At 39.0% G+C, this 144179-nt stretch overlaps 1 protein-coding gene across 1 annotated transcript; it reads right to left on the bottom strand.

Moving 5' to 3' along the window:
- Positions 1 to 26901: 26901 nt before the first annotated feature.
- On the bottom strand, positions 26902 to 123470 carry LOC131203228 (bifunctional heparan sulfate N-deacetylase/N-sulfotransferase 3-like). The gene is made up of 15 exons (XM_058193216.1): positions 123113 to 123470; positions 116548 to 117669; positions 84365 to 84452; positions 77848 to 78002; positions 75321 to 75413; positions 73072 to 73257; positions 69009 to 69137; positions 44995 to 45177; positions 42825 to 42921; positions 41505 to 41628; positions 39398 to 39572; positions 38160 to 38330; positions 35664 to 35773; positions 32878 to 32980; positions 26902 to 30946 (listed from the first exon to the last, which is right to left on the bottom strand). Exons 2-15 carry the CDS (start codon positions 117517 to 117519, stop codon positions 30827 to 30829), a joined length of 2706 nt encoding a protein of 901 aa, XP_058049199.1. The 5' UTR covers positions 117520 to 117669; positions 123113 to 123470; the 3' UTR covers positions 26902 to 30826.
- Between the last annotated feature and the right edge of the window lie 20709 nt (positions 123471 to 144179).

Raw genomic sequence — 144179 nt, 5'->3', positions numbered from 1 at the left:
CTGAAATGTTTCTTCCAAATCAGTGGAATAAGCCTATCCACAGAGAATAAAAAGGGAATTCATGTAAAACTCACAACTGGATGCCTGGTTGATAGACTTACAAATGAAATTGATGGTTGTTGATATATTCAACAAAACGGAATTCCAACTTCCCCCTGCACACTTTAATATGAAATATACTTAGAGGTGTCAGTGCCCAAAAACATCAGTGACGCTGATAAAGATTTTGTCAATGAAGCTAGGCAAACTGCCTTTCTTTCACTATATAATTACAGGTGTAATGAGAAATGACGTAGTGCAAACAGAATTATCATTAGCAATAGCATTAGCACTTAGATTTATATATACCGCTTCAAAGTGCTTTACAGTCCCCTCTAAGCGGTTTACAGAGTCAGCATATTGCCCCCAACAATCTGGCTTTTCATTTTACTGAACTTGGAAGCAGTGGTGGGTTTCAATTTTTTTTACCGGTTCTGTGGGTGTGGCTTGGTGGGTGTGGCATGGCTTGGTGGATGTGGTTTGGTGGGCGTGGCAGGGGAAGGATACTGTAAAATCTCCATTCCCACCCTACTCCAGGGGACGGATAATGTAAAACCAGGGGAGGGTTACTGCAAAATCCCCATTTCCTCCCAATCAGTTGGGACTTGGGAGACAGAATAGATGGGGGCAGGGCTAGTCAGAATTTTTACTAACGGTTCTCTGAATTACTCAAAATTTCCTCTACCAGTTCTCCAGAACTGGTCAGAACCTGCTGAAACCCACCTCTGCTCGGAAGGATGGAAGGCTGAGTCAACCTTGAGCTGGTGAGAATTGAACTGCTGGCAGTCGACAGAATTAGCTTGTAATACTGCATTCTAACCACTGTGCCACTATGGCTCTATTAATAATACTAATAATTTATTTACTTATTTTCCCAAGATGTGTAACAAGAAAGCAATAAAAGCATTTTAAATAGATCTTCATAAAACAATAATAATAAAAAATAAAACTGGATTTATTTTGAAACTTCTAGGCTGGACTGAAATTATTGTTATCCTACCTCAGTGAAAAGAGGCATATCTTTCTTTGCTATTTAAGAGAAACTTAAAGATGTGTGGACTTCAACTCCCAGAGTACCCCAGTACTTCTACCGTATAATTATCACATCTCTATTATCAGTATCACAGGGACATGGTGGTTCAGTGGCTAAGACTTGTCGATTGAAAGGTTGGCAGTTTAGCGGTTCGAATCTCTAGTGCTGCATAATGGGGTGAGCTTCCATTATTTGTCCCAGGTTCTGCCAACCTAGCAGTTCGAAAGCATATCAAAAATGCAAGTAGAAAAATAGGGAACACCTTTGGTGGGAAGGTAACAGCGTTCCATGCACCTTTGCCATTTAGTCATGCTGGTCACATGACCAAAGAGACGTCTTCGGAAAGCACTGGCTCTTCGGCTTTGAAATGGAGATGAGCACTGCTAGAGTCGGTATTTTTTACTACCTATTTGCCCAAGCCGGTAGTAGAAAAATGGTTTTAAAAAGTAAAAAAAAAAGGCTCACACGATCACAGCTGGGGCACGCGATCATCGGAACCTTTTTTTTATGGGGGTGGTGGGGTCTATTTTTGCTCCCAGCAGGCTTTCTTGAAGCCTCTAGGTGAAAAATGTGGAGGGTGTAGGCAAAAAATGGGGGAGGTCCGTTTCTGAAAGAGAGAGAGAGAGAGAGAGAGGGGAAGGAAGGAAGGAAGGAAGGAAGGAAGGAAGGAAGGAAGGAAGGAAGGAAGGAGGGAGGGAGGAAGGGAGGGAGGGAGGAAGGAAGGGAGGAAGGGAGGAAGGAAGGAAGGAAGGAAGGAAGGAAGGAAGGAAGGAAGGAAGGAAGGAAGGAAGGAAGGAAGGAAGGAAGGATTACAAACCTGGCACTAGATGTAGCTTCAGAGGATAATCCATGGCTGGAAGGGACCTGGTGGTCATCTAGTCCAACCCTGCTCCAGCAGGACATCGTTGGTGAGTGTGTGTCTTTTGATCCGTCAGTCACATGGTTACATAGCCACACCCACCCAGTCACATGACCCCACCAAGCCACCACAGAACTTTCTTGTTTTTTTTCTTTGAAGGTGTTTCGCTTCTCATCCAGGAAGTTTCTGACCGGATAGTTGGGGAATGGAAGGATTTATACTCCTTGCAGACAGCTGGTCAATTGCATCCTTTTAGAAGGTTGTTGAAAGGAAGCCTTTGGAGGTTTATCTGTGTCCTCAGGGTCACCTGAGTAGTGCTCCTGGTTCCTGTAGTCTGCAATTTTTTTCCCTCTGGAAATCCATTCCTATTCCCACGCTTGTAATGTTATTAATTCACTTCTAATGTTATTAAGATACATATTCTTCAGGCTAGGCTAGAGTTGCAGGTGATGTACCAGCGGAAATGGGGAGAGAGGGGCTCCTTATCCCACGATGGAATTAAGGAGACCCCCTCCAGATACGTACCTTCAGAGATAGTGTTCTAACTTTCAAAGAAAAACCTAATTCCTGAACTGGGGAATCTTCTACCATTTTCTTATTTGAACTGAGCTTTAGTTTGCCAGCTGTCTTCTAATCCCTCAGTGCCTCCAGGTCAAAAAGAAAAACAGAGATCAATCTATATGAAGGACTGTCGATATTTCTTTAATGTAGGTTGGCTCTTGCTTCTAGCTCAGCAGAAAGCAACAAAAGTAGTAGGAAGAAAACTCCAGCTATAGGCATTACTATTAAACATGTACCACTTTTCATCCATACTATCTAATTTCTAAAGCTCCTGGTATTGACATCAGAAAGCACAAGCCCGCTGGGTGAAAAATACCTTTTATGCAATTTAGCAAGAGAGAAACAGCATGAAATTTTCTGGCTGAATATATAGCTGAAGACCTAGGACAGATATTTTATTCTTGGACCTAGAGTCCTATTAAATAAATGGTGAAATGATTGCATACCAGTGAGCACAATTAAACCAAAACTAAGAACATATTTCCGTGTCCTGCTGATTTTAGCAGGAATAAACCTGAATTGCAGGAGTTTGTGACTGTGAGATTATAAATTATTAATTATCATATTAAACTAAATAACTGTATACAAGTATATAGTTTTTATATTTATATTTATTTTATATTTATAAATATTTATATTTATAAATATAATCACACACACACAAACACACACACACATATATATATGTAGGTCTTTGGTTATTCGAGTTTTCTCCCGCGTAGAATTGGAAGTGTCTTGGCGACGTTTCGACGAAGTCTCATCCGTCATCTTCAGGCTTCAGCTTCGTGCTCCCAGAACAAATATATATATATTTGTTCTCTGAGATTTTCGCGGCTGTTTGTATGTAGGTCTTTGGTTATTCGAGTTTTCTCTCACGCGGGAGAAAACCCGAATAACCAAAGACCTACATACATACATACATACATACATATATACAGCTGCGATCACACATTGCTCCCAGAAGCACGAAGCTGAAGCCTGAAGATGACGAATGAGACTTCGTCGAAATGTCGCCAAGACATTTCCAATTTTACACGGGAGAAAACCCGAACAACCAAAGACCTACATACAAACACCCGTGAAAACCTCAGAAAACAAATATATATATATATATATATACATACATACATACATACATACATACATACATACATACATACATACATACATACATACATATATATATATATATATATATATATATATATATATATATATATATATATATATAGGTTCCCCTCACACATATGTGCTAGTTGTTCCCGACTCTAGGGGGCAGTGCTCATCTCCGTTTCAAAGCCAAAGAGCCAGCACTATCCGAAGACGTCTCCGTGGTCATGTGGCCTGTTACCTTCCCACCAAAGGTGATCCCTATTTTTCTACTTGCATTTTTTACATGCTTTCGAACTGCTAGGTTGGCACAAGCTGAGAAAAATAATGGGAGCTCACCCATTACACGGCACTAGGGATTCGAACTGCTGAACTTCCGACCTTTCGATCGACAAGCTCAGCGTCTTACCCACTAAGCCACCGCATCCCCCTATATATATATATATTTATATTTATTTTATATTTAGCTACAGCATTATCAGTTCATCTGAAAAGCTGAAAAATTAGAACAATGATGGCGAACCTATGGCAGGCGTGCTGGAAGTAGCACACAGAGCCATCTCTCCGGGCATGCCAGCCACCACCCGTCTCTCTTCTGGATTGTGGCACACACATGTGCACTGGCCAGCTGATCTTCGCGAGGGTGGGAGTGCCGGAAACTGGAAGAGCAGCTCCCTGGGACGCATGTGCGCACTGGGAAGCTGAGGTTCCAGTTTCATGACCGGTTGGTTCTCATATGGGCAGGTGACTGTTTTTCCAGTTTCCGGTGCTTTCCTGTGTGCGTACAGGCACTCCTGTTTTGGCACTTGGTGCCGAAAAGGTTCATCAACACTGAATTAGAACATTGAATCTAAAATTGAAAACACACAAAAAAACTGTCAGTCGAGTACTGACTGTTTGGATTATTGAAGTTTTAATATAGAAATCAATTAGAGCAACATAAATTGTTGTTTTTCACAGCAAATTAGGTTAGCTAAATAAATTTGGAGAATGCTGTGTTTTTTTGTTTTGTTTTGTTTTATTTGAATTTATATCCCGCCCTTCTCTGAAGACTCAGGGCGGCTTAAGCAATAGTCTTCATCCATTTGTATATTATATACAAAGTCAACTTTATTGCCCCCAACAATCTAGGTCCTCATTTTACCTACCTTATAAAGGATGGAAGGCTGAGTCAACATTGGGCCTGGTGGGACTTGAACTTGCAGTAATTGCAAGCAGCTGTGTTAATAACAGACTTAGTCTGCTGAGCCACCAGAGGCCCTAGATCCACACCATATAAAGGTTTAAATATAGTAACTAGCACCTTAAACTCTACTCAGAATCCAACTGGCAAAGAAGCTCCCACAAAGGGATACATCACCTATATAAAATAGGACCGAATCCGTCAGCACATGAGTTGCTGCATTTAAAATCAGTTGTAGCTTCTGGAGAGCAAAGATAGAAGGTATGAAGGACATGAGAAACTGTCAATAAAACCTTTTGTTCCAGAAGGAGTTATAATTGGAGCATAACTGGAGTTGTGCAAAGGCTATGCTAGACACCCACTCATCCAGGCTTATATGTCTGGTTGTCTGTGGAAAAGTACTTCTAACTGTCTGTAGAACTCCCCAAACATGGATTTCCTTGATCTGGGGTCAATGCTGGTTAAATTTCAGAACCCTGATGTACGTGCTTCAGAAAGGGGAATGCTTCCCCATTCAACCTCTTAGAGGTTGGTAATTCAAGGCACATCTGTCCTCTTGTCCACAATTACATATTATTTGTTGTTGTTAATTGTGAAGCTGTGTCTGACCCATCATGATCCCATGGACAACATTCCTCCAGGCCTTCCTGTCCTCTACCATCCTCTGGAGTCTATTTAAGCTCACGCCTATTGCTTCAGTGACTCCATCCAGTCACCTCATTCTCTGTCGTTCCCCTTCTTCTTTTGCCCTCAATCTTTCCCAGCAGTAGGCTCTTCACCAGTGAGTCCTTCCTTCTCATTAGGTGGCCAAAGAATTTGAGTTTCATCTTCAGGATCTGGCCTTCTAAAGAGTAGTCAGGGTTGATCTCCTCTAGGACTGACCAGTTTGTTCGCCTTACAGTCCAGGAGTCTTCTCCAGCACCAGAGTTCAAAGGCCTCAATTCTTTGGCGCTCAGCCTTCCTTATGGTCCAACTTTCACAGCCATACATTGCAACTGGGAAAACCATAGCCTTGACTATATGCACTTTTGTTGGCAGGGTGATGTCTCTTTACAATCTTTATATTATTCTGGGAATAAAACCCCTCTCCCTAGTTATTCAGGCAGGTTAATGGGCTTTACTTCCAGTACCTCAAACCATTAAAACAGATTAGCTCCAATAATCTAATTTTTGAAAACCAACTACACAATTCAGTTGTAAGACTTTCTTTTGATAACAATATGCCTGAGATATTGGTTGCCCTTGTATTAAATTACTGTCTAGCTGTCCCTTTGTCTCCTCACCACTTTGCAGATTGCTGTAAGAGGTAACAACATTACAGCTATGGATCATTTTTCCAATATATATCTGTTACAGGCTGTTCTATTCCTAATTACTCTAATTACTTTTTTCTTTCTCATTTAAGAGCAGTTAGAACAGTTAGTAATGTTAGTAGAACAGTTATATACCTAATTTTTGGGTGTACTGGATTTTAAAATGAACGTTTTTTAAAATAAAAACTGATGATGGAGTTTGTTGCAGAAAATTAGACATATGCTCTTTCTAAAGGATAACTGTATATTGGGGAAATTTGGCAATGATACTCATAGACATACATTAGAATAGAATAGAAAAGAATTATTTATTGGCCAAGTGTGATTGGACACACAAGGAATTTGTCTTTGGTGCATATGCTCTCAATGTACATAAAAAGACAAGATACATTTGTCAAGAATCAGAAGGTACAACCCTTAATGATAGTCATAGGGTACAAATAAGCAATCAAATCTTATTAGGAAATTATTTAAATAGTAAGGATACAAGCAACAAAGTTACAGTCATGCAGTCATAAGTGGGAGGAGATGGGTGATAGAAACGATGAGAAGACTAATAGTAATAGTAATGCAGATTTAGTGAATAGTTTGATAGTATTGAGGGAATTATTTGTTTAGCAGAGTGATGGCATTCGGGGAAAAACTATTCTTGTGTCTAGTTGTTTTGATGTGCGGTGCTCTATAGCCTCGTTTTGAGGGTAGGAATTGAAACAATTTATGTTCAGGATGCGAGGGGTCTGTATATATTTTCACAGCCCTCTTTTTGACTCATTCTCAATAGAAGGCAGGCTGGTAGTAACTGTTTTTTCTGCAGGAAGCGACAAATGATGAAATGAGTCTTGCATCATAATACAAGCTCTGCCTCTTTTATTGTTGTATGGTAATGTCACATACTGGTGTGTAGGGAGAGAAATGGTGACCTTATGATATTTATTTGATTCTGAAGTGAATTTTGATTGTAGTATTGATACTCATAAAGTCTTAGTTCCGATAGGCCTTTCAACCTGCTGCCTTAATATAACAATAACAGAACAAAAGAGGTTAAACTGAGGTATGCTAAAGAACCAAGATTATTTTTTCTCAAAGTAGAATCTACAAAAACAGTCAATTAACCAAGGCTTTAAAAATAAAATAAGCAAGCACTACAAAGAAAATACCTGGTTTAAGACACCAAGAAATGGAAAAACAAATCCCCTCAGAATTCACATCATCAGACAATTATTATAAAGGCAAAGCTATCCTGGATCACTTCATCAATTAAAGTGATGCGTCAGACATAATTAAGCATTTGGTGTCTTTCTGGTTTTATAAAACTATAATAGGTCAAATGAAACAATAGATATCAAATATCCTTGAGCTTCAAGATGTTAAACTTGAAGTTAACCTGGGCTTCAACTTGACATGGGTTAGTATTGGCATGTTAGATCTCCTGAACAAAGGAGCAAACAGCCTGAACTTTATACACTGGAGAGTGAAATCTTATGGGAACATGTCTTGTGTTCACTCATTTTCATCACTACTACAAGATCTGCATGGCTGTCAATAGGCAAATAGAGAATTTCTAAATGAGATTGCTTTTCTGAATCAAACCAACAGTCCTTTTCCAAGTGTTGAGTCAAATGCTTCTTATTGATTTGAATGGCTTTTCTGTAGGTATAGAAATAGAATTCTTCAAACTGATCCAAACTCAATTCAACTCAAACTGAATCAGAACAATTTATCCACTAAATTTCAGTGTGGGATAAACTGAAATAATTCACTTATCTGAATGGAAATAATGATTGGAATTTGATATAGCCTCAATCACACATTCTTCGTACATAAGCTAAAATTTAAATAAATACTTGGAGGTATTTATATAATTTTTCAAACATTATATATAAAGGAGTTTGATGGAAGTCCACTGTCACCAGACTTTATCAAAAAAGAATTTTCTATTCAAATGTATGAAAAAATAGTTTTCCTTACTCTGTCCTTTGTATTCTTAATACTTTAATACTTAAATATTCTATGTAATAATTTTATGCTTTATTAAAATGCAACCCTAATTTCAGATGCCCTATGATCAAATAACGTGATTAAGAGGTATCATTAATTGAAATTATTAATCTTAGAATATTAAAACATAACCAGAATGAGGGGCATTTTAAAGCTAGAATGATTTACAATTAAATCATTCTGATAAATCATTCTAAATCCCTGTTTCCTTTCACAAAACATTTTGCTGTAATAATATAAGCAGTTAAGTGACTTATTGGAAAAATGACCAAACTTTTCTGACTCATTTTACATAAATACAGTTATTTGTGGTCTTATCCATAAATTTCTTTATTAGGTAAAATCTCCACTTTTTGGTTTGTGTGAAATAATAATCAAAGTAGTCATTGAGTGTGTGTAGGAGTGTATTGGGGATCTATGCAGTGGTGAAATTCAATTTTTTTTACTACCAGTTCTGTGGCTTGGTGGGTATGGTGTGGCTTGCTGGGCGTGGCTTGTTGGGCATGGCAAGGGAAGGATACTGCAAAATCTCCATTCCCACCCTACTCTGGGCCAGCCAGAAGTGGTATTTGCCAGTTCTCTGAACTACTCAAATTTTCTGCTACCGGTTCTCCAGAACCTGTCGGAACCTGCTGAATTTCACTCCTGGTTCTATGCCTTAGGTCTTCTGGATTAATTTGAGATTCTTCTAAATCATATTTATGATTAACCAAATTCTATTAAGGAAAGAAAAATACTTCTATACTTCTGTGAGTTTTTTATATCGATTTTATGTCTATGACATTAGACAAACATAGACAGGATTTATTTTGAACAAATTATTTATTATTTATTTATTTAAATAAATAAAATTATTTATTTTGAACAAATAAGAGAATTTGGATGGCAATAGAGCTACAGTCCTGATCTTTTAATAATAACAAAATTACTTTGAGGTATAATTAGGTGTTTTGGCGCCCTGAACTTATCTCCATCCAAAACGGGCCATTTGGGAACTCCGGGGGGGGGGGCGGAGGGGGGCAGCTAGGAGTGGGATTTGGGGGTTCTCCGAACTGCACAGAATCTTAGCTAGAGATTCTCCCGAACCCCTGCAAACCCCCAGCAGCCCAACCATGATGGTAAGTTGTCTTACAGCGAGTTGTCTATGCTAAGTTATCCCATTCCGCATCTACACCAGTTTCCAAAGACAATAGGAGCTGAGATGGTCCTGTCTTTTAGGGGCCAACTAACTCTATCACTGGCCAAATGATCAGCATCAGATTGTATCTGTGGCAAAAACTGTGTTGAGAATTAAAGGAAAACCTTGCTGGACCAATATCAAGAGTGCGTTAGTAGAGGTGTTTAGATAGATAAGCAGTTTCTGGCATGCTTGTCTCATAGTGGGATGCAAAATGGGAAGGATTCTTAATGTAATGAGGACTGTGCTTTATATGTTTTTCTTGACTTAAAAAAAAGTGGCAGATATTAATTGCATGGATAAAAAAGGGGGGAAAAAACAAATTCATGACGATTAGCCTAGGCCAGTGAAGGCGAACCTTTTCAGCACTGAGAGCCGAAAAGGGAGTGTGTTCTTGTCTGGGCCGCAACCCGGAAGTGGAGCTGCCCAGAATGCATGTATGCACCTGAAGATGAACTTCTGGTTTCTGGTGTGCAAATGCGCACATGTGCCATAGGTTCGCCATCATGGGCCTAGGCCTTCCTTCTTATGAATCTAGACCAGGGGTAGTCAACCTTTTTATACCTACCACCCACTTTTGTATCTCTGTTAGTAGTAAAAATTTTGAACCACCCACTGGTTCCACAGTAATGCGCCATGTATCGTCGTCTGCGCATGCCTCTCGCACATCGTGGATTGGGTTGGGGGGGCGCCGGCTACCAGCTCTGCTTGTCTGTTACAGCTGGATGGTGTATGAGGAGATGTGTGTGCTATTCTGGGACGAGGCTCTTTTGTTGCGGTCACACTATAGCGCCATTTAGTTTCACTTACATAACGTGAACTATACTTATGTGCAGGTGATAAAAATAGTATATTTTCAGAAATTTAAATTGTCACAGGGAGTTTTATGAAAACCTAATGAAAATGTTTTTAAATAATGCTATAATTTTTTTTTAAAAAAAGTCAATTAAATTAAAAAAAAGGAAAGTACTTCAGTATCGGACAAAACCCCTACCGCACACCATGAAAGCTGGAACACCCACTAGTGGGCGGTAGGGACCAGGTTGACTACCACTGATTTAGACCAACCATTGTGCCCACCATTGTGCCCACCATGAAAGCTGGAACGCCCACTAGTGGGCGGTAGGGACCAGGTTGACTACCACTGATCTAGACCAACTGTATTGATATTGTGGGTAGTGACCACCTAGCAAATTTAATGGAGTCTTACTTTGGGAAAGGGGCTTATACACGCAAAGCAGGATCACTGCTCCACACAGAAAACTAGAGGAACATAATTTCAGGGCACAAGATTTAGAGAGTGCGCCGACTTCTTAATGATTTCAATGAAAGATTTTTGGCAGGAAAAAAGTATCCATACAAAGTAATCCAATCCATGTCTATAATTTACTGCAATTTAGGGATACACTTTAAAAAGAGGTCCAGCATTTCATATCATGAGATTATTACCATATTTACAAGTTGATTTACTTTCTTTATTTCTAAAAGTAGCTTTCCAGATTGATGGGGTTCCCCCCCTGCCCTTTGTATCTATGGCTGCAATCACTATACTAGTGTCTTAAAGTTGTCATGACTGAAAAACTTCGCTCTATAGTCACATTGCGTAGTCCTTTCCATGGATTTATTTCTCTATAGATAGGATTAAGGGTGCTGTATATGACTTATGGTTGTATAATTGAGGATTAAATTTACCATGTGTTTGTAGCAGATATGAAAGGAAAGGCATGTGAATATATAGATGCATGCATGTACATAAACCCACAATCTCACCAAAGGCATAAAACAATGGATAATTCTAGATTTCAGAAAGAAGTTTGTAATATGTATGTTTGGCTTGTTATCAAGGTTTATAAGATTTGTATAGCAACAGATGTTAAAGCACAGTTATGCTAGGAGCAGACATCTGGAAGTTGTCCATTCATCTGCTATTTTAATTTTGCCTCTTTATTTGTGGTTGTGTATGCCAAATTGATTTTCACATAAGACTTCAGATTTCTACAATTCCCGATAGGAACCCTTTCTGCCAGATGGTATGAGGAAGCATACATCATATCTCGCTGTCGGCAGTTCTTCAGATTTATAGCTGAATATTAGAAATCTTTAACTGATCTGACAAAAGCTTGAAATTAGTATTTCTTAGGGTCTGTAACATGCTAATTGTTTAAGAGATGAGGGAGAACAATAGATTTGCAAGAGGAAAAGCATGTTAATATATTACTGCTGGAATTTGGACAGCTGTAAACAATTATTAAATACAGTGCTGATGTTTTTAAGTGGGATTAGCAAGAATTGGAATTGCTATTAGAAATGATAGTTTGAATTGAATTGAATAGAATAGAACAGAACAGAACAGAACAGAACAGAACAGAATAGAATAGAATAGAATAGAATAGTTTATTGGCCAAGTGTGATTGGACACACAAAGAATTTGTCGGTGCATATGCTCTCAGTGTACATAAAAGAAAAAGATACCTTCATCAAGGTACAACACTTACAACACTTAATGATAGTCATAGGGTACAAATTTAACACTTAATGATACAACACTTAATGATAGTCATAGGCTACAAATAAGCAATCAGGAAACAATATCAATTTAAATCGTAAGGATACAAGAAACAAAGTTACAGTCATACAGTCATAAGTGAAGGAGATGGGTGATGGGAACAATGAGAAGATTAATAGTAGTGCAGATTTAGTAAATAGTCTGACAGTGTTGAGGGAATTATTTGTTTAGCAGAGTGATGGCCTTCGGGAAAAAACTGTTCTTGTGTCTAGTTGTTCTGGTGTGCAGTGCTCTATAGTGTCGTTTTGAGGGTAGGAGTTGAAACAGTTAATGTCCAGGATGTGAAGGGTCTGTAAATACCTTCACAGTCCTCTTTTTGACTTGTGCAGTATACAGGTCCTCAATGGAAGGCAGATTGATAGCAATTGCTTATTCTGAAGTTCTAATTATCCTCTGAAGTCTGTGTCTGTCTTGTTGGGTTGCAGAACCAAACTAGACAGTTATAGAGGTGAACTGTATCAGCAGCTCCTTGGGCGGTTTGAGCTCTCTGAGTTGGCACAGAAAAAACATTCTTTGTTGTCCTTTTTTTGATGACGTTTTTGATATTAGCTGTCCATTTTAGATGTTGCGTTATGGTAGAACATTGAAGGGAAGCAATATACCTACCAATATAGATGTATTGGTAGCTCGTGTTCCCCTTCAGTCTACACTTTGAAAGTTCTTACTGGTACCCACACTAAAGCAAGCATTGATAACAAAGTCGTGTTCCATAAAATCAATTTCCTTAAGTGTCCAATCAGATCGTTTTGTTGATCTCCTACAATGGGCATATACAAGATTTCTGTTCTGATTCCAGAACAATTAGAGAGTTAGCATTGACTAGCGATGCTTGATAGCATTAATGGTAGTCCTCGATTTACATTCATTCTTTTAGTGACTGTTCAAAATTACAACGGGACTGGAAAAAATGAATTACGACTGGTTTTCACTCCCACGACTGTTGCAGCATCCCCATGATTACGTGATCAAAATTCAGACATTTGACAACCAGCAGGTATTTACAAGGTCATGTCGCAGATCATGTCATCGCCATTTGTGACTCTCCCAGCTGTCTGCCGGCAAGCAAAGTCAATAGAAAATGAAAGTCAATGAAAGAAGCTGTCTTGCTTAATAGCCACATGTTTCACTTAACAACTGGAATGATTTGCTTAACGTTCCATGGCAAAAAGGCTTGTAAAATCAGGCATGTTGTAGGAGATGACCAGGTTGAGCCCAAGGCGTTATCAGTTATGAGTCCCTTCACACCCGCAAGAGATCTAAGTCCGCCTCACCTTGAATTCCTTCTACTCTTATCTCCTGCTAATTTCCCTTGGCCATTAGTAGTTCAGATTCTTGTTGAGAGCTAAAGCTTACAATAAATCTTTATGCCCATTTGAACGATCTCGATCTCCCGATTTTCCTGGTGCTTAATACACAACTGGCTTAACAAACAACTTGCTTAGCCATTCTGGTTCCAAATTGAGGACTACCTGTAGCCACCATGAATTTTGTTAGAATGGGTCCAAAATATAGCTAGTGTGAGCCCAGAAATTATCAGTGAATTGTTCATGGAAAGAAATACTGTCGGTGTTCTGTTCTGCTGAAGAAGTCCATAATCATGATGAAGTTGAGAAATTATCTCAAGAAGAGGAGAAGTTTCCTGACAGTGAGAACAATAAACCAGTGAAGCAGGTTGCCTTCAAAAGTTGTGGGTGCCCTATCACGGGAGGATTTTAAAAAAAAGACTGGTTAGCCATTTGTCTAAATGATATAGGCAGTGGTGGAATTCGATTTTTTTTTTTACTACCGTTTCTGTGGGCATGGTGACTTGGTGGGGGTGGCTTGGTGGGGGTGGCAGGGGAAGGATACTGCAAAATTTCCATTCTCTCCCCATTCCTGGGGGAAGGATATTGCAAAATCTCTATTCCCATCCCACTCTGGGGCCAGCCAGAGGTTGGTATTTGCCGGTTCTCCGAACTACTCAAAATTTTCGCTGCCGGTTCTCCAGAACCTGTCAGAACCTGCTGAATAGCACCTCTTGATATAGGGTCTCCTGCTTGAACAGGGGGCTAAACTAGAAGACCTCCAAGGTCCCTTTCAACTCTGTTCTTCTGTTATTCAAAGAGCAATGTGTTTGAGTTCCAAGTTGTGTGAAATAATGCGCTGCAGCCAGAGATATAAATCCGGTGAAGTTAACCCACTTTGAAACAAATTCTCTCAAAATCCAGAGTAATAGAATTATTATTCTTCCACGTCTGTTCAGAGTTGAATTCTATCCTTATCATCTGGGCCACAAAGTATCTGGAAGCAGTGGTGGTATTCAGCCGGTTATATCCGGTTTGGGCAAACAGGTAGCATTGGCTGTGGGAGGCTCCGCCCACCCGCCCGGATGTCATCACATCCCATTTTTGATGGTCTGCGCATGTGCAGAAGATCCTGTGCATGAGCTCACATTTGCGAACCAGTAGCAAAGGTATGTGTCAGCTGGCGGCCCCCAGGAGTAGGGCCTTCTCTGTGGGGGCAGCGACGCTCTGGAATGAACTTCCCCCTGGCCTACGTCAAGTGCCTGATCTTCGGACCTTCCGTCGTGAGCTTAAAACACATCTATTTATTCAAGCGGGACTGGCATAATAGTGTAGAATTTTAAATTTGGGGTTTATTAATATTTTAAAATTTTAAAATCTAAATTTTAATTTATCAGCCTTTATAATTTGCTATGTTTTAAATGTTGTTTTAATTGTATATATTTTGTTTTATCGTTGGCTGTACACCGCCCTGAGTCCTTCGGGAGAAGGGCGGTATAAAAATTTAATAAATAAAATAAAATTTAATAATAAATAAATAAATAAATGTGAATACCGCCCCTGTCTGGAAGGCGGAATTAATGCACAGGTGCTAAATGTCCACTTCATTGTTTCATTTCATTTCATTCAGATTTAAAAAATCAAAGCTCTTAATAAGATTCCAAGTTTTAGGAATATAATTTAAGATTACCTTGAGATACTTAACTATAATATTATTTCTTCCCAAATTGTATTGAAATTTAAAACGATCACAAAGTGGTAGCTGGATAAGACAAAATCATATGAATGAAAGGATATTTGTTAACTGTTGTTTTTGCTCTGAGTATTCCCTTTGCATCCCTTTGCCACAAAATTATCAGTAACACTTTCCTGTTTTGGTTTTAATGAATAAAAAAGACATCAAAGAAGCTCTATTCTCTTTTCCCAAACTGGCCCCCTCCATATAACTTTCTTTGTCTCAATCAGTGTGACTTCTACATGTTATTTATGTCTTCTGCTTCAAGAAGAAAGCAGGTAAAAAGGGTTATTCTATTCTAAAGCAAAACTTTATAATCACTTCCTTTTTTTTAGTGGCAGATTTATTCATTTATTGATTAGATTTACATCCCATCTTTGTTCCACAGCCCAAGCCTGCTCTGTGTCTTCACCATCGCATATATCAACCTTTGCCAAAGTGGTGTAAAATTTATCATCTTCAGCCTGCACAGTTAATAGTAATAGCAGTAGCACTTAGACTGATATAGTAATTCACAGAGCCTGACAGCCCTCTCTAAGCAATTTACAGATCCAACATACTGACCCCAACAATCTGGGTCCTCATTTTACTGACCTTGGAAGATTGGAAGGCTGAGTTATACTTGAGCTGGTCAGGATTGAACTGCTGGCAGTTGGCAGAGTTAGCCTGCAATATTGCATTCTAACCACTGCACCATCAGAGCTCGTGGTGTCAGTGCCCAGGGTACCAAAGAATTATATTCTTTTTAGTTTCTAAAAGCAAAACATCTGTTAGGGGTAGCAAGTAGGCATGGTGGTTCTTAGATTTTTATTACGTTATAGGGAATATTTTATAGGTTTTTGTAGCAAATATATAGTTACTATCTGTGCAACAATATAAACATCTTAAGGGAGAAGGGCTCTGGAACAACTGCCAGGAACGTTATGGAGGCAAAATGTGTGTTTTTAGAAATGAACCACTCAAAAATGCTGTTAAGATGATGTTTCATCCAGATTTTGTTTTTATAGTCAGTTTTAAATCACCTAAACCAAACTATTGGATCTAAACAGCAGGTGAGAAAAAGAAATGACTGAAGAAATGGAGACATCTTGTGGCAATAGGAGCTATTGCACACATAAAAAAATTAACAGAATAATAAGAGTTTTAAGGGACCTTGAAGATGACTGTTTATTTTATTTTATTTTATTTATTTGTCACAACAGTATCTATAAGCATAAGCATGAAATAACTATACGATATATAACACCACACTACTAACCAGAGCATATAAAACATTTGCTAGGCCAATTCTAGAATACAGCTCACCTGTCTGGAACCCACACCACATCTCTGACATCAATGCAATTGAACGTGTCCAGAAATATTTTAGAAGAAGAATTCTCCACTCCTCTGAAAACAACAAAATACCTTATCCCACCAGACTTGAAATCCTAGGCTTAGAAAACTTAGAACTCCGTCGCCTTCGACAAGACCTAAGTTTAACTCATAGAATCATCTATTGTAATGTCCTTCCTGTTAAAGACTACTTCAGCTTCAATTACAATAATATAAGAGCAACCAATAGATTTAAACTTAATGTTAACCGCTTCAACCTAGATTGCAGAAAATATGACTTCTGTAACAGAGTTATCAGTGCTTGGAACACATTACCTGACTCTGTGGTCTCTTTTCATAATCCCAAAAGTTTTAACCAAAAATTTTCTACTATTGACCTCACCCCATTCCTAAGAGGACCATAAGGGGCGTGCATAAGAGCACAAACATGCCTACCGTTCCTGTCCCATTGTTTTTTTATTCTTATACATATATGCTTATACTTCCTCATATTTCCTCATACATATGTTTATATACTATATAACCATTTTGTGTGATGCTTATGTATATTGTTGTGACTAAATAAATAAATAAATAAATAAATAAATAAATGCATATATATAAGCATAAGTATGTAATAACTATATGAAATTGGATACAATCAAAGGGAACATTAGGACAGGAACGTTGGTGCTCTTATGCACGCCCCTTACAGACCTCTTAGGAATGGGGTGAGGTCAGTAGTAGATAGTTTTTGGTTAAAGCTTTGGGAATTTTGGGAAGAGACCACAGAGTCTGGTAGTGCATTCCAGGCATTAACAACTCTGTTACCGAAGTCATATTTTCTGCAGTCAAGATTCGAGCGGTTCACATTAAGCTTAAATCTATTGTGTGCTTGTGTATTGCTGTGATTGAAGCTGAAGTAGTCTTCAACAGGAAGGACATTGTAACAGATTATACTATGAATTAAACTCAGGTCATGTCGAAGGCGGCGGAGTTCTAAATTTTCTAAACCCAGGATTTCAAGTCTAGTGGCATAAGATATTTTGTTGTAATCAGAGGAGTGGAGAACTCTTCTTGTAAAATATTTCTGGACACTTTCAATTGTATTAATGTCTGAAATGAGGTATGGGTTCCAACAGGCGAACTGTATTCAAGAATTGGTTTAGCAAACGTTTTATATGCTCTGGTTAGTAGTGTAGTGTTTCTGGAAAAGAAGCTACGCAAGATTAAGTTTACAATTCTTAAAGCCTTTTTTGCGATGTAGTTGCAATAGGCTTTGGCACTTAGATAATTTGATATGAAAACTCCAAGGTCTTTAACGGGGTGGGGGTAACTTGCCACTATCGTCTTCTGGAATGGCTTTGACATCATTTTAGTTTATAGTTCCGGGACGGTTCCTAACTATTACCCAACCCTTGAACAAGTTTAGCTTACAAGACTACATAAGGTTGGCCATGTGATGCTAGCTGCTGATACGTGGTTAATGTGTCTTGTCTTTATATCAAAATCCAACTGTTTTTAACGAATAATGTATACTTATTGGGAAACTCTTTTTGTAATTTCAGCTTTATGAAGCCAAGTTGGACTTTTTCATTTAAGTGGAAGCTATCAGATCCAGCAATGAAAAACATTTAGATCCAGATGATCTAAAATCATTCTTGTGTCTATGTACGAAATGTATAGCAATTGACCACTTACACTAAAGTTATCTACTTCAGATTTTCCAATAATTAAATCCAATATTTCCAGACTGCTGTGTAATCTGCATGCCAGCTAATGCATTTACAAGCCTAACTTGCAACAATTTGGAGCGCATGCATATGCTCACCCACTGCTCATGCAAATGAGGATGTGGGTTCCACAGCCCAGTTGCAATCCCCTCACAGCCCACCAGTGGGCCACAGCCCACAGATTGGGGACTTCTGCTGTAGAAATATGATTGAAGCATCTTCATCTTGAAGCTAAAGTGAATCAGTGGTTAGAGTGCAGTATTGGAGGCTACTTCTGCCGATTTGCAATTTGACAGTTCAAATCTCACCAGCTCAAGGTTGACTCAGTCTTCCATCCTTCCCAGGTGGGTAAAATGAGGACCCAGATTGTCAGGGGTAATATGTTGACTCTGTGAACTGTGTAGAGAGGGCTTTAAAGCACTGTAAAGTGGTATATAAGACTAAGTGCTATTTCTATCTTAATTTTTCTATGTAGTTGGGTGATCAGTCTATTTCCTCTCATATAGAGATACCTTCCAGATGGTACCATCACTCTTGTCTAAACGAATAGCTGGAATAAATATCTGCATATGGGATAGAGAATGAATTTTAATCTATTTGTGTTTTTCTTTGCAAATACTTGTCTTGTTTCAACTACGTTCAGGGTAGCTGAGAAGAAATTGGGTCATTATTATCTGAAAGTTTCTGGAAAACTGAAAATGCAATTTTGACAACAACATGCAAAGTTTGTTCTTTGCCTTGGAGAAAAGATGAAGCCACTGTTGCCTGAAAAAATCCTGGGAAAATTATTTGGTCAAGGTTTGATGCTCTTGAAATAAAAGCTCTGATTTCCAGGGCATGTGACCATAAATCTACAGACAGCTAAAACGTCCAGACATAGTCAGTTGGATGCAGAGTTGTTGCTAGTTGCGAAGTCAAGTCCGGCCCATCGCGACCCCATGGATAGTTCTAGGCTGCATAAAAAGAGGCAGTGGTGGGATTCAAATAATTTAACAACTGGTTCTCTGCCCTAATGATTTCTTCCAACAACCAGTTCACCAAACTGCTCAGAAAATAACAACCAGTTCTCCCGAAGTGGTGGGAACTGGCTGAATCCCACCACTGAACAGAGGGATAAAATCAAGATCACGTGAAGTGTTAATACCACTTGGTAAGGCCACACTTGGAATACAGAATTCAGTTTTGGTCGCCACGATGTAAAAAAGATGTTGAGACTCTAGAAAGAGTGTAGAGAAGAGCGACAAAGATGATTAGGGGACTGGAGGCTAAAACATACTGTATGAAGAACGGTTGCAGGAACTCGGTATGTCTAGTTTAATGAAAAGAAGGACTAGGGGAAACATGATAGCAGTCTTCCAATATCTCAGGGGCTGCCACAAAGAAGAGAGAATCAAACTGTTCTCCAAAGCACCTGAGGGCAGGACAAGAAACAATGGGTGGAAACTAATCAAGGAGAGAAGCAACTTAGAACTAAGGAGAAATTTCCTGACAATTAGAACAATTGATCAGTGGAACAACTTACCTGCAGAAATTGTGAATGCTCCAAAGCTAGAAATTTTTAAGATGTTGGATAACCATTTGTCTGAAGTGGTGTAGCATTTCCTGCCTGGGCAGGGGGTTGGACTAGAAGACCTCCAAGGTCCCTTCCAACTCTGTTGTTGTTGTTGTTGTTGTTGTTGTTATTATTATTATTATTATCATTATCATTATTATTATTGTTATTGTTATTGCCAAGATATATATATTAAAACAACAACAGTCTGTTTCAATGCAGGTTAAAGAAACAGAACGATTCTTTGTTTTTGGATAAAATATAAAATTCAACATTAGCCCTACCATCAGAAAGATTAATTTTCTGATAAACTTTTTATGTAGTATTTTTCAGGGTTCCAAGTAACACCCCCAACGAAATAATACTCCAAGGCTTGAAGTTCCATTTTATTAGAGATGTCATATTGGCACATCTGGGAAAACCCGAATCTGAAAGTTTCCAGGTTTTCCCCACCCAAAGGAAAGTCCAAGTCCCTACCCAGCACCCACATGTCCATCACATGATCCAATCAAAGCACCATCCCAACTGGAGATGCCTCCCAGTTCCATCCTTCCAGGTGCAGGGCAAAATGTCCTTGACCCTCTGAGAAAGGAATATTATTATGACTACATATATCACCCTGGCTCCACACAATTCCCCCTCCCAGTTTCCCACAATAGTAAATGTGGCACGCCTGAGGATCTAATGAAAAAGATTATATGTTTGCGTGAAAATGAGAAAACATATTCCTGGATTTATACTGAAAATAGAACTAGATGTTTTGGACCATGCCTTAAAACAGTCATTTTCCTAAGAAAAGAATATAATTTTCTTAGAGATAAACTGCCAACATCATTGAACGTTCATAAAGTTGCTTAAATATCAGGCGAAAATCATAGTGAAATTTCTTCATTACTAAAGCGAGGATTTTTATGACCGAAAAACGTTAGACATATGCAAGCACTTATGACCTTAAAATCATTTAAGTAAGATAAATTAAATATGAATTATAAAGCAAAAATATAACTGTTAAGTTCGGGAAGTAACGAGGCTGGAGACCAGGGTAGTGACAACAGCTCTTTAATATATGGTGAACCCAGCAACCGGGCTGGGGAAAAAACCTCTCCTTATATACAGTTTAACCGGCGGCTTCAACCAATCAGCAACGTGCTTGTTTCCCGCCAAAACATTTAAAGATACATTACACTCCTTCCCTCCCAGAAAACACTTTACCCCTATTTACATGATATTTACATATTATTTTTCAACGTAATCACGCAAATAGACTGGGCGTCTCCTGACTCTTTCGGACCTGCGCAGTTCATTCCCTGGGAGTGGGTCGAGCTGACCGGAGGGGCTGTTTGCTCCTCTCAGCTCCTCCTCTAGGCCATCCGGCCCTGGATTATTTGCAGAGTCGTCCCTGCTGTTTTCTAATGGAACCTGTTGGCGTCGCTGGACCTCCGGGAACTCAGATAAGTCCTGCGATTTTCCCGGGTTTGAGTCAGCTGTGGATTCAAGCATTGTGTAGTCAGGGGCTGTTTCGTCTAATTCGGATTGTTCGGCTATGCGTTTTCGTATTTGGTCTATGTGGCGCCTCCATACTCGGCCGTCTTTTAACTCCACCAAGTATGATTTTGGACCTGTTATGTTTAGGATTTGTCCTGCTACCCAGATTGGGCCTTCACCATAGTTGTGTGCCCACACTTGGTCGCCTATTTCCATCCCTCTTGTTTTTTCAAGTCCCCCCTTGTAACCCTCCGGTGTATAGTTTGGATTTAAACGGTCTAGTGGGCACCTGAGCTTTCGGCCCATTAATAATTCTGCTGGGCTTCTGCCGGTTGTGACACAGGGGGTTCTATGTTGGACGGCCAGGAAAACATCGATTTTTGTTTGCCAGTCGCCTGGCTTGATTCTGGACAATGCCTCTTTTGCGCTCCGGACGAAACGCTCTGCAAGGCCATTCGTCGCAGGGTGGAAAGGCGCCGAGAGGGCATGTCGGATGCCCTCTTCTGCCAAGTATTCCTCAAACTGGGTTGCCGTGAATTGCGGGCCGTTATCGGAAACTAGTGTGTCGGGCAACCCATGGGTTACAAATAGGTGCCGTAGGACTGAGATCACGGCCTCGGCTGTCATGGATCTCATGAGAATGATTTCCAGCCATTTGGAGTAGGCATCGACTACTACCAGGAAGGTTTGGCCGTGGAAGGGGCCGGCAAAATCAATGTGGATTCTAGACCAGGGCCCTTGGGGTCTCTCCCATTCGAACGGGGCCGTTGGGGTAGCGGTCTGGACTCCTGGCAGGCCTGGCATTTCCCTACCCTTTCAGCAATTTCTGAGTCCATTAAGGGCCACCACACATAGCTTCTCGCTAGACCCTTCATCCTTACGATCCCTGGGTGACCCTCGTGGAGGAGATCCAACACCCTTTTCCTCAATTTCTCTGGGATCACCACTCGATCCCCCCATAGCAGGCACCCCCCTTGAGCCGAAAGTTCCCCACGTTTCTTTACAAACTCTTTAAAACGCTCGCCCGGCGCAGCGCGCCACCCTCTCTGTACCCAACCAAGTACAGTTCTCAAAATAATGTCGGTATGGCGCCCGAGCCACCTCCTTAGGCGTGACTGGGCCAGAGTCAGAGTCAATTAACAGTATGGGCGTCCCGGTGGGGTCTCGATCGCCCCAGGTAGTGGGCATCTGCTTAATGCGTCCGCATGCCCCAACTCTTTTCCTGGTCGATGCCGCAGTTTGTAGGAGTAGGCGGCTAAAAAGATAGTCCATCGGGTCAATCGGGGCGAAAGTGCCACAGGCGTTGGGCGGTCGCCAGCCAGTAACCCTAACAGTGGTCTATGGTCTGTAACAATGTCAAAGTCTCTACCAAAAACGTATTCGTGAAACTTTTTTACCCCTGACACTATAGCTAGAGCTTCCTTATCCAACTGACTATAGTTCCTCTCTGTCGAGGACATCGTTCTGGAGTAGAAGGCTATTGGGGCTTCTGTGCCATTTGGAAGCCTGTGGCTGAGCACAGCACCCACTCCGTAAGGGGAAGCATCGCAAACTAATACCAATGGCATCGTGCTATGATACTGGATCAGTAAGCTATCGCTCGAGAGTAGGATTTTTACTGCTTCGAAAGCCCTAGCTTCCGTCTTTCCCCAAGACCAAGCAGTATTCTTTCCCAGTAACTTATGAAGCGGCTCGGCAACGGTTGCCTTATTTTTCAAAAAGACCGCGTAAAAGTTCACTAGACCCAGGAATGCCTGTAGCTCTGTTTTGTTTTTGGGCGCTGGAGCCTTTCTTATTGCCTTGACCTTGCTCTCAGTGGGGTGGATTCCTTCCTTGTCTATTCTGTAGCCCAAGAACTCTACGGATTCTACCCCTATTTGGCATTTGTTCACTTTAAGCATCAATAATAGGATGGGTATGTCCAATGCTTTCCCCAGGTAGAGCAGAAGGCATAAACATGTTTGGTTTTTATCTTCTTTCTCTTGAGATTTTTCTTTTAAATTGTGATCTAAATATTTTCTTAGTGTCTAGATATGGCAGAGGATGGAGTTTGGGAGATGTCTGATATTTCACAATCAAAGGCCTGCTTGGATGATTACCTGATTAATGCCTAGCACATCCATTTTTAGTCTGTGTGGGAAAAACCAGAAAGCCTTAATTCCATCTGGAAACCTTAATCCCATCCACAGCTGCCCAATTTATTAATCAATGAAACTTTGTGGGAATCCTGAGGCTCACCAGCTTTTGACTGGTTCTGGATGAAAACATTGCAGCCTCCATTCTTCCAACAACTGGTTACCAACCTACCTAGTTGAAAAGTATTTAGGGAAGTAGAGGGGGGAGGGGATCGGTGATGGTATTCAGCTGGTTCTATTTGGCTTGGGTGAACCAGTAGCGGCGGCTGTGGGAGGCTCCGCCCACCTGCCCGGATGTCATCATGTCCCCTTTTTGATGCTCTGCACATGCGCGTGTAGTAGCAACTGCATCAATAAAATTTTATTGTGGCTTTAAATGTCTCTGTGCCTCTAATGGAACCGTGATTTCCTCAACACTCTGTTGATAGTGGTTTGAGAACATATTCAGTTTTCTTGCTGTCAATCAGCAAGAATCCCTATGCATAAACAACCATGTGAATGTTAAAGCTGGTGACACCTGAGGGAACTGTGGGCATGTTAGCATCCTATATGCTCTTGGTTTTAATAGGTAAATCATTTACATTAAAAAACAGTATTGTTCCTCCAATTGCTGAAGCCGCAAATCTCCCAAAGGATAATGGAATGAGACAGCAGGCCTAGGAACACTCCTGTGTGTATCTCACATTTTTCTGTATCCATATCCAGATGGATATACTGTATAGTTCTTCCCCTGATATAGCATAGCAGGTGAGTTAAGGCACCTGTCCATCTCTTCTAGAAATCTTCACATTTATGAAAACTCCCAATTCTGATGACATGATGAACAGATAAAGTGAATTCTCATATATTCCAGTAATGGTAATCCTTACCCACTAATACAGGGATGCGGTGGCTTAATGGCTAAGACGCTGAGCTTGTCGATCGAAAGGTCGGCAGTTCAGCAGTTCAAATCCCTAGTGCCACATAATGGGGTGAGCTCCCATTACTTGTCCCAGCTTCTGCCAACCTAGCAGTTTCTAAAGCACATAAAAAATACAAGTAGAAAAAATAGGGACCACCTTTGGTGGGAAGGTAACAGCGTTCCGTGCACCTTTGGAGTTGAGTCATGCCGGCCACATGACCATGGAGATGTCTTCGGACAGCGCTGGCTCTTCGGCTTTGAAACGGAGATGAGCACCGCCCCCTAGAGTTGGGAATGATTAGCACCTATGTGCGAGGGGAACCTTTACCTTTTTAATATTGCTCATTGGCTGATCTCAGTAATTAAGCAGTGTCAGTTAAACTGAGGATTCATAAAAGAGTTCTGGAAGAAGGTAATGGCAAACTGCTTCTATATTGTGTTGATGCTATTCCCAGAATTTAGGCCAATTGGGAGGAATCCTTACTTTTTAAAATATTATATATTCTTACCCCACATTCACTGATTGATATTCTTACCCCACATTCTAAACCAAAACTGTGAAGTGGGAGTAAGCTTGGAATTTTGTACTACATTTTTGTTATCTTTTAAAAAAAGTCACCAGTGTAATTCAATTATTTGAAAACTGAGCAGAGGAGGTAATTTACAAAATCAACATGAGAGAGACACACACAACATTATTAAAGCGATAGGAATAAACTATATAAAATTGTAAATATTTGTTCTGATTTTGGAACGTTGTATAGATCTCCTTCTTGAAGTTTTAACCCAAACATTTGAAACTTGATGTCAAATATACAGAGTGGTTTCTAAACACAATCCACTTACCAATCCTATTGCATTGAATAGGAGTTACATGATGCATTTTCATATTTCTGACAGAGCTGTAGGTCATGATAGATTAAGCTTTGTGCTATATCCATCTATCTTTACATTGTTATGAAATCCGTGTACTGTCAGAGATAAATCCATACGATTTTTTAGAATCCAGTTGACAATATATCACACAAATCTCAATCCTTTTTCCCCAAGTTGAAGAGCCTTAGTTCCGATAAAGTTTCCTGGAAACTTAAGTTTGTTCGTAATTCAAGTCAAGAAGAGTCCTTGTGCTATCTCACTTTTTGCAACTCCTGTCTCAGCCACGATGGCAACGGTTGTCCCAATTTGTGTAGAAGTTTTGATAGTTCCACATTGTGATCTCTGTAGTAGCTTGACAGAAAAACCCTGCACTGGTGGATACAAAAGCTGACATGTTATTTAGCGAAATACTGCAGTTGCCTTATTTATACTTCTACTTTTTTACTTATTTGAATCTGAAAAATATATTTTCTTGTTTTATAAATCATTTTTTTAAAATAAATATTAATAGATGACTAATGAACACACAGGGACGTGGTGGCTCAGTGGTTAAGAGGCTGAGCTTGTCGATCGAAAGGTCGGCAGTTCAGCGGTTCGAATCCCTAGTGCCACATAAAGGGGTGCACTCTCATTGTCCCAGCTTCTGCCTACCTAGCAGTTCGAAAGCACTTAAAAATGCAAGTAGAAAAATAGGGGCCACCTTTGATGGGAAGATAACAACATTCTATGCATCTTTGGCATTTAGTCATGACCATGGAGACATCTTCGGATGGTGCTGGCTCTTTGGCTTTGAAACGGAGATGAGCACTGCCACCTAGAGTTGTGAATGCTCCAAAGCTAGAAATTTTAAGATGTTGGATAACCATTTGTCTGAAGTGGTGTAGCATTTCCTGCCTGGGCAGGGGATGGACTAGAAGGCCTCCAAGGTCCCTTCCAACTCTGTTGTTGTTGTTATTATTATTATCATTATCATTATTGTTATTGCCAAGATATATATATTAAAACAACAACAGTCTGTTTCAATGCAGGTTAAAGAAACAGAACGATTCTTTGTTTTTGGATAAAATATAAAATTCAACATTAGCCCTACCATCAGAAAGATTAATTTTCTGATAAACTTTTTATGTAGTATTTTTCAGGGTTCCAAGTAACACCCCCAACGAAATAATACTCCAAGGCTTGAAGTTCCATTTTATTAGAGATGTCATATTGGCACATCTGGGAAAACCCGAATCTGAAAGTTTCCAGGTTTTCCCCACCCAAAGGAAAGTCCAAGTCCCTACCCAGCACCCACATGTCCATCACATGATCCAATCAAAGCACCATCCCAACTGGAGATGCCTCCCAGTTCTATCCTTCCAGGTGCAGGGCAAGATGTCCTTGACCCTCTGAGAAAGGAATATTATTATGACTACATATATCACCCTGGCTCCACACAATTCCCCCTCCCAGTTTCCCACAATAGTAAATGTGGCACGCCTGGGGATCTAATGAAAAAGATAGCCTCCAGGCCTGACAGGATTATATGTTTGCGTGAAAATAAGAAAACATATTCCTGGATTTATACTGAAAATAGAACTAGATGTTTTGGACCGTGCCTTAAAACAGTCATTTTCCCAAGAAAAGAGTATAATTTTCCTAGAGATAAACTGCCAACATCATTGAACGTTCATAAAATTGGTTAAATATCAGGCAAAAATCATAGTGAAATTTCTTCATTACTAAAGCGAGGATTTTTATGACCGAAAAACGTTAGACATATGCAAGCACTTACGACCTTAAAATCATTTAAGTAAGATAAATTAAATATGTTTTTTAAAGCAAAAATATAACTTTACAATCCGATTTATACCTCTCGGTATAAGCATGCCTGCTACTGTTGTGCAGTGGTCACTTCCTTTATGAAGCAAATATCACTTTTAACTATGTGGAGTGCCAACCTTTATTTGAATGGCACGCCTGTGTAATTTTAGCAAAACCTAAAACAATTCTTAATTTATTGGTGTGCTGCAGAAATCATGACACTAGAAGAATAATGTCCAGTTTTATTTTATTTTAAAAATTTTGAGAAATACATTTCCATAGATTTTCATTCAATGTGAATGAGAAGAATATTACATCTATCAACACTGAAATATCATTTTTTATTCTTCCTGAGGAAGCTTCACATTTTAGCAATAATAAAGTATAATCTGTACAATATATTAATAATAGTTTTCTCATGTGCAGAACTGGGCAAATATTGCAATAGAAACATACACAATTTTCTTGGAATATGTGACTAATATTTGTGTTTCTATTTCTGTCACCTGACTCCCCCTTTAACTATCCTACAGATAGTTTTAACACTGAATTTTATTTTCACCTGTTTCTTACAGCCAACTCAAGTCACATCAATATTATTCTGTAAATTCCTGCGAAGGATCTGTGAAATATATGTATGTCTCCACTTTTATAGGTATACACATACAGGCACATATGCATACATTGGCATGAAGTCTCACTTAAGCAAGATATTAGATGCTTATGTGATTTTTTTTAATGCTTTTAAGACCAACATTTACATAATACTGGCTCACATTGTAGTGTTTACTCAGAAACCTCTGCCACAGAACCACTGCAGAACCACTACTCTGTAGAATTACTACAGAGTAATTCTTTAGAAACTTAATATTTTAGGGTAGTCTTTCCCCATACTTCTAGGTGTATTAAATCAGTGGTCTCCAACCTTGGCAACTTTAAGACTTGTGGACTTCAACTTCCAGAATTCCTCAGCCAGCTTTTGCTGGCTGAGGTATTCTGGGAGTTGAAGTCCACAAGTCTTAAAGTTGCCAAGGTTGGAGACCTCTGTATTAAATTGTAACACCCCAAATTTCTCAGCCTATATCTGGAAGGGGTTGGTTGAGAGAAACACTGTTTTTGATATATTCTCTGCTTTATGCAGACATTCAGCTAATGAGATCCCTTTACTCAGATGCCACAAAAGAAAAGAAGAAAAAAAAACCCCCACATAAAAGTTCTCAGCAGTTTTACCATATTGTGCAGAAATGACTGCACCTCTATAAAGGACAAAGTGAATCACTCCTCAGCAAAAAATCTTTTCACAAATGAACAGGAGGGTGAATACATGGCCAAGAACAATTTTACATTTGTTCACCAAAGGTAATGAGAGGTACAGTAGAAAAACTCGTACATCATCTTAAAGTGCTGACTTTCAATAACTGGGTTAAAGCTAAAGGAGCTTCCTACTCTGTAACATTTTCTAAACTGTGACTGTCTTTCAACTCACACCAATTTAAAGTCTTTTTAAAGAATATTTAAACTAAGAAAATGTTACCTTTGGCTGGGCAACATTTTGCATATTTAATTAACTATATGGATTTCAAGACAACACAGCAATGTTTTTATTCCAAATATATATTTTAGCTTACATTCAACCAATACTGACAATATTGTTTGGATGTGAAGCATCATGGGGCAGATGGTAATAAGGTAAAATTGGCTTATAATAGTATTCAAGATTTATTCTTCTTTAGTCTTCTAAAACACTGATAATCGCTACGAAACTCCAGCCAACATTTTGTCACATTTTTAAAATTAAAATTGTGCATATTGCTTTCAAAGGCAACAACAGCACATTATTTGTTTAAATTTATTTTTATTTGCTTTATTTGCTTTCATAGCATCAATTAAGCATCAATAATAGGATGGGTATGTCCAATGCTTTCCCCAGGTAGAGCAGAAGGCATAAACGTGTTTGGTTTTTATCTTCTTTCTCTTGAGATTTTTCTTTTAAATTGTGATCTAAATATTTTCTTAGTGTCTAGATATGGCAGAGGATGGAGTTTGGGAGATGTCTGATATTTCACAATCAAAGGCCTGCTTGGATGATTACCTGATTAATGCCTAGCGCATCCATTTTTAGTCTGTGTGGGAAAACCCAGAAAGCCTTAATTCCATCTGGAAACCTTAATCCCATCCGCAGCTGCCCAATTTATGAATCAATGAAACTTTGTGGAAGATAAAGGAATCCTGAGGCCCACCAGCTTTTGACTGGTTCTGGATGAAAACATTGCAGCCTCCATTCTTCCAACAACTGGTTACCAATTTACCTAGTTGAAAAGTATTTAGTGAAGTAGTGGGAGGAGGGAATCGGTGGTGGTATTCAGCTGGTTCTATTCGGCTTGGGTGAACCAGTAGTGGCGGTTGTGGGAGGCTCCGCCCACCCGCCCGGATGTTATCATGTCCCCTTTTTGATGCTCTGCACATGCGCGTGTAGTAGCAACTGCATCAATATAATTTTATTGTGGCTTTAAATGTCTCTGTGTCTCTAATGGAACCGTGATTTCCTCAACACTCTGTTGACAGTGGTTTGAGAACATATTCAGTTTTCTTGCTGTCAGTCAGGACTGTGGGAATCCCTATGCATAAACAACCATGTGAATGTTAAAGCTGGTGACACATGAAGGAACTGTGGCCATGTTAGCATCCTATATGCTCTTGGTTTTAATAGGTAAATCATTTACATTAAAAAACAGTATTGTTCCTCCAACTGCTGAAGCCGCAAATCTCCCAAAGGATAATGGAATGAGATAGCAGGCCTAGGAACACTCCTGTCTGTATCTCACATTTTTCTGTATCCATATCCAGATGGTTATACTGTATAGTTCTTCCCCTGATATAGCATAGCGGGTGAGTTAAGGCACCTGTCCATCTCTTCTAGAAATCTTCACATTTATGAAAACTCCCAATTCTGATGACATGATGAACAGATAAAGTGAATTCTCATATATTCCAGTAATGGTAATCCTTACCCACTAATATAGGGATGCGGTGGCTTAATGGCTAAGACGCTGAGCTTGTCGATCGAAAGATCGGCAGTTCAGCAGTTCGAATCCCTAGTGCCACGTAATGGGGTGAGCTCCCGTTACTTGTCCCAGCTTCTGCCAACCTAGCAGTTTCTAAAGAACATAAAAAATACAAGTAGAAAAAATAGGGACCACCTTTGGTGGGAAGGTAACAGCGTTCCGTACGCCTTTGGCATTGAGTCATGCCGGCCACATGACCACGGAGATGTCTTCGGACAGCGCTGGCTCTTCGGCTTTGAAATGGAGATGAGCACCGCCCCCTAGAGTTGGGAACGATTAGCACCTATGTGTGAGGGGAACCTTTACCTTTTTAATATTGCTCATTGGCTGATCTCAGTAATTAAGCAGTGTCAGTTAAACTGAGGATTCATAAAAGAGTTCTGGAAGAAGGTAATGGCAAACTGCTTCTATACTGTGTTGATGCTATTCCCAGAATTTAGGCCAATTGGGAGGAATCCTTACTTTTTAAAATATTATATATTCTTACCCCACATTCACTGATTGATATTCTTACCCCACATTCTAAACCAAAACTGTGAAGTGGGAGTAAGCTTGGCATTTTGTGCTACATTTTTGTTATCTTTTAAAAAAAGTCACCAGTGTAATTCAATTATTTGAAAACTGAGCAGAGGTGGTAATTTACAAAATCAACATGAGAGAGAGACACACAACATTATTAAAGCGATAGGAATAAACTATATAAAATTGTAAATATTTGTTCTGATTTTGGAACGTTGTATAGATCTCCTTCTTGAAGTTTTAACCCAAACATTTGAAACTTGATGTCAAATATACAGAGTGGTTTCTAAACACAATCCACTTACCAATCCTATTGCATTGAATAGGAGTTACATGATGCATTTTCATATTTCTGACAGAGCTGTAGGTCATGATAGATTAAGCTTTGTGCTATATCCATCTATCTTTACATTGTTATGAAATCCGTGTACTGTCAGAGATAAATCCATACGATTTTTTAGAATCCAGTTGACAATATATCACACAAATCTCAATCCTTTTTCCCCAAGTTGAAGAGCCTTAGTTCCGATAAAGTTTCCTGGAAACTTAAGTTTGTTCGTAATTCAAGTCAAGAAGAGTCCTTGTGCTATCTCACTTTTTGCAACTCCTGTCTCAGCCACGATGGCAACGGTTGTCCCAATTTGTGTAGAAGTTTTGATAATTCCACATTGTGATCTCTGTAGTAGCTTGACAGAAAAACCCTGCACTGGTGGATACAAAAGCTGACATGTTATTTAGCGAAATACTGCAGTTGCCTTATTTATACTTCTACTTTTTTACTTATTTGAATCTGAAAAATATATTTTCTTGTTTTATAAATCATTTTTTTAAAATAAATATTAATAGATGACTAATGAACACACAGGGACGTGGTGGCTCAGTGGTTAAGAGGCTGAGCTTGTCGATCGAAAGGTCGGCAGTTCAGCGGTTCGAATCCCTAGTGCCACATAAAGGGGTGCACTCTCATTGTCCCAGCTTCTGCCTACCTAGCAGTTCGAAAGCACTTAAAAATGCAAGTAGAAAAATAGGGGCCACCTTTGATGGGAAGATAACAACATTCTGTGCATCTTTGGCATTTAGTCATGACCATGGAGACATCTTCGGATGGTGCTGGCTCTTTGGCTTTGAAACGGAGATGAGCACTGCCACCTAGAGTTGTGAATGACTAGCACATATATGTGCAAGGGGAACCTTTACCTTTACTAATGAACACACAAATATTCTTATCGATCTAGCAGAGATTGCACACACAGGAAGAAAAATGAGAAAGTATACGTGATTTCCCTTTTGATTTCACTATTTAGGTTACAGATTTGTGGCCTTTTAAAAACATGACACTTGACTTGTATGCTGTTCAAGAAGAAGCATGAAATTCAGGCTTAGTAAATCCCCTTCTCAAACAACTGATCAGTGATTTTCAACCCATTTTTTGAAATATTTCTGGCAATGCTCTAGAACAGTGGTTTGCAAACTTGGCTCTTTTAAGACTTGTGGACTTCAACTCCCAGAGTTCCTCAGCTAGCAAAGCTCAGCCAGCAAAGCAAAGCTGGCTGAGGAACTCTGGGACTTGAAGTCCACAAGTCTTAAAAGAGCCAAGTTTGCAGACCCCTGCTCTAGCATGAGTATGTTAAACATATATTAAATCTGCCAAGTATCTTGTGGGGTTGTGGCAGGGTAAAAATGAAACAAATGCATGAAATCAATAATTTTTCTAAGCACAACTTTTCAGCTAATGTATTTTAACACTGAATGGTTTGACTTTCTGGGTTATAGGAAAGCCTCTTAATTTACAGATTGGCACATGAGAGTCTATTTCTTTGAACCTTCTTCATTTTTTCACAAAATAAATATAGTTGCAGTCAGCCTCAGTAGAATGGGAGCAGATTATGCTTGATTAGCAAGTGATATCAGACAAAATTACCATATTTTTTGGAGTATAAGATGCACCTTTTTCCCCCAAAAAAGAGGGTGAAAATCTGGGTGCGCATTATACTCCGAATGTAGCTCTGCCCAGCTTCTCAAATGGAGGTTTCAGAGGTTGAAAGAAGCTTCAGAAAAGAAGCCCCCAAACAGAGCTTCAGAAAAGAAGCCCCAAAACAGACCTTCAGAAAAAAAGCCCCCAAACAGAGCTTCAGAAAAAAAGCCCCCCAATACAGCTTCAGAAAAGAAGCGCCCAAACAGAACTTCAGAGGCTTTTTTTTTGAAGTTCTGTTTTGGAGGCTTTCAGAGGCAGAAAAAAGTTTTTTCTGAAACGGAATTTCAGAGGCAGAAAAAAGAAGGCACAGAGCTCACAACCAAGGAACCTGTTGCTAAAATTCACCTCTGGGAACAGCTGATCGGGGGTATTCCGGGAGGCCGATCCACCTGCCAATCAGCTTTTTCTTATTTTCCTCCCCAAAAACTAAGGTGCATCTTATACTCTGGTGCGTCTTATACTCCAAAAAATATTTTGGCTAAATACGAAGTAATTTTTAATGACAATCCATACGTGATTGTGTCATAAATGGGCACAATCCAGTACCAGTAACACATTTTTAATTGCCAGAAACTTAAAGGACAAAGTTCTTTCCCCCATAACATTTGTTATATCTCAAAGTATTGGACTTTATCCATAGTACATCTAAAATAAGGGCTTACCTCAGAGTCCATTGGAGGGTATTTTCTCCCTTTGCTCTTTCCAAGACATTTCGTTTTTCCTTCTTCCAGAAGTTGACACCAAAAACCTTTGTGCGAGTCAAACCTGAAACATATACTACATTTAAACTCAATAAATGTCAACACTTTTTATTGCCTTATCTGCATAACCTTGTCTATATGACCTTCAGATCAGTGGTGAAATTCATTTTTTTTTCTACTGGTTCTGTGGGCATGGCTTGGTGGGCATGGCAGGGGAAGGATACTGCAAAACCTCCATTCCCACCCCACTCCAGGGGAAGGATATGGAAAAATCCCCATTCCGTCCACACTGTGGGGCCAGCCAGAGGTGGTATTTGCTACTCAAAATTTCCGCTACCGATTCTCCAGAACCTGCTGGATTTCACCCCTGCTCCAGTTGGAATTAACATGACTGGAGCCAGTAATTCAGCCAGCCGCTATCTTGTTCTGTCCTATAGGAAGGGCATTATTATTACTCCTCATTCATATTTTTTAATGGAGCTCCAGAATATTTTTGATGGAAGAAACAAAAAAAAAGTAGAAGAGCTGTAAAAAGACTATTACTCACAAGACAAATTAAATGAGGCAAAATATAAATCTACACCTTAATGAATGAGCACATATGATTTTCACATTTCAGGTTTAGTATCTGGAATCTCCAGGATAGAATAGATTAATAATCTGACTCACTATTCTTCCAATTTGGCACAGGATAACAGAGTTATAAAGAATATATACAAAGTTATAGAGAATATATTTTAAAATTTCTTAATTGAAAAAGTTTGGCACATAGAAGACAGACCGTGTTTTTAATTCTCAGGATTTTCCAAGAAAATTAGATTCTAAGAATTAAAATACATACATATGGATTAGGTTTATGTATTTCTATTTCCATACATAATTTACAGGTTGTGATGTATAAAATTTTGTGCTGGCTCTTCGGCTTTGAAACGGAGATGAGCACCGCCCCCTAGAGTCGGGAACGACTAGCACATATGTGTGAGGGGAACCTTTACCTTTAAGGCTAAAATAATTCAAAAAAGTAAAAGTGCCTGAATGAAAGAAGAGCTTTTGAAAAAAAATGAGTTGTTTTAAATGGAAATATTTTAACAAATCATTTTGCATAAGAAAAAAAAGACAAGCACTGGATTTAGATGTAGCTGGTAATAATTCACAGTATTTCAGGTCAAGAGCTCTGAAGGAGATGTAGAAAGCTGAACAGAACTGCTCTAGAAGTGAATTCGATCTATTTTCCTTTTAAAATCATCTTTATTTCTCAGTAAATAAAGTCAATTTTGTATACATGCTGCAACAAAACAAAAAAGCACAGCTGACTCAGAGACATGAAATAGAGCTAGGAATGGACACCATATTCTTCTAAGTCTTTCTTCTGGGAACCCAAACAAAGACACAGACCAAGGTTATCAATCTCATTTTAAGGGCAGGTGAATAAATGTTTTAAGTTCAAATGGCCTCTGTATGTAATGATTTATTATAGATCCACTGGATGCCATGTGAATGAGGTTAGCATTGTGTTTTTCTCTCAAAGGAAAAGAAAATGAGTTTTGGTTCTTCTTGCTTTTGGATGAAAATATCTTTTGCTGTAAGTGGAAAAAAGAATGTCATTCTATTTGCCAGTTTAAAAGGTAGAACCAGTTTACAGGATGTCCACTATAAATAGTCCACTATATTCATTTTAAAGGAAGCTTTATGGAAATTCAATGGTGGTGAATAGTTGCTAGTGTTCTTCTGGTTTAATGGAGTAGTATTTGAGTAAATCCCAAAATAAAATGCTGATATTATCAAATTAATAATATACCGGTACTTGTTATTATTAATCATAATAATTTGTCATTCATTGATTAATATATTAATATTAATTGTTTCCTTAAGAATGTGCTTCTAAGAAAAATGTTAGAGGTATAACTTTTTGGGACAAAGGGTTTTTTAAAAAATGTTTAAGAGAAGAAATAAAGAAACAATTATACTATGGCATTTAAATAGGATATTTTTTTATTTTTATTTGCATTTATATCCTGCCCTTCACCGAAGACTCAGGGCGGCTTACACTGTGTTAAGCAATAGTCTTCATACATTTGTATATTATATACAAAGTCAACTTTTATTGCCCCCAACAATCTGGGTCCTCATTTTACCTACCTTATAAAGGATGGAAGGCTGAGTCAACCTTGGGCCTGGTGGGACTTAAACTTGCAGTAATTGCAAGCAGCTGTGTTAATATTTGAAAAAGGTGTGTGTTCATTTGAATATGTAGCCATGTACATTGCTCTTTTATTATTCCTTTTAAGAAACCACAAGTAAAGCAGAATATTTCTAATCTTGGTTTCTTTTTTCTTCCAAATCTTGTAACCCCAGTTTCTTAGTTTGGACAATTAAGTATTAATGATAGACTGCCTGATTCAATAGCTTACATGAAGGGATATAATATTTATGCATATTTTGATTTATCAAGCCAAGTTACAATTATATGAGTTGCTTTGTTCTCAAAAATATTTATTCTGTACAATTTAATCAGTGGTGGGTTTCTACCGGTTCGCCCTGGTTCGGGCGAACCGGTAGCGGTGGTGGTGGTAGGCTCCGCCCACCCACCCGGATATCATCACGGATGCTCTGAGCATGTGCAGAAGGTTCTGTGCATGCGCAGAAGCACCACACGTCCTCACAGTTCCAAACCGGTAGTGAAGGTAAGTGAAAACCACTACTGAATTGAATTGTATATAATATGTTAAATCAACAAATTAACTCACGTTAGAGCTTCTGAATAATTATAATGAGGAGTAACTCCCAGAAACTTCTGCACTTCTTCCATTACTATAGCTGGGTCATTTCTCAACTGCTGTCCATCGATAATTAGTAACTGGAAAGAAAAAAAGAAAAAGAAAGAAAGAGAAAGAGAGAGAGAGACAGAGAAAGAAAGAAAGAAAAAGAAAGAAAGAAAGAAAGAAAGAAAGAAAGAAAGAAAAAGAAAGAAAGAAAATAAATCAGTAATCAATTCTGGATTCAAGATTTTATAAACAACAACTTGAAACTCATTTTCAAGTTTTAGAAAGGAAGAGATGTGCAAATTGAAAAAGGTTGCAATCCATTCATATTTATCATCAATTTTAATGATTCGAAGTTTCATTAATGTTCATTTCGTTACATGAAATTGATCTGAATTGTAAGCTTGTAATACAATTGTAAATTGTATACACCACTGGTAACTGACAAATAAAATGAGGTTTCTAGAAAAACCAAATTGATCGGTAGGAAATTAAATGTGATTTGCCTTGAAAAGTGTATATACAAGTTTCAAAACTTTTCTTTTAAGCAAACTATAAAACTGTGCTTATCTTCCAATACATAAAATATTAGACTCTCTACCTTTCCTCAGGCTTAAGTTTAGGAAACCAATTTGGGACAACATACCACAGTCTTACGATCTAGATCAGGGGTCTTCAACCTTGGCACCTTTAAGCCTGGCAGACTTCAAGTCCCAGAATTCCCCAGCCAGCAAAGCTGGGGTGGGGAATTCTGGTAGTTGAAGTCCGCCAGGCTTAAAGGTGTCAAGGTTGAAGACCCCTGATCTAGATCACAGGTGCCAAACCCGCTGTGTTACGATGTCGTCATGTGATGCTTTGTGAAAATTTTCCATTTGTGGAACTGGGATGGCTGTGGCCTGCACTTGACGCATCCAGCCCATGGGCCGCCAGTTTGACACCCTTGATCTAGATGAAGAATGGCGATCAAGATGGGCAACTTTTAACAATCTCAACCAAACAAATCACACAGATCCATTTCCAGGAATTCAGTTGCCTTGAAAAATATGGAGCCACCTGAATGGAATCAGGACAGGCCGTGCCAGAACTAAGGCAAAGCTGTTTAAGTAGGGAATGGCGGAAAGCACACAATGTGACCGTGGTGCTCCAGAATGAACTATAACACATATAGTTCAGGAAAGCCTCTTCGGGAAATTTCAAGGCACCTGGGATGATCTCATCGCAGCCACACCAGAAGCAGATGGTTAGCTTCCTTAGATATTAAATTATAACATCTATTCCATTGCAATTCTGTGGCTCCATATTATAATGATTTCATTATGGTTTTATCTTAATTTAATATATCGTTATATTAATATATTGTATTGCCCACATATAAGGTAAGGTAAAGGTTCCCCTTGCACATACGTGCTAGTCACTGCTGACTCTAGGGGGCAGTGCTCATCTCCGTTTCAAAGCCAAAGAGCCAGAGCTGTCCGAAGACGTCTCCATGGTCATGTGGCCGGCATGACTCAACGCCAAAGGCGCACGGAATGCTGTTACCTTCCCACCAAAGGTGGTCCCTATTTTTTCTACTTGCATTTTTACGTGCTTTCGAAACTGCTAGGTTGGCAGAAGCTGGGACATATCATACACACACACACACACACACACACACACACACACACACACACACACTCTTTATTTATTTATATATATAAATTTGTGTATCAGTGATTGCATGACATCTGTAGATGTCATACACTAAATAAATAAATAATTCTCAGAATATCAGTCATGGGGAGGATACTTATTGTCAGAAGCATAATGGGAAGCTCAGTTCATTTCATTTGCCATAAAGCCCAAAGGTACTTTTCAACCAGAGGTGTTATTCAGCAGGTTCTGATCAGTTCTGAAGAACTGGTAGCGGAAATTTTGAGTAGTCCAGAGAACCGGTAGTAAAAATTCTATTCTTTGTCTCCTAAGTCCCAACTGATCAGGAGGGAATGGGGATTTTGCAATAACCTTCCTCTGGAGTGGAGAGGGAATGGAGATTTTACAGCATCCTTCCCTGAGAATGGAATGGGAATGAAGATTTTACAGTATCCTTTCCCTGCCACGCCCACCAAGCCACACCCATAGAACCGGTAGTAAAAATTTTGAATCCCACCACTTCCTTGAATATGATTGAGCAGCTATGTCTAGTATCTAAGCCAGGGGTGTCAAACTGGCGGCCCACGGCATGGATGCATCATGCGTAGGCCACGCTCATCCCAGGTCCGTGAAGGGAAAATAACATCACAAAATGTCACGTGACAGCAAAGTAACGCCGCGAGTTTGACACCCATGATCTAAGCCAACTGTGCTGAAAATTTGCAACAGCTGAGGGATCAAACATCATTTTCAAGTCTACGCTCAGAAAAACAAAACAACAGCAGCCTGTGAGCACTGAAAATGCTGCCTATGCATTCGATTCTGAGTAGTTGGAAATGTGATATTGTTTACCTGATAAGGTGGGAAATAAGCTAACCATCTTTCTAGGTGAATGGCATACCACCCTGGTAGCAGACATTTCTTCTGCAGCATCTTAAGTTCCGATGAAGCATGGTGTCCTGCAGTGATTACTTGATAAAATGTAAATTTTAGAGCAGCTGGGTCTTTGTGAAATCTTTGGTGCTGAAAAACAAATTTTACGATGTCAGCTATGAAGCAAAGTTGGTTTAAATTCAGAACATTCTTTTTTTCTGAACATTTGCCTTTCATGCAGCTACTGTACCTCTTCGATTCAAGGCCAAATACGAAACAAGCATTTTGCTGGATTTAATACTAACAAGGGTAAGGTAAAGGTAAAGGTTCCCCTCGCACATACGTGCTAGTCGTTGCCAACTCTAGGGGGCGGTGCTCATCTCCGTTTCAAAGCCGAAGAGCCAGCGCTGTCCGAAGACGTCTCCGTGGTCATGTGGCCGGCATGACTCAACGCCAAAGGCACACGGAACGCTGTTACCTTCCCACCCCAAAGGTGGTCCCTATTTTTTCTACTTGCATTTTTACGTGCTTTCGAAACTGCTAGGTTGGCAGAAGCAGGGACAAGTAACGGGAGCTCACCCCATTACACGGCAACGCTAGGGATTCGAACCGCCGAACTGCTGACCTTTCGATTGACAAGCTCAGCTGTCTTAGCCCCTGAGCCACTGCGTCCCTTACTAACAAGGGTATACACAGATTAACCGTTATAAAAGAGGACAGAAGCAAAAGTATATAAAATATAACACTCAGAATATTCGTTTGAATGTTTTTAAGCATAACAATCTGGAAGATTGATCCTGGTTATTATTTTTTTGTATTTTAATTCTTGAATAAAAAAAGAAAACAAACAATTCGATTATTTCATTTGATGTGACATTTTATTGTTTGATAGAATCTTATGGTTTTCTGTCTGAGTGATAAAGCTTTCTCTTGCTTCACGTTTTTTTTAAAAAAATTATTGACTTCTGTTTGCTAAGCATATGTTCATTCTTAAATTGTAGCAGTCATTTCTCAGTGAGATGACTTACTGCCCAATAAACATCTGAATTACAATTAAAGAAGGGATCAAAAAGCTTTCATTGACAGTTTTTAAGACTATCAATTATGGACTTGTCAATAATGATCCATACATTTGACTGTAATTGTGGTACGCAATGAATAACAGAAGCCAATCATCATACATACATTTAGAATCTGCATTTTGTTAAAATGTATACCTGATACCAGGAATATGCTCGATCTGATGGATCAATGAGAATAGTTATGACTTTTGCCTTAGGAATTAAAGAAGCAACTCGTTTAGGGGCATCTTCAGAATGAAAATAATTGGCGCTCTTCTCAAAGAGAAAATCAGTGGTTACATTGGACGGTGTAGGAAAAAATTCCATATACCTGCAAAACATGAAAAATATTTTAGTACAGCATTATATGGAAAAAAAAGTTATGCTGGGCATATTAAAGTTATTTTTCTAGCAAAGCATATCATTTTTGCTAACTTGTATATATGTGAAACCAATTATAAATAGAAGACTATCAACTGATTTTCATTCTGCCTAACTGTACTTTCTAAATAAAGGTAAAGGTTAAGGTTCCCCTTGCACATGTGTGCCAGTCATTCCCGACTCTAGGGGGCAGTGCTCATCTCCATTTCCAAGCTGAAGAGCCAGCCCTATCCAAAGACGTCTCCATGGTCTTGTGGCCAGCATGACTAAATGCCAAAGGCGCACGGAACGCTGTTACCTTCCCTATTTTTCTACTTGCATTTTTTACGTGCTTTTGAACTGCTAGGTTGGCAGAAGCTGGGACAAGTAATGGGAGCTTACTTCGTTAGGCGGCACTAGGGATTTGAACCGCTGAACTGTCGACCTTTCGATTGACATGCTCAGCGTCTTAGCCACTGAGCACCGTATCTCTATTTTCAAAATATTTTCTAAATAGAAAGCATTGTATCTTGTTAACTTTAGGAGATTTGGATGTGATTTGGTTTGAGTTACATTTAAACTTGTCAAATTCAGCTGTAACTCTGACATCTTTATGACAAAGAAACATTATTTTACACCAACAAGGGCCTCTGTGGCTCAGACTGGTAAGACAGTCTGTTATTAACACAGCTGCTTGCAATTACTGCAGGTTCTAGTCCCACCAGGCCCAAGATTGACTCAGCCTTCCATCCTTTATAAGGTAGGTAAAATGAGGACCCAGATTGTTGGGGGCAATAAGTTGACTTTGTATATAAATATACAAATAGGATGAAGACTATTGCTAACATAGTGTAAGCCGCCCTGAGTCTTCGGAGAAGGGCGGGATATAAATGTAAATAAAAACAAAACAACAACAACCCATAATCTAAAAATCTGGTTGGAACTTTGACATCTTACAAACCTAGTTAGAATGAGTAACATATATCGCAGCTGTGAAATGATATAACCAAAATTTCCATTTGTTTCCAGGGCTCTTGGCATTGATTCAAACAGTAATTTACACACTGTCTTTACAACTATCCTTATTAAAAGTTAAAAGTCCACGGTATAAAATTTGTCCTCAGAATGAAAATTTTAAAATATCAACATTCACTTCCTTTTTTTAGTAACATTTTCTATTTTCATTTTATGGGTCTTGTAGAAATATGACTTATGTATGTTAATGGACTTGATATAATAAAAAGTAATTTGTTTAAAACACTATTAAGCTATAACCCACTTTCCATTTTCGAATAAGTAAGTGCAGTAAATTCAGTGAACATTATTTTGTGTAGGGAGGGTGTGAAAATTTCAGAGAAGAGAAAAAAGAAGTGAGTTGGTTAAGCTAGGGTTAGGGTGCGTCCATTTGAAAAGAAGTGAGATGTTGATCCATGAAGTTGAAATACAATATACCGCAGTACATATAGAAAACATTTATTTGAAATCATGGAAACGTTTAGAAATTTCTGTGCAAAAATAAGAAAAATTTAGCAGACTTTTCACTCTTATTTCAATATATTGCTTTAATAAGTAAAAATTTGCTTCTTTATGAAAATTCAGATTTTTGATTGTTTAGATATTTGCATTTACATCATATAATACGCAGCTGACTTTTTAATTAATTTTTGAGTCCTTGCACAATTAATGCAATTCATTGTATATTTAGACAGCTATTTTCCAATTTCCAAGTGAAAACAGGAAAAATTATGCTGCTGAGGATTGCCTTATACACACAGAATTTAAGAAGAACGGTAAAAGTTCATACTAAGTTGCACACATGAGACATACGGCATGGTTTTTGTTTTTTGTTTTGTGTTGTGCATAATACAAAATGATTTAGATTCATACTAGTAGCCCATCTTACCAATCAATCCCCCTGTGGTAGTTATTTCTATTAAAGAACTGTACCTCCTCAAAGGTTTTGGGGCTGGGGGAGTTACTAATGATGGAAGGATGCATAATCAGGAACAAATATAAAGCCGTTGTGCCTGCAAAAAGAGTAACAGTCCAAGAGTTGAGATGAAACTTCTGCATTCTGTCAACCAGTTCCTTATTTCATGTACAGCTCCTTTAGCAAGCATCATCGCATTTACACTAGCAAATAAAACAAAGTAGAAAGCAAACAAAGTATGAAGGCAAATATACGTGTCCCAGGATAAGGTTGCAAGATCCAATCTCGGTCGGTTTACCGGGACCAGAGGTTCCAGATAACCTCTGGTCCCAGTGACCGACCCAGATTGGATCTTGCAAAACAAAGTATTTTAAAGGAAAAAAAAACAAACATGTATAAAAAGCTTTCTTTGCCGAACAAAAGTAAGTTTCCTTTGACTAAGTTTCCTTTGATTTTTTTTATTCAAGCAGCATCGGAATGGGAAAAGAAATCAAGATGCATTGCTTTAATGTTTTTTTGTCTAAAACGTTGCAAAGACACTAAAAGGAAACGAAAGGACAACACTCAGTCCTGGCAACATGAAGCAGTTTGGCTTTTCGCCTCCACCCCAAGCGCTCTGGATGAGGCGCTCTTTCTGGAAGAGCTGGTGCATAATTTGGAGAATCTCCTAGACCAAAGGTATCAAACTAGTGGCCCATGGGCCGGATGCTTCATACGCAGACCACACCCATCCCAGCTCCGTGAATGAAAAAAGTGTCACGAGACATCAACGTCAGTGGTGGTATTTAGCCGGTTCTATCCAGTTCAGGCGAACTGGTAGCGGCGGTTGCGGGAAGCTCCTCCCACCCACCCGGATGACATCATATCCTGTTTTTGACACTCTGCGCATGCACGGAGGTGGCACGTGCACTCACATTTGCGAACCGGTAGCGAAGGTATGTGAATACCACCCCTGATTAACGTGATACCGTGAGTTTGATACTTGTGTCATAGACCATGGCTCTTGCTTAAGAAGCAGGTGACAGTATGGGTTGTGGTTTCAAGAACCATACCGTGCATGCCACAGCCCAAAGGAGGCACAGCAAGAATCCATTGGAGTTTCAGGATCCACTGAGATTTTGCTGCTCTCATTCAATTTCAAAAATAATAAAAATAATTATTAAATAATAAAAAAGTCCAAACATTTTGGCTTTACATGTCTTTGGAGATGGAGCTATGACAGCCTGAAGAAGATATTGGCATATGAACCCACATGCTTGTATTCTTGATTTACACCCTATATAAAGTTTTTACCAGTTTTCTGTGGTCCAATAACGAGGAATTTTGGTAAACGATCACAAGTTTTTTCTTTAGACCAGATATCTCTGTGTCGTTTGTCATCACAAGGATTCTAAAGGGAGAGAAAGAACAATTTTATATTAGTTTTTTGGGGGGTTTTTTGGTCACTAATCTATATCAGGGGTCTCCAACCTTGGCAACTTTAAGCCTGGAGGACTTCAACTCCCAGAATGCCCCAGCCAGCAAAGCTGGCTGGGGAATTCTGGGAGTTGAAGTCCTCCAGGCTTAAAGTTGCCAAGGTTGGAGACCCCTGATCTATATGACACTACTCAAGTCTTGCACTGAAGAAAATACAAGAAGCCAAATACATCTAGTGAACAGTAAGTCTTAACTTATGAATCTATGAAAAATAAAAAATGAACATTGCTATTAATATTATCCCTTTACAATTAAAATACGGGATTATTTTATTTTAATCTAATTATAATCCATGACTTCTTTTTATTATGATACTAGAATATTTATCTTTCTCACATGATTATTCAGGAGTATCCCACTGAGTTACATGATACTGTCTTAATATTTAAGATATTAAATATTAAAATCTAATATTTAAAGCTTTGATTTAAAAAAAAAGTATTTGAGAGTTACACAAAGATATATGATATAGTGGGTTCTTCTGATATATCTTGCCTTCTGTAAAGTATACTTTTAGATATGTTAGAACTTCCATTTTTGGCCAAGTCATCTAAGAGGAGCCATATCTAAGAGTCATCTAAGAGGAGCCAAAGTACCCGGACGGTGTGTATATTTTAGAAGACTGAAGTAACACTTTCCAATAGTTTCCTTTACTGCTATTGAAATGCTCTTTGTTCATGAAGATTTTCCTAGCTCAAAGACTTTGTATAAGACAAATAGTTTTTTTATTATGATTAAGAAGGATCAGGGGTGACATGATAGCGGTATTTGAGGGGCTTCCACAAAGAAGAGGGGCTCAACTTATTTTCCAAAGCACCAGAAGGCAAGACAAGAAACTAATCAAGGAAAGAAACAATCTGGAATTAAGGAGAAACTTCCTAACCAGTGGAATAGTTTGCCTTCAGATGTTGTGGGTGCTCCATCACTGGAGGCTTTTCAGAAGAGACTGGACAACCACTTGTCTGATGGCGAACCTTTTCCGGATCGAGTGCCCAAAGAGCGTGTATGTGTGCGTGAATGCATGCGCGAATGCAATGTGTGCATGGCCCCTGTGCATGCCCTCCGGCCCTGCGTATGTGCGCACATCTTCTACATGCACCTCACCCCCCCGCGCATTCACGCGCGGCACCCTGCACATGTTCCAATGTCAGGGTTCCAAAGAACACCCCCAACGAAATAAAGCTCTGAGGCTTCAGGTTCCTCAAAGTTCCAATTTATTAGAGATGATATGTTGGCACAACTGGGAAAACCCGAAACTGAAAGCTTCCAGGTTTTCCACACCCAGTTGACAGTTCACAGCCCTGTCCCACACCCACAAGTTCATCACATTGTCCAATCAACTGTTCACACTCAATTGGATACAATCTTCAGGCAGTCTCCATCAGACGCAGGCAAAATCCTTGCATACGGAAGGTTGTTATGACTAACTTTCCACCGCTTCAACAACAACCCCCTCCCAACTTCCCCAGCTAAAATATGTGGCAGTTAAGAAGCAAAAAGAAAATTGCCTTCCAAAACTTCTGTGCATGCGCACATGGGTCCCCCGCGACCCCCCTGCTCCCCCACACATGCGTGGCAGAGACCCGATGACTAGCTGGCTGGCAAGAGGTACACGCACATGCACGGCAGAGCTCAACTGGGGCAAAGGCTCACACATACCCACAGAGAGGGCGTTGTGTACCACCTGTGACATGCGTGCCATAGGTTCGCCATCATGGGCCTAGGGCCTCCTGCTTTAGCAGAAGTTTGGACTAGGTCCCTTCCAGTTCTATTCTGATTGATCGATGTAACCATAGAATACTTTTGCATTTTTTTCATATTACGTTTTCATATTTTCAATATTACTATTAATACTGATGTAGTCAAAGCACCTTATTCTTTATCATGTACATATTATATCCTTTCCATCAATAAGATTTGATCACATATGTTAAATTTAAAATTTACACCAGGTAATATGACAGGACTTGTGCAGTGCATGTCTTACCTGCCACAGTGGGTCCTTTTGTTCTGGAAATAGTTCAAAGTATTTGTGAGCCAGCTGAAGTGGAGGTAGAGTCTGCAGCTTCAGGTTAGTCCAACTTTGAACAAAATTGGCCAGATTGACAAAGGTGTATAAACCCAACCGGTCATTGCCATAATTAGATAGGTGAGTCATAAAAATACTGATCTTAAAGACAAAAAGCACATTTAATTCTGTCACTAGATGGCAGCAAAGTAACATGAAATATTTGATTGCTTTTTAAATTGACTTCCATAAGAACAAGGCACTTAAGCTTTTTCCTATTACTTAACACTTACAGGTATTGGTGATCAATCCGTTCAATAATCCTGTCGACCCTGAAGATGACATATGTGTAGACATATTTGATTGGAGATTGTGACTCATGGGGGGAAGTTTCAAACTTTTGCTTTTATTGGGTGTAATTCCGGATCCGGTTCAGATTTGGAATTACACCAAGTCTTTGCCAATTTAATGGCTTTACAATGCATTTAAAATCCATTAATTTAATTAATTAATTAAATTAAATTAAATTTAAAAAGCTTTACAATGGATTTACAAAGGAAGATGGATGCCTTGGACTTTAATTTTTGGGGCATGTTACTTGGAGGCTTGACAAATCATGGATGATATTATTTTTTTCTTATTATTTGAAGTAGCTCAAAAGGATGCACAACAAATATTAAAAATAATACTCAATTAACATAGGTTCAAATAATAAACTAATCAATAAAAACAATGCAGAGTATTTAAGAATTCATTTTAAAGGAAATTAATTCTTCCAAGATGCATCTGAACAAGAATATTTCATGCTGTTACTTAAGATGAGACAGTATGGAAAGCCAATTATTATTTTATCCATAAAATAAGAAGAGGCTTTTACTCTGAAATCTGCAAGCCACTTAATCACTTTTGACCATGAGCTGATACAACTGATCACAGCATATGGATTGGCAGCAGTGATGATAGTCACTTATTATATTATATTATTATTATTATTGTTGTTGTTGTTGACTTAGTATATCATGAACTATCAATGTCTCTAACTGGTTAACAATAGAGCAAGAATAAAATTAACACATTTAATGTACTTAAAACAACAAAACTAATACAACTAAGTAAAACAATTTATTAATCAAAATGAGCTAACAATAAAGCCCATTCAAAAAGACATTGCCCCCCTTAATTTTTTTAGGGAATGCTCTTCAAAGAACTGGGCAGCAATACAAATAGATTAAGCAAAGCAATATAAGTTTAAGACTAAGCTGTTTCTTTGTTTTGCTCGGTAGTTCTTGTTCTCAGTGTTTTTCAAAACAGGGACCTTTAAGATGTGTGGACTTCAACTCCCATAATTCCTCAGGCAGGCTTTGGAGTAAACCATTTATTATTCTCTAATGATGAAGAGAAAGACACAATTCCTCAACCGAATGCCAAACTTATATTTATGTTGAGAAGAAAGAATTTTCTTTTTAGGAAAGAAATCTTCTTCCACATATATAACATTTTCATTTTTTAAAAAATGTGTAGTCCTTAAACCAATGTGGGTTACTACTGGTTCGCCGCGGATTGGGCGAACTGGTAGCAGCGGCAGTGGCAGGAAGCTCCACCCACCCGGACGTCTCTGCGCATGCACAGAAGTGTTGTGCGCACCCACGAGCGAACCGGTAGCGATGGGGTTTGAAACCCACTACTGCTTTAAACCATAAGCAGACCAAAAACTGATTTTTGAGGGCACTAGACAGGAAAATTTCCCGATAGAATATAAACTTTATTTTTTTACAGCCACATTTAGTTCTTACTCCTTTGTGACCTCTGACATTTATAATGTCAGTTCACTTCTCAATAATTCTCTTTCTACCAACATCTTTAGCATTGTACTGAAAGAAGAAAAGTGACAAAAACTGAAAAGGTTAATAGTTCAGGGAAAATAGGTATTATTTTTTTCCCTGAAAGGAACTTCATTCTAAGTCCTAAGAATGCTATAGAATAGAAGCACTTTCTTCTTCTTTTAAAGTGAACTGTATAAAGATGACTTTGGGTGGCAACCAACAATAGAAGTATCAAAACAATGGTTTTTGGAAGGGAAAGCACAATGGCTAACTAGGATTAAACAATTCACCTAGACCTTCCCAAAGGATATCTTGTGTTCTAATTAAGCGATGGCTTAATTAGCTGGCACTATCAGCTCTGGCAGCAAACTAGCGAGCGTCTGCCAAGTGACTCTGTTATCTCCCTTGATGCCGACGAGTCACCCAGGAACAAACAGTACTTCAGCTCTTAGTTAAGCAGTTGATTTGTCTGCTACAAAGGGGTATAGCAGCCCTTGCTGCTTTTATATCCTGTGGGGTGTGGCTCCATGACTCAGCACTTCCTAGGCCTGCCCCACCCCTGCTTCTGTTGTTCCCGCCTCTCCTGCCTATGAAACCTAGGGTCCAGCCAGGCCTGATTGCCATCAGCTGGGTTTGGAGGCGTGGCCTGGGGGAGGAAAGAGTTAGGAGACGGAGGCCTCGTTATCTCCTCCACCTGGCCTGCCTCTGGCTCCTGGAGCTGAGCCAGGGAAGCCGGTGCTCCCGAGGTAAGTCCTGATGGCCCTTCCCCCTCACTTTCCAAGTCACTTTCTGGCAGGAGGCCCGGCTCGGGGGGCGCAGACACAACATCTTGATTTATCACAGCCTAAGAAGAACCAGAGGAACAAAGGCATCTTCAAGGCTTGTTTGAAGGAAAGCAGGATAGAAACCATTCAAGAGAACATTTTGTTATTAATACAGTTTCTAGACGAAAGGCTAACAATTTGCAAGTAGATTTAGTAGTTTAACAGTTTGAAAAATGTTTTTGGCCTGTTTCGCAAGGGATGGGAAACTAATATTGTTATATTACACCAATCAGCACTCAACTAACATGTTTTCCTGAAAATAAGACCCTGTCTTATATTTTTTTGAACCCCGAAAGAAGTGCTTGGCCTTATTTTTGGTGAGGTTTTATTATTTTGGGGCGCGTGGAGCAAGATGGGGCTCCTTGCTGTCTTACCTGATTTCCAGCTCTGGGTTTAAATATTTTCGGGGAAGGCTTATTTTAGAGCATGCGCTCAAAATCTCGATTGGGCTTATTATCAGGGGACATCTTATTTTGGGAGAAGCAAGGTAGGGAGGACATTCTGTGTATATGTGTTAGGTTTTTTAATGACATTTTGATGTTTTGTATTTTAATCTTTTTTGAATAAACTAAAAATTTTGGGGGGAAAATGAGAACTGCATAGATGGGGAAAAGGTGTGTCAGTTCTAGATACATTTTCAGAAAGCTGTCGCCCCAGAAAACCAAAACTTCTATCCAGTCAGTAAACAATATGTTCTGGCCATTTTTTTTTTAACCACACATTTTGGCTGTTACCACTTTTCTATTGCAGCCTCTTAATATTGAGTACGTTGTTACAAAGTTGGTTATTCAAGCAAACATTTTGTATAAGGATCTCATAATTTGAAACCTAGAAGGTATATGGGGCTATTATTTATTATAATTTTACAGAATTAGAATGAATTAAAGCCTATGATTTTCTAGATTGTCCTTGACCTTATTATATTGTTACTTATTTAGGTATACTTGATTGAAACAGCATGAAAGTACCAGTGTAATCAATCAATCAATCAACTAGCCCACTAAAGTTTCAACAAAACATTATTAGTTTCAGTGCATGAAATCAGCTAATAAAATCAGCTAATAAAGCTAATTTCTTTTTTAAAAATTAAAAGAACAAGAACGTTTACATAGTAAAAAAACTGGCCTTCTAAAGAGCAATGCACTTATTCCCGGATCAGGAGGTAGATAGTCAACTCAGGCTTTTCTCACTTCCATATTCTACATGTGTCTATTCTTGACGAACACTAGAAACCTTCAATTTGTCCAGAATGCAGCAGTGTGAACAATTATGTACATCAGGTGTACATCAGTGCTCTCATAGTAGATCTTTGGTTCATGAGTTGCACCAGCTCCCAGTAGACTTCTAAGGTAATTCAAGATGCTCATTGCGAATGGGCCTCTGGTGGATCAACAGACTAAGCAGTCTGTTATTAACACAGCTGCTTGCAATTACTGCAAGTTCAAGTCCCACCAGGCCCACCAGGCCCAAGATTGACTCAGCCATAAGGTAGGTAAAATGAGGATCCAGATTGTTGGGGGACAATAAAAGTTGACTTTGTATATAATATACAAATGGATGAAGACTATTGCTTAACACAATGTAAGCCGCCCTGAGTCTTCGGAGAAGGGTGGGATATAAATTCAAATAAATAAATAAATAATAATAAAAAAAGATGCTCATTGCTAAGTAACTGGAAGCGTTGCAGCGATGCTGGCTGGAAAGTAGGAGGCTCTGACAAGCCTGGTGAAAATCCAGCCAGATAAACCACTGTCGGGGTGTGTGTGTGTCTTCAGACTGGAACCATCCTATAGGGACGGTGAAGAAGGAGAGACATCTCAGACGACTAGGGGAAACAGGGAAGTTCCCCAGGAAGTTGGAGAAAATTCTTCGATCTAGCAGCGGGGGCAGCGGTCACCATGACCATCACAAAGCTGGGGCAACCAGACTAAGAATTGTGCAGGAGCGAGGTTTTGGATGGAGTATTGGTACCGGGTGAGTGATTGGCCAACTCACAGGTAATAAGGAAACGATTTGAAATTTTTGGAAAGCATGGAATTAGTGGCTAATTAGCACTGGGGAATTTTAATGGAGGGAGAAGAACAAAGCGGAAGTAAAAACACAAAAGCCCAAAACAGAGTTTGATATTTGGATTTGGAAATTGGATTTGGAGAGTTTAAAAGTGTTACAAGAAAAAGAAACCCGAAAGAAAAGAGCAAATGATGGAATATAAACTTTAAGAAAAACTTTCAACCTTAAAGGAATACAGAAAGTCTTAAAATAAAAAAGCCTTGTAAAGATATTTAATTGGAGTTAAATTGAAGTTTAAAACTTGGATTTGGAATATATAAAAATTAAGACGAGAAATAAGAAATAAGATAATTGGATTTAATAAACAAATTGGATACTTTGTTAAGTTGTTGATTTGTGGATTGAAGAGAGACATCTACTGGCGGAAAAAAAGTACTACATTGAACATTTTGAAATCTGGAAAAAAAATACTCTGACCTTGATCAACAAGCCGTGAGAAGTTTTAAGGAGGATTTGTTTTCTTTTCAGCTCTTTGATTTTGATAATCCAAAAAGCAGACAAGTAATAAAACTTTAAATTGGAACTAAAGCCTAAGCAGAAGTTAAAATGTGGCAAGAATTAATTGAACTGGTTAAAAGGGTATGTGTATCATTTGACTTGGACAGAAAGAAATCAAGAATTTTGTCGGAACATATTCAATTGGAAAAACAGCTTACCAAGAAACAAGAAAACACCACTGAAAATAAAGATAATGATGAAAAATTAATTGATTATATTGGGAGTAATAATGAAAAAAAGAGAGGGAGCAGGAGGACACAACCAACAAAAAAGAAAATTAAGAAAAGGAAAGGAGAGAGGAAGAGTTTAGGGAAAAACATTGTAATTATTACACTGGGATTATCAGTGGTAAAAATAGAGAAGGTAGAGAGAAACAAAAGAAACAAGGGATTAGAGACAAAAAAATTTAAGGATTACATTGGGTTTAACAGTGGGGGGAAAAAGAAGGGAAAAAGAGAAAAGAGAAATAGATTAGGTGGGAATACAGGTCAAAATAAGCGAGCAATGGATGTAAAAGCTATAGGAAGGAAACCGGAAAATATATAATAATTATAAAAATAAAAAAAATAAAAAGAAGAAAATGAGGGAATGGAATAAAAGAAGGGGAATTATAAGAAGTTGGCTAGATGGACCAGGGGAAAATGGTTAAAAGTAATATGAGATATATGTATGATGATAATGGCATTATGATTAATATTGGTGATTGTAATATGTGAATAATTTGAAATATACTTTTTAATTTGAATGATAGAATATAGAAAAATAATGGTTGTGAAAGATAAAATGATATATTTGAAAGAAGTTAAGTTAAAATGGTATGTGTATCATTTGATTTGGACAGAAAGAAATCAAGAATTTTGTCAGAACATATTCAATTGGAGAAACAGCTTACCAAGAAACAAGAAAACAACACTGAAGATAAAGATAATGATGAAAAATTAATTGATTATATTGGGAGTAATAATGAAAAAAGAGAGAGATCAGGAGGGCACAACCAACAAAAAAGAAAATTAACAGAAGGAAAGGAAAGAGGAAGAGATTAGAGAAAAACATTTCTAATGATTACACTGAGATTAACAGTGGTAAAAATAGAGAAGGTAGAGAGAAACGAAAGAAACAAGAAAAAGGGAAGAGATTAGAGACAAAAAAATTCAAGGATTACACTGGGTTTAACAATGGGGAAAAAGAGAAGGGGAAAAGAGAAAAGGGAAATAGATTAGATGGGAATATAGGTCAAAATAAGCGAGTAATGGACTTAAAGGATAAAGGAAGGAAACAGGGGTAAAGATATAATAATTATAAAAAGAAAAAAGAAAAAGAAGAAAATGAGGGAATGGAATAAAAGAAGACGAATTGTAAGAAGAGGTTGGCTAGATGGACCAGGGGAAAATGGTTAAAAGTAATATGAGATATATGTATGATGATAATGGCATTATGATTAATATTGGTGATTGTAATATGTGAATAATTTGAAATATACTTTTTAATTTGAATGATAGAATATAGAAAAATAATGGTTGTGAAAGATAAAATGATATATTTGAAAGAAGTTAAGTTAAAATGGTGAATATAATGATTTATTTAGAAAAGGAAATCTAAATGAAATGGAAATGGAAGATAGGTTTAATTAAATGCAAAATGATAATTTGAAATTACTTGCTTAGAGGGGAAACAATGATATAAATTGTGAAATATAAAATGATTTATGAGAAGAGATTTTTTTTTACTAAAAAAGAGGATATGGAAAACAAAAGTGAAGAAATATATTGTCAAAAGGGTAAGATGATTATTAATATTGGTGATTGTAATATTTGAACATTCTTTAATATAAATGGTAGAGCATAGAAAAATAATGTCTGTGAAATATAAAATGATATATTTAAAAGAGGTTAAGATAAAATTGAGAATATAATGATTTATTGAGAAAAGGAAATTTAAATGAAATGGAATTGGAAGTTAGGTTTAATTAAATGTTAAATGATAATTTGAAACTATTTATTTAGAGGGGATATGATGAAATCAATTGTGAAGTATTAAATGATTTACTTAGAAGGGTTTTACATAGAAGATGTAATGGGAATTTAAATGAAAAGGAATAAGAAAAACGATTAACAAGGAAATAAGATATGACAATTTGGTCCACCTTTAGAAAACAATGGATAATCAGAAATAAGTGTGAAATATTAAAATGATTGTGTGTAATTTAAAGGGTTTCAATAGAATAAAGAATTAGTGGAAAATACATGTGAGAGGGAGAAATAAAAGATTGAAATGAAAGAAGATTAAGATTAGGAGGTTAGGGGCGGAAGGTAATCTTGATTATATATTAAATATAAAATGGAGATAAAAAGGAAGTAGAAAAGGAATATAAATGGCAGTAATCAAATTATATAAATTAAATTTGGGAAAAATAAGCTGTATGTATTTCAATTCAGTCAATATTCTATTCAGAAAAAATGTATGTTTGTCTTTAAAAAATAAAAAAAAACCTTTTATTTAAAAAAAGAGAGATGCTCATTGCTAACCATAAAGTCCTTTGTGGCTGAGGCTTTATTTGAAGTATCCCCTTTTTCCCAGTTATATCCACATATCCCATGAGACCCTGCAAAAGGGCAATGGTCAAATGTTGATTAAGAAATATCACTTGGAGGGACACAAGAAGCATGCCTTCTTTTTAGCAGCACTTTCTTTTGGAAGAAAGTCTTGTTTTCTGCAAAATCCTTAAGAGAAGGCTTAACTTTGAGGCATGGGTCAGGAGCAGAGGTGGTATTCTGACGAACCATTAGCGGAAATTTTGAGTAGTTCAGAGAACTGGCAAATACCACCTCTGACTGGCCCCGTCCCCAATTTATTTGCTGCCTCCTGAGTCCCAGCTGATTGGCTGGGTCTTCTTTTGTTTTACAGTATTTTTCCCCTGGAGTGGGGCGGGAATGGAGATTTTGCAGTATCCTTCCCCTGCCACGCTCACCAAGCCACGCCCACCAAGCCCACAGAACCGGTAATAAAAATTTTTTTGAATGCCACCACTGGTCAGGAAGGGTTGTTTGAAAGTACTGTTTGATTGGCTTATGTTTGATGGGCATTATTATTTAGATGGGTTTTCAGTTTTTCATTTTGTTTTTGCAATGATATTTTTATTGTGTTAATGCCCAAAATTACTATATGTGAGATGGGTAGCCATATACTGTACATGCAGTAAATCACCATAAACATCAAGGATAGAACTAATTTGACTTCCTCTAGGAGGCATTCTAATATGAGGTGCTATGGCAAAGGTTTGTCTCACACCTATCAACACATTCATTCAGGTATCTTAGGCACGAAGCACCTTAATATAGGCCTAAAACTGTATGACTGTAACTTTGTTGCTGGCAATCCTTATGATTTATATTGATATATTGACCATCATTTGTGTTGTAAATGTTGTACCTTGATGAACGTATCTTTTCTTTTATGTACACTGAGAGCATATGCACCAAGACAAATTCCTTGTGTGTCCAATCACACTTGGCCAATAAAAAAATTCTATTCTATTCTATTCTAAACTAATGTGGAAGTTTATTCATACATGGCCATTAGGCCTTTGGATTCTAAAGCAACATTACAGGAAGTATGAAAAATATATAACATTCTTGCCTGGATTTTACAACTGAACTTGGCAATTTAATAAATGGCTGATACTAATTTCTTTTATACTGCATTCAGAGTTGTGAAACATTGGTAGTAATAATTCCCTTTTTTAAAAATAACACCTGCCACTAATTAACTGAAATAAGTCAGTTATAGCAGACTGTGGAGAAACAAAGTTAAATTGGCCTTAAGCTATTCTACCAGCACATTCTCAAGTTGTTCAACATCTTCCTGACATATTTTTTTGTCCTGAGCCTAATTGTGGCATTAAAGTCACATCACATTTTGCCTAATGTGCACAAAGAACAGAAGTAATGTCATATAACCCTTCAAGGTATTATTTTTTTAAAAAAATATATGAAATAATTGATGTTTAAAGATTCATTCATGGGCTGGAAACAAAAATCCATTCAATTAAATATAACAAAGTTATTTTAGATGCAGAACAAATGTTTACAGGCCACATGAGTATGTTTAACTTCCAGACCATCTATTTTCCAATTAATTTGGCATTGTGTACACTGTGCAGAGTTCCTGATTTTGCCATCCTATTACTCAAAAGAGTTCCATCTGAGGTATTCAGAGACTTCGCAACAGCTGCTCTTGCTCCATTAGACTTACAAAGTGACAGAATAATGAATTAGTCTTCTAGCTATGCTTGAATATATTTGCCTAAATTGGTGACAGGAATTCATTTTTAAAAGATGGATAACAGAAAACAGCGCTCTCCCTGCCTGAGGATAAGAGAGAGATGTTTGCACCTGCATTCCCTACTCACAGCTCTGGTTCAAAACTATTGGATATATCTAACGATAAACAGAAATGGAGAATCCCAGGGGTGCTACTGGAGAACCGGTAGCGGAAAGTTTTAGTAGTTTGGAGAACTGGCAAATACCAGTGGGGAGGGAATGGAGATTTTGCAGTATCCTTTCCCCAGGAGTGGGGAGAGAATGGGGATTTTGCAGTATCCTTCCCCCAGGAGTGGGAAGGGAATGGAGATTTTGCAGTATCCTTTCCCCAGGAGTGGGATGGGAATGGAAATGTTGCAGTATCTTTCCCCTGGAGTGGGGTGGGAATGGAGATTTTGCAGTATCCTTCACCTGGACTGGGGTGGGAATGGAGTTTTGCAATATCCTTCCACCAGGAATGGGGTGGGAATGGAGATTTTGCAGTATTCTTCCCCTGGAGTGGAGTGGAGTGGGAATGGAGATTTTGCAGTATCGTTTCTCTGCCACGCCCACCAAGCCACGCCCACAGAAACGATAGTAAAAGAATTTGAATTCCACCACTGGATAACCCCTTTCACAAATTTACCTGATACAAACAACTCTTACAAGAAAACATACAAATATTTGTAAGGATGGAGCAACAATTACTTTGTAAAATACTGAAAACCCTTTATGGACTTTTTTTTTTTTGCTGAAAATGGATAAAAATGAATTGGTGATTTTGGGATTTATTTATCAAAGGAAATCCTTTTCTTTGCAGGAAGAAGGGACCCATGATATGTAATTTGGGATTTTGGAAATGGTAATTACCATGTTTGTAACTGCTTACATTACAAATTGGAAACTGCATGTTTAGATGTATTTTTTCTCTCACTTTTTCTTTGATTCTTTCGTATTTTTTTCCTGTTTTTCAACTTTTCCTTTTATGTTCCATAGTTTTCTAATATACAATTATATTAAAGAAAATACGTATTTTTAAACATTGTTTTCAATCTGAGCCCTCCAAACAAAGGAACTGTGCAAATTCCTAGTAACAGCACTCTATATGGGTACAGGGCTTGTAGGTAGATAGAGACACAACAGATGCCGACTGAAGTCTTTATCTAAGAGCAGAACTGGATTGTCAACTTTCTCCTATAATAAATTGATGGTGCTCTTGTCATGGCTCACCAAAGGTCAAAGAGACAGAAAAGAACAGAATGCATTATAATCATATATACACTTAAAGGTAAAGGTTCCCCTCGCACGTATCTGCTAGTTGTTCCCGACTCTAGGGGGCGGTGCTCATCTCCGTTTCAAAGCCGAAGAGCCAGCACTGTCTGAAGACGTTTCCGTGGTCATGTGGCTGGCATGACTAAACGCCAAAGGCACACGGAACGCTGTTACCTTCCCTCCAAAGGTGGTTCCTATTTTTCTACTTGTATTTTTTAAGTGCTTTCGAACTGCTAGGTTGGCAGAAGCTGGGACAAGTAATGGGAGCTCACCCCATTACGCAGCACTAGGGATTCGAACCACTGACCTTTCGATCGACAAGCTCAGTGTCTTAGCCACTGAGCCACCGTGTCTTATGCAGTGGTAATATCCTGTTAAGTAGCCTACCCATAGGATCCAATAATTTGGAACAATGAGGATGGTAATCATCGTTTTCATATTCTGTGGCAACAATGATAATAATAATAATGTTTTATCACATACAGTTTATTATTAAACAGCAAATTTCATTATGATTTATAACACCAACACATAGCACTTACAACACTTACAACATGACAATATTTATAATACAGTATCCATAGTAACTATAAACATTAAAATGGCCGTGGTTAAAGCTGAAACCAACTCAGTAACAATCATGCCTTAACCTGTCATTCTAAACTAATACTTCATAGTGGAATACACAGCCTGACATGAATAATATATCAGCAAAACAAAGTTCAAATCGCAAAGGTCCTTTGAAATAATTTGTCTTTTCTGTATTCTAAAAGGACAATGATTGGGGGGGGGGGGGAAGGGAGGGGAGGAGGGAAAGCTAATAACTACAAGGAATCTTTTGTACAATGTTGATGCCTCAGGTCCTTATCTCGCAGGAATTTCCTCTGAGATATCCACTGGATGTGTTCATTCTGAGTGAAGAAGATGGTTCCCAAGGTTGCCGTCAACTCTGAAGCTGACCTGGTTGATGCCATTTTTCTCCTGCCTCATAGTTGCCACGAACATTGAAAGAGGGAAGGGGGTAGGGGTGGGAAGAAGATAGACCTGTCAAAACAAAAAAGTTTTCCTCTGGGAACCAAGGTCATCCCAACAGAGGGCAGAGGATTGGCCAAGCGACCTCCTAGTTACCTTCATTGGACAATGTGATCGGTGACACCTGGGAGGAAATATTTGCTCTTTTAATTAGGGGGGAAACTGCTGGAACTTTTAGAGTTGGTTTTCACTAGCTGTGCCGATATGGTGTGCCCAATAGAGATGTTCTTTGAGGAATCTACCCGCCAGTTCTGTTCTCGGTGGATGCATTACTCTGAACCCTGACAGTTGCTTGAGGTGAAATTACATTGTAGGTCAAAACTAGAACTAGAATTATAGTCACAAGCTTATCAGCGATCAGGGCTTGAGCACCGATGTAATATGACAGTTGTCACTTATCAACTCTCAGGATTTTCCACTATGTGCCATTTGTGGATTCAAGGTGGTTTTCAGAGCAACCCAGGTCTCCATCTTGGTTGATAAAGGACCCTGGAAATCTCAAGAGACTCCCCAAAAGGATAGATTGGATACCAAATTGCAATAATCAAAAATTGCAAGAAGTCAAGTTCAAGAGTCAAAAAGCACCTCTCTTGTAATGAGGCATTTATCACTTCTTGGATCTCATCTCTAATCCCCACCTAAGAAGCTAAGTGGAACATGGAACCCACCTGCAGTGACAGAATCTCTATTAACTCTGCAATATATTTCCCTTTCTACCATATCTGTCCATGCAGATTCAAGGATAAGACAAATCTAATTATTTTTATCAGCAAAGTATTCTGCAATTTGGTCACATAATGCCAGGTGGGAGATTTATTTGCTAATCTCTCCTCTTGAGAGAATCCACAAACCTTAACAAGGCTGCTAGCTGACATCTGTCAATGCAGTAAAGAAAATATTAATTGCACATACAGGAACAGAGTAAGAAACACTGACTGTTATATCTAGGGTATGAGTTTTAGGCAGTAAAGTGGTGGTAAATTTTTAACAGGCAGTATATTCTAGTGCCTCAGGCCTCATCAATAGTGCTGATCCGTTTTGCTGTCATGCTGGGCCATTAGATGCCAAACAGCTGATCAGACACTAGATATTATGCTCAGTTCTGCTCTCAGATGCCTTGTAACATGGCAGACAAATTTAACAAGCAACTTTTGTGTGGGGTGTACAAGTTGATCCCAGAAACCTCTGCATAGAAAGGAATAATGGGCCTACAGATTTAAAGAAGCTATCTGAATATATGTATATTAGTGGTGGTTTTCAGCCGATTCTATCCGGTTCGGGAGAACCGGTAGCAGCATCTGCGGAAAGCTCCGTCCACCCACCTGGAAGTCATCACGTCCCATTTTTGACACATTGTGCATGCACAGAGGTGTCACGTGTGAGCACGCACACTGACATTTGTGAACTGGTAGTGAAGGTAAGTGAGTACTACCCTTATGTGTGTGTGTGTTGTGTCTCGTCTGATCTCACCACAGCTGGGGCCTTCTTATCTGCTTCCGAACACGGAGGAATTATGCCTCCCGGCCCCAGTCCTGGCTCCATGCCCAGACAGGCTGAAGAGGAGGGGGCACCTCCCGGCCCCAGTCCTGTCTCCATGCCCAGACAGGCTGAAGAGGAAGGGGCACCTCCCGGTCCCAGCCCTGGCTCCATGCCCAGGCAAACGGAGCAGCTAGAGCCCTCCCCCTCCTCCACAGCATGTGAGCCTAAGGAAGGTTTATTACCAACAACTGCTGATTGGAGTGACCCTCGCGTCAGAAGACTTGATAGGTGGAGGCAACAGAAGGAAGGGAGGGGCAGGCCTGGATAAGTGCTGAGTCATGGAGCCACACCCCATGGCCTATATAAAGGATCTGCTTTCTGGCAGTCTCTGAGTCAGGCAAAGTCGAACATATCTTGCTGAAGTCACTTTCTGGTCTCCTGCCTACCTTGAGGACTTTGCTAGGACTTTGGCAGAGCTTCAGAGGCACGCCTGATTCGGATTTCCCTGACCCGGCCGTCAGCGGAGGAGTGGGACACGACAGTGTGTGTGTGTTTGTGTGTGTGTGTGTATGTGTATGTGTATGTATATCTATATCCATATCATCTATATCTGTATCTATATCTATATCTATATCTATATCTATATCTAAATATCTATATCTATATCTCTATCTATCTATCTATCTATCTATCTATCTATCTATCTATCTATCTATCTATCTATCTATCTATCATCTTTTCGTAGGTTTTTACGGGTATAGGTATGTAGGTCTTGGCATTTTCGGGTCTTTTCCCATGTAAGGTTGAGAGTATCTTGCTGACGTTTCTACGAGGTCTCATTTATCATCTTCGGGCTGGTGTCTTTGGCTTCGTGGTTCTCGAGCAAATACCCACACACACGTGTGTGTGTGTGTGTATGTGTGTTTGTAGGTTTTCACGGGTATAGGTATGTAGGTCTTGGCATATTTGTGTTTCTTCCCGTGTAAGGTTGAGAGTATCCTTGCGACGTTTCGACGAGGTCTCACTCATCATCTTCAGGCTGGTGCTTTCGGCTTCATGCTCGCACAAGCACGAAGCCGTGCTATCTATCTATCTATCTATCTATCTATCTATCTATCTATCTATCTATCTATCTATCAATACACACATATATGCTCTATATACATTCAATAGGGGATAGGCTTAGAAAGAAGAAATAGTGCAGAAGAATTCAAAGTTTTTGGAAAAAGTAGACAGATTAGCGGTGGGTGCTTGGGAAGAAGAGACAAAAACACTGGCTAGGAGCTCAGAGATTACTAGTATTGGAAGAGTGAAATCTAGAAAATCAAATTGGCATTATAGAAAATACCCAGAAGCTTAGTCACGCTTCCAAATTTTGGAAGTTTGCAGATATGATAAAAATATATGGAAAATCTCCAATTTACTGAGCTTGTTATCAATTCTAACGATCCATTAAAGTCAAAAGCAAAGATAAGAGAGTCATATGTATGCAGGACCAATGAAAAGACCACCTAAGGAAGACAAGAGGGACAGGAGGAAGTGTAATTTACCAGATTGATTCAGATTGGTACACAAATTCAAATTTCCTGACCTCCTACTGGCAAGGCTTGCAAGAACATCACTGGTCATTCAGACCTGGTCGTATGCCTGTGTCTAAATTCCTGTTGGAATTATAGAAGTTAAAAGCACTCCAGTATAAATTGGGGTTAGAGTTATTATTGTAAATTATTTGTACTTGATAATCTTATATTTAAATGACAATGTGAATTTAAACAAAATGCACACCAAGAGGATATTATTAAGTCCCAAATAAACCCATCTTCAAAATCTAGTCTTAAATCTAATATTCAGAACTCAGAAAAGCATTACATTCTTAAAAGATTCCAGTTGCAGTAATTTATAACTTGAAATGTATGGAACGGATGCCTAATAAGATTGAAAAGATATCATGTGTATCCTCCATGCATGAAGGCAGAACAAAAAGCAATGGGTGGAAACTCATCAAAGAAAGAAACAATCTAGAACTAAGGAGAAATTTCCTGTTAGAACAATTAATCAGTGGAACAACTTGCCTCCAGAAGTTGTAAATGCTCCAACACTGGAAGTTTTTAAGAAAAGATTGGACAACCAGTTTCCTGGCTTGGACTAGAAGATCTCCAAGTTCCCTTCAAACTTTGTTATTCTGTTATCCTAAAATATCTTCTTATAGACGTCACATCTAAGTTTAGCAATATCTCTCTAATCTCTAGATACTTAATTCAACTTTTCTGTTTGACTTGGAGGAAAACTCACCGAGACAAAAAAACATTTATGAGACAAAAATGGAGTGTCATCCAAAAGAGCTAGTTGCCTGCCCACGGCAGTCTAAATGTATCACGAAAGTTGATATTTTTCCAAGACATTTTCCTGCCTTTTCCAATTAACCAATACTTAATGGGTCTCTTAGGGGCCCTGGATGGTTGTGATTTGTTTAAAGAGTGGCCATTTCTAACCTGAGAGTCACTGGTTGGAACCTTATGACTGAGCTGTGAATTAGCTTCCTGAAATAAGCAGGGATGGTTAAAATAATTTTTCCTATCTGGTTCCCTGCAGATGTTTTCAATCCTGCTTCTTTGTAGTTGACAAGATGAAGTCCAGTTTATCTAGAGGACACTAGACTGATAAAGGTTGAAATAAAGGTTTTCCGTAGGCATCGTTTGGTCTGAAATTGCTTATCTGTTGTTGTCTGGACCACTGGTATTCAGATATAGGAATGCATTCTACTAGCATTCATATGCAGTACAGAAAAGCATTTCAAATATTTTCATTGCAGTATTTTTTTCCAACTGTTGTAAAATTACAGATAAAACCCAGGTATGAAAAATGATGACAACTTTTTTTTTCAGTATCTACACAAAAATATTTAGCAAAAGATTCCAAGGGCAACAGAATTACCGTGTCTTCAGTTAGGTCACTGTGATAAATTACTATTGAGATTAAGGCATGTAAACTGTTTTGCAGGAACAAATTATTGTTCAGAAACTATATATGACTGCTCCCTATTTTGAGTAGAGACCGGGGAAACCAACTATGGCTAGAAAGCATTGGAATCTAAATCAAAGCAGAATAGAAACATGCATGAAAAAATACCACCTGTGTATTTACTGGGATCTAACAGGTTTTTTTTTTTTTTATCAACATCAGTAGAAATTGAAAACAGGTTATTATTAACTTCATTTTAAATTTCCATCCAAACTTTCTTGAGGATTAAAACGAAGGCAGTGACAGAACTGTAGAAAATTGTAGAAAATATGACTTCAGTAACAGAGTTATTAATTTCCTGGAATGCCTGACTCCGTGGTCTTATCCCAAAATCCCCAAAACTTTAATCTAAGACTGTCTACTGTTGACCTCACCCCATTCCTAAGAGGTTTGTAAGGGGCGTGCATAAGAGCACCAGCGTGCCTACTGTTCCTGTCCTAATGTTCCCTTTGGTTGTATTCAATTTGTGTGTTTATTTCATGCTTATACTTATATATACTGTTTAGTATGTGTTTGACAAAATAAATAAATAAATAAATAAATAAAAATAATAAAAACTAAGTAGGTCAGAAATATTATATAATTATGTAAACCCAAATGCTTGATGAACATACAGCATTCAAAAAGTTAGATTTAACAAAAGGAAATACTAATTATCTGGATCTCACATTTCATTTTTCAGATAATTTAATGTTTGTTATTAAGTTGAAACCTTACTGAAATGATTTTTATGCTGTGAAAAAATACTTTGCATCATTCTTTTAAAAATATTCCTTTGCTTATAGATTCTGAGGAAGCTGCTTAATATAGAATAGAATAGAATAGAATTTTTATTGGCCAAGTGTGATTGGACACACAAGGAATTTGTCTTGGTGCATATGCTCTCAGTGTACATAAAAGAAAATATACGTTCATCAAGGTACAACATTTACAACACAATTGATGGTCAATATATCAATATAAATCATAAGGATTGCCAGCAACAAAGTTACAGTCATACAGTCATAAGTGGAAAGAGATTGGTGATGGGAACGATGAGAAGATTAATAGTAGTGCAGATTCAGTAAATAGTTTGACAGTGTTGATGGAATTATTTGTTTAGCAGAGTGATGGCATTCGGGGAAAAACTGTTCTTGTGTCTAGTTGTTCTGGTGTGCAGTGCTCTATAGCGTCGTTTTGAGGGTAGGAGTTGAAACAGTTTATGTCCTGGATGTGAGGGATCTGTAAATATTTTCACGGCCCTCTTGTTGTACCTGTTGATTTAAAATATTTGCTGCACAAGTAATCCATATTAAACATCTCCCTCAGAAGCCATAAACCAGTGATGGTTAAACTTTTTGGTGACGAGTGCCCAAATCATATGCTCGCGAAAGAATGTGTGTGTGCCTGAACCCCCAAAATGCAATGCTTGTGCCCAGCCACACATGCGTTCCAGCCCCGCGCATGTGTTCCCTGTTTATGGCCCCCGGACTCACGCATGCATGCGTTCCCTGCACATGCACCCCAGCTCCCCACACATGTGACCCCAACCTCCGCCCCCCATTTTGGCTTCCAAGTTGGTGTAGGAGGCTTTCCAGGCCCAAAAAGGGCACAGGGGGGGCTTGTGCAGCATCCCCGTGCCCTGTTTTGGCTTCCAGATTGGTGGTTTTCCAGGCCAAAAATGAGGCACAGCATCTTGTGCATGCGCAGCAGAGACCCAAAGACCAGCTCGCATGCATGCATAGTGGAGCTGAGCTGGGGTGATTGCTGGCGTGCCTGCAGAGAGGGCTCTGCGTGCCACCTGTGACAAGTCTGCCACAGGTTCACCATCGTGGCCATAAGCAAAGGAATATTTTTTTAAAAAAATGATGCATAAGTATGCTTTCACAGATTCTAGATAGCCTCTGGATGTAAATTTCTTAAACTAGACATTATCCTCAATGCTTTCAGGCTGGTCACTTCCTTAGACATGTTCTTTCACATCAACAGATAACTACTTTTAGCATTGCTGGAACAACAAAATACACAACGACCCATATAATTTCTGTCATTTCTAATAAATGTAACAAAATTATTATGGCAACTGTTCCGCTGTGCAAAAGATTCACACTCTTAAGTTCCTTATGTACTAGAATTGGAAAGAAAGAAATAAGAGCAGAGGACAAATGCTTAAGACACAGAATTCTAGCAATGGATCCAGATAACTGGCAGAATGATGTCAAAATTACTTGAAAAGAAAGAAATATCACAATGGTAGTCAGCATTTCTACCAGCATTTCTTGAAGTAATAAGATATGAAATAAATTGTCAAGTGTCATGTCCAAAGTAAAGCATAGTAGGTAGTGTTCATTACTCAGATATCCCAAAATTAAGTATCTATCTATCTATCTATCTATCTATCTATCTATCTATCTATCTATCTATCTATCTATCTATCTATCTATCATCTATCTATCTATTATATATATTCTATTATATCTATCTATCTATCTATCTATCTATCATCTCAGGAGTGAAATCTACTTACCTTCCTTACCGGTTTGGAAGAGCGCGCGCATCACATGTGCGTGTAGACCTTCTGCGCATGCGCAAAACCTGCACATGCGCAAATCCTCTTGTGCATGCGCAGAAGGTAACCAGGAAGTAATGACACCTGGGCAGGTGGACTTTGCTCTGCCATCGCTACTAGATTGCCGAACTACCGGCTATGATTGCTACTCGATCGCGCGATCCGGTTTGATCCATATCTATATCTATATCTATATCTATATCTATATCTATATCTATATCTATATCTATATCTATATCTATATCTATAACACACACACACACATATAAATATATATATATACATATCTCTATATATAGAACACACCCACATACCAAGCTGTATGTGGCTTGATCCTTATGAAAACATATTTCATGGACTTAATTGGTTACAGTAGGGTGGGCAGCAAAGGACCGTTGAGGGAGGGAAAAGTAGAATTTAGGCATTTGGGTGCAAAATTCTCAGTTCTGGCTATGCAAAACTGCAATACACTTGACCTCTAATAAAACTATACCTTTCTCAAGAAATGGAGCCAAGGATTGTTTCTATTTAGAGGTTTTAGTTATGGCCAATCTGACAGTGAGTTTCCTGCACACCTTAGTTAACTGATTGGCAAAAAAATCGATCAATTTCCTCTGTTTGGATAAGGTGGTCTGTAATATACATCTATGGTAATCTAGGTGAAAATTTTCATCAAGGGTGGAACAAACCTACATTTTTTTTAACATGCCCACTCCTTAAACAGCATCAATAATGGGAAAGCTCTTCTTTTTTTCCCACTTTGTGAATTAATATGTCCCCTGGCATTGATTGCTTTGTCAGGTCTACCATAGGTAGATTATTTATTATTATTTATTAATTAAACTTCTATACCGCACCATCTCCCGCAGGACTCAGGGCGGTTCACAGCCATGTTTAAAATACAACAATATAATAAATAACAATATAAAAACAATTAAAACCAAATATTAGATGGCCGAATCACTAAAATGGTAAAACCGATTTAAAACCCCTTTAAAATTTCACTAAAATATTTCTTAGGCTAGTCCCGCTTGATGGAATAGTAAAGTCTTCAGTTCACATTTGAAGGCCCGGAGGTCGGGGAGTTGTCGTAACCCCGGAGGAAGCTTGTTCCACAGGGCCAGTGCTGCCACAGAGAAGGCCCTCCCCCTGGGGGTCGCCAACCTACATTGTTTGATCGACGGCACCCTGAGGAGGCCCGCTTTGTGGGAGCGCACAGGTCGTTGGGAGGCAATCGGCGGCAGAAGGCGGTCTCGTAGATATCTCGGTCCTAAGCCATGGAGCACTTTAAAGGTGGTAACCAAAACCTTGAATTGCACCCGGAAGGCCACCGGCAGCCAGTGCAGGCCGCGCAGGATAGGTGTTATGTGGGAGCAACGTGGTGCTCCCTCTATCACCCGCGTGGCCGCATTCTGGACTAGCTGGAGCCTCCTGGTGCTCTTCAAGGGGAGCCCCATGTAGAGAGCATTGCAATAGTCTAGACGGGAAGTGACGAGGGCATGAGTGACCGTGCGTAAGGCATCCCGGTCAAGAAAGGGGCGCAACTGGCGGATCAGGTGGACCTGATAAAATGCTCTCCTGGCGACGGCTGTCAAATGTTCCTCTAAGGACAGCCGATCGTCCAGGAGAACGCCTAAGTTGCGCACTTCTCCCCTGGGGGTCAGTACTTTCCCCCCAACAGTCAGTGATGGTGTAAGCTGACTGTACCGGGACGCCAGAACCCAAAGCCACTCTGTCTTGGAAGGGTTGAGCCTGTTCCTCCCCATCCAGACCCGCACGGCCTCAAGACACCGGCCCATCACCTCGACGGCTTCGTTGGGGTGGTTCGGGGTGGAAATGTACAGCTGAGTATCATCAGCGTACAGATGATAATCCACCCCAAAACCACGGATAACCTCACCCAGCGGCTTCATATAGATGTTGAACAGGAGAGGCGAGAGAACAGACCCCTGAGGCACCCCACAAGTGAGGCGCCTTGGGGTTGATCTCTGCCCTCCTGCCAACACTGTCTGCGAATGGTCAGAGAGATAGGAGGAGAACCACCGATAAACGGTGCCTCCCACCCCCAATCCCTCCAACCGCCGCAGCAGGATACCATGGTCGATGGTATCAAAAGCCGCCGAGAGATCTAACAGAACCAGGACAGAGGAACATCCCCTGTCCCGGGCCCTCCAGAGGTCATCCACCAACGCAACCAAAGCTGTCTCGGTGCTGTATCCGGGTCTGAAACCGGACTGGAACGGGTCCAGATAGACAGTTTCCTCCAGGTATTGAGGAAGCTGATATGCCACCACACTCTCAACAACAGATCATACTTTTCATAGAGATAGCTAGTGTTAAAAGTTGATGTGTTATGAACTCCCAATGCCCTTTATATAATCTGATGGAATTTAAACAGCCTGCATGCTTTATGAACACAATGGGCTTTGCTGCCAGAATAATTTTATAGCTGCTATCAGCCAGCAATATGGGGAGCATAAACCAATTCCACATAAATGTGCACATATTAGGAATTTGCTAGATGAACTATTTTAGCACAAAAGCTCTTCCATTTCCAGTAAATAGAGTTAGCAAAGAATAGTTTTCTCAATAGGCCTTAAGGTTCCTTAATCTGAATAATTTGGGAGTTATAATGCTTGAGAAAAATGAAATTTTCACAAATAGTAATATATACTTTGTATTATTTGGATATACTGAAAAAAAAACCCCAAGAAGCTTGACACCTCTTTTGAATACTTCTTTTGTCCTGGAATGCCACTTTTTTCCTAATGGAACAGACATTTAAGTTCATGATCAAGTTTTATACAATTCTGTGTGGCTAAAATTAGGCTCCATTTTCCCCCTCGAAATACTTCTAATACATTTATTCTTAAAATATAAAAGGTGAATAACAACAGTAGTTATTTTATGTAGAATGAATACTGAAAAAGTAATTCTTTTCATTTCAGCTCATAATGGGTGTAACCAGCGGTGGGATTCAAATTTTTTACTACCGGTTCTTTGGGTGTGGCGTGGTGGATGTGGCATGGCTTGGTGGGTGTGGTTTAGTTGGCATGGCAGGGGAAGGATACTGTAAAATCTCCATTCCCTCCCTACTCCAAGGGAAGGTTACTGCAAAATCTCCATTCCCTCCCCACTCCAAGGGAAGGTTACTGCAAAATCTCCATTCCCTCCCCACAAAGGGAAGATTACTGCAAAATCCCCATTTCCTCCCAATCAGCTGGGACTTGGGAGGCAGAAAATAAATGGGGGTGGAGCCAGTCAGAGGTGGTATTTACCGGTTCTCCAAACTACTCAAAATTTCCGCTACCGGTTCTCCAGAACTGGTCAAAACCTGCTGAATACCACCTCTGGGTAAAACATTCAGACTAGAAGATACTACCTACAAAAGCAACTAATATTTCTAAATGTTACATTTGTTCCTACAAATCTACATATTTACAAATGTAAATCTACAGAATTCTCACATTTCTAACGTGGGAATTCCGGTGGTGATTAGGATTGGAAAACGAAACCACACTGCTCCCTGCCTGCTTACCTGAATTGGATTCTTATTTTCATTAAGTTTTTTTTTAGAAACTTAATATTCAATGACCCTGGAGCAGAATTATGCAATTAGCCATATCGTTGATACCCGAATGCTTCTGGGCCATGACCTTATGATCCCTGCAGTTGCTATAATGGCTGAAAACTGAATGCACCAAAAGAAATTTGAATTTTATATGAATACCTATATTTTATATATATATATTGTTGCAGACATGAAAAGGATATTTTATTACCGTCTTGTAATAATATATGAACATTGAAGGCATAGTCAGAGAGATATACTAATATTGATTTGAATGCATGAAATTATTCCAGGTCGCTTATTTAACAGAAATATCATTAAAATATTTCCCTTATTACATTCACTTGTAGCTTGATGTTTTAATAAAAAAGAAATGTTTAGTAGTTCGCCAGTTTCAAATCATTAAAATGTTTCTAATAAATGTTATAAATTCATTAGTACCACCATTTCAGTGAGTTTACAAAAACGGGGCTTTTGCTGTGAAGCAACTGAGGAATCAATGCTATATTTACTCCCTTCAGCTCCTCAGTAAAAGTAAGAAACAAACAAAGAAATAAACATACATAGTTTGGGTCATTTGACCTTCCCTTCCAAATGGACCCTAAGCAGGGGTGGGCTTCAAAAATTTTAGCAAGGGGTTCTCTGCCTGGTTGCTAGGTGGACATGGCCATGATGGGCGTGGCCTAGTTGGCCTCCTACACCACGGCAGGGGGCTGTTTTTGCCCTCCCTGAGCTCCGGAGGCTTTCCTCAAGCCTCCGGGAAAGGGAAAATGACCTCCCCAGGCTCCGAAGGGCTGTTTTTCACCCTCCCTGAGCCTCCACGCACGCCCTGCACTTACTAGCATCCAAAACGGGCCGTGTGGGGACTCCTGGGAGGGGTGGGGCGGGGCCAATCAGGAGTGGGATTTGGGGGGTTCTCCAAATTGCACAGAATCTTAGCTAGAGATTCTCCCGAACCCCTGCGAACCCCCAGCAGCCCACCTCTGAACCTAAGATCTGTTCCTTAGAGTTTCAAAACCTCCAGAACAGTTGGTTTTCCCTTTATCCAGCAAAATGTGTATGCAAACAGGGCCTATTTGTATAAAAAGAACCCACACTTATATGTTGCTTTAAAGTAGTTTGCTTTATATCTATCAGAGGAACTCATACTATTCTAAGCCTGATAGCTCCAGTAGAAAAAAAAAATCAGAGTATGAGTGACAAAGCAGCAGCTCTTTATTTTGTACTTTATTTATTTGATATTTGTTATTCTATGTCATTAAAATAATTTATTTATAACCTGGAATTTGTGGAAGAGTGATGGTAGGTTTCAATCATGTTTATTGTTCCAAAAGTTACACGCTAACATCATTGGCTTCAAGTAATAAGAATGGTGAGGATAATTATTAAGAAATTATGGAGATTATTCAAAATTATTACATTTTGTAAAACATTTACACGTATTAGTGAATACATCATCAATATAATTAAAGAACAAGAGTAAAACAATGCTATTAGTCAATATTTCTTAAGGTATGCTCAGCATTTATCTTTGTTCAAATAATTTAAATTACTTACTGGATTGAGAACTACTGTGAAAAATAATTCCCCGCCCTGTATACTTTTGTTTAGTTCTTTTGGACCACCAGGATATTCTTTGTAGAAAATTGTATGAGTAAAAAGGCCACAGGTTTGTCGAGGAAGAACCTGTAGAAGATTATATATAATAATAAAGAGAACGAAAAAGAGCGCATTGTCTAACTTAAGCAACACTTATTTTAGATTTAAAATGTAAAGGTTTCCCTGTTCAGTCATATCCGAATCTAGGGCACAATGTTAATCTCCATTTCCTGGCCAAGGATATTTTCCGTATTATGTGGCCAGCATGGCTAAACACCAAAGGTGCACAGAAAGCTATTATCTTCCCACTGAAGTGGTACCTATTAATCTACTTGCATTTGCATGCTTTCAAATTGCTAAGTGAGCAGGAAGAGAGCCAAGTAGTGGGAGCTCACCCTTATAATTCTCCTCTGTAAATCTTTATATTTTATAGATTTGACTATTATTTTAATCTTATTTCAAAACACAAGACTACACAAAGTAAATAGCACATTTGTCAGGAAGAATGACCACAAAATACATATCATTAAAAGAGTGGGAAAGGGGGGGAAAAGCACCATTCAAAAATATAGTTTACAGTAGATATGCATATAGGTTAATATATAGATGCAGATTTAAAAATAATTGTTAGTCTTTTAAATAAAAATAAAATAAATTCCAAAGTATTATATTTAGATGTGTCTGTCTGCACTCTCCAATTATTAACCCTTGATGGACAACTTCAAAACCGCTGTTGCTTTCTCGTTTTTCCCCCCACCTCTTTGCCTGATATTGGAGTTGGAAGAAATAACCTTTCAAATAAATGATCATTTCAAAAAGAAATCCACCTACTTGTCAGTAAAACAACACTTAAAATAAAGGATTCTTCCAACCAGCATAATATTGTCTGTCAGCTTTATTAAAGAACGATTCACTACCTAGCAAGTCACTGCATTCTGCCATAACAGCACGCCAATATGTATAGTGGAAATATAACATTTTTATAGAAGACCTACATGAAGAGGTATGATAGATTTTCTGTGTACCCAGTGATTTTTTTTAAAAAAAATAATTCTTTAGAACTGTTTGGAAGTGTTGCAATTGTAGATAAAAAATAAAACTGTAGAGAAATAAGCTATGATGATCGGAAATCAGCATGGATCCCAACAAAGAAAATACTAACTCGACTTTTAAGAGATCTTTGACAGTGTCAGCTGGCATATGGACCTTTCAACTTTATGTGCCTGGCTTTTTAAAAGCCTTTGACAAAGTTCCTCATAAAAGTTGTTAAAAATACTTATAGATTTTCCTGAAAATGTCCCTGCTGCCAAAAAATTAGAGAAGAAGTCGTTTACTGTGTGATTTCCAAGCTATGGCTCTTTCCCACTCTCAAATTATTTAGAAATAAAATGTATTTTTTAAAATGTACCTTTTTCATGAAGCTTTTTAAAAACAAATTATGCTGCGTTTATTACATTTTATATTATATAAAATATAATATAAAAATATCAATATATATCAATAGAAAGGTAGCATATAAACGTAATAGCAAACAAATAAAATGGAAGATTATAAAAAAAAACCTGGATAACTAATTGGGTAGGAAGAAACAACATCAAAGTAAGTAAGACTAAATCAGCAATTTTGTTCATAGAAGAAAATATTGATTCCCAGGCTTCTGGACTGGGACTGGTAGTTTTAACATTAATTTAGGATTAAATAGGGAGCAAGCTACATTTGTAGATACTGTTCAGGATGGTAAAACATGTTTCACAAGAATCTCTTCACTTGGGAAAACAAGTGAAGATCATTTAAGTCTGAAGTGGGCTTCAAAAATTTTAGCAGAGGAAGAACTAATTAAAAAAATATTAGAATGTGCAGAGATGGACAAACTTACAAAAGAAATTAAAGAGAAAGAGGACACAGAATATTATAAAGTCTGGAGCAAATGGTATGAATGGTTAGAAAATAGGAACGGTAGATAAACAAAAGTAGACTAAGATAAAACTAAGATATATAAATCCAATAAAATAAATAAATAAATAAATAAATAAATAAATAAATAAATAAATAAATAAATAAGTGTAAATAATAGGAAAGAACTGTCTTGAATAGCTGATAAACAGTAATATCTATATAAATGTTGTATGTTTTGTCTTTCATTTTAATGTGTTTTAAAAATAAAAAACTTTACACAGCAAAAATTTTAGCAAGGGATTCTCTGCCCGGTTGCTAGGTGGGTGTGGCCAGGGTGGGCATGGCTAGTTGGCCTCCCTGGGCTCCGGAGGCTTTTCTTGAGCCTCCAGGAGGGTAAAAACGGCCTCCCAGGCTCTGGAGGCCCTCTGAAGGCTAGAAACAGCCCTTTTTCCATTTTTCACTTTCCCCGAGCCTCTGCACATGCCCTCCACTTACCTGCATCCAAAATGGGCCATGTGGGGACTCTTGGGAGGAGCAGGGTGGGTGGGGCCAGCCAGGAGTGGGATTTGGGGGTTCTCCAAACTGCACAGAATCTTAGCTAGAGGTTCTCTCGAACCCCTGCGAACCCCCAGCAGCCCACCCCTATTTTAAGTGTCAACGATACAGACTGGGACAAAACTCCAAATACTTACTGATGAGATCTATAAATAACCAGGGGAAAAACCTTGAAGCCATAGTGGATGGCTCAACCAAGTTGCTGACCCTGTGTGTGGCTGTTGTGAAAACCAGAAATTCCGTGATTCCATGGTAAGGATAATTAGGAATGGGGCTGAAAATAAAACTGCCAATCCTTTAACACCCCTGGAAATTCTGTGCTACTGTATATCCTTATCTGGGATAATTTGAAAAAGAATATAACAGAACTGAAAATGATACAGAATCCAGCAACAAAAATAATTAAGGAGCTTGAATAATTTTGTTAAGAAAAACATTAGGGAAACAATTATGATTCTTCAGACAAGAAAATGGTAATTGGAGGTGGGGAAACATGATTAAGTTGCATAAAATCACATATACCATGTAGAAAATAGACAAAGCCTCATAGAAAGTCAAGGGCAATTTATCTGAGATAGTTTGAAAGACATCTATGAAATTAATCAGAATTGTTTTTTGCAGGACTATAGAAATTATCTAGTATCATATGTGAAACATATTTAAAGAAAAAGTTAAACTGTCCTTTAGTATCCAAATATTCTTGGTCCATAATCATAACTAATACATAAGTGTATTAAAATACATTTATTAGAAAAAATAGTAATTCCAGCAACTTTAGTATAATTACCATAAAATAAGATAGGTTCATGCAACGACTTTGAAACAGAAGATATTTTTTTTCATTTAAAATATGAATATTATGTAGAAATATAACATAAACCTTACATGTATCTATTACTTTAACTTTCTATGCTTGACAATACTTTGCATACTTTTAACATCCTAACTCAATAACTCAGATTTACACTAAAGCTTCCAAACATATTCCTAATAGCAATGAAATACTTAAGAAAGGTATCTGGATTTGATCTCAAAGTGCCTTCCCATCAATAAACAGGCAGTTTTAAGACAGATGTTGCCACTCATAATCCTTAAAATTAACATCCGCCTCTTCAACTGAGTTCAGAATCAGTGGTTAGGTAAAAAAGATGGCTGAACATCCAGCTCTAGCTGCTTTTCAACAATACTAGCTGCATTTTGACAAGTTTAAAAATTTCAAAGCATCTTTGATTCCATTTTAACATGAAGGCAGTGGTAGGATTCAGCCGGTTCTGCCCAGATCAAACGAACCGATAGCGGTGACTGCGGGAGGCTCCGCCCACCCGGACATAATGCGCGACTACTGAGCATGCGCAAATCCTCCATTTATGAACTGGTAGGGAAGCTAAGTGAATCCCGCCTGTGCATAAAGAACATTTGAAATAAATTACAGCCTGGTGGTAGGACATAATAAAGTAAAAATAGCTCTTCAGATACAGCGAATATAATATAATGTAAGTATATTTCTTATACTTTTTTGTCTATCACAGTAATCAGAAAAGTCAGGGTAAAAAAAAAACCCACAGCTTACCATGATGTTTTTGTGAATGAAACCTCTTCTATACCGTGCAGGTTTTAAATGTGGGTATTCTTCTGTACTGGTGATTTTGATATTCCAAACTTTTTTCCAGGCATCATAAAGTTGAACATGAACAGGATAGACGCCGGAATGGTGTGGAGCCACAGCATATCCCATATCAGTTGGAATGCCATGTTCCTGAAACAACAAAATAAAATCCTATGTAATATATGAGCACATCCTCCTACACATTTATGAACTGATAATGTAATTATCAGAGATGGGTTTCAGCAGGTTCTGACCAGTTCTAGAGAACCAATATGGAAATTTTGAGTAGTTCGGAGAACTGATAGTAAAAATTCTGACTGGCCCCGCCCCCATCTATTCTCTGCCTCCTGAGTCCCAACTGATCAGGAGGAAATGGAGTTTTTACAGTATCCTTTCCCTGCCACACCCACCAAGCCACACCCACACATACAGAACTGGTAATAAAATATTTTTGAAACCCACCACTGGTAATTATCCAGGTCAATTTTAAGACCTACATGCAAAAGCTCATTTTGCTTTACATAAATATTATGTAAAATTGTTTAAAATCAATTTTTCATGAATTTTTATCCAAAAACATGTAAAAATTATTAATGTTTCACATGGATAATATTAGCAGATATTTGGTTTTCAACTATATTCAGAATAGGAAACATAAAAGATTCCAAAACCTGCAACAAAGATCAACCTGACTTTATTTTAGCTAGCATCCTTCCAAAATAAGTACACTTCCTGTTTTATCTAGAATATGTTACAATATTTTATAGGCTTTCCATTTTCTTTTCTCTAGCTCAATTTAGCTCCAGTTCAACAAGCATGTGAGCCAGATTTCTCTTTTGATGTGATAATGTGAAATTATATAATATTTATAGAAGTTTTCTATCAAAACATCTATCTGCTAATATGCAAATAAACCCCTCCCAGGACCATCTTGTTAATTTAAATAAGTAGTTTATTTTTAAACCTTGTTTGAACACTCAGTTACTCTGATAATGGCAAATCCATTCCCACTGTAAAGCGTATGCTTTAAAGCTTAATATGGCGATTCCTGTGACATTTTAAATATTCTTTTTGCCTGCTTAAAGTTAAATTTCTAACAAGGGCCCAGACAATATACTGATTAGCACCAAGAATTTCTTCTTAATGCTTCTTTTGATGAACAGAAATACATGATTTCTCAAGCGACATTGCTTGTTGTGCAATAAACAATAAAGCTGTATTTCTACACTCCCATTTTTGGGTGAATTATAGCAAAAGTAATGTAGTGTACGTGGTGGCTCAATGGCTAAGAAGTTGAGCTTGTCGATTGAAAGGTCGGCAGTTCAGCGGTTCAAATCCCTAGTGTCGCATAATGGGGTGAGCTCCCGTTACTTGTCCCAGCTTCTGCCAACCTAGCAGTTCGAAAGCACGTAAAAAATGCAAGTAGAAGAATAGGGACCACCTTTGATGGGAAGGGAACAGCGTTCCATGCACCTTTGGCGTTTAGTCATGCCAGCCACATGACCACGGAGATGTCTTCGGACAGCACTGGCTCTTTGGCTTTGAAATGGAGATGAGCACTGCCCCTTAGAGTCGGGAACAACTAGCATATATGTGCGAGGGGAACCTTTACCTTTTCCTTAATGTAGTGTAATACTAGGCTTATTTTTAAAATTATGTTTTAAATTCCTCTCCCTGGTTCCAGTGGTTTGTGTGTATATAATGCATTGTATGGGAACACTACCTTTAAATTGGCTACAGGGGGGCAAAGCATTTTTAGGAAAAATTGAAAGATTTTTGCTCTAATGCAAGAAAATCTTGTTTGGAAGTCATTTATAATGGACACAGTGGAACTGTATTTCTACATCATTCTCACTGTTCATATTAGTGGCACTCCTCTCCATTGGTTCTCCATCTGACTTCTTTGTATAATTATTGAAATTTTGGGTATGTCTTGGTGCGGAAATAAATTGAAAGATAGGAGCATCTACATAGCACTTGGCTGCAACTATTCCGATTTTTTTAAAAATTAGGATACGTATGTTTACAAAATGGATATTTCAATTTTCAGGTATAATTAAAAATATAATCAATCTATCAATCAAGCATACTTTCTAAAAATCAGAACTTTGGTTTGAATGTTCTCAGTTATTGCAAAGTGGCTGCATTCAATAACAATGCATAAAGCTATCTGTACTCTTTGCACAGTGAAAATGACTGTCATTTATACTTACAGGATATGAAAACAAGTACTTTCCTTGTTTTGAGTATAGAATGATCTTTGAGTAGGTGGTAGCACCTAACTGCTTGGCATAAATCTGGAGAAACTATCCGAGATCAGACATGTCCAGTATTTGAATGACAGACCACCAGAAAATAACACAGGTACATTGTGGATTTGGAAATGAAAACAAGAAAAATACAGTCTGTTGATTTGTTTAATAGCAAGAAGCCTGCATCTGTGTGATGATTCAAGCAATACCATTATTGTTTCCCCTGCCTAGCCTGTGTGGGAAATACTAACTGGAAGAATACAAGATGAAAATAAATAAAATTTTGGAAGCCTTTAGGTAGGACAGAGAACATACATACTTTTGCTCCGACTATGATAGTGTGAGTAGGACAGTTTACTTCATATTTGTGGATTCATAGAGTAGGATAAAGGGCAAAGTGCACACTCAGCAAACCGATTGTTACACCAGTTGAATCCCATAACTACAAAGGTTCTAGCAGGGGTGAAATCCAGCGGGTTCTGACAGGTTCTGGAGAACCGGTAGCAGAAATTTTGGGTAGTTCGGAGAACTGGCAAATGCTACCTCTGGCTGGCCCTAGAGTGGGGTGGGAATGGAAATTTCACAATATCCTTTCCCCAGGAGTGGGGAGCGAATGGGGACTTTGCAGTATTCTTCCCTTGTCACGCCCACCAAGCCACGCACACCAAGTCACATCACTCCCACCAAGCCACGCCCACAGAACTGGTAGTAAAAATAATTGGATTTCACCACTGGGTTCTAGAATGGTTGTCCCCAAGAGAGATGTACCATAGGGAATTAGCTTACTATAAGGCAACCCCTGGATAGGAACTAATTATGAACAATAATGAAGGCTACTTTTTTTTTTTTAAAGGGTGTGAGATGCACTGGGCTGCTTTGCAGAACTGAGATGGGTCAGCCTCAATCAAAGTGATTATTTGTTGATTCTCTGGAGTGTCATCCATACCGTGCACCTGAAGCTGACTCTTTAGCATCAGAATCCACAATCCAAGTTGTGTGGGACAAAATTGAACCAACTGTTTCATCCAACTATGTGTATGGAACATATCTAAGGAATCATTTTTGTGATCGCAGAGGTGTGGTTTCGAATATGCATGTATTTTCGTACACAGGCAAATGCCTTGTTCTTGGCTGAGGAACTGAATGATTTGTTGCGAATGTTAGACAGATTGCCTGATGCAATAAGGCATATGGACTTGAAAATTAATGTATTAAGAACTCAGGAAGTTGTGTTTGACAGGGAAAATGTGGTCATAATTACAAGTTGTTTAAACATGATGAAAAATTATACCAACTATAATCTATATCACTATATGAGCCCATCTATCTTGGGAGAATAATTACTAAACAAAAGATAATGGATGGAGAAATCAGTGTGGATAATGTGAGGAAAGTTACTCAAAGTAAGTTTAAACGATTATGTGTAGGAGAGTACCGTTGTTCACTTTGTTATTATTTATTTATTTATTTATTTATTTATTTATTTATTTATTTATTTATTTATTTATTTATTTTGTCACAACAGCATATATAAGCATAAGCATGAAAGTAACTATATAATATATAAGCATATATATAAGCATAAGTATGTAATAACTATATTAATTGGATATAATGAAAGGAAACAATAGGACAGGAACGGTAGGCACATTTGTGCTCTTATGCACGCCCCTTACAGACCTCTTAGGAATGGGGTGAGGTCAATAGTAGACAGTTTTTGGTTAAAGCTTTGGGGATTTTGAGAAGAGACCACAGAGTCAGGTATCACCTCTAAGTGGTTGAGGAACTGAATGTAGATTAAATATAAACTAAGTGATCAATATGAAAGAAGCATTTTGTGGGACTTTGGATAATACAGAATGAGAATGAATACTGAATCACAGTACAAATAGGTGAGAGAAGACTGAATGGATCAAGAGGAAAGGGAAGACTAAGAAAATTGTAACCGGTGAGAAACTTGTAGGAGCAAGAAGTTCCTCAAAAAGGGAGAAGTGAGAAGTTTAAAGGCAATTTATGAAATGGTATAAGAATGTGGTAGAAACAAGAAAAATAGAAAGTGGTTTAATGAATGGTGCTGGGGTATTCTAGGGATCAGTTAAATTTCCTTTTTCTTGTCTCTTATATTATGCATTTAATTTATTTTGTCATTCTGTTTCAGTACGATGCATAGTTCTGCTTACTTCAAAAGGAAGCAGTGTGGTGGGCATGCATTTGTATGGACAATTATTTCAATAAACCGTAGTCATGGACAGCTAAATGTTAGGTACACAGCTACTCTGTAATATAAATGTCACTGCTCTGTAATTTTGTTATTTCAACCAGTGGCAGAATAACTAGGCTGGAGTTGAAAATCCTGTTAAACTAATTAAAGTTGTATTTCAAGACAGTCTAGACTTTTAAGAGGGAATGCTTAATTTAAGCACTCTGTACTCTGTATCAGTTACATATCATTTCTACTATAAGCCAATGATGCATGAATTTTACTCACTAAGGCAAATTTTTTGTTGAGAATCATTTGCTCCACTAGTGAAGATTCATTATGGAACAGATGAGGTTGCATGTGACTCCACATATGAGGAAACCACCAAAATTCGTCAACAGAGCCCAGTAACAGGTCATCTCCTTCATCTTCTTCTACAGTGCCTGGAGGAATAAATCATTTATTAAATAATATTCCCATTTTTGAAATAACTTTGTCACAATTATTAGAAGCATGATGAACATTTAAACTGCAACAAATTACAGCAGGAAGATGAAACCAATTTCAAATTTATAGCAACAATTCATAAGCAATCAAGTATCTAAGACAGAATGCAACATGTTACTCAAGGCACAGTTTAAAGTAACAGTGAGTCACCTGAATATACATTAGGTTTGTACTGCAGTTTGCAGCCTGATCTTGATTAGGACAAGTATGATTTGAAAATAACCCACATTAATTACAGTCATAACAGAATGCTAGTATATTTTGAGCTGGAACACTAGCAGTTTCATTGACCTACATTAGAGTCAAACTGTGTGTTCAGTGAATAAGACATTAAATAATATATTTAATTATTCTACAGAGGAATTATTGAGTCTGTCATTTGCACCTCTATAACTGTCTGGTTCGGTTCTGCAACCCAACAAGAAAAACACAGACTTCAGAGGATAATTAGAACTGCAGAAAAAATAATTGCTACCAACTTGCCTTCCATTGAGGACCTGTATACTGCACGAATCAAGAAGAGGGCCGTGAAAATATTTGCAGATCCCTCGCATCCTGGACATAAACTGTTTCAACTCCTACCCTCAAAACGACGCTATAGAGCACTGCACACCAGAACAACTAGACACAAGAACAGTTTTTTCCCGAAGGCCATCACTCTGCTAAACAAATAATTCCCTCAACACTGTCAGACTGTTTACTGAATCTGCACTACTATTAATCGTTTCATAGTTCCCATCACCAATCTCTTTCCACTTATGACTGTATGACTATAACTTGTTGCTGGCAATCCTTATGATTTATATTGATATATTGATCATCAATTGTGTTGTAAATGTTGTACCTTGATGAACGTATCTTTTCTTTTATGTACACTGAGAGCATATGCACCAAGACAAATTCCTTGTGTGTCCAATCACACTTGGCCAATAAAATTCTATTCTATTCTATTCTAAATAATATATCAAATAACATCTAGTGGAGGATATTTTACATTTATGCTGATTATCATATTATATTACTATAATTGTATTTTTTAATTTAATAACAGATATTCTGATTATTTTCTGGTCTATGATTGTATTAGACATTCCTATGACTGGATTCCTATTATAGTGATAGACATCTTTCCTAGAATAACTGCTCAGAAGTAGTTAAGAATTAGGGAAGAACCATAAGCCACTGAATGATAAATATACAATTTAAAAAGAAGGCTGCAATAAAACAAAGGCTATAGTTGATTTAAATATGCATATTTAATATTTGCAAGGCTGAGCGCCAAAGAATTGAGGCCTTTGAACTCTGGTGCTGGAGAAGACTTCTGTGAGTCTCTTGGACTGCAAGGTGAGCAAACCGGTTAGTCCTAGAGGAGACCAATCCTGACTGCTCTTTAGAAGGCCAGATCCTGAAGATGAAACTCAAATCCTCTGGCCATTTAATGAGAAGGAAGGATTCACTGGAAAAGAGCCTAATGCTGGGAAAGATTGAGGGCAAAAGAAGAAAGGGACAACAGAGAATGAGGTGGCTGGATAGAATCACTGAAACAGTTGGCATGAGCTTAAATGTACTCCAGAGGATGGTAGAGGACAGGAAGGCCTGGAGGAACGCTGTCCATGTGGTCGAGATGGGTCAGACATGACTTCGCAACTAACAACAACAACATTTGCATATTAAAGCAGTAGGTGTGCTTAGTTGACCACTGAAAGGTATAATTTGCAAGCATCTCTATGGTGTGTCACAATTGAAAGTGTCTACATTATAATTTAACATATTGACTGTATCCTGGACCTCATATATTTTTAAATGTGTTTTAACTTTCCCTTAAATTTTATTTTGTTTATCATCTAAGATAGTCTCTCTCTCTCTCTCTCTCTCTCTCTCTCTCTCTCTCTCTCTCTCTCTCTGTGTGTGTGTGTGTGTCTTTGTGTGTTCACAGAACACTCTGATTGTAGTGCTCTATGACTTGAATAAACTGAAGTGAACTGTAAAGACTAATTATAACGACAACTGAAAGTGAATATTTTGCTGAAGCAAATTGTTCTGCTAATTTACATGTCCATCTCCTGGGTAAACTTGATATGATTTATATTTACACTTAATATTACATTCTTACTACAAATCTATTTTACTTCTCTTGAGGTCTACAGATTAGAACTAAGGAGAAATTTCCAACTTAGAACTAAGGAGAAATTTCCAGACAGTTAGAACAATTGATCAGTGGATCAACTTGCCTCCAGAAGTTGTGAATGCTCCAACATTGGAAGTTTTTAAGAAAATGTTGGATAACCATTTGTCTGAAGTGGTGTAGGGTTTCCTGTCTAAGCAGGGGGATGGACTAGAAGACCTCCAAGGTCCCTTCCAACTCTGTTATTCTGTTCTGTTTTGAGATTACTATGTAAGCACAATAGTCAGAATTGTAACAGAAAGCCGCCTAACTTAGAAAGCTTGCTAAAATTCATATTCAACAGTGCTTGTTATATATGTTAAGAATATATTGATTATATATAATTTCACAAAGTATTTATATAAATAAAACAAAGTTTACTACTGTCACAGTATAATGGGCAAAGTTTTATATTTTTAATACAAAAGTCTGACTTTAGCCTTATTAAGTAAATATAAAAAGTCTGCAATATACACATCAATGACTACGTAGAACTATACATTTTTTCTTATAAATACTTTCCTTCAAGACACCTTTTTTTAAACTATTATCCCTTTCCCCAAACTTAATACAATGCTTCCGGTCAAAAAGAGATATTGGAGCGCATATGTAAAACAGCTTCTGAAAAGGCCGTTTAGCTCTGTTTTCAAGAGGTGAATGGGTTAAGATTATCTTGAGGTACAAAGTTTAATTTACAAGTTGAAATGACACTCAGAGTAAATCACAATGTGCCTCATCTATAAGTATTTGCTGTATTCTTAAACCTTAATGGGTGACTCTGTCCTATTCATTAATTACTTATTGTTTAAATAGGACTGAAAGTTTGTGCAGAACATTGAAATCACATGCATCAATTTTCTACAGCTTTCAACACACATCATTTTACATTTCTCAAATACTGTCTATTCCCAGTCTCTTTATTGGCTGTTCAGAAAGAAAATAGCAGTTCAGACGGGCAAACTGTCTGCCTGGGATCATTATGTTTTAGTGTTCATTAAAACCAATGACTCTCTCAAAGAACAATATGGCCACTTCAAGGATGAGGCAACTTAAAGAGATACGTTCTGAGATAATTGTGTACATGTACAACAATTTCAGAAGTCCCTAAGAGGCTGAAATATTATCTGTGTTCTATATATGATGTAAATTAATTAAGTCCTTTATGAACTTCTCATCATAAACATCTGCTTTTAATTGCCAGCAGGACAGGACTGGAAGAATTATGTATTAGTAATACTACTTTTCGGTTTGAATCCCTAGTGCTGCGTAATGGGGTGAGCTCCCGTTACTTGTCCCAGCTTCTGCCAACCTAGCAGTTCAAAAGCACGTAAAACATGCAAGTAGAAAAATAGGGACTACCTTCGGTAGGAAGGTAACAGTGTTCCGTGCACCTTTGGTGTTGAGTCATGCTGGCCACATGACCACTGAGACGTCTTCTGACAGTGCTGGCTCTTTGGCTTTGAAACAGAGATGAGCACCGCCCTCTAGAGTTGGGAACTACTAGCACGTATGTGTGAGGGGAACCTTTATCTTTACCTAATACTACTTTTCAGATACTGGAGCTCAAATACTTTGGTCTCCTAATGAGAAGGGAGAACTCCTTGGAGAAAACCTTGATGTTGGGGAAGATGGAAGGCAAAAGGAAGAAGGGATGGCAGAGCAGGAGATGATTATACAGCCGTGATGGCGAACCTATGGCACGCATGCCACAGGTGGCATGCAGACCCCTTTCTGTGGGCATGTGAGCTGTCACCCCAGATCAGCTTCACGGTGCATGCGCATGCATCTCCCGCCAGACAGCTGGTTTTTGGGTCTCTGCCATGCATGCATGGAGGACATGCGGGAGACATGCGCGGGGGGCAGGGGGCGCACAGGGAGGTCGTGTGCATGCGCAGGGGTCGTGCGCACATGTGCAGGGCAGGGCGCATGTGGGGGGTTGCAGGGGGGAAGGTGGAGCGCAGGGGCACATGTGGTCCTGCATTATGGGTGTGCGTGCACACTTTCAGCTTGCAGTAATGAAAAGGTTAGCCATCACTGTTATATAGTGTCATCATCATCATCATCATCATCATAATTATTATTTTATGATTATTTTATGATTATTTTAATCATTGCAGTTAAAATGAATTTAGGCAAACTCTGGAGACAGGGGAAGACAGGGGAGTCTGACAGAACTATACATTTTTTCTTATAAATACTTTCCTTCAAGAAAACTTTTTTTAAACTACCATCCCTTTTCCCAAACTTAATACAATGCTTCCGGTCAAAAAGAGATATTGGAGTGCATATGTAAAACAGCTTCTGAAAAGGCCGTTTAGCTCTGTTTTCGAGAGGTGAATGGGCTAAGATTATCTTGAGGTACAAAGTTTAATTTACAAGTTGAAATGACACCTCAGAGTAAATCACAATGTGCCTCATCTATAAGTATTTGCTGTATTCTTAAACCTTAATGGGTGACTGTCCTATTCATTAATTACTTATTAGGACTGAAACGGTGGTGGGTTTCAAATTTTTTTACTACCGGTTCTGTGGGTGTGGCTTGGTGGGCATGGCATGGCTTGGTGGATGTGGATGATGGGCGTGGCAGGGGAAGGATACTGTAAAATCTCCATTCCCACCCCACTCCAGGGGAAGGTTACTGCAAAATCCCCATTTCCTCCCGATCAGCTGGGACTCGGGAGGCAGAGAATAGATGGGAGAAGGGCCAGTCAGAATTTTTAGCCATCACTGTTATATAGTGTCATCATTGCAGTGAACATGAATTTAGGCAAATTCTGGAGGCAGGGGAAGACAGGAGAGCCTGCTACGCTATGGGTGATGTATTGGACACAACTTGGCAACTGAACAACAACAGCAATACTTTTATTATTTATAATAGTGGTAGACAATGACGTTGAAGGAAATAAATAATAATTTACACTTTTATAAAGTGTAATGTATTAAAAAGTTATGATGTTCTACTGTCGTAAAATGACCACAAATTGTATTCAGTGAAACAGTACGTGATGACTTGCTAAAAATCTTTCTTGGAAGACGGGAACCTACGCCTTGGGCAAGACCACTATCAGTAAGAAAGGAACATCCGCTCAAAGTGAAAATTAAAAGTAAACATGATAAAATAGTTAGTTAGGCAGGAAATGTCAAGATGACCCTTTAAAGTGTAAAACAACTTGGAGAATGACTTAGGAGAATAAAGGGGAGTTGGGAGAGCTTCTTAGGCGAGGCGTGCATTGTGTAGGAGTATTAAATGTGTAGCTTGAAAACTGCTTTTTGCGCTCTTTGAACTCAATCCATTTGGGAAGGGTCTAAGAGGCTGCGCTTGCAACCGCTTTTTATTTTTCTTCATTTTATCTCCAATAAACCTTTGATGTTGTGAACCAGACTTGTTTATGAATTGTGAGAATTAAAATATTTGGGTCTTATATCTCACAATGTTATTCATATATTTTATTTGGATTCCAGAATAAAACAAGTCATCATTGTACCGTTTCATCAATTCTTTGTACAGCTTGTGTTTTTATTGAACTAAGTTTTATGAAACAAATCAGGGAACAGAATTTCTACGAGACCTTCTAAGTGTACATATTGGGTCAATTTTTCAATATAAGACAGCTTGTCCCAGCTTTATACCCTGCAGATATGTTAGGTTAATTCCTCAAAATATTCTTCAGCATGGCTGATATGTATTGGTAAGTCTACACATCTGCAGGGTATCAGGTTATTAAATCAGGTTATTAAATCCTGAATTAAAAATCTCAGTTGTCAAGTATATTTCTTTTTTTGCCCCCAGAACAATTGTTTAACTAACTACACTATTACTATCCACACAAACTGCTTAAACATGGTCCATGAGATACCATGTTATTATGGCTATACTGCCAGAATGTTAAAATTATGATATTCCTATGGATAATACAACAGTCCCACAGCTAAGTACAACATTGAACATATGGAAGAGTTTGTTAATTCTTTTTTAGTTTTATTCTGCTGAAGGAATTTTTCATTTTTTTTCATACTCCCAAAAGTTCTTTCTTTCATTTTGTTTAATAGAATAAAGTAAATCCGCCCAAAACGAATTCCAATTATCTGCAGAGCACAAACGGAGAATAATTTCACAATTTTTATTTTTTTTACCTGTGTGGTAAAATTTCCCTGAAAATCCCAGGTTGAAAGTAAAATTTGTAATTTGAGCTCTCAAAAGGTTCTGAGTATCCAGCAGAGCCTGAAATAAAATAGAAATTAAAATGTATTAGATACATATTAAATGCAGGTCATGCTTTTTTAGGGCTGTGTAATAGAATCAAACTGCTTACCTTCAAAGCATCTTCCAAAAAACTTCCTAACCTCCACATCTGATTGAACATCAACAATTCAGATATTCTATTTTTTTTTTTTAGTTTGATTTTTCTTGTAGACTACCATTATCAACAGACATTAACAAAGTATTAAAAAATTAAGCTGGATCTCTGATGACATTTCTTTCTGAGGAACACTCTGAAGAGTTTTAGTCAAAATTAGGTAGCAATGAAGAAAGATCGGAGATTGGTAGACAAGATACCAAGTTCTACTTAGACAGAAAGACACAGACCCTACATAAATTGTAACTGCCAAACCAGGAGGTGGGCTGTTGGGGGTTCGCAGGGGTTTGGGAGAACCTCTAGCTAAAATTCTGTGCAGTTCGGAGAACTCCCAAATCCCACTCCTGGCTGGCCCCACCCACCCCGCCCTCCTCCCAGGAGTCCCCATGCGGCCAGTTTTGGATGCAAATAAGTGCAAGGCGCATGTGGAGGCTCGGGGAGGGGAAAAAATGGGCCCGTTTCCAGCCTCCAGAGGGCCTCTGGAGCCAGGGGAGACCATTTTTGCCCTCCCGAAGGCTCGAGAAAAAACTCTGGAGCCTGGGGAGGGCAAAAAAGCCCTCCCACCATGATGTAGCAGGCTGACTAAGCCACATCCACCATGGCCACACACACCCAACAACTGGGCAGAGAACCCCTTGCTAAAAATTTTGAAGTCCACCCCGTTCCAAACTCTATAATTTTTTTAAGTGATCCAATACTTTCAGATATTACAAAATTAAATGTTGGCATTAGTTTAATTTTATTTTTCCAACTATAAATAAGGGTTTGTGTGTTTAAAAACAAAGCCAAGTGTAAATCAAATATGAAATTGAAGAAGAAGAAAAAATGTAGCAAGTTTTATTCTTGGAATGGCACTTCAAAACTCCCTGAATGTCTCGCCTGATAAATAAGAAGTAACAAAATCGGCCTCTGTTTGCAATGGCTTCTCTAGGATTTGTCTAATAACTTTAGGAAAAGTCTAATTACCTTGGGAACATTTCTGCTTCATATAAAGTACCAGAGGCAAATCCCGCAATAATCAATCAGTTATTAAAATGCATAGACTTATGCTGATTGTATGGAATTTTCCCATTTTCTGGGCTGGGAAATCACATTGGCTGCATATACCATACCGACCATCTTATCCCTGTAACATGTCCAGTGCTCTAACTAATGACCATGGCTGAACCAGAAATAGGAAGTTGAATTTTATTACTGACTCTGAAGACTATATAGGTACTTGATGCTAAGCCTCTACAGTAGTGGCCCAAATTGTGGAAACCTTTCGGGAAAAGTGTATTTTTGAGTTTTGATGGCTAATAACACCACTTCTTTTTGGAGTTTCAGGATAATCCTATTCCACTGCTGGAATGGCCTGGGAATAGCCCAGACCTTAACCCAATTGAAAATCTATGGAGCCGACTAAAGAAACTTCTTAGTCAGAAGCGACCCAGCAATAAAACCCGGTTAATAGAAGAAATCATTCAATCTTGGTTTTGCATTATAACAGCTGCAGAACTAAAAGATTTGGTTCACTCCATGGGAAGACATTGTAAAGCCATAATTCATGCTAAAAGTTACCCAACTAAGTATTAACTGACATGATAATTTTTATATATCTCATTTTTTCTATGGTGATAATTTTTGTATATCTCGTTTTTTCTACGTGTTTCACTTTTTTTCTTTATACCATAACGGCTATTCGAATAGAATAGAATAGAATAGAATAGAATAGAATAGAAAGTGTGATTGGACACACAAGGAATTTGTCTTGGTGCATATGCTCTCAGTGTACATAAAAGAAAAGATACCTTCATCAAGGTACAACACTTAATGATGGTCATAGGGTACAAATTTAACACTTAATGATACAACACTTAATGATAGTCATAGGCTACAAATAAGCAATCAGGAAACAATCAAATCCTTCATAAAAGTTATTGCATTACATTCTTCTTTACATCTTTCCATTGATATATAATTTTATGGCACTACTCAAAAAAAATGGTGTTATTAGCTAGCTTTAGAAAATACAGTTTTCCCAAAAGGTTTCCACAATTTTGGCCACTACTGCAGTTACCAATCAGTATTTGACTGACCTATAACTTGAACTCCTAATGAAGTGCAAGACACTAGTTAGAAAGCTATTAATTTTCACAATACACAAGTTTCTTGAAATGTTTTTGAATATTAGTAGTTCAGCTTGGTAGTTATGTTGTTGGCGATTTGGTTGCAAACGTTTCGTCCCCATTCGAGAAGACATCTTCAGTACCCTTTGAGTTGTGCTTGTCCTGGTCTGGTTTCAGATCCTGAAGGCAGCACTTAAAGACCAATGATCAGCCATGCTGCAAACAAAGTTATAACTCGACAGATCACAAGACATTGGACCATATCATCACACACAGCCAATCAAATCAACCCAAAACCAGACCATGACATCATCAGAAGACATCTGAACAACAACACTAGTTTACATCACAGAGTTGGTACTTAAAACCAAGGACTATGACTCAGCAACTACAGCCAGCCAATCACACAACCTGAAACCAGACCAGGATTTAGAAAGGTATTTAAAGGCCAGACAAGCACAATCCAAAGGGCACTGACGATGTCTTCTCGAATGGTGATGAAACATTTGCAACCAAATTGCCAAGCTTGGAGCTCAAACCAAAAACATAAACAAGTTTCTGATGCTATGTCAAACTTACTTTTCTCTTACAATTAGTAACTTTGCCAAATACTCAAGAATTTTTTTTAAAGATAAAGAAAACTTTCAGATTATAATATGTGCACATATTGCACATATGTGCTAATTATTCACAACTCTCCGTAGTCATGTAGCCGGCATGACTAAATGCCAAAGGCACACGGAATGCTGTTACCTTCCCACCAAAGGTGGTCCCTATTTTTCTACTTGTATTTTTTAGGCGCTTTCAAACTGCTAAATTGGCAGAAATTGGGACAAGTAATGGGAGCTCATCCCGTTACGCGGCACTCGGGATTCGAACTGCTGAACTGCTGACCTTTCGATCGACAAGCACAGCATCTCAGCCACTGAGTCACCATGTCCTTTCAGATTTCAGTGCATGATTTTAAAGCTGTGAAAATCTTTATCAATTGATTCTTAATTTGTACAAGTAAGTAGAAAGCAGCATACAGTAGTATCTTCAAAATAGGGGATACTGGTGCCTTAGAAACGATATTCTCAATAGACAAGCTTAGTTAACAGGTTGTTATGGCTCTGATTATTTTCTGGATGACTTGACATTTTACTTGTCATTTAGATTCTAAAATCAGAATGTTAAAACTTATGAAAAATATAGAACAGCAGATGGCAGGGATTATTTCACCGTTTCTCTGTGACTGTCTCAGAATGGGAATGCTTTCATGTGGGGGCAGAGAAAGAGGGATGGAGAGGAGAAATTTCATTTCTAAATGCTTTGGAATATTCAACGTAACTTTTTGAGATGCTTTATGCAGGTAGTCTTCGACTTACAACAATTCATTTAGTGACCATTCGAAGTTACAATGACACTGAAAAAAGTGACTTATGACAAATGTTCACACTTATGATTATTGCAACAGCCCCAGTTTTGTATAGTGGTTAAAACTATACAGTTCTGTATAGTGGTTAAAGCCCGAAGCTAAAAACTGAGAGACTTTGAGTTCTAATCCTGCATTAGGCACAAAGTTAACTGAGTGATCTCAGGCCGGATGCCTCCTCTCAGCCCTAGGAAGCAGGCAATAGCAAACCACTTTCCAGAAAGTTTGCCAAGAAAGCTGCAGAGAGTTGTCCAGGCAAACATCAAGAGTAAACATGGACGCGCATGTGCATACATATGTACATATATAGAGAGAATGTATTTAATTCAATTTAACTTGGACAGCCCTTGACTTCACAAATAACAACATTAAAAAGCATTACAAGCTAAAAACAAGATAGCACTTGGGTGCGGTATACAAATAAGAAACAATAATAGGACACAGAGAGTGAAGGGACTCCATACATCTCACCCCAAAGCTGGGAGAACAACCAGCAAGCCTCACAATTTTGGGTGATCCCATTCTAAAGGCAGAGACGTGGTGGCTCAGTGGCTAAGACGCTGAGCTTGTCAATCGAAAAGTCGTCAGTTCAGCAGTTCGAATCCCTAGTGTCGCGTAATGGGGTGAGCTCCTGTTACTTGTTCCAGCTTCTGCCAACCTAGCAGTTCGAAAGACCGTAAAAAATGCAAGTAGAAAAATAAGGACCACCTTTGGTGGGAAGGTAACAGCGTTCCGTGCACCTCTGGCATTTAGTCATGCTGGCCACATGACCACGGAGACGTCTTCGGACAGCGCTGGCTGTTCGGCTTTGAAAAGGAGATGAGCACGGGCCCCTAAAGTCAGGAATGACTAGCACATATGTGCGAGGGGAACCTTTACCTTTTTATTCTAAAGACCAAGTACCATTACAAAGAAAGCCTGTTTCCTGGTTGGTTTCTATAAATGACTAGATGACTTTGTCTAATTGAAGGTACCAGAAATATGCCAACTCTGCTGGCTTGTGTTTGTCAGATAGAAATGAGGGCAGACATAATTCCCTCAAATAATCTGACCCAACATGTAGAGCTTTGTGGGTAATAACCAGAACCTTGAATTGCAGCTAGAAACACTCTGGCGACTAATGCAAATCACATAGCCTGCACACTATGCATTTTGGACAAGTTAAACCTTCTCAGTGGATTTCACGGACAGCAACATATCGCTATAATCCAATCCTGAGGTGAGAAGGTCGTGCATGACTATCCTCCAAGTTCAGGAAATGGTTCAACTGGTAGACCAGATAGAGCTGAGCCGTGAGTCCAAGAGGACCCCCAGTTTGCGCCCCAAGTCTTGAGTGCTACCCCATAAAAACTATGAAGGGAAAGTCCTTGAATGGAGGGGGGGGGGCTAATATCCACTGGTAATTAGTCTAGGTGAGACTGAGTCAAAGGTCGGTTCTTACCTATCCAGATTCACTAAAAGGAAATAAAAATTTAAACTGAAAAATGAGGATATATTTAAGTTGTTTGGCGATAATACCGTTTCCCTGAAAATAAAACCCAACCGGAAAATAAGGACTAGCATGATTTTTCAGGATGCTCGTAATATAAGCCCCACCCCAAAAATAAGCCTCAGTTAAGGTCATCAGCAGACGGAGGTGTTTAGTACTGTATTTCCCCCAAAATAAGATCTAACCAGAAAATAAGCCATAATGCGTCTTTTGGAGCAAAAATTAATATAAAACCCGGTCTTTTTTTGGGAGAAATATGGTCATTACTGTAAGCTTTCCTTTTTTGGCATTCCCACTGAATATGCTATAGTTGGGTTTGATTACTGGATTATTTGTCCCTATATCTTGATTGCAGTTTTTAATATGCCTGATTCGTTTATACATTTTTTTTTAAAAAAAAAATCTAAATTCTTTAAAGAAGAAGCCAAAGGAAAGGAAACCAATTATGGCAATGTAGGCCAGTTATCGCTAACCAATGTTATTGAATAAAGCAATGCAATTAACAATCCTGTCTTTGAGATTTTTATCTGCTTTGCGGTTATCAGTTCTTGGGTTCTGCTCACTACCTAAGATGATTTAATTATCCTGTTGCTAAAACTCATTAAATTCCTTAATTAAAGGTTACAAAAATTCTCAGGCCAATTAAACAAGAACTAATGAGCACCCGGTTGTACTGCATTATTTTCCAACTCCAATATAGTTTGATGATGTTAGATTTAAGCTGGAGAGAAGATAATATTTAACATAACATAACATAATAAAAGAGTTGGAAGGGACCTTGGAGGTCTTCTAGTCCAACCCCCTGCCCAGGCAGGAAACCCTACACCATTTCAGACAAATGGCTATCCAACATTTTCTTAAAAATTTCCAGTGTTGGAGCATTCACAACTTCTGCAGGCAAGTTGTTCCATTTATTGATTGTTCTAACTGTCAGGAAATTTCTCCTTAGTTCTAAGTTGCTTCTCTCCTTGATTAGTTTCCACCCATTGCTTCTTGTCCTGCCTTCAGGTGCTTTGGAGAATAGCCTGACTCCCTCTTTTTTGTGGCAGCCCCTGAGATATTGTTCTGTCCCCCCTCGCCTCCGTCCGAGCGATGGCTTAATTAGCTGGCACTATCAGCTCTGGCAGCAAAATAGCGAGCGTCTGCCAAGTGTCTCTGTTATCTCCCTCGATGCCAATGAGTCACCCAGGAACAAACAGTACTTCAGCTCTTAGTTAAGCAGCTAATTCGCCTGCTATGAAGAGGCACAGCAGCTCTTGCTGCCTTTATATCCTATGGGGTGTGGCTCCATGACTCAGCACTTCCTAGGCCTGCCCCAGCCCTGCTTCTGTTGTTCCTGCCTCTCCTGCCTACAAAACCTAGGGTCCAGCCAGGCCTGATTGCCATCAGATGGGTCTGGAGGCATGGCCTGGGGGGGGAGAGTCAGGGGACGGAGGCCTCGTTATCTCTTCCACCTGGCCTGCCTCTGGCTCCTGGAGCAGAGCCAGGGAAGCCGGTGTTCCCGAGGTAAGTCCTGATGGCCCTTCCCCCTCACTTTCCAAGTCACTTTCTGGCAGAAGGCCCGGCTCGGGGGGCGCAGACACAACAGATATTGGAACACTGCTACCATGTCTCCCATATCTCAAGGGCTGCCACAAAAAAGAGGGAGTTCTAATCTCTTTCATAAATAAAAACACAGCTCTCCAATTTGAAAATGCACATAGGTCACAACATTTCCATTAGATATTTCACAATATTTTAAAATCAGTTGCCTATCTGAGTAACTTGAGAAAAGAAGCAAACCTCTGGCAGATCACAATATGTGTGGACAACTGAATTTGGTTTTGTGCACCCAAGCCCAGTCCTCCTAAAACGATTCATTTTTGTGAAGCCTTTTGTCTCTCAAAGCCAACCAAATAGTTTTGAACTGCCCACAAGCAGTGTTGTGGTCCGCCGGCAGCCTGCGGAGCTGGCAGCAGAGTCGGACAGTAAGGAGGCTGGGGGGGGGAACATGAGCCAGTCCTGGACTCTGGGGAAGGCTCGGACAAGGGCTCTGCATCAGAGGCAGAGAGGGGGCCAGGGCCGCTTAGGAGTTATGTGCTGACTCCAGAGTCTGACGTCAGCGAGGCAGAGGAATAGGGGGAGCTTTTCCCAGTGCACGCATGCGCAGAGGTGCCAAAAGGCAAGAACAGTTAAGACAAAAGGGGCGACTCGGGAGTAAGGCTTGGAGATGATTGGGCCCTACCATAAGATATAAAGGAGGAGCAAAGGCACGTGAGCCTTTGCAGGAAGCAACTTTGCTCATTCTGGTTGGTTTAAATACTGAAACTCCATTTTGACTCTGTGCTCCCTGTGTCCTTGCAAAGCTAATTGCCAATTAGGTCTTTGGCAGCGTGTCAAGGGAGATAAAGGTGGGTGTTTATCAGCCTTATCGGGAAGGACTGTGGTAGACTTCTGTCGGACTCTTTACAAACTATTTGTGACTCATCATGGGCTGTGAATGAACAGAATTCACAGCCATTGAAATAAAAAGAAGGCTTTTGTGATTAATTGTGTGTTTTTTACTGTCTCAGGAAGTCGGAATCAGAACAAGCAGGATATGGAGACGTATTCCTTTCTGGATATTTTTATCCTGCAACTGTTAATTGGATGCATGCGAGTTCCAGCTGATGAAGGACATTTTTACTGAAATCAATGACATGCAGTAGACTTAGCTTTTCTGTGATTTTCTATGGCAGCAAAGTATATGACGTGGAGATAAAGGCAGAACTATTCCTATGGATCCTATCTGATGCGTTCACAAAATGGACTGTAACAATGACACGGCTTTTTTCAGTTACATACTCAGCTCAGCTGCATCACTGAAAGAAAGCAATTTGTCTGATGATACCTTAAGCTTATAATCATATGTTTAAAATATTCAATAGGAAAACAGGGAGAGTTATTCATTAGTGGTTTAATACCACTACAATTACTGCAATTGTAACGGTATTAAACACTAATGTATACCTTTTGGAATATAAGGTATCACTCTTTACCCTTCACATATTTTTTCTTAAATAGACAGAATTTTATTGTTAGCATGATATTATTAGTAGGGACCAGGGGTGAAAACTACTTACCTTCCCTACCGGTTCAGAAGTGCGCGCACCAGCAGTACTACAAAAGTCACATAACCATTTTCCACACTTATGACTGTTGCCCCTGTATCCCCACAATCACATAATTAAAATTCAGCTGCTTGGCAAGTGGCTCGTACTTATGACGGTTGCAGTGTCCTGGGATCATGTGATCAGCTTTTGCAAACTTCTGACAAGCAAAGCCAATGGGGAAGCCAGATTTTATTTATTTATATTTATTTATTTATTTTTGTCACACAGTATATATAAGCATAAGCCTGTAATAGCTGTACAATATATAAGCATATATGAGTATGTAATAACTATATTACTTGGATATAACAAAAGGAAACAATAGGACAGGAACGGTAGGCACGCTTTGCTCTTATGCATTATTATGCATTATTATTGTCGTGTCCCACTCCTCCTCTGATGGCCGGGTCGGGGAAGTCCGTATCAAGTGTGCCTCTGCAGCTCTGCCAAAGTCCTATCAGAGTCCTCAGGGCAGGCAGGAATCCAAGGTGTGACTTCAGCAATCCAGATTAGACTTTGCCTGACTCAGAGAATGCCAGAAAGCAGATGTCGTGTCCCACTCCTCCGCTGACGACCGGGTCAGGGAAATCTGAATCAGGCGTGCCTCTGCAGCTCTGCCAAAGTCCTAGCAAAGTTCTCAAGGCAGGCAGGAGACCAGAAAGTGACTTCAGCAAGATATGTTAGACTTTGCCTGACTCAGAGAATGCCAGAAAGCAGATCCTTTATATAGGCCATGGGGTGTGGCTCCATGACTCAGCACTTATCCAGGCCTGCCCCTCCCTTCCTTCTGTCGCCGCCGCCTATCAATTCTTCTGAAGCGAGGGTCACTCCAGTCTGCAGCTGTTGGTAATTGACCTTCCTCAGGCTCACATGCTGTGGGGGAGGGGGAGGGGTCTAGTTGCTCCGTTTGCCTGGGCATGGAGCCAGAGCTGGGGGCTGGAGGTACTTCTTCCTCCTCAGCCTGTCTGGGCATGGAGCCAGGGCTGGGGCCGGGAGGCATACTAGGACATTCCTCAGCGTTCAGAAGCAGATAAGAAGGCCCCGGCTGCGGTGAAAGCGGGCGAGACACAACAGCAGATCCTTTATATAGGCCATGGGGTGTGGCTCCATGACTCAGCACTTATCCAGGCCTGCCCCTCCCTTCCTTTTGCTGACGTCGCCTCTCCATTCTCCGGAAGCGAGGGTCTGTCTACTGCATCATTTCTTCCCCAGCTGCCAGTAATCCCAGCTCGTGGCTGGCTTCAGGTGCACATGCTATCGGAGGGAGGTTTGTTTGCTCAGTTTCTCCGGGCATGGTGCCAGGACTGGGGGCTGGAGGCATGCCAGGACATTCTCCTGTACTATCAGTGTCTGGCAGGAGATGAGAAGGGCCCGGCTGCGGCGAGTGGGGTGAGCAAGGCACAGCAATTATGCTTGTGATCTTATGATTCATTTAACAACTGTGTTACTAACTTAACAATGATTGACAATGATTGATAATCATTTTATCACTACTTTATCATTTTCTGCACTACTATTAATCGTTTCATAGTTCCCATCACCAATCTCTTTCCACTTATGACTGTATGACTATAACTTGTTGCTGGCAATCCTTATGATTTATATTGATATATTGACCATCAATTGTGTTGTAAATGTTGTACCTTGATGAACGTATCTTTTCTTTTATGTACACTGAGAGCATATGCACCAAGACAAATTCCTTGTGTGTCCAATCACACTTGGCCAATAAATTCTATTCTATTCTATTCTATTTTGCAATGATTGACTTAACAACTGCGGCAAGAAAAGTCGCAACTCACAAATGTTTCACTTAGCAACATAAATTTTGGGCTCAATTGTGGTCGTAACTCGATGACTACCTGTATTTGGATACCACACTCCTGACTGGCCTACATAATGAGATTGAAATCCTGGAAACCACATAATTAAATCATGACTATCAACATGCACATTTACCTAGTCCAAATCTGTAAAAAAAAATACAATGGACATATTCAAAACACAATTCCTAGGCATCCCCTGAACATATCATATTGGAAGAGTTGTATTCTGACCTAGGCTCCCTTAACAAGGAGGCAGGAATTAACCTCTTTTATTTACACGACTGTGAATTATGTTCATTTAGTCAGCAAGGTTTGTCCAAAGAGTTTTTCTTTCTTTCTTTTTTTTAGAACAAGTTTTTATTGATTTTTTTAGTTTTCCCCCCCCCCCCCACATACATGATTTATGAACAGAGTATTGGCCAGATCATATTTTATACAATTCAATATATTCAAATATATTTTACTTAGTTGCAATTTTTGCCAATATGTTTTTTCATAATTTTTATTCATTTTCTAATATTACCTTGCTCATTTCATTAAATCACATCTTCTTTCACCCTCAAGTTCTAATTTCTCCATTTTTATTAGTGTTCATTCTCTTTCATTCTTTTTTTTTTGACTATTTCAGTTTTTATCCTAATATATTCAAATATGTTTGGGGTTGCCTTTCTTCCATTTCATCTTTTCCTTTTCACAGCAATCCTTTCTTCTCCTTCTCATTCCTTTCCCTCCCTCCTTTCATCCTACCTACTTTCTTCTCTCCTCTCCTACTCTTTCTCTACTTCCCCTTCCTTTCTCCCCCTTCTCCCTACTTCCTCCCTATCTAACCTTCTCTCCTACTCTTATTTCCCCTACCTTTCCTCCTCTCCTCTTCCCTTTCTTCTTTCTCTCTCCCTCCTTCTCACTTTCCATCCCTCCTCCTCCTCCTCCTCCTCCTCCTCCTCCTCCTCCTCCTCCTCCATTGCTTCGAAAACAGTTTTTCAAAGGAATATTTCTCAACACACCTTATCTTGTTTGGCACGCTACCACGTAACTTGTTTCCAACCGCAGTAAAAAGCCAAACTTGGCACAGAGTTTCTCAGAGTCACCGAATGAACAAATTGTTTCCTGCAAAAGCCCTGTTCGCTCCTCTTTTATTTCCTTTGGGAGGGGCCAATCACCTCCAAGGTGTGGCTTTACTCCTGAGTTGACCCTGCTTTCTGAGTATTCTTGTCTTCTGGTAACTCTGCGCTTGTGCACACTGGAAACAGGCTCTAGCTGTTCCTCTGCCTCGCTGCTGTCTACCTCCGTCTCTGCCTCCAACACAGAGCCCTCATCCGAGCTTTCCCCAGCCCCCAGGACTGGCCCAAGTTCCTCCCCAACCTCCTCACTGTTCGATTCTACTGCCAGCTCTGCTGGCCGCCGGCGGGCCACAACGAATTGTGCCTGTATGTATGCACTCTTGCATGTGAAATATATAAAACGCCTGCTTTATTATTATTTTTTCTTTGCCCTAGAGGTATTTCACCCTGCCTTCTAGTTCTACTGCAGCCTGGAAGGTGATGGAAACTGTAATCCAACCTGTCTCACAAAGATGTCAGTTTGTGAAAAGGTACTTTAGTCCTAAGAGTTAATCATCCTGAAGTTATATCCCTTCCAGTTATTAATTTAACTGTCTCCCTGTGCTAGGTTAACCATGAATCTTTTCTGCATTACCTATGCCTGGCTGGGCATAGTTCCTTTTATCAAGGAGCAATGTGATCTGACTCTCTCTTTTTTTTTTTGTGCTTCCAATCTCTCTCTCTCTCTCTCTGTATGTCAAGAAGGGCAACATTTTGACATTTTGCTAAGGTCTGAAAATGTCTATAACCAGATCTGGATCTGCCAGCAGCTTCAGATGTCACACTGAGATAAATAAGCTTCAAATCAAGAGCCAGCATATATTTCTCCTTCACGATTCCTGCGCAGAAAAAACACGGGAACTTGGTTTTTATTACCAGCTCCTGCTTAACTTTTGAATCCTAACAGCTTTTTCATTTGCTTGTACAATTATTTTATATAACACGATTCAGTTTGCCGTAGTAATAGATACCATTGATTTCTACTTCTCATCTCTCAGTTCGTTCATTGTGCATCAAATAATCTTAAATTGAAACTGATGTTAAATGATGCAGCAATGCTACACTAAATGATATAATGTATATCGTTCTAAAGGCATTTCCGTAAGAACATCCAGGTGTAAAGACTCTTATTTTTCCCTCTCTTCCTTTAATGCATTGTATCATTACAATGAAACTGGGCAAAGGCCCTCTGCCTATTTAGTAGTAGCTATAATTCCTATAATTAAGGTATATAAATATCTTTAACTCTTCTTAAAGAGATGGGAGTACCAGACCATCTTATCTGTCTCTTGTGAAACCTGCATGTGGGTCAAGAAGCAACAGTGAGAACTGGACAGGGAACCGCTGATTGGTTCAAAATTGGTAAAGGAGTCCGGCAAGGCTGTATACTATCGCCCTCCCTATTTAACTTATATGCAGAGCACATCATGAGAAAGGTGGGGCTGGATGAATCAAAAATTGGAATTAAGATTGCCGGGAGAAATATCAACAACCTCAGATATGCAGATACCACTCTAATGGCAGAAAGTGAAAAGGAACTAAAGAGCCTCTTGATGCGGGTGAAGGAAGAGAATGCAAAAATTGGCTTGAAACTCAACATTAAAAATTAAAATCATGGCATCCAGCCCTCTCAATTCCTGGCAGATAGATGCGGAAGAAATGGAGGTAGTGACCAATTTTATTTTCCTGGGCTCCGAGATCACCATAGATGGGGACTGCAGTTAAGAAATTAAAAGACGCTTGCTCCTGGGGCGGAAAGCTATGGCAAACCTAGTCAGTGTACTAAAAAGCAGAGACATCACCCTGCCAACAAAAGTGTGTATAGTCAAGGCTATGGTTTACTCAGTTGCAATGTATGGCTGTGAAAGTTGGACCATAAGACTTTGGCTGAGCACCAAAGAATTAAGGCCTTTGAACTCTGGTGCTGGAGAAGACTCCTGAGAGTCCCTTGGACTGCAAGGTGATCAAATCGGTCAGGAAGGCTGGGAGGAACGTTGTCCATGGGGTCTTGATGGGTTGGACACGACTTCACAACTAACAACAATAATAATTCCAGGTTTCCCAAGTTACAAATATTCTGTTTCAAGGAGGATGTTAGCCATTTAAGAATTATCACCAGATTTAGCCAAGATTGCGGAAGAGCTAAATCAGGAGTGTCGATTCAAGGCCCGGGGGCCGGATCTGGCCTGTGGGAGACTTAGATCTGACCCACGGGGTTGCCCTGGAAACAGCAAAGGGCTGGCCCGCGGTACTTCTGCCAGAGAAAACAGGCTCCTGAGTTCCATTGGCTGCCATGGCCTCCTGCAACCTTCTGCCAGTGAAAATGAAGCTCGGGAGGGCCACAGAGGATTGCAAGAGGTTGTGGCAGCTGAAAACAGACCTCGGGAGCCTGTTTTCACTGGCAGAGCTTGGGCCGCCACAGGTGCCCCTGACAGGAGTGACATCAAGCTGGCCATGCCCAACCCGGCCCCCCGGGGTCAAATACAACCCTGATACGGCCCTCAATGAAATAGAGTTTGACACCCCTGAGCTAAATAGTAACTTCTCACCAGACCTTTGATGAGGGAGAGTAAGTCCTTCCTTTCACTTCATCATATTTGTCATTGTTAATCTATTTTTAATATTTTATTGATATTATGGTAATTTATTTGATTGTTGTTAGCTGTCTATAGTTACTGAGAGTTGAAGCAGCATCAGAGTTTAAAAAAATAACAAGATTTGAAAATCAAAATTGACACATTAGGGCTTAAATCGGCGGTGGTAGTCCCAGTGGTTATCAGCACAATGGGTGCCAAACCCAAATGTCTTGCACAGTAGAGTGGTACCTTGTTGTCAATTGGTTCTGGGAGGTGCAATGAGTACCAAAAATGATGAGTACTGAACAAAATTTTCCCATAATGTAGTGAGTCACAAGGCAACTGGCACCAACAAATTCTAGCTTATGCATTGAGTACCAAGAAACAACAGGACAAAGTTTTCACATAAAAATGCGTTGAGTACCAAATTTGATAAGTTTCAAAGCGGTTGAGTACCAAAATACCACTCTATTTAATGCCCATCTATCAATTGCAAAAGGCCATACTGCTTGGATCCACACATGTACTATTTTGATACATTATGACATTCTATGTTCTTCCAAAGAACTCAATGCGTATGAAGGACAACAGCAGCTAAAGAACAGGCATATCGTTATGAATAGATTACAATAATGAATAGATGCTAAATGCTAAATCTAAACATTTGGCTAACTGCAACGAACCAGAATAATAAGAACAACAGCAGAGGTGAAATTCAGCCAGTTTGGATCAGTTCGGGTGAGCCAGTAGCGCTGACGATCAGTTGGCTCCACCGACCCTCCCCTGCTCTATCCTGTCCTTTATTTCCTGCTTTTTAGTTCATCTCAATCGCACGGCACAGCTGATTCCCCCGCCCCCCCGCTGTTCTACTTATTGTTGCTGACTTGGAAGATAAGCAGCTGAGCTTCTAAATGCTCCATTTTCAGCACTGCATGCAAGTGCACGCTCACCGCACCGGTTGTTAAACAGGCAGCATTCTACCATTGAATAACAAGGTAAAGTGGGTGCAATATAATAATAGACACATTTGTTTCAATCTCAAAACAACTGGAGCACCACTTGAACAGTACCGGCATTGAGAAAGTCACCATCAGTCAATTGCAAAAGGCAACTTGGATAAAGTTGGATAAAAGGCAAAATGTTGGATAACCATCTGTCTGAGATGATGTAGGGTTTCCTGCCTGGGCAGGGGGTTGGACTAGAAGGCCTCCAAGGTCTCTTCCAACTCTGTTGTTGTTACTTTGTTACAAACTTTACTTGGCTCCCATGACATAACTATCAAAAAACAACATCTCCTTATCGCAGGTCCTTGGGAAGTACTTGATAGATGGCTAAAAATACCAAATCCAATCTAAACATCTGGCTGACTGTACAACGAACCATAATACTAAGAATTGTAGGCTAACCAACCAGAGCTAGCAACTGCAGGACTACTGGAAGAAAAGTTGGTTACCTGGCACAAGTATACTGAAAACGAAGAAATAATGGCTATAACAAATCAAATCCAATAAGCAAAAGAAATTTGAAAAGAATGTACTAGTTCTTGTAAAAGTAACATCCAGAATCAAAAATAGCAGAACAGAAGCTAAAAGTTCAATGCTGGCTTATAATACGACACAAAGTATTCACAGAAATAAAAGTGGAAGAACTACAAAGCAGTAATGAGTTTCAATTTTCTTCGCTACTGGTTTGCTATTGGGAGCGTGAGCGCGCAGCACTTCTGCACATACGCAGAGCATTTTTGATGACGTCCAGGTGGGTGGGCAGAGCCTCCTGCCGCCGCTGCTACCAGTTCTCCCAAACCGGGACAAACTGGTAGCAACCTACCACTGGTACAAAGGTATATCCACGGCAAAGAATCAAAAGTAGCTTCCCAAAAGTAGCTCAGACAGGAGATACAAGCAGGTGAAATTGGTACTAGAGGAAACCAACAATTAAAATATTTTCATTCCCAAATCAGGCAACGTCTCCTCTACCTTCAAGAAGAACCAAGTCCTTTAACTGCAAAGCAAGAAGGAAGAATAACTGAGCATCTAGAATAGCACAAAAACAACACAATAAGATTGCCTGCATCGAAACTTATAAAAGAATTAAAGAAAGAAAGAAAGAAAGAAAGAAAGAAAGAAAGAAAGAGAAAGAAACAATATTAAAAGATATCAATACTGTAATATCAAAAATACCAACTCACTGCAAACCAACCAACTGTATAGCTACAATTAAAATAGAAGATCTGCAGAATCAACAAACAAGCAAAAAAAAAAAGCCAAACATCACCAAAATGGAAGATTTGGTTGCAAAATCAGATCAGATCCAAGGAAGCTAGAAGAAATGAAACAAAAGGAGCTGAAGGAGAAGAATAGAAAAGAATACCCTGATGTTAGCTTGTATTTTAATGTTTGATGTTGAAAACTATAAAACGTACTTTAAACAAAAACAAAAAAAGAAATATCACTTCCAACCTATAGACAAGGAAGATCAACCAAGCACTGGAAATAATAAAACAGTAAATAAGGGTCATAGCCAAGAAAATCAGCAAGTATGAAGCTTGAATTCCACATTTTAATTCGAATTTAAGTCAAATAAGAAACGTTTCGATCAACCCATCAACAGAAATATTGCAATGGACTTGCCAACAACTGACAAAGATGAAATAGTTTTACTTCATGAGCACGTCCAGAATGTGTCCTCAAAATTTCAAATGTGTCTACCAGTTTAAAAAAAAGTTAGGAACCAGTCTTCTGTCCTATAAAGTAGTGGCCAAAATTGTGGAAACCTTTTGGGAAAAGTGTATTTTCTAAAACTAGCTAATAACACCACTTTTTTTTGCAGTAGTACCATAAAATTATATATCAATGGAAAGATAATTTAATCAAGAATGTAATGCAAAAATTTTATGAAGGATTTGCTATTAGAATAGCAGTTACAGTATAAGGAAGAAAAGTGAAACATGTAGAAATAATGAGATATACAATAATTATCACCATAGGAAAAAAAACGAGATATACAAAATTATCACATCAGTTAATACTTAGTTGGGTAACCTTTAGCATGAATTATGGCTTTACAATGTCTTCCCATGGAGTGAACCATGTCTTTTAGTTCTGCAGCTGTTATAATGTGATTGAATGATTGCTTCTATTAACTGGATTTTATTGCTGGGTCGCTTCTGACTAACAAGTTTGTTTAGTCGGCTCCATAGATTTTCAATTGGGTGAAGGTCTGGGCTATTCCCAGGCCATTCCAGCAGTGGAATATGATTATCTTGAAATCCCCCACACACACAAAAGGGTGGTGGTGTTAGCAGGGGTGAAATGTAAAATTTGTTATTACCAATTCTGGGGGTGTGGCTTGGTGGTGGGGGTAATGTGACTGGGTGGGCGTGGCCAAATTTGTTTTTAACTTTTAAAAACATTTTTTTTCTACAATTTCTTTGGCTGAAGAGGTTGTAAAAAATGCTTTTAAAAGCTTCTGACTATCAGGCAACTCAGCTGAGATCGTCAGAGGAGTCTTTTACAAGATTTTTTTCTACAACCTCTTTGGCTGAAGAGGTTTTAAAAGCCTCTGATGATCCCAGCTGAGCCGCACGATCATCAGAGGCTTTTTTTTTTTTTACTTTTAAAAGCATTTTTTTGGCCGAAGAAAAAATGCTTTTAAAAGTAAAAAACAACAACTTCTGATGATCATGCGGCTCAGCTGGGCATGGGTGGGGGGGGGGCGGAATTTTGCTACTGGTTCTCCAAACCACCCGCCACCATTGCTATCCGGTCCAAACCGGGAGCATTTCACCCCTGGTTATTAGCCATCAAACCTCAAAAATACACTTTTCCCAAAAGGTTTCCACAATTTTGGCCACTACTGTAGTTATGTTAGAACTTCCAAGTTATAGAATTCCAACTGAGGCTTCAGGAAGTTACGTTGGGGGATTTCTTTGCTTAGATGCATCTCTGAACTTTAGAAAGCATAGGATGGCTTGCAAGTTTGGTTGGAAATAAAGTCAGAGGATAGAACCTATCACCCACAGTCACCCACAGTCACCCACGCACTCGTGACGTCTCGCCTGGATTACTGCAACGCTCTCTACATGGGGCTCCCCTTGAAGGGCATCCGGAGGCTGCAGCTAGTCCAGAATGCGGCTGCGCGGGTGATAGAGGGAGCCCCTCGTGGCTCCCGTATAACACCCATCCTGCGCAGACTGCACTGGCTGCCTGTGGCCTTCCGGGTGCGCTTCAAGGTTTTGGTGACCACCTTTAAAGCGCTCCATGGCATAGGGCCGGGTTATTTACGGGACCGCCTGCTGCTACCGAATACCTCTCACCGACCCGTGCGCTCTCACAGAGAGGGACTCCTCAGGGTGCCGTCAGCGAGGCAATGTCGCCTGGCGACGCCCGGGGAAGGGCCTTCTCTGTGGGGGCTCCCACCCTCTGGAATGAACTGCCCCCAGGACTTCGTCAGCTTCCGGACCTTCGGACCTTCCGCCGCGAGCTTAAAACATATCTATTTAACTGCGCAGGACTGAGTTAGATTTTAGTTTGTCGGTTTTATCTTGGGTTTTAATTTTTATATTTTTAATTAAGGCTTTTGAATACGTTTTTTAATTGTTTTTAGAATTGTATTTATTGTATTTTTTGTTTTTAAATGCCTGTAGACCGCCCTGAGTCCTTTGGGAGATAGGGCGGTATATAAATATAAACAATAAATAAATAAATAAATAAAACCTGCTGCCCAAGCCAAAAAATGCTTGAAGTTTCCATTCCTTTTTATAGTTCAATGCGTCATTAGAAAAATCAACTACAACCACCACAGCAGCAATAAAATCCTATTACTTGAGGATAAGGTTTATTTCCTATACTGAAACAAGATGCAACAAGAATAGCTAAAAAAGTTATATCTTGCCATTTTTAATTTTGGTTTTTCTCCTCCAGCTCCTCAAAAGAATAAAGACAGATAAATTTCTTATATCATTTTCAACTTAAACATACACACTACATGTACTGAAGGACAACATTTCCACTTTCCAAGCTGTATTTCTTGAATGCAAAAGAACAGAGTTCCCTCCATTGTCCGAAACTGGTATTGTCATAAGAACTGCTATTTTGTGGTTTAAGACTACAGCAGTGATGGTTGCATACAACACTATATGTATTGCCATGGTTTGTTAGCGTTTAGTTAATGTGTTCTATAAACTCAGCATTTGAATTATCGTATTTTTCGGAGAAGATGACGCACCGGAGTAGAAGACGCACCTTAGTTTTTGGGGAGGAAAATAAGAAAAAAGCTGATTGGCAGGTGGATTGGCCTCCCGGAATACCCCCAATCAACTGCTCCCAGAGGTGAATTTTAGCAACAGGTTCCTTGGGTCGCTTCTGACTAAGAAGTTTGTTTAGTTGGCTTCATAGATTTTCAATTGGGTTAAGGTCTGGGCTATTCCCAGGCCATTCCAACAGTGGAATATGATTATCTTGAAACTCAAAAAACAAACAAACAAACAAACAAACAAACAAACAAACAAACGGTGTTATAAGCCATTAAACCTCAAAAATACACTTTTTCCAAAAGGTTTCCACAATTTTGGCCACTACTGTAGCTTCTGCAGTTTAATTTCTGTGAACAACTTTGCTTGAAAGAATAGTTCGTGGCAGTCAGATAAAGCTGGGAAGGCTGAATGTGTAAAAGAAACAAATACAGTGGGAAAATCCATTGCAGGAACAAATGTCAGCAACGCTTGACAGGGCCCTTCATAAATTTCCATCTAAGAGACTACTCAACACTCTTTGTATCTCTCCCTTTATTTTTCTCCACGTGTTTCAAGTACACATTCTATCTTCTTTGTCTCTGGTTGCCTACTAACACCAGCGAGCAACCCAGAGGTGGGTTTCAGCAGGTTCTGACCAGTTCTGAAGAACCGGTAGCGGAAATTTTCAGTAGTTCGGAGAACTGGTAGTAAACATTCTGACTGGCCCCGCCCCCATCTATTCTCTGCCTCCCAAGTCCCAGCTGATCAGGAGGAAATGGGGATTTTGCAGTAACCTTCCCCTGGATTGGGGAGGGAATGGAGATTTTACAGTATCCTTCCCTTGGAGTGGGGTGGGAATGGAGAGTTTACAGTATCTTTCCCCTGCCACGCCTACCAAGCCACGGCCACCAAGCCACACCCATGCTCACCAAGCCACACCCACAGAATCGGTAGTAAAAAAAATTGAAACCCCACCACTGGAGCAACCAACACATGAGTTGAATGACTCTTAAAAGGTATAATCATGTTCAACAAGATCATTCTCTACTGAGAAAACTGAGAGAAGAAAACCAGGTAAAATCTTGCTGTTTAAAAAAATTAGAAATCGGGAAAAGATTACTTTTTTAATCTGGGAAGTATTCTATTAATGGGTAGGAAATAGTAGCAGAAGTTAGAAATCTGGATATGTAAACAAAAATAAAATAACTGAATAATGAATATTGAATAATTAAGATAAGTAAGCTCTAAGGTTATTCGGAGGTTAATGGTTACAAATGTGATGTTTACTTGATGTTTATAATTTTTGATATTATTATTCATGGATTATAGATAAAATCAAACAGAGGGTCTAATCAAATAACGCAAAATTCTCAACAAGAGTAAGTGAAGATGAATATGAATATGTAGGTATTGAGAATAATAGTCACAACTATAGTGTGTATTTCTGCCAACCTAGCAGTTCGAAAGCACGTAAAAAATGCAAGTAGAAAAATAGGGACCACCTTTGGTGGGAATGTAACAGCGTTCCGTGTGACCTTTGGCATTGAATCATGCCGGCCACATGACCACGGAGACGTCTTCTGACAGCGCTGGCTCTTCGGCTTTGAAACAGAGATAAGCACCGCCCCCTAGAGTCGGGAACGGCTAGCATGTATGTGTGAGGGGAACCTTTACCTTTACTATAGTGTGTATAATAATAAGATTCATTATCTCTATTCAACAGAAATTGAAGAAGATTGTACCCAGATGGTATACTTTTATTGTGAATATAGAAATTTTATACATAACCAAGAAAATTGTACAATAAAAATAATAATAATTTAAAAAAAATCTTGCTGTTTAAGTATCGGTCTTACTTAATTTGGTCTTCTCCAAGTACAGTGCAGGTAAGGCCAGTGGTGGGATTCACTTATCTTCCCTACTGGTTTGCAAATGTGACCGTGTGCGCATGCATAGTGCTCGCGCATTACATCTGGGCGGATGGGAGGAGCCTCGCACAGTTGCCGCTACCGGTTCACCCAATCCAGAGAGAACCAGCTGAAACTTAATCTTAATTGTAGGAAATATGACTTTTGCAATAGAGTAGTAAATGTCTGGAACAATCTACCTGATCCTGTTGTTAGTCTCTCTAATCCCCATACCTTCTACCTTAAACTGTCTACCGTGGACCTTTCATATTTCTTAGGGACCTCCCTAAGAGGGCGTGTATAAGCACACCAGCATGCCTACCATCCCTGTCCTACTGTTCCCAATTATACGTAATCATTCTATGTGTTTATGGTTATGTTTTGCCAATTTATATCCCTTTTTTTTTTGTGCCAAAATTTTTTCATGTGTCCATGTCTGTGTCTGTTACTTGTTTTCTTGTATTTGTTGACAAATAAAATAAATAAATAAATAAAATAAATAAATAAATCCCACCACTGGCCTTAGTTACCTGCAGTAACTAAGAACTACTAACTACAAGCTAGAAATTCTCAGTAGCCAGCCTCATGAAACTACTAAACCCTTTCAAGCTTTTTGCCTGTCTCACATAAATCAACACCTGTCCCAAAATCTCAGCGAAGGAGCGGAGTGAAGTCCTTCCAGTTTTGTTAATCAGGCTTCTGTAAACAAAACACTGAATGGTGGTATATATGTTACATATATATGTAATGAAGCATGTCAGCAGGAGTAAAACAGCTTCCCCCAAAACATTAAAAGAGCCATAATCTTTGCAAGACTCTTGCAACTACTTCACACATTGTCCCTAACTCTCTGTGTGGGTCTGCATGTACAACTACTTGCTTGTTAGCATGCAAAGACATACTGTATTTTTCACTCCATAAGACGCACCTAGGTTTAGAGGAGGAAAATAAGACAAAAAAAATTTCAGGCGGAGAATTGGTTGGTTATTTGCTAGTTTATAAACCGAAATAAGGATATCTATGACGCGGTAACTCAGTGGCTAAGATGCTGAGCTTGTCGATCGAAAGGTCAGCAGTTCAGTGGTTCGAATCCCTATTGCTGCGTAACGGAGTGAGCTCCCATTACTTGTCCCAGCTTCTGCCAACCTAGCAGTTCGAAAGCACGTAAAAAATGCAAGTAGAAAAAATAGGGAGCACCTTTGGTGGGAATGTAACAGCGTTCCGTGCGCCTATTGCACTTAGTCATGCTGGCCACATGACCACAGAGATGTCTTTGGACAGCACTGGCTCTTCGACTTTGAAACGGAGAGGAGCACTGCCCCTTAGAATTGGGAACGACTAGCACATATGTGTGAGGGGAACCTTTACCTTTACCTAGGCATGAAACCAATTGTGCCTTAGGTCAGTCATTCTCTTTCAGCCCTAAGAAGAAGGCAGTGACAAACAACTTCTGAAAATCTTGGGGCAAAAAACCCTGCAGGGAGTAATCCAGATAAATACCAGGAGCCAAGACTATTTCATAGTATACAACAATTTTAAAATAAAAGGTTCTATGAAGAAGATGAATTTCTGCATTGCGAGTCAGGTAAAAAGAGTATGTTAGTTGTTTAGCAATGCAGTTTTATGGGTTAATTATTAGAATGCAATGATTGCCAGGAAAACAAAATATAGGATCCCAGCAGGAAGAAAAAGACAAACTCTTTTATTCCTAATTCTCCAGAACTGAAAGCACTGCTGAATCAGAGATTTCAGTATGGAATCTAATTCATACTGACTGACACATTTGGTCCATTAGTGATCACAGCTTGCTCTAGCTGTGCAGTCCTAGAGCCCTGAGGCTCCACAATCTCAACATTAAAGTTGGCAACTGTTACACACAATGTTTTTTTCCTTTTTATCATGCCCTTAACTAAGGTAGTTCAAACAATGTTTTTTTTGGTAGATCCACTGATGCATATCTGTAATTCTGCACCTTATTCTAAATTTCGAAATTCTAAATTAAAGGGTACAAATAAGTTTCTCTTACATGGATAGCTTTTATTTTTAATTCCAAAAGGTAAAAGAAAGTTGCTATATATTCTGTCATCACAGTACATGGAATTCCTATAGAATTCTGTAGTAAAGTTCTAGCAATAAGGAATGTGTTGCTTGCAGTTAAATCAAGGAAAGTAAATACCACTTGGACCCACATATAGCTCATTTGGTGCACTTTTGCTTCCTGACGTACCTGATTTTAATTTTAATTTTTTTAATTTGGAGAAAATTAACTGACCATATCAATTTTTTAGGGTCTTTAAAGAATCCCTGTTGTGACTCGTCCTCCCTCCTCTCCTCAGCCGGGCCCCTCCCATCTCCAACCAGGCCTGTTATCAGACTCCAAGTCTGATAATGAAGATGAACGGCCTGTCATGCCTCCAGCCCCCGGCCCTGGCCTCATGCCCGGAAAGGATGCCAGGAGTGAACGGACAAGCCCGATAAACTTCACTCATACAGCGTGTGAGCAGGAAGCCAGCCAGGTTCCTGGAATTACTGACAGCAGATCCAGCTGAAGACAATTCAGACTAGGAGGACCCTCGCTTCCGGAGATCTGAGAGGTGACACCAGCAGAAGGAGGGGTGGGGCAGGCCTGGATAAATGCTGAGTCATGGAGCCACACCCCACAGCCTATATAAAGGACCTGCTTTTGGCATTCCAACCTTGAGTCAAGCAAAGTCTTAGCTAGTTTGCTGATATCGGACTCTATCGCTGAAGTCACAACTTGGACTCCTGCCTGCCCTGATAAACCTCAAAGGAACTTGGCAAGCTGCAAAGGCTTCATTGCAAAGTCTGTTACGGACTTCTTCGACTCGTGCGTCGGAGTGGGAGTGGGACACAACAATCCCACTGTTGGTGTGTGTGTGTGTGTGTGTGTGTGAGTGAAAAAAGACATGTCATTGAGCTAATTCAATTTGTTGTAAGTAGTTCTTTTTCTATACATACAAAGCCAACGTTTTGTGTAAATACATGCTCATTTTGTGTACATATGCTTCCATGTAACCTCAATACTATTACTACTACTACTACTACTACTACTACTAATAATAATAATAATAATAATACCAACATGTCCAAGAATTTTACAAAACACATCAAGAAATTGCAGCTTCCTGCAACAACACCCAGCGGAACTGCAAAAAACTGTGCTACTCAGAACACCATATAGTTTAAGAAGGTACTTGGTTGATACCTAGGACGCTGGCAGCAACCTGTATCAACCATTAGCACCAGTCAGTGGTATTTATGATACATTTTTAAATGTTCAGTTGACGGAGTTTAATGTTTAATGAATAAAAGAGATAATATACCGCTTTATAGTTCTTTACAGCCCTCTAAGTGGTTTAGAGTCAGCATATTGCTCTATATCTCTGCATTTCTTTGTCTGTCTGTGTGTGTGTCTATCATCTCTCTCTCTCTATATATATGTGTGTGTGTGTGTATGTGTGTGTGTGTGTGTGTGTGTGTTTTCGTAGGTTTTCACGGGTATAGGTATGTAGGTCTTGGCGTATTCGGGTCTTTTCCCGTGTAAGGTTGAGAGTATCTTGGCGACGTTTTGACGAGGTCTCACTCGTCATCCTCAGGTTGGTGTTTACGGCTTCGTGCTCGCACAAGCACGAAGCCATAAGCACCAGCCTGAAGATGATGAGTGAGACCTCATCGAAACGTCGCCAACATACTCTTAACCTTACATGGGAAAGGACCCGAATACGCCAAGACCTATATATATATATGAGAGTGAACTATAACTCTGGCTTTCAATACTGTCACCTCACTATTACCTCACTGAGATAAATGTTTAGGGCCTCGGCCTCCAAGTTTATGGCTTGCCTGGGGCGCACTGAGTGAAGAAGAATTGCTTGGGCCTCATACAGTATAAAATATATAATCTAGTTAATGCATATAAATCACGTATTAAAAGTTTATGATCTTGTGGGTTTGCATTATTAGCTGTTGCACGTCACAGGTTAGACATCCCTGGTTTAGGGGCTTCTGAACAGATCACTTATAGGAGCTGAAAGTACTTTGCCTCTCAAACAACCCAGATGTCTCTTATTTATTCTAACAACTCAGTTTTGGGATTTACATGCCCATTTACACAAGTTATATGCCAGCATGACCTTCATATGACCTTCAACAGTTGATCTTACCAAACTTGCTAAGTAAGACAATGGGCACCTTAAACATTAAAAACAGATGATAATTAAAAAATCCCAATGGGATTTCATTTCAATTTTCTTAGATACTACATTCCTGACCTTAGTGTAGACAAATTTCAGAGTCCAATTAAGGTGCCAGGCTGTAAAATGTGAACTCATTAACAAATCTGATTATGCCTGTCAGGGCTCAAAAAAGAAGTATGAGTAATTCTTACAGTACATCATGAAAAAGAACAAGGGATATGCAGTTTCTCACTAGGTGGGTTGCATACTGTGTTAATAAGAATAAGAATTAGATTAATTTAAAGAGACATGGATTCTCTCTTCAGTCTCCAGTGTGTTTTCTCCTGAGTGTGGTAGGGAGTTAATGGTGTAATTTTCACATCATTTTGGCTTTGTTACCACTTTGATTTATTTAATATTTATATTTAATATTCCTGCATCTTCCAAATAAGAAAAATAATTCAACCGAATTATTCTCATGTTCATGGTGATCTTAATAGAATCACAGACAATGGTAAATTCTGAATATATATCTTATTATCAAAGCAAAGTTATATACTGATAATTTTGATTGCATTTTCTTTTCATAGAAACCCATAAATCTATGAGCAATCCTAATTTCTTTAAAAAAAATATACATGATCAATTAGATAAACTGCTACTTTAAAATATAGAGCTGAATTCATTCTCTTTCGTTTACAAATTATTAGAATATAGTAATTGCCAGGAAATCTGAATTCATAATCCGAGCAACAGCGAGACAGAGCTACTCTTTGGTTTCTGATTTTTCTATTACTCAAGAATTTGGAGTTCTTAATATCAGAGAATCTGGGTATATGTACTGATTCTGATTGAGGTATCCTTAGTTCCTTTAATACATTCAGAGTTCACAGATCTCTGGTTAATAAATCCAAATCCTTATTTCCACAGTGCTAACATTAGAGGTGGTGGCTATTCACCAATGGACTATTTTATTTTAACATTTTAACATTTCATTAATGGAGTTTGTGAGAACAATTTGGAGTGGGTGGGTGGAGGGTATTTCCCCTAACACATACCTGTAACTACAGTAAGCCCATTAACTGTTCTCAGCACATGACCATACAACATGCATCAACCTATTGATTTGCTAAAAATGTAAGAAAATTCATGCTGGATCACATCATCTTTCTGTTGTTCCCACAGTGGCCAACCAGATGTCTATACGAGACTTCTAAGCTGGACATGAGTAAAATAAACAATTTCCCAATGGTATTCCTTAGCAACTTCACATTTAAATGGATGCTGTTTCTGCCACTAAGACAGTGGTAGTCAACCCAGTCCCTACCGCCCACTAGTGGGCGTTCCAGCTTTTATGGTGGGTGGTAGGGGTTTTGTCCGATACTGAAGCACTTTCCTTTTTTTTTATTTGACTTTTTAAAAAATTTTCATAGCATTATTTAAAAACCTTTTCATTGGGTTTTCATAAAATTCCCAGTGACAATTTAAATTTCTGAAAATATACTATTTGTATCGGCCACACATAAGTTTAGTTCACGTTATGTAAGTGAAACTAAATGGCACTATAGTGCGACCGCAAACAAAAGAGCCTCGTCCCAGAATAGCTCGCAGATCTCCCCCCACACCACCCAGCTGTAACAGACAAGCAGAGTTGGTAGCCGGCGCCCCCCCAAACCCAATCCACGATGGGCGAGAGGCATGCGCAGACGACGATACATTACTATGGAACTGGTGGGCGGTTAGAAAATTTTACTACTAACAGAGATACAAAAGTGGGCAGTAGGTATAAAAAGGTTGACTACCCCTGCACTAAGAGATCATAATTAACAGTCACTCATCTTTTATGAACTGACCTATAGTGAGAAATGAAAATAGATTCAATATGCACAGCCTTTTTTTTTTTTTTGTTTACATTTATATCCCGCCCTTCTCCGAAGACTCAGGGCGGCTTACAGTGTGTAAGGCAATAGTCTCATTCTATTTGTATATTTACAAAGTCAACTTATTGCCCCCCCAACAATCTGGGTCCTCATTTTACCTACCTTATAAAGGATGGAAGGCTGAGTCAACCTTGGACCTGGTGGGGCTTGAACCTGCAGTAATTGCAGGCAGCTGGTTTTAATAACAGGCTTCTTATAGCCTTTGAGCCACCACGGCCCTTCCCTGTTACAGACTATTTTCATGTCTGACTTCTGATATACAGGAAGAACGAAATGCAGTATCTAATCAGATGGTATTCATATAGTGTACAAATATTCCTTTAAAGTCCAGATGATCTGTACAACACTTACTCAATGTTATTGTGCTGCTAAGGACAACTTCTTCCATGTTCATAGTAATAAAGATTAACTGCATCTGACGTTGCCAACATCTCTTAAAAGAACATATTATCTTTAAAATTTTCCCTGCTCTACTTTTTCAACATTCCATGGTGTAAAATAAGAGTTACTGAACTTGTTTCTACAGTAATGTTCAAAAATGACTTTAAAGTCCAAATTTCATATTTGTTTTTTTGAAAATTCTTGAAAGTCAACACACTTTTTGTCAAATTCTGCCACCAATTTTTATACCTTTCTGGTTTCCAATACTAGTTTTAATTGAATTGGTTATTTTATAACTAAGTTTTCAGTGCAAATGAGGTCACAAACACTATGATTTAGTTTATAAAATCATAATGTGGCTTATTTGATTTTGGCTTAGTGATTGTGATATGAATCACATCATAGTGGCCTCCGCATATTGTGTGAAACCAAGCCATTACGGTTTATATAATAAGCCAAGGAATTAACTATGGTTTTGCATTATTTGAGACTCAAATCTATAGGTATTGGCCTGGTGCAGATGATAGTATACTAATTGATTCCAACATAGCTCAATGCTATCCAGATGGGCACTTTAATACCACGCATGGCACTTGGTTGGAAGAAGTTACATCATGAAAGAAAAAATAAAATCTATTATTTTATAACAATTTTATTTTCTTGTTTTGTATAAACTGGGGAATATGTTTGTTCAGATATAAAACCACAATTCCACCTTAATTTAAAGGTAATCAAAGTTTGCTTTAATTAACAATTTTCATTCTTTTCAGTCACTGAGTGACATCATGAAAATTTATACAATGTGCAGACTCTAGCATTTTTAAGATTGTTATACCTTTATAAATTTCTGCACTACTATTAATCTTCTCATCGTTCCCATCACCCATCTCCTTCCACGTATGACTGTAACTTTGTTGCTTGTATTCTTACAATTTATATTGATAGTTTCCTGATTGTTTATTTGTATTCTAGGACTATCATTAAGTGTTGTACCTTATGATTCTTGATGAACGTATCGTTTCTTTTATGTACATTAAGAGCATATGCACCAAGACAAATTCCTTGTGTTTCCAATCACACTTGGCCAATAAAAAATTCTATTCTATTCTGTTCTGTTCTGTTCTATTCTATTCTGTATTTATTTTTTATAAATAAAATAAATTGTCATTTAATAGTCAGCAACTTTTACTGGCAGAATCTGGGCTTGCATTTAAACAATTGAATTAATATTTAATAAAAGAAAAGAGACTCTTATTTCTCATGTTGGAAACCAGTTTTCTATCTATGTTTCTTTTAATATGAATTGTTTAAATGCAAACTCAGGTTCTGCTAGTGAAAGACACTGATCCTTAAATGTTTTTCATATCAGACTCAGGCCATATAGCAAAATGGAAAATTTTCCACTGGTTTTAATCTACTTTATTAAGGACTTTTAGTTTAAAGTGAATAACGAAGAGAGAAAATTATAGCTATCCGAGTCTTGTTCAGTCACCATGTCTCTGCATAGAATTTAATGTATAAATGACTATCAGCTACTCTCTTCTCACAAGTCCCTCAGGTTAATATAATTGAAAAACCAGTTCCCACAAGGAATTTGCTGCATTTGTGGAGTACTTTTATATATATGCTAAGATTTCCACTTCAGCTGGAAATTTGATAATGCTACAGGTAGAGTATTATATTGCAGGTACATCGCAGCCAAGGGCAACTAAATGTTTTCTAATAATACAGCATGAGTTAAAATAGGGGCGGATGCATCACCTCTGCTCTTTGTATTGAATTCTACATGAGAAAATATAGTTTGGAAGGGCTATAGGATGTGCGGGCTTAGCTATTTGTTCTTCCTAAGGATCTGTAAACTGAAGAGCTTTTAAAAAGGCAAAAATACTGTAATTTGTATGAAAATGTGCATTGCGGAAAGCACTTATACCTATGAGAATTTCAAATACTGCTATTAATATTAAAAGAATATTATTCAGTCACAATTTTTTTTTGCAAGTTGGGTGACCAGATAAATTACTAAATAAATATTAAGCATTAAAATTCTATTTCAAATTTATCCCAAATTATAGTTTGTAATTGACTGATATACTGTTTCATAATCAGATCTTTGACTACTAATTGCAATTTTTTAAAAAATGCAGTGATTAAGCTAAGGAATATCAAGAGTTATGTTTTAATTTCATACCCTTAATCTTCTATTCTCAATTTCTGATGCATCAAACCCAGTAATTAAAATGATAAATTTCAGACTGATTTTAGATTAAACTGAAAGATTTATAAGTTATTCCCTAGCCATCTGTTTCTTGATTGAATTTTTCTTAATGAAACAAGAGAACTAAAGTGCAGAAAAATAACTTTCTTTAAAGGTTACACCTACTCATATAAATCCAGATTTTAACTGAAACACAACATACGGCATATTAATATTTCATCTGTCTGCATGAATTGGAAAGAGAGGAGGAAGCTGAAAAGCTGTGCTAAACCAATTGTTAGTTTATGGAGGATGATGATTACAGAGAAAATCCATGTACTGTAGTTTCTGAGCCATCCAGAATAGTTCCTGGAAAGTTAAGAGATTTGTTGATTTTCAAAGTCTTACAAACTTAGTATTATCCAAGTAGTTTGAACCATAACTCTACCAACCCAGACTAACTTGTCTATAGCTATTGGTTCTTTTAGGTCAGTTTGCCCTTTGCAGAATATTAATACATTTCATAATATGGAAGCTTTCCGTAGGGAAAGCAAATAGAACCTGATTAAAAAAACAAAAAACTAGAAAGCACCTTTTCTGAGGACCACATCTGAATTTAGTGCAAGCAAGAACCAGAACTGAGAACAGAAAATGCAGGATGCTTGTAGTCAATAACTTAAAATATTTGCTGTAATGAGGAAATAAATATGTCCTCCTTATTTACAGTATGCCATGCCTTATCTGGTTTAATTTATAACTTTCCACAAAAAAATATTTTGCACATACTCTTCTACAGCCAGTTTGATTTAGTGCAGGGGTCTCCAAACTTGGCAATTCTTAAAACTTGTGGATTTCAGCTCCCAGAATTCTTCAGCCAGCCTTAAGCTGCTTGAAGAATTCTGGGAGTTGAAGTCCACAAGTCTTAGAAAGTTGCCAAGTTTGGACACCCCTGGTCTAGTGGTTAAGGCACCAGGCCAGAAACTAGGAGATTAAGAGTTCTAGTCCCACTTTAGGCATGAAAATCTAACCTTGAGTCAGTCACTCTTTCAAAGTTCACCTCACCTCACAGGGTTGTTGTTGTGGGGAAAATAGGAGGAGGAAGGTATACTCGATATGTTTGCCACCTTGAGGTGGGATAAAAATAAAATAAAATAAATCTGTTAATTTGTCATGTACAAATGTTTGTTTCTCCAATAATTAAAATTAATAGTTTAATTAAACTTAAAGAATTTTTTCTCCTCTGCTCTAAAGTATTACAACATGAGAAAAGGTTCCCCACATGGTTCCATTTGCCATGTAATCTACAGTTTAAGAAAATAAAATATGGTGCCTTCAGCCTGGTTGCTATACTTACAGATCTCAGAAACATTAGAAGTGATTGTCATCAAATCTATCTTACTGAAAAAGCTTGAACATACTTGAAACCTCTCTTCAATGGCGTGCTATAAATTGTATCATCAACCTTAAGAGAGGGCAGAAATTATGCACATATGATCCACCAGCCCTTTTTATTGGCAGTCATACATGTTTTCACTGCACATAGAACTCTAACTACACAAAATGGAAAACAACCCATGGAATCTACTTCTCTGTAACTTTATCTTCTGTACATGACCCAAGAGTTTTTTTAAAAAATCCAGTATATCTTAACAACATAAAATTTAATATACACAACATCTCACCAATAGAAAAAAAAATAGCAGCAAGATTAATCATTCCGAAAAAAACAAAGCTAATGTAATTTATATTGGGCAAGAATAGCCTATAATAGCCAGGTTCCCACAAAGGCCAGCCAAAATGCTATGGTTTTTAGCTAGTGGTAGTCAACCTGATCCCTACTGCCCACTAGTGGGCGTTCAGCCTTTCATGATGGGCGGTAGGGGTTTTGTCCGATACTGAAGCACTTTCCTTTTTTTTTATTTGACTTTTTAAAAAAAAATCCATAGCATTATTTAAAAACATTTTCATTAGGTTTTCTTAAAATTCCCCATGACAATTTAAATTTCTGAAAATATACTATTTGTATCACCCGCACATAAGTTTAGTTCACGTTACATAAGTGAAACTAAATGGTAAGTAATTATTATTATATGCTTTAACTTGCTGTAAGTCTGCTTTATAAATTTTATAAAGTAAAGCTACTTCCCTACTTTATAAATCACCATTACTGTGGAACCGGTGAGCGGTTAGAAAATTTTACTACTTACAGAGATACAAAAGTGGGCGGTAGGTATAAAAAGGTTGACTAACCCTGGCTTTAGCTCTACTAAATTAAAAGATTTAACTGATGTAAAAATAAACAATGGCTTAATTAAAATACTGATTTTATTTCAAATGAATATATTGAACACAAAAGAGTTGCTATTTAAATAAAACTTTATTTAACTATAGAAGTTTTGCATTAAAAAAAATAAATATTTGAACAACATCACCATATCTTAGGAAACTTTCTGGCATACCATACCTGAACATCACTGGCTTTCATCCTTGTTTCCTCTTTTCCAACAAAGATGTCATCAATATCTACAAGTATGTATCTATCCAGGGACAATGGAAGTCTCTTTCCAGTCAAAAACGAGACGGCATCTATAAAGATGAGTTTGTGCAGCCAGAAGTTCAAATTGCTACCAAAAAGAACACGCTGAATTCCATCATGAAGACCCAAGTCATGAATAACAGTTGCATGTAGAACATTTTTAATAGCAGCTGGAGGGAGGTTTTCAGGTACTCTTACTTTTGCAAATACAACGGGCTGGTAAGCTGAATGATTTATATGGAAAACTGTCCAGTCGCTTCCAGGCAAAGGCCCTTTATCAAGCTTGGATGGTTTTGTTAGATGGAGCAAAGGAGAATGAGGATTGATGCAACAGTCTTTTATACCTACATTGCCATGAATCTGGAAAGGAACACCTTTTAACTTAAAAGTCTGCAAAGTATTATCATTGCTTTTTTGAAACCCAATCATTCCTACACCGAATTCCCCACAGTATTTATCTAGAAGGCCCCGATTCCAGGAATCCATATTCACATATTTAGAAATATTTTCATATATTATTAGAAGATACTTGCCTTTATTTTTATCTATCAGAACAGGAAGGTCCCCTTTCCCAGAAGCAATCTCTATGTGATATTGGAACCTGCTGGACTCTAATATCATGACTATATCTTGACCAAGTACAGAGTACTGACTTTCCACAAATACAAGCACAACAGGGTCAGTCCTTAGTGGTTCACTGGGCTTAATTCTCTTCCATGGAGATAGCAGCACGGGAAGGTCCCCACATTCAACCTCTGAAGAAAGTTCAGAAGCTTCATTTTCTTGCTTGTAGCCATTGTATAGATAATATGCTGAAATAACAATGCTCACCATACAAAATGTAGCTAGCAATATTACTGTTCGCTGAAAGTGTCTATGAAGTTTCACAATAAAAGTCATGTTGTAAGTCAGGCCAAGGGGCTTTCCAGTTTTGACGGCATTGAGATTATAAAGAGTTTTTCAGAATTTATTCCAGTCCAATTTTAGCAGTTTATGTCACCATTGCAGCCTGTGTATCTCTTGTCTTCAGTATAATTCAGTCAATATATTCTGGAAAGGAAAAATAGAGAGTTAAGTAACTTTCCCCCCCACTCTTAACCAATTGATCACAATAATCTTAAAATGTTGTTACTGTCTAACAGTGGAATTAAATTTGAAATGAGAACTGAATTAAAATGGTCTTGTTCCAAAAAACGTCCCATAAAAATAGTCTTCTCCAACCTGATTCTTCTTAGATGGATCAATTCCCATGATCTGTATTCTATTTGGCAATTTATCAAACAACTTCATCTTCACTGTGGCCTAGAGGTGTAGTTCTTGCCTCATAATCAGGAGGTTGTGAGTTCGATCCTAGGTAGAAGCAGATATAGGGTCTTCTGCTTGAGCAGGGGTTGGACTAGATGACCTGCAAGGTCCCTTCCAACTCTGTTAATCTGTAATTAGATGCAAATAACTAACAGGACTTTTTTATTCCAAACCAAATACTCTTACTTACTATTTGGTATGTAAGTTATCTTTTGGCATAATATTTAATTTAACCATTTAAATCCTGAAATTTATTATTCCCAATATAATAAAATATAGAAAAAAACAATTCATATTTATATATTTCAAGTAGTTATTAAAACATTAAAACAAAATATAAAAATAAATTTAGAAATGTAATCAAGTAAATCTTCAGCATCAGGCAGTGATGGGATTCAGCCAGTTCGCACCACTTTGGGAGAACCGGTTGTTAACTTTCTGAGCAGTTTGGCAAACTGGTTTTTTGGAAGAAATTATTAGGGCAAAGAACCGGTTGTTAAATTACTTGAATCCCACCACTGGCATCAGGTATATCTTTAGTGGAACCCTATGGCTTCTGAGAAGAAACAAGACGGGTGACTTTTGCTAAATAAGAGTGAGCCTTCTTGAAAACAAAAGAAGACTAACGTGATTGTAAGAAATATGACTTCATTAACAGAGTTGTTAATGCCTAGAATGCACTACCTGACTCTGTGGTCTCATCCCCAAATCCCCAAAGCTTTAACCAAAGACTGTCTACTATTGACCTTACCCCACTCCTAAAAGGTCTGTAAGGGGCGTGCATAAAAGCACCAGCATGCCCGTCGTTCCTGTCCTAATGTTCCCTTTGATCGTATCCAATTCGTATGGTTATTTCATGCTTATATATACTGTTGTGTTTGACAAATAAATAAATAAATAAATAAATAAATAAATAAATAAATAAATAAATAAATAAATAAATAAATAAATAACGTTCAGATGCTTTTCTAATTCTGAAGGATTAGTAGGCTTTCTAAAAGTATTCACCTTTGATAGCTGGCAAAATGACAATGCAGATGAACAGTTAGAATTCAAAGCTTCAGAGCATCCAGGATAGAGGTTCCTCTCATTATTATTAGGGGATATGATTAGGGGACTGGAGGCTAAAACATATAAAGAACGGTTGCTGGAATTGGGTATGTCTAGTTTAATGAAAAGAAGGACTAGGGGAGACATGATAGCAGTGTTCCGCTATCTCAGGGGCTGCCACAAAGAAGAGGGAGTCAAACTATTCTCCAAAGCACCTGATGGTAGAACAAGAAGCAATGGGTGGAAACTAATCAGGGAGAGAAGCAACCTAGAACTAAGGAGAAATTTCCTGATAGTCAGAATGATTAATCAGTAGAACAACATGCCTTCAGAAGTTGTGAATGCTCCAACACTGGAAATTTTTAAGATCTTGGATAACCATTTGTCTGAAATGGTGTAGGGTTTCCTGTCTAAGCAGGGGGTTGGATTAGAAGACCTCCAAGGTCCCTTCCAACTCTTGTTATTCTACTCTATTCACTCTCCCATCACATTTACCATTGACAGATAAAAGTATTTTAAAATTCAGAGATTGTCAACACTCTGGAAGAATATACAGGATCAAGATTTTCAGAGAAACCGCCCCTCTGTGTCCAGTCAGATGCGAGATGATGGCATGCCCGAGATTTCACTCATTAAACAATACCAGCATGCAGGATCCAGGAATGTGACTTTTCATTTGGTATGACAGCTCAATTTTCCTCCAATATCCAGAGAGCCCCAACCATGCTGCACCTGGACCATCCTTTAGACACTGGAGCAGAACGTTATGTGAATCACCAGTAAGTGTCAATATGTGTTTTTGTGAGTTATTATGCTTGGCATATAGCTATTAGATGCATGATGCTGTTCGTTGGATTTTATTAGTGAAGTATTTTTCAGGGGGGTTTTTTTGTTGTTTTTTTTAGCTTTTGTTAGCTTCCCGGAATAGAGTGGTGAGCGGACAGCCATAAAAATTGAATAAAGTTCAGTCCTTTTCCTGGACTAAAATTATATATGTTTCAACTAAAGATGACAAATCGCACAATATTTTCTATAATAGTACATAGATATTAAAGTCATCTAACCAACACTGAGTATGAATAGCATTTTTAAAGAAAACTAACACCATGTCTGGCAGTAAAATGCATCAACTTAAAAAGAAATTAAAAATAAGTTAATACCTTAAAATAAACAGCAATTATTATTACAAATTAAATGTAGTTATGGGGAAGATAATTGATACAGTATGGCTTAATATATGAATTATATGGAATAATACATTCAATATAAACTAAGAGGATAAGCAACATTTGTTGCTAGGGAACTATACACAATAAACATTAAGATATGATAAGCAAAAAAAATTGTTCAAGTCCTAATGATTTTAATGGGAAAAATAAAACTACATAATCCTTGTGCAGAAAATAATCAGGCTTCTGTGATCTTAACATCAGCCTGATTTTCCTCTTTTCTGATTTGATACAATTAAAAATTAAATGTTTTAATATATTGTGTAGCGTAAGATTAAAGAAGGGCACGTTCTAACATTTTTTTAACTTAACTATATTTGGATTTTACTTGCTTGGAACACTTACAATCACAGAATAACCAGAATGTGTGTGTGTGTTTATTTACATTTTCTTTAAAAAAAACACCAATAGATAGGAATCTGGGAGGGCCATATTGATACCTGATATATATGAATATATATATATGCATATATGAATCTGTCAGGTATGAATCACAAAACAAGAACCTATTTTTTAGACCTTACACTAATCACAAAATGTGTTATATTCCATTCCTGAGAAATGTTTATGCAGCATTCCTTTTAAGGAATATCTACCTCACCAGCGACATATTTACAGCAGTCTTCCATAGAGGACAACACATTTCTCCAAATACCACCTTATGAAATTGTTTTAACCAAGCCCAAACAAACCAAATGTTGTGACTATTTGCAGTTTTGTTGCCCTTTAGTTCACCTACATACCAGTCTAGAATTGGCTACAATATAAATAATTAAGACAAATGGTACTTAACCCTATATTTTGCATCTTTCCATATATAAGTGTAGTGGAACGACTTGCCTCCAGAAGTTGTGGATGCTCCAACACTGAAAGTTTTTAAGAAGAGATTGGACAACCATTTGTCTGAAATGATATAGAGCAGGGCTATCAAACGCGCATCCCGTGGGCCGGATATGTCATGCGCTGGCTACGCCCATGCCCGGTTTATAGAAGGGGAAAAAAGTTGCAATACATCACATGACGACGTATAGGGTTTCCTATCTGAGCTGGTTGGACTAGAAGACCTCCAAGGTCCCTTCCAACTCTGATATTCTGTTCTGTTAAATATTCCAAAATTGTAGTGATGTAAAAAAAATGACATATTTCATAGTATTAAGCTAAATATTTCAGTCCGACATATCGGAATGCTGCTCCAGCAAAATGTCGCCTGAATCTCTTTTAGATCCAAGGAACCAAGAATGCAATCCCATACATCCCACTGAGCTAACTGGAAATTGCTTAACAGGATTGCAACTGTGAAGTTGAAAACTGTTTTAGCTAGACTGAAATAGTTTATTCAACTGTGGATGGAATAGCTAGGGACACTTACTTCCCTCACCTTAACATCCAGAACAAAGTGTATTTTTGTGTATTTTCCCCTCAAAGTAATAAAAAGTAAAATAAAATCAGACTGGAACCTTCCGACTCCCCTATTTAGGTATTTAATGTTTTAAAATTACTGTTTCTCATCAATTGACTTTAATGAATTTATTCCAATGACTATAAATTCTAGTCCTGCCTTAGACATGAAGGCCAACTGAGTGATTTTGGGCCAGGCACTCTCTCTCAGCCCAACAGTGTTGTGGGAAAAATAAGAGTAAACAGAATTAGATATGTTTGCTGCCCTGAGTTATATATATATATAATATATATATATATATTATATGATATATATATTAACGAAATTCAGAACAACATCCAGATTTTAACAACATCATAAAAGGTATCCTGCGTATTATATTCTTTTTCAAATAAAGTTACTAAAACATTTAATAATACAAGTCCTTACATTTATCAGAGGTACACCCCTTTCAGTCCAATGAACTTAATCCAAAGAATTGTGTGCAGTATAGTGTAATCTAAACAATTTATTCTCTGCCCTTGTTTCATCGACATTTCTAATTAGGATCTATATACATATGCTGCTTCTTGCCCAAGATAGTTGGATATCGCACCTCATCTTTGCATATTAAGTTCATTATATTACATGTTTTTCAATATATATTCTAAAATGCTTGGATTTCCACTTGTTTTCTAAAATATTTAATTTTCTGTTCTTCATCTCTTCCTTCAAAAAAAAAAAAAATCCCATGTAAATTGAAAGCAAAAGTTTGCTGTTTTCCTTAAAAAAAAAAAAAAAAAAAAAGTGAAGACATTTAGAAATTCAGATGGTTTAAACAACAACAACAAAAAAGATGTTTATAAGGTCCGGGATAATTAAAGTTCTATTTGATTGTCACGCCAACGAAACAATCCTGAATCTCACAAAACACTAGAGGGCATCAAGGACTCGCACAAAAAAAATAAAATAAGCCCATCCAAGTGCGAAGCTGGCCCGGTACCACACTAGGAAGACAGATGTTAACAGAGCTAACAACATTTTTTTTTAAAAAAATGAAATTACAAGCTCCTAAACAACAGCGTTTGTTTGGGTGCGCGCGCGTGGGGGGAGATTTCCCTCTTTAAAAAGCCATTTCTCAATCAGAAAAAAAAAAAGAGAGCTTGATTCAGATTATTGCACTGCTTAATAATAACTCCTATATAGCTCCCTCTCCGCCCGCCCCCGCCCCCCCGCCAACCAGCGATTTTGCATCCAAGATCGCGGCGCACAATCTTGAACCACAAGCGGGCTAAACTTTTATTCCGGGAAGAATAGAAAGAAATTAAAAAAGAATTTTTTTAAAAAATGAACTTTTATTCCGGGAAGAATAGAAAGAAAAAAAAAGATTTTTTTTTTAAAAAAAAGAACTTTTTTATTCCGTGAAGAAAAGAGGAGCCGAAGTTTGCAGGTGAGCTGCCTCTTCGGTGGGGGGGCGGGGGAAGCATCACAACCACCGCCCACCGCTAACTCATTCCCAGACCTCCCTTACCTGTCGGGGCGCAATGAAGCCATGGGGGCGCCTCCTCTGGGCGGCGACCTTCTGCGGCTCCTCTCCGCCCGGGGTTCCCAGTTCCCAGAAGGGGCCAGCGAGCAAGAGAGAGAGGCAGCGGACGGCACCTCGTCACTCAGCACCACCGCAGCCAGAACGGACCCGAGGACAAGGCGGCAGCTGCTCCCTTCGTTCTGCCTTCCCTCCCTCCTTCCCCGGGGAAAAATGGGGTCGGGCGGGCGCAGGGGAGGAAAAGGAGGGCGGGCGGGCGGGCGAACACCTTCCCTTCAGTAGAAAGCCGCCCTGCTACCGCCGCCGCCGCCCCCACCGCGGAGGCTAGACTGGAAGCTGCTCCACATCTTCGGGCAGAACACCGAATGCTGGGCTCCCTTTTCCATTGGTGGAGGGCTTTCCTTAGTTAACCAATAAGGGTTTAGGGGGAAGTCGCAAATTAGGACTTGGAACTCTCAGGCTGCGGCTTTTGGGTGAGAGCGGCTCAGCTCCTCTGGCTGCTGTTGGTGCGGGGTGGGGGGGGGGAGGAGGAGGAGGAGGGAGGAGCTTAGCCGGTCCTTGCAATGGGACACTGTTTTGCAGAAACGGCCGAAGGAAGGGAAACCTTTTTTTTAATGCGGTAGTCGGAATACACCAAAACATTTGGGGCTGCTTGCTCAGGCTTAGTTGGGTCTTAGCAGACTTTTTTTTTACTGCATGTGCGTTTCTGTGTCGTCGTCCCCCAATAAAATTCCTAAATAATACTCTGAATTTACGGCATTTATTTAGTGCCTTTTAGATGCGCGTTCTTAATGATAATCGGACACTTCTAGCTGAGCGAACGAGCCAACTTGCCAGGGTCGCTAGTGTAGAGGATCGCCTTGAAATAGGCAAGGGAAGGAAACAGTGAACCGAATAGAATAGAATAGAATAGAATAACAGAGTTGGAAGGGACCTTGGAGGACTTCTAGTCCAACCCCCTGCTTAGGCAGGAAACCCTACACCACTTCAGACAAATAGTTATCCAACATCATCTTAAAAACTTCCAGCATGGGAGCATTTATAACTTCTGGAGGCAAGTTGTTCCACTGATTAATTGTCAGAAAATTTCTCCTTAGTTCTAAATTGCTTCTCTCCTTGATTAGTTTCCACCCGTTGCTTCTTGTCCTGCCCTCAGGTGCTTTGGATAGGATAGGATAGGATAGGATAGAATACAATAGAATAGAATAGAACAGAACAGAACAGAACAGAACAGAACAGAATAGAATAGAATAGAATAGAATAGAATTTTTATTGGCCAAGTGTGATTGGACACACAAGGAATTTGTTTTGGTGCATATGCTCTCAGTGTACATAAAAGAAAAGATACTTTCATCAAGGTACAACACTTGCAACACTTAATGATAGTCATAAGCTACAAATAAGCAATCAGGAAACAATATATAAATCCTAAGGATACAAGCAACAAAGTTACAGTCATAAGTGGAAGGAGATGGGAGATGGGATCGATGAGAAGATTAATAGTAGTGCAGATTTAGTAAATAGTTTGACAATGTTGAGGGAATTATTTGTTTAGTAGAGTGATGGCGTTTGGGAAAAAAACTGTTCTTGTGTCTATTGTTCTGGTGTGGAGTGCTCTATAGCGTCGTTTTGAGGGTAGAAGTTGAAACAGTTTATATCCAGGATGTGAGGGATCTGTCAATTTGGAGAATAGCTTGACTCCCTCTTGTTTATGGCATCTCCTGAGATATTGGAACACTGCTATCATGTCTTCCCTAGTCCTTCTTTTCATTAAACTAAACATACCCAGTTCCTGCAACCGTTCTTCATATGTTTTAATCTCCAGTCCCCTAATCATCTTTGTTGTTCTACTCTGCACTCTTTCTAGAGTCTCCACATTTATTTATTTTATTTATTTATTTATTTTATTTTGTCACAACAATATATGTAGGAATCATACAAAAGATTATATTGTATATAAACATATATGAGTAAATATAAGGAGGTATAAGCATATATATAGAAAGAAGAAAAGAAAAACAATAGGACAGGAACGGTAGGCACGTTTGTGCGCTTATGCACGCCCCTTATGGTCCTCTTAGGAATGGGGTGAGGTCAATAGTAGAAAGTTTTTGGATAAAACTTTTAGGATTGTGGGAAGAGACCACAGAGTCAGGTAAAGTATTCCAAGCACTGATGATTCTGTTACAGAAGTCATATTTTCTGCAATCTAGATTAAAGCGGTTGACATTAAGTTTAAATCTATTAGTTGCTTTAGTATTATTGCAATTAAAGCTGAAGTAGTCTTTAACAGGAAGGACATTACAGTAGATGATTCTGTGAGTTAAGCTTAGGTCTTGTCGAAGGCGACGGAGTTCCAAGTTTTCTAAGCCTAGGATTTCGAGTCTGGTGGGATAGGGTATTCTATTGTTTTCAGAGGAATGGAGAACTCTTCTTGTAAAATATTTCTGGACACGTTCAATTGTATTGATGTCAGAGAAAAGATGTCCACATCTTTTTTACACCCTGGTGACCAAAACTAATCCTGGTGAACTTTTATTCTGGGAAGAATAGAAAAAAAAAAGATTTTAAAAAATGAAGAGGGGTTCCCAACCCTTTCTATACACCGCACCCTTAGAACGCTTCTGATATATTCTCCCATCCCTTACAAAATAAATAATGATATGCATATAATTATGCATATACACTATAATTTTTGCACCCTCTGGAATATCGTCCCGTTTGGGAACTCTTGGATTAGAAGGGCCTTCAAATAAAATAAGAGGAATTGAGAAAGGACAGAGTTTACAAAAAAAATAAAAAAAATAAAAAATTCATAAAAGCAATCTTTTTAGGAACTAATTCTGGGTGTGTGTGTTGCTTTATTAAAGCCGAGTGTGAGAATTATTACAAGGCTAAAAATAATTTGGCGGCTTTTCCTTCCTTAAGGGGTCGTTGTATATATATGCCTTTTTAACAGGCAGGGAACATCCTCCAGGCTGCATTAATCATATTAAAAGATCCGTGATATCCAGAATTAAGTGAGAAAATAAAGTTTCAACGAATGCTGCCCATTCTTTAAATTATTTAATTTATTATTTTCTCCTTTACAACATTGCTGTGAGGAAGATCAGGTTGCAAAAAAGTAATGGCACAAAATAAAGGTGCAAAAAAGCACCTATGGTAGTTATTCAAACTATAGCTTTATGTCTGAGGAAGCATGGATCTTAGTTCAGTCATAGTCTGGTATTTTTAAACACAATTATGTGTTTATTTACCTAAAGTGGGCAGCTATAATGTATGTAGAAGAATTGTTGGCAATCCAGCAGGATATAGATTTGAAAGATACACAAATTAATGTGTCAGAAGCTCTCCTTTAAGCCCTGGATGTGGCAGTGACACTGGCTAAATGCCAATTTTATTTTTATAAAATGTCCTTGCATGACCTCTTAGTTCACGTCAGAGCATCATAGCAGATATAAATGGCAGAAATCCCATTTTTTAATGCTGATTGTGAAGGATGTGGGTTGGGGGGGAGCCGTCTTCCACCCTATAAAATTATTCTGATTCTGAACATTGTGCAAAGGAAATCTTCATTGTTCTCTGCGTTTTTCAGTAGAAAGCCTAGAGTTATTTAATCTTTGCTTTTGCTGGAATGCCAGATCTTTGGGAAATTATTAGGTGCAAATGCTAGTGCAGCAGAGCCACAAGAGAAGTTACATATGCATAACAACAACATATCCATATTATGACCTTTTACCACAACAAACACAGAAAGATTAACTTCATATTTAAAATATAAGAGTGGGTTTGGATCAGGGGTAGGTTCTACTTATCTTTACTACCGGTTCGCAATGGGAGCGTGCATGCTCACTTCACTCGCGCATTCTACGCATGCGCAGAAGCCCCTTGATGACGTTGGGGCGGGTGGGCGGAGCCTCTTGCCGGTTTTACTACCGATTCTATAGAACCGGACAGAACCAGGAGCAAACCACCACTGGTTTGGATATATAATACATACTTAACAAACTGGCTCTATTGCCATCAAGTAGGCTATGAAACAATATATTTCAATCAATTGTCTTTGCTTATCAGCATAACCTTTATATTAAATTAGGTTCATGAATTTTGCTGTGTCAGTGAGATGGCCTGTGATGTATAAATATATTTATTATATATAAATAAATAAAATAAATCACTGAAAGAAGAAATGGAAATGTGATCAGAACAGGTGAAACTAAAGAATATTTATTTTTCCTTCCTCATTTTATTAGTACACTTCATGCAGAGGTAGGATTCACTTACCTTCCCTACCACTTCGCAAATGTGAGCGCACGGGCCACCTCTGCCCCTGCGCACGGCCTTTGGCGCATCTGCAGTAGTCATGCATTACATCCGGGAGGTGGGCGGAATCCTGCAGTCGCCGCTACTGTTTCGCGCCATCTGGAGAAAACCGGCTGAATCCCACCACTGACTTCACATCATTGAAAGATACGTTCTGTTTTCTGCAAGCTATTCCTGAACCTTCTTCCTCCTTTTTTCTTTTTCTTTGAACCTTTAGGTGGAAAATAAATTGGCTGCATTCCTTTGCTTGTTTTTCTTTCATTTTCCATCTTCCATTTTCTCAAATATTTCTTGTGGGTTTCTTTGGTGTGTGTGTGTGTATTTTTTTTTTCTACGCCACTTGGGCTTTAGGGGGCGGCTACTGGAAACTAAAGATGAGCTCTTGCCTTTAGGTGTCAATCCATGCGGAGTGTCTTCTGCGGGTGTTGCTGAAATAGCAGAGACAACTGCGCCGAATGCAAGAATTTGCAATAGTTCTGTTCTCAAAACAATTGGTACCTTTCAAAATCAAGTTATTCAACTAGATGTAGAAAGCAGAGCTAAGGGTTGTGGCTGTATTTGTTTGCTCCTGAAGCTGTAGTATGGGTGGTCAAACTATGAGGTGACTATAGTGTTGAAATGGCATTGGCTCTGACTAATAATGTTCAATTTGGGCTTATGAGGTCTCCCTCTCTCTCTCTCTCTCTCTCTCTCTCACACACACACACACACACACACACAAACACACACACTCTTAGCAAGGACCATATTTTTTCTTTTTTGATAACTGATTATTAATATTATGATTACTCTATACAGGAAGACGCCTTAAACCAGGGGTGTCCAAACTTGGCAACTTTAAGACTTGTGGATTTCAACTCCCAGAATTCCCCAGCCAGCAAAGCAAAGCTGGCTGAAGAATTCTGGGAGCTGAAGTCCACAAGTCTTAAAGTTGCCAAGTTTGGATACCCCTGCCTTAAACCTTTCCACCATCACTTGAAATCAATGATACTAGAACTACGTCATTTGTATAGATGATACTGAAAGTATTTTATTGGCTAGCTCATTAACTTAATGAATGAGAATTGAGAGAAATTTACTATTGGCATCCATCAGTCTCAAAAGACTATGGTATCATGCTCTAGAAACAGCATCTAGTGTGGCTAAGGAGGCCAATCCAAGAGTGGCAATCCTTTCCACACCGAGGGCAGATACATTCTGTCCCCTGCCCAGCCACCAGATTTCGCTGGTTCCGGGACTGCCTCTTTGCCTCAGCCTGCCGAATAAATGTCTCTTCGAATTGGAGAAGGCCATGCTGCGCCTTTAGCCTCCAACCTGAATGATCAGAAGTCAAGGTTTCCCAGTTGTTAATGTCCATTCCCAGGGTCTTTAGGTCCCTCTTGCAGATATCCTTATATTGCAGCTGTGATCTCCCTCTGAGGTGCTTTCCCTGCACTAATTCTCCATACAGGAGATCTTTTGGAACCCAACCATCAGCCATTCTCATGACATGCCAAGCTAGCAAAGACATCGCTGTTTCAGTAGTGTATACATGCTAGAAATTCCAGCACGTTCCAAGACTGCGCTATTTGGAACTTTGTCCTGCCAGGTGATGCCAAAAATACGTCTGAGACAGCGCATATGAAAGGTGTTCAACTTTCTCTCCTGTCATGCACAAAGGGTCCAAGACTCACTGCAGGACAAGAGTGTGCTCAGGACCCAGGCTCTATAGACCTGGATCTTTGTATGTTCCGTCAGCTTCTTATTAAGCCATACTCTCTTTGCATTTCTGGAAAATGTGGTGGCCACTTTACCAATACGTTTACTCAGCTCAGTACCTAAAGAGAAAAATTACTATAGAATTAAAATTGCTATTCAGAATTATATTAATTCTATATCCTGAAAAGCTAGTATTTAATTTTGTACTACTCCGTCTGGATTGGCATTAAATCAATCAGCAGACTGTGATAATTACATCTAATTTTTAGATAGAATGATAGCAACGATACATTTATTCCAGATTTTACCCCTCTTCTAGGAAAATGAGCTATTTTAGGAAATATTAAAAGGGCAGAATATTTTCCCTAAAAGGGAGGCAGAAACTCAGCTCCCCTGCCTTTGTCAATGGGCTATTAAGGCCTGGGTCAGTCTATTCTACATAACAAAGATCTACCTTCTTCAGGCAGAGCCATAGTAAGAATTGCCCAAAGCCCTTTCATTACATCATCACCCAGCAAGAGTCAACCAAGCCTGGGACTCAAAAGACAACCTATAGAGTTACCCCTGCATGGCCCCATGGGAGTCTGATAACCAATCAGAACACAAGCTCAAATTCAAAGCCCAACAGAGGGCATGAAACCCAGGCACTTTCAGCATCTCTGCCCTTTTTTTGCCCAAGATCTCCTAGGCATGTGATCCTGTTCATCAACAAACCTTCTTTCCAAGCAACTTCCATGAATCCGGTGTCTTTTTCCCTACTTGGAACTGAACCCAGAAGGATATTGAAATTTGATGCAAAAGTTGATATGATCACATTAAATCATTTTGGTTAGTTCACGGTCTGCTTTGGACATCGAATGATATTTGAAATAGTACATTACTTTGTTTCCTTTTTTACTTCACTGTTTGTTATTCTAATTTTATGTTTCTGGGTTATTAGTAATTGCAAAATTGAAGCTTTTTTTTTTTATCACCATGGACGTTAAGGTTCTTTTCCCCCCAGTTTTATAACTCCCTCTACTGATATAAAAAAAAACCTCTACAGCCTTTTCTCTATTTAAATAGACAGAAGAGCGAATGTAGGAGGGAAGTAGTGAAGCAATGAGTTAAGTAACAGATTAGGACTCATTCTTTTCCATTAAAATGTATGTCTCAATTAATAATCTGCCTGTTACCTGCTTGGGTGCTCAGATTTTGTCGCATCTGTTCTATGGTTGTATTTTTGTCTTTTGCTAAGTATGTTTTCAATCAGAAAGATAGACATTTTCTAAGTAGGTAACACATGATTTGTAATGGGGCATGAATAGCCCTTGTAAACAATTGGAAGATGTGTAATAGGAACAGATCCCAAGTTTCATCCTGAAAAGAAATGAGGCACCATTTATCTTATATTTGCCATATGAAAGAATGAATTGAAGGCTAAAACCTGCACAATGAGCTAATCCCAGTGAATTAAAAAGCATTCAGTTCTGTGCTGGATAGTAGTCATACAGATATTAAGCTGTTCGACTAAAGCTTTCAGCGCAGCTTTCAAATGTTACAGGAAGTAAACATAAAACAGGTAGAAAAAAAAATTGCCTGTATAAAAATGTGCATAAAATAAATACACTCTGAAAGGTGTGGGCAAATAATACTGTTTTCATGCATGTGGTTTAGATGAAAGACCAGATGGAACTTCCTGAAAAAGAAATTTGACAGATGCTGTATGCTAATATTGCAATAGATATGTGCTTTTATGGTCGCTATCGGATGAAATTCTGAATTCAGAAACGAGCATAAGGCAAATTCGCATTGCTGCTTGGGCCATCGACAGAATGGGCTTCTAGCCACTTTATAAATACAGGAATGGATGACATTCTTCTCCTTCTATCCTCAGCTCATTGCATTTAGTCTGTGAATAGAATAGAATAGAATAGAATAGAATAGAATAGAATAGAATAGAATAGAATAGAATAGAATTTTTATTGGCCAAGTGTGATTGGACACACAAGGAATTTTAACTTGAAGCCACTTTAACTTGATTCCTGGGTAGGAATTGCTGATTGTCATATAAACCTGTAGTTGATTCAAGAGATAGCCATTAAGCCAATGAACTATCCTTGTCTTCATACTACATTCAATCCTTGTATCTTTCAGTAGACACTCTTCTAGTTTCTGTCCAGGTTTAGGTGAAGCAAATTCCCCTTGCTTTCCCAGTCTGACTCTTAATAATACAAAGATTCCCTTCTCTTCCCTTTTAAACAATTGTATTTTTAACCCAAAGTGCATATAATCAAGGCAATGGTTTTCCCAGTTGCAATGTATGGCTGTGAAAATTGGACCATAAGGAAGGCTGAGCACCAAAGAATTGAGGCCTTTGAACTCTGGTGCTGGAGAAGACTCCTGCAAATCCCTTGGACTGCAAGGCGAACAAACAAATCAGTCCTAGAGGAGATCAACCCTGACTGCTCTTTAGAAGGCCAGATCCTGAAGATGAAACTGAAATACTTTGGCCACCTAATGAGAAGGAAGGACTCACTGGAGAAGAGCCTAATGCTGGGAACGATTGAGGGCAAAAGAAGAAAAGGACGACAGAGAGCGAGGTGGCTGGATGGAGTCACTGAAGCAGTAGGCGTGAACTTAAATGGACTCCAGAGGATAGTAGACGATAGGAAGGCCTGGAGGAATGTTGTCCATGCGGTTGAGATGGGTCGGACACGACTTCGCAACTAACTAACAACAAAAATTTTAACTCATCCCATTCTATCCCATTTTTTAAAAAACAATCGTATTTTTTTAAAAAATGTAGGAACATGACTACTTTGTTTTTATGAAGTTAAACAATTGGTTCTTCCTTGCTACAAATAACCTTCCGCAAGGCTATAGAGAAAAACATAAGAATGAAAGAAAAAACCTTTTCCTTATTGCTCTGATTACTGTAGCCTCAGAGCTAGGATGTTATAAGAAAAAAAGTTTCGTGTCAAAGGGAATAATATGGGGAAAAGGGGAGGGGAAAGCGCCCATAACAGTGGTGAAATCTAAATTTCTTTCCTACTGGTTCTGTGGGCATGGCTTGGTGGTGGTGGGGTCATGTGACTGGGTGGGCGTGGCTATGTGACTGGGGGATCAGAAGACAGAAGCTCACTAACAATGTCCTGCTGGAGCAGGGTTGGACTAGATGACCTCCAGGTCCCTTCCAGCCCTGGATTATCCTCTGAAGCTGCATCTAGTGCCAGGTTTGTAGTCCTTCCTTCCTCTCCTTTTTCCTCCCGCCCTCCCTCCCTCCCTCCTTCCTTCCTTCCTTCCTTCCTTTTTTCTCTCTCTCGCTCTCAAACGAACCCACCTAAGCCGGGATTGTCAGAGCCTTGTTTCAACCCTTTAAAAGCACTTTTTACAACCTCTTCAGCCGAAGAGGTTTTTTTTTTATTTATTTGAATTTATATCCCGCCCTTCTCCAAAGACTCAGGGCGGCTTACATTGTGTTAAGCAATAGTCTTCATCCATTTGTATATTATATACAAAGTCAACTTTTATTGCCCCCCCAACAATCTGGGTCCTCATTTTACCTACCTTATAAAGGATGGAAGCCTGAGTCAATCTTGGGCCTGGTGGGACTTGCAGTAATTGCAAGCAGCTGTGTTAATAACAGACTGCATTAGTCTGTTGAGCCACCAGAGGCTGTTTAAAAAATGCTTTTAAAAGTAAAAAAAAAATGTTCTGATGAGCGGGTGGGTCAGCTGGGCATGGTGGGGGGGCAGGGATTTTTGCTACAAGTTCTCCAAACCACCTGCCGCCATTGCTACCAGATCAGCTGATCCGGTCCGAACCAGGAGCATTTCACCCGTGACCCATATCTACAAACATCTGAGACATCAATGGAAAGACAAAGGACCAGTGAGGAGGGAATAGTCCCTGAATGAGAAGACAGGCATATCTTTAGGCCAGTCCATAAAGGAGCCAGTCAGTGGAGCTTGCCTTTCCTACATGGATAAAAAGGACAAAGTATAATCATATGATTTTGAGGTGACCATAGTATGGACTGAGCACCAGCCTAGATCCACTACCAACTCACCGCAATCCAGGCAAGCATTTGTGAAGTTTGGTTGATTAGAACACCAAAGACAACAAGTAGCTTAGACTGCCTGTAGAATTGTCCTTAGATTCAAAGGGATGGTTGGATTAGGATCAAGGAGACACAGATTCGAATCCTGATTTAGCTACAAAGGATCACACAGTAGTTTTAGACCAGTCATTTCTCAATCCAGATTGGGGATATTGGAGGAGGTAAGCCAGGGGTGAAATGCTACCGGATTGGACCGGATCGCGCAATCTGGTAGTGATCACAGCTGGTAGTTTGACGATCCAGTAGCAATGGCGGAGTGAAGCTTCGCCCATCCGCCCAGGTGTCATTATGTGTACAGTAATGTGATTTTTATGTGACGCGTCTGACGCGTGTGAATGAAGCGAATGGGTGGGTGGGCGGTAAGGAAGGTAAGTAGATTTCACCCCTGAGGTAAGCCATTCTGAATTTCTATAAAATGGAACCAACACATTTTGGGAGTGAATCATTCTATGCAATCATTTACAAGGAAAAAAATGGGAAGTTTAGTTCAAATCCCATCCAGGAAGGAAATCTGCTTCTGGCCTTTATCCAACCTCTTAACAACAAATGTCTCATTCAAAGAATTAGGACTTTCTTAGAAAATCACTCTGTTTTGAAAGAGTACCATCAGAAAGTTTTGCCTGGTCTTCTGTCAAAATGTCTTCTGCAGGATTCAATCTGGACCAGAGGTTTAGTCTTCCAAACTTTCATACTCGTTCTGGAGCCTAGCCTCAGGGAACTTCTCTCTAGCAGAGTATGTGCTTTGGGCTATTCCGTATGGTATTTATATAGCACCTGGTTGCGTGTGCCTTTTTAGTTGTTTGAGTGTTGATGGCTAAGTATTAAGTTGTTGTCCTGCCAAGCCCATTCTACAGCTTCCACAATCTGCAAGTGGTCATCGCACACCACCCAGAAGCTATCAGATGAGGACAAATTTTGCATTATAAAGATCACTAGGAGGTGGGAAATACTTCCAATGTAATCTACCGGATCCCCTGCATGGATTGGCCCTGTGACTATGTCAGACAAACAAGAAAGAAGCTAACCACCAGATTGCAAGAACACAAGCAAGCAGTCAGATGAGGAGACCTGAACTCATTGGTAGCCTTACATTGCAGCGAACAAGGACATATGTTAAATTTTGCAGCTACTAAGATTGTTGGACGAGCAGGTACAAAAACAACCAGGGAAGTGATAGAAGCCTAGGAAACCGGCCCCTGATCAGTCAACAGGAATACTGACTTACCACCAGCTTATCTAGTAAACAGAAGGCTAGAACTTGGCAGCACAAGGAAACAACAGCCAACAACTTAATAGCTAGCCAGTAATACCCCAACCAACAACTAAAAAGCCATAAGCAACCTGGAACCATATAAATACCACATCCAGAATAGTTCAAAGTACACATTCTGTCGTGTCCCACTCCTCCTCTGACGGCCGGGTCGGGGAAGTCCGTATCAAGCGTGGCTGCAAAGCCTCTGCAGCTTTGCCAAAGTTCTGTCAGAGTTCTCAGAGCAGGCAGGAGACCAGGATGTGACTTCAGCAATCCGTTAGACTTTGCCTGACTCAGAGAATGCCAGAAAGCAGATCCTTTATATAGGCCATGGGGTGTGGCTCCATGACTCAGCACTTATCCAGGCCTGCCCCTCCCTTCCTTTTGCTGACGTCACCTCTCCATTCTCCGGAAGCGTGGATCCTTCCACCCTCCAGCTGCCCGCAATCCCAGCTCATGACTGGCCTCATATTCCTCATGTTCACATGCTGTGGGGGAGGGGTTTATCTGCTCGGTCTGTCCGGGCATGGTGCCAGGACTGGGGGCTGGAGGCATGCCAGGCTGTTCGTCTTCATTATCCGTTTCTGGCTGAGGTAACAGAAGATGAGAAGGGCCCGGCTGCGGCCGGGGGGGGGGGGGCGAGCGAGGCACAACACATTCTGCTAGAGAGAAGTTCCCTGAGGATATGCTCCAGCATGAAGACTAAACTTCTGGTCCCAGTGACCAACCCAGATCGGATCCTGCAACTTTATCCTGGGACACATATGTTCCCCTTCATTTGTGAAAATGTTTTTTCTTATTTTAAATGTAAGTTCTGGGTCAATAGAAAACATATTTAGTTTGTTGTCTGTTTAGCAATAAGAAAATCCCACTGGATTCATTTAGTTTTCCTCACTGGTAAGTGTGCATAACGTCACAGCTAATTTTTTTTAATTTAATTTTTTTATTAAGTTTTTAATAGTTAAACAATTCTTATTCACCGCTTACACATGACTGTGATTATTTTTATATCCTCCTATTAGTATCCACCTATATTCTATACATTTATACTAATTTTTCATTCTATTTAGAGTCCTATCCCCCTTTTTTTCCTTCTATTTTCGATCTAATTGTACCATTTCTCCCATATTACGTAAAAATCCGAATCCATCAATCCTTTCAGTTCAAGAATCATTTTGTCCATTTAATTCTTAAATCTTCAGAGAGTAATGTTTTGACTTCTCCAACATTGTGCGAAAGCCAATCTTGCCGCATTTATCATGTGAAGAATAATATATGTTGGTTTTTTTCATATTTCCTTTTCACTATTACTAGAAGAAACAATTCTGGTGTATATTGAAGCCTGTTACTTCCTGTATCCAACTATATACCTTCATCCAATATTTTTTAGTTGCATGTCACAGCTAAAAGAGGGACGCGGTGGTTCAGTTGGCTAAGACTCTGAGCTTGTCGATTAAAAGGTCGGCAGTTCAGCAGTTCGAATCCCTAGTGCCGCGTAAAGGGGTGAGCTCCCGTTACTTGTCCAGCTTCTGCCAACCTAGCAGTTCGAAAGACCGTAAAAAATGCAAGTAGAAAAATAGGGACCATCTTTGGTGGGAAAGTAACAGCGTTCTGTGCGCCTTTGGTGCTTAATCATGCCGGCCACATGACCACAGAGATGTCTTCGGACAGTGCTGGCTCTTCAGCATTGAAACGAAGATGAGCACTGCCCCCTAGAGTCAGGAACGACTAGCACATATGTGCAAGGGAAACCTTTACCTTTACCACAGCTAAAATTTTATACATCCTTCTGATTAAGTAAAAAAAAAGTTATTTATGGAAAGAGCAAAAAATTCTCCCTCCTTTTGCCTTTCTTGCCATTATACCCAGGCTCTTGATTTCAAGAATTTTTCTCAAGTTAATACATTATCAGGTTTGGGTGGTTGAAACTGAGAATGTATTAATTTTAGTGAGATGTTTTGAATATATGTCAGTGTGATTGAAAGGTCCTTGGCAGTGTTGAAATTAGAAGAATGTGCTATGTTAGAGAGAGAAAGGATTAAAGAGAAATGAAAATGCTGGGTTCCTAGTCAATTGACTAAAGCAACTTTGTTATGCTTAAGGAGGCAATATTTAATTAGAAGTTCTGTAGCTTTCTTCACAAGTATAAAGGGGTGTAAAATATTTGTAATGGATGGAAAGAAAAAAAAGTGATATATATTTTGATTTGAAAATGATGAGAAAGTAGTAGCTTAACAAGCAATAATTTTGAAAATGTCTCCCCAAGATTTCCTCCTTGCTGCCACACTTATGCAATTGGCTATGCTTGGGATTATGCAAAGATAGTTTTCATATGGTAGGACTAGTTTCTGCCTTGAAAAAACCTTTTTAAAAATTGCAAAAGGAGTCCAACTAACACCTGTCCACTCTAGATAAATTCAAATCACCATGATCTGATGGATTACATCCAGGGGTGAAATCTACCTACCTTCCTTACCAGCTCAGAAGCGCACATGCTGCATGTCACATGCATGCGCAGAAGGTAAAAACACATTACTTCCTAGTTAAAAGCAGGAAGTAATGACACCCGAGCAGGTGGGGAGAGCTTTGCTCCGCCATCGCTATCAGATCGCTGAACCACTGGCTACGATTGCTACTGGATCGTGCAATCCGGTCGGATCCAGGAGCATTTCAACCCTGATTACATCCCAGAGTTCTGAAGAAGCTGGCAGATGTGTTCTCAGAACCATTGAACCATATCTTTCAAAGAGCCTGGAGAACAGGGGCTTGAGAAAGAGCTGAAGTTATTCCTATCTTCAAAATAGGGGGAAAAAACAGATCCAGGAAACTACAGACCAATCAGTCTGACTTCAATCCCTGGGAAGATACTGAAAACAATAATCAAGCAACAGATCAGTGAACACCTTTTTTTTGTTGTTGTTAGTTGCGAAGTCATGTCTGACCCATCGCGACCCCATGGACAACGTTCCTCCAGGCCATCCTGTCCTCTACCATCCTCTGGAGTCCATTTAAGCTCACGCCTACTGCTTCAGTGACTCCATCCAGCCACCTCGTTCTCTGTCGTCCCCTTCTTCTTTTGCCCTCAATCTTTCCCAGCATTAGAGACTCTTCTCCAGTGAGTCCTTCCTTCTCATTAGGTGGCCAAAGTATTTCAGTTTCATCTTCAGGATCTGGCCTTCTAAAGAGCAGTCAGGGTTGATCTCCTCTAGGACTGACTGCAGTCCAAGGGACTCGCAGGAGTCTTCTCCAGCACCAGAGTTAAGCAAAGTGATAACCAGAAGCCAACATGGGTTTGTCAAAAACAGATCATGCCAAGCAAATCTTATTTCATTCTGTGACAAAGTGACTAAATTAGTGGATCAGCAAAATGATGTGGACATAACATACTTGGATTTCAGTAAAGCATCTGACAAAGTAGACCACAGCCTATTTCTTGGTAAGCTAGAAAAATGTGGGATAGACATCATCACCACCTAACGGATTTGTAACTGGCTGACAAACTGCACTCAATGTATAGTCCTTAATGGAATTACATCTACATGGAGGGAAGTAAGCAGTGAGGTATCCCAAGATTCTGTTTTAGGCCCAATACTCTTCAATATTCTTTATAAACAATTTAGATGAGAGAATAGAAGGGAAACTCATCAAATTTGCAGATGACACCAAGGTGGCAGAAATACAGTTGTCAACACCTCAGAAGATAGACTCAATATCCAGATTGATTCATCTAAATAGAAAACTAACAACTCTGAGAGGTTTACATGAAAGATTCAATTTGATGAAATTGAATTCGAAAGATTCCTTTTTCCTTAGAACATTACAACCAATCATTTTTAATTAATTGTTATCTATGTTTTTTATTTTTATAAACAGCTCAGTGCAGCAAACATATCTAATCCTAATCCTTTGCCTATTTTCCTCACAACAGCAACACTCTGAGATGGGTTGAGTTGAAAGAAATGACTGGCCCAGAGTCACCCACCTGGCCTTCATGCGTAAGACAGGCCTAGAATTCATAGTCTCCAGAATCTTAGTCATTACATCAGACTATATTTTGTTGAATAAATCATGGTAATTATGTTGGACATGCCTTAAAGCATAGTATAAATATGATTTAAAACCCTCAGTAGCTAGGGCCGTAGAACACATTAAACAGAAAACAATGGTACTAGAGAGTAGAACATTGTATGTGACTGAAAATATCACACCGCGTTGTAACAGTCAGTGGCTCTTTCACGATAGCACACAACGTAATTATCCTTTCAGGGGTGAAATCCAGCAGGTTCTGACAGGTTCTGTAGAACCGGTAGCAGAAATTTTGAGCAGTTTGGAGAACCAGTAGCAGAAATTTTGCGCAGTTCGGAGAACTGGCAAATACCACCTCTGGCCCCAGAGTGGGGCGGGAATGGAGAATTTGCAATATCTTTCGCCAAGGAGTGGGGAGGGAATGGGGATTTTGCAGTATCCTTCCCTTGCAACGCCCATCAAGCCACACCCACCAAGCCATGCCCACAGAACCGGTAGTAAAAATTTTTTTGGATTTCACTATTGATCCTTTCCTCCCTGATGATTGTTATAGAATCATATAAATGATAATCTTTACTCTGTCCTAGTTTGACAATATTGTCTTTTAGTTTAGTTTAGACATTTTCATTTATTCCATAAAAAGGTCAAATCAAGATTTAGCACAGGGATATCTGTGGTTCATTGGATTGCAAAGGCTTAAGTCTTCTTCCCTAGGAAATAGTGGCAAGAATCAATCACATAGTGGCAAGTTTCAATTGTCTGTCCTGTCCTGTCCTGTCCTGTCCCGTCCATCCATCCATCCATCCATCCATCCATCCATCTATCTATCTATCTATCTATCTATCTATGATAGATTAGATTAGATAGAAAGAAAGAAAGAAAGAAAGAAAGAAAAAGAAAGAAAGGAAGGAAGGAAGGAAGGAAGAAAGAAAGAAAGAAAGAAAGAAAGAAAGAAAGAAAGAAAGAAAGAAAGAACATATATTAAGGCTCTGGGGGGATTTAATGCACTGTTTTCTGCTGTAAATTCAATCACCAACTCTATCAATATAAATTTAATAAATGAAATGTATTACCAACTGGTGCTTTCTGAAGGAAGACAGAAAGGAAAACAGATATGGCTTCTAAAAGAAAACTTTGTCCACCTTTCCCATGGTGATATATGCGACATAGCATTTATCCGAACTATTATACAGTTTATTATTTGCAAACACAGATTGAGCTTGAATGTCATAAACTTTTTATTTCACTAGACAAATGCAAATATTTCATACGTTAGTGATTATTTTTATCTCGTTATTTGTTAAACAACGAATGTTTTAATAAACAATACCCTTTTCTTCTCTCAATCCTCAAGGTCTACAGAGTTCTATTAATTTGTTTGCAATTAAACAACAGCAAGACTTAAAGGCAAAATACAAAGGGTTGGGATTAGGGTTAATCTAAATGTCCATCTCTCAATGTCACTCTTGCCTCTTTTCCCTGCATCATTTTTCCAGTTTATATAAAGAACAATCACTTGAACTGTCTACCCTTGTGTAGTGGAATCTTATTCATTTATATTAATATTACTTGACTCCCTCCTGACTGGGATATTAAATATGGTATCTAGATTAAATATTGAACTTCATTTTATACTCCCCCACAGTTCACTGAAATATAAATAACAAATTGAAAATGTCACTAAAATAGAAACTGGGAAAACACCACATCTGTCATTTGAGCTACCGGTAAGTAGAAACAGTTTGAGCATGCAAAACCGTTTTTAATCTGATGGCAGTCAGATTATTTTCTACCTAAATTGATCTGCAACCTCCAGGGGATCTATTACATAGAGGGTTAGAATGGGTGGCAGTGATATCTAGCTCAAGAATTATCAGTTGATCTCAGATTATCTTTCATGGCCAATGGTATCATCCTAATAGTATTTCATGTGTAGCAAAAAACTATATTCTGAATTTGGAAAATCTAAACATGTATAGATTATTGTATCGCAAGTAGGCTACACTTCTGTTGTGTCTGCGCCCCCCGAGCCGGGGCCCCTGCCAGAAAGTGACTCAGAAATTGAGGGGGAAGGGCCATTAGGACTTACCTCTGGAGCACCGGCTTCCCTGGCTCAGCTCCAGGAGCCAGAGGCAGGCCAGGTGAAAGAGATAACGAGGCCTCCGTCCCCTGACTCTTTCCCCCCACAGGCCACGCCTCCAGACCTGGCCGATGGCAATCAGGCCTGGCTGGACCCTAGGTTTCGTAGGCAGGAGAGGCGGGAACAACAGAAGCAAGGATGGGGCAGGCCTAGGAAGTGCTGAGTCATGGACCCACACCCCACAGGATATAAAAGCAGCAAGGGCTGCTATACCACTTCGTGGCAAGCAAATCAACTGCTTAGAGGGAGAATTAGAGCTGAAGTCCTGTTTGTTCCTGGTTTCCTGGCTGACTCATCGGCATCAAGAGAGATAACAGAGACACTTGGCATACGCTCGCTAGTTTGCTGCCAGCTGATAGTTGCCAGCTAATTAAGTCATCGCTCGTGTCTCCCGGACTGCGGAGGGGGACAGAACAACTTCGGTGTTTTGATCTTAAAATTCCAGGTCTTATGCTGAAGGAGCTTACTGCTATTATTTCTACTGGTTTGAAGTATTCTGGAAATGCTTGAGTTTGCTGTGCTTCAAGAAGTTTTGTATACCTCAGACTATTGCTTTATCTGACCAATATTTAGCGCAGACCCACATTTGATGTACATGGCAGGAATGCAGATTTTCATTGTTTCCTGCAACATCTTTTATAAGATTTTTCACTCCCATTTCCAGCACTCTCGTTCATTACTAAAATGATTAGTCAAGCTGTTTTGAGATTCATATCCATTTTATCAATGATTTCTATGCCCTGAATCCTTAAGTTAAAAATAATATTTGAAGTCTCAGGTTAAGATTGTCTTAAATTCCCTAGAACAGGGGTCTGCAAACTTGGCTCTTTTAAGACTTGTGGACTTCAACTCCCAGAGTTCCTCAGCCAGCTGGCTGAGGAATTCTGGGAGTTGAAATCCACAAGTCTTAAAAGAGCCAAGTTTGCAGATCCCCTGCCCTAGAATATGCACTTAGTGTTGCTGGATTCAATTTCAATGCCTCTTAACAGCATACGTTTCATTGTAGCTTACAAAATTTAATGTCCAGTTCTGAGGTTGTGCTGATCTTTGAATGGGCGCTTCCCTTGGACAGAGAATTGAGTGAAGTTTTCCTCAGAGGCATCTCCATAAAGTAATATGGATGTCTGTGAAAGAGTTGTGTGCGGTTTTGCTTTATTCAGCTTCAGAAACCTGTATTTGTGAGGCAGGTAGGTCTATTGAAGTGATCTGTTCTGGTATAATCTTGGTCGAAGTAGAGCAGGGATGTCAAACTCGTGGCATAACATTCTCGTCACGTGACGTATCGCGACTTTCCCCCCTTTGCTAAAATGGGGATGGCTGTGGCCAGTGCGTGACACATGCGGCCCATGGGCCGCGACTTTGACACCCCTGAAGTAGAGTGACTTTAATGGGTAGTATTCATTGAAGTGATGAACAGGATTAAAATGCTTCATTAAGATGAATCATTCTTATCACATAACAATCATCTATATTAAGTTCTACCAATTTACAATTATAGATTATAAACCTATTACATTCAAGTGGAGATAGAAAAAGACACATCATAGACATGAAATCTACTAAAACTGTGTTCAGGATCAACTCCTGCAGTAGTAAGTAAACCTCATGCCATTTCAGGCCTCAATACCTTAAGAAAAATATATTCATAAACAAAATTAATTATAGTCAGAGGTGATATTCAGCCGGTTCGGACTAGTTTGCCTGAACCAGTAGCAGAAATCGTGGGTGGACCTGCCTACCCGCCTGCCCACCCCAGCTCTATGCCATCCTATTTAGGCATGTTTTTTGAGGTTGGGTGCATGTGTAGAAGGCGGGCAGGCATGTGCATGGCAAACTGGTAGTAATATAATCCGAAACCCAGCGCTGATTATAGTGTAAAAAATTATGAAGAATCCACCCAAACTCAAAAACAGGGTAAAACTGAAAAACCCTAGTTGTACCTATGGGTATATCTCATCACTGTTGGTATACCTCATCACCTATGGGTATACCTCATACCTCGGCTTCCTGAGTCATTAAAACACACAAGTAGTCCCAAAAACCTCTTTTATTGCAACAGCTGTGAATTACATTCATTCACAGCTGAGTCCCAATTAGTTGCAAAAAGTCCTTCAGAAGAAGTCCTTCGGGATCATCACCAACCTTTATCTCCCTTGACACGTTGCCAAAGACCTACTTGGCAAAGCCACAGGGAGTCCAGAATCAAATAGAGATGTCGACTGGGAACAGAATTAACAATGTTGCTTTCCTGCAAAGGGCCCATGTGCCTTTGCTCCTCTTTTAAGCCTTATGGGAGGGGCCAATCATCTCCAGGTCTTACTCCTGAGTCGTCCCTTTCTTTTTAACTGTTCTTGCCTTCTGGCAGCTCTGCGCATATGCACACTAGGAACAGGCTCCTCCTGTTTCTCTGCCTCTCTGATGTCTGACTCTGGAGGCTCTGGAGTCCGCGCATAACTCCCAGATGGTCCTGGCCCCATCTGCTAGCTCTGCAGGCTGCTGGTGGACCACAACAATCTCATAGACTTTGTCCCATTTCAGATGTTCAGGGCAGTCCTTGAACACCAGAGCTGCCTACTCCCGATATTCACAATACTGTTATATTTCTTATTAAAAAAAATCTGAGACCTTTTGGCAAGTCCTCCATTACATCTTCCGGAACAGGCTTGCCTAAACTTGGTATCTTACTTTTTTCTTTCCTTACTGGAAATTCTACAGAGATACCACTCATCCACCCTTGCCATTAAAGTCCATTATCACAATGCTTCCTACTGTTAACTATCAAGGGCCATTTGCATAAGATATGCTTTCCCCACCTGTCAGCTAAATTATGCTCACCACTTTTCGCTCTGTCATCTTTAGATATATGTGAAATTCTTTTTTTTAACCTGTCCTCTCATCTTAGGTTTATTTTCAGCGTCCTTCTTCATTCATTCACAGGCATGCTTCATCTATCTAGCTACCTTTTGCTTTCTTCTTTGCAGCCTGAGTCTGAAACATAAATCAATAGACAATAATGGCTGCCTGGAAAAAAAAAATAAAAAAATAGAGAGGCCCCATTGAATTTTTCCAGGCTCAGTGATAATCATGCCTGAATTATTTCATAAGTTTCACATATTCAGCCTTTTTAGAGTCTTTTAAAATTGTTAAAAAGAGGGGAGAAATGTATTAAGGGAGTTACATCTGAAAGAGAGATAGGGGCTTGGGCAGAAATTTGGGAAATTTGGCAGTGGAAGAGGGTAGAGGAGGGAGAAATACTCAGATTGAATAGTCAAGAAGCAGTTACAGATAGAGATAATAGAAATAAAGATCCTAGAGAGGAAGGTGGGAAGCAAATAAAAAAAAAAGCATAGCAACCAAAGTATTGAAGTGGGCAAGAGATGATGGATAAATGATTTCTTTATCTTTGTTGTTCTGATTTGTGTTTCCTTTTCTCTCTCTCTTTTCTTTTCTTTTCCTTTGCTTTGCTTTGCTTTGCTGTTCTATTCTTTTTTTCTTTTCTTTTCTTTGTTTCAGG

The sequence above is a fragment of the Ahaetulla prasina genome, chromosome 8 (assembly GCF_028640845.1).
Source record: "Ahaetulla prasina isolate Xishuangbanna chromosome 8, ASM2864084v1, whole genome shotgun sequence".
Taxonomy (NCBI): Eukaryota; Metazoa; Chordata; class Lepidosauria; order Squamata; family Colubridae; genus Ahaetulla; species Ahaetulla prasina.
The sequence above is the reverse complement of the archived record's forward strand: the minus strand, read 5'-3'. Positions and strand labels throughout refer to the sequence as shown.

What these genes read in the sequence shown, in the direction of transcription:
- LOC131203228 (XM_058193216.1), bottom strand. Translation starts at nt 117,519, where the DNA reads ATGACTTTTATTGTGAAACTTCATAGACACTTTCAGCGAACAGTAATA. An exon ending in TCATTCACAAAAACATCATG is followed by an intron (nt 69,138 to 73,071) that starts GTAAGCTGTGGG and finishes AATCTTCTACAG; the next exon opens with GTTCTTCCTCGACAAACCTG. An exon ending in CTTATTTCCCACCTTATCAG is followed by an intron (nt 35,774 to 38,159) that starts GTAAACAATATC and finishes TTTTCTTTCCAG; the next exon opens with TTACTAATTATCGATGGACA.